Source organism: Gorilla gorilla, chromosome 15 (assembly GCF_029281585.2).
Source record: "Gorilla gorilla gorilla isolate KB3781 chromosome 15, NHGRI_mGorGor1-v2.1_pri, whole genome shotgun sequence".
NCBI classification, from domain to species: Eukaryota; Metazoa; Chordata; class Mammalia; order Primates; family Hominidae; genus Gorilla; species Gorilla gorilla.
This window is the reverse complement of record NC_073239.2, coordinates 92,991,358-93,135,536: the sequence shown is the minus strand read 5'-3', so window position 1 is coordinate 93,135,536 and position 144,179 is coordinate 92,991,358. Positions and strand designations below refer to the sequence as shown.

The 144,179-nt window shown below is 41.6% G+C and overlaps 1 protein-coding gene and 1 long non-coding RNA gene across 9 annotated transcripts; one reads left to right on the top strand and one right to left on the bottom strand.

Moving 5' to 3' along the window:
• Positions 1-44,764: 44,764 nt before the first annotated feature.
• On the bottom strand, positions 44,765-122,058 carry GPATCH2L (G-patch domain containing 2 like). 7 transcript variants are annotated; one of them, XM_055361041.2, is made up of 11 exons: positions 121,975-122,022; positions 121,197-121,430; positions 118,934-119,608; positions 107,208-107,272; positions 101,919-102,095; positions 100,313-100,392; positions 97,250-97,317; positions 95,894-95,948; positions 93,079-93,164; positions 77,953-78,047; positions 59,552-72,218 (listed from the first exon to the last, which is right to left on the bottom strand). In XM_055361041.2, the coding sequence occupies exons 2-11, from the start codon at positions 121,223-121,225 to the stop codon at positions 72,058-72,060; spliced, it is 1,491 nt and encodes a 496-aa protein (XP_055217016.1). In that variant the 5' UTR covers positions 121,226-121,430; positions 121,975-122,022; the 3' UTR covers positions 59,552-72,057. The 7 variants fall into 7 exon arrangements, 6 of the variants coding, with proteins under 6 accessions (XP_063554117.1, XP_055217016.1, XP_055217018.1 ...); XM_055361043.2 differs by having other exon boundaries at positions 121,386-121,430; positions 121,975-122,020; XM_063698047.1 differs by lacking the exons at positions 59,552-72,218; positions 121,975-122,022 and adding an exon at positions 44,765-44,917 and having other exon boundaries at positions 121,197-121,319.
• On the top strand, positions 121,335-138,133 carry LOC129526532 (uncharacterized). Of its 2 annotated transcripts, none has more exons than XR_008671207.2 (4): positions 121,335-121,444; positions 128,757-128,887; positions 131,427-131,559; positions 137,996-138,133. It is a non-coding gene; the product is annotated as an uncharacterized lncRNA (long non-coding RNA). The 2 variants fall into 2 exon arrangements; XR_010130799.1 differs by lacking the exon at positions 137,996-138,133 and adding an exon at positions 134,337-134,393.
• The last annotated feature ends 6,046 nt before the right edge of the window (positions 138,134-144,179 follow it).

Sequence of the window (144,179 nt, the reverse complement as noted above, 5' to 3'; positions counted from 1 at the left end):
ATAGTACCTACTTTACAAGGATGTATGTGGATTAAATGAGATCATGCAAGTAGGGTACTTTGTGCAGTTTCCACTACATAGGAGGGACTCAATATACATAGATGCTACAGATGAGATCAACCTAAACCCTGGGCCCCTTTAGGAGCCACAGTTTCTGTGGCTCCGGGAATCTGGGACTAGCTGAGCTGGGTTCTCTGGTTTAGCATCTCTCACAAGGCTACAGCCAATGTATGGCCCAGGTTGCAGTCATCTCAGACTTCCAAACTCACTCACATGGTTGGTGGCAGGATTCAGTTCCTCATGGGCTGCTGATGGGAGGCTGCCCTCAGTTCCTTGAGGCCTCTCCAGAGGACAACTGACATGGTAGGTCCCTTCACCAGAGCAAACAACCTAAAGGAGCTAGGGAGAGAGAGTATGAGCAAGACAAATGTCACAGGCTTTTGCCCTAATCTCAGAAGTGACATGCCGCACTTTGATCTATTCTATCCATTAGAAGCAAGTCACTAGGCACAGCCCACACACAGGGAGCGGGAACTGCATGTGGATGTGAATACCAGAGGCAAGAACCTTAAGGGCAGCTTAGAGGCTGCTGACCACACCAGTCATGTGACTTTGGCAAGTTATCTCACCTCGCAGTGCCTCAGTTTCCCTATCTGTAAAATGGGAATGTTAATAATTAATAGCAATTAGCCTCCAGGGATAGCGTGTGGGTTAAATACACAAATTCCAGTAAAGAACTTGGAAACATGCCAGGGAAGAGTGCATGTTCAATACATCTTTGCAATTACAAGTATTTACAGGAGGGGAGAAATAACAAAGGTGATTTGAGATCCTGGCATGCACCCACTAAACTAAGTCCCAGCCTAGTTTGCTACTGCAGAAAATATTCCAGTACCACAAAGAGAGAGGGGGAAGTGGGGCTGGAAGCAGGAGGAGATGCAGGCGGACAGGTCATCAGGATGTATGATGCGAAAGGTGGGGAAAGGAACCTGGCAGGCCAGGGCTGTTCCAGGAGCCCAGGTCTTTGTCTCCTAAAGAGGCCCAGGGTTTAGGTTGATCTCATCTGTAGCATCTACATATATTGAGTCCCTCCTATGTAGTGGAAACTGCACAAAGTATCCTACTTGCATGATCTCATTTAATCTACACACATCCTTGTAAAGTAGGTACTATTGCTACCCTCAATATACAGATAGTGCACACTCCAACAAGGAGGATTATAAATTATAATTTACTGACAAAAAAAATGGAAGCTCAGAGAGGTTAAGAAACTTGCCTGGGGTCACACAGCTTTGGAGTAGCAGAACAGGGAGTCAATTGAAGTCTGTCTGACTCAGGGCCCAACCTTGAATCCACCAGGCTAACAGGCAGGGACCAGGCAGAGAACAGAAAACAGAGCATGCACTCCTAGTATCTCCATTCATTCTTACTCTGACCCCCACCTTCCAGCCTCCCCAATGTGAGAAACAGGCTCTCGGGCTTCTCCAGAGCTGCACATGCTGTTTCTCAGCCTCTCCTCCCCATCCTTACAACCCAAATGTGAGCCTTGATGGGGTCCAGCCTCCAGCCTGCCTGACTCACCCTCTCCAGCTCTTTGCATCATTATGTCTGCGATAGACTGCATGTTTGTCCCCCCAGAATTCTTGTGTTGGAACCCTAAGCCCCAGAAGGATGATATTTGGAGATGGTGTCTTCATGAGGGTAGAGCCTTCCTGATGGGTTTAGTGCCCTTAGAAGAGATACAAGAGCACTCTCTCTCTCTGTGTGCATGTGTGTGGCTGTGTGTCCCTTCTCTCTCTCTTCCTCTCTGTCTCACTCCCTCTCTCTCTGTCTCCCTCTCTGTCTGTCTCTTTCTCTTACTCTCTCTGTCTCTTTCCCTCCCTTATCTCTCTCTCCCTCTCTCTCTGCCTTTCTGTTTCTCTCTCTGTCCACTCCCTCTCTCTATCTCTCTCTCCCTCTCTCTCTCTTTCTCTCTGTCTCACTCCCTCTCTCTCCCTCTCTCTTTCTCTCTGTCTCTCTCTCTTCCTCTCTCTCTGTCCCTCTCTCTCTCTCCCCTCCCCCCTCTCTCTCTGCCTCTCTCTGTGTGTCTCTCTGTGTCTCTCTGTATGTCTCTTTATATGTCTCTCTGTGTCTCTGTCTCTCTCTGTGTCTGTCTCTCTGTCTCTATTTCTGTCTGTCTGTCTCTCTCCCTCTCTCTCTCTTTCTCTCTCTCTATCTCACTCCCTCTCTCTCCCTTTCTATCTCTGTGTATGTCTCTAACTCTCTCTCTTCCTCTCTCTCTCTGTCTCTCTCTTTCTGTCCCTCTCTCTCTCTACCCCCTCTCCCTCTGCCTCTCTCTCTGTGTGTCTCTGTATGTCTCTCTGTCTCTCTCTGTGTGTCTGTCTGTCTGTCTCTCTCTCTCTCTCTCTTTCTCTCTTTCTCTCTCCCAGGTGAGGACATGAGAGAGCAGCCATGTGCAAGTCAGGAGGAGGAGGCCCTCCCCAGAACCCAACCAAGCTAGCACTCTGATCTCCGACTCCCAGCCTCCAGCACTGTAGAGAAATGTATTTAAGCCCCCTAGTCTATAGTATTTGTTATGGCAGCCTGAGCCAACTAAGACAGTCATAACAGAAATAGAGCAACCTTAACACCATCATTGGAATCCCATCCTGCTCCTTTAGATTTCTTACAGTTGTCACAGTCTGACACCAAGTGCTTTCCAAAGTCACCTTTCTTCTCCACCTTTGTATTAAACCCTTTTCTTCAGATCATATTCATCTATCTTGAGCTCAGGAGCTGGCCTCTCTGACCCCTAATTCTTATGACACCACGAAGATCCTCCTTCCCACAAACCACTACTTCTAGATCCATATCATGGACTCCCAGGCCACCCTAAAGAGATGCCCACTGTCCTGAGTGACCAGTGGCCCCCTCCAGGAGAAAAAGATTTTTCTCTGCCCATCACCAGGATGGAAGAGAAAGCCAGAGGCCCAGAGGAGAGACAAGAGAAAGATGGAGACCGAGGTGTAGACTCGAGGGGAGAGAGCGTGCTCTAGGGGGGCTATAAATTCCCTTCTAATTCCAAATAATTCCGATTACACGGATGAGTAGTTTTCAATCAGGAAGATAATCTCAGAGATAGATGGCAGGATAATTGTTCGTAGCACTGACGTAAATATTGTGTCGTTTCTATTAATCTCCGTGAATCGGCTGTCAGAGGTGTCACTCATTCATCACAACAAATTAAAAATAAAATTTTAAGAGAGAAAGTCACGCCTGGGGGTGGGGTGGGAGAGGCTGGGCTCGCTTCAGGAACTGTGAATAAGCGGGGGAGGTGTCGCCTGCAAGCTGTTGCCAGAAATAAATCTGGCTTCCCAATTTAATATATTTATTTATGAAAGCAAATGGTAACGAGGGCTGTAGATCCCTATTAACTTCCCTGTAAGAGTGTGCACACATGTGAGCATGTGCGTGCACATGCATCGATGCAGAATGCCGTACTAAGCCAAAGCATGGGCTGCCACCCTGCTAACATTGCCCTGGGGTGAAGCATCCTCAGCCCCATCTGGACCATGGAGCATGGACCTCCCAGGGGCAAGTCACCTGTATTCTGCACACTCCAGCCTTTCCCAGCCAGCGAGGGGTGATGGTGGGCAGATCTAGGCATTGAGACCCCATTCATATTAGAGATCTGAGATCATTTTAAAGATCAGAGATGGGCTCACTTCAGCAGCACATATACTAAAGATCAGAGAGAAGCAGTAACTGGACTCACACTGGTGTTTCTGAAACTGCTGGCGATTTTCTGTAATGCCGTGGCCTTGCAGGGTTACACAGGCACTGAGGAACATAAATCCAGAGTAAAGATGCTTTAGAGCGACATCTGAGTGACAAGAGTAGGAGCTCATTTCTTTGTCTCTCTCTTATTTCAATTCCTTGAGGGCTGAGGCCCCTCCATGAGAAGGCACCCTTTCCCAGGATCCTCCCCCACCCAGTCCCCCCTCCATGCCTAACCACCCATGGTGGCAGATGCAATAGACAACACTGGGGTTTTGCCACTGGTTTGGAGATCCTAGCACGCACCCATTAACCTAAGTCCCTCCTGCTTTGCTGCTGCAGAAAATATTTCAGTGCCTCTGTTCTCTGCTCTGGGTATATTAGATCAGCTCTAGTCTTCGTATATGTAGCTATTTATACCAATCGTCACCCACACATACTTCCAAAATGGATTTCTCAAAGAAATTGCAATTTCTCAAATTGCATACCATTTCTATTGCCTACAATGGCAGTGCGTTTAAGGTCCGTGAGCATTAGTCCCTGGTCCCCAACACTGAGCCTATTGTCTGGCACCACACTCAATCCACTCATGTTTGTTGAATGAGTGAGTGAGTGAGTGGGTGGGTGGATCAGTGGATGGGAATCAGGGTGAAACTAAAATGAGGTGGCTTCGGAAAGTTAGGAATACATTGAGTGCCCAGAAATACATAAGTGAATTCCCATATAACTGCTTGAGGTGGGCAGAGAATTTGGAGTTATGCTTCCCAGAAACAAAGCAAAGAAGGAAATTCCCTTCCTTACAAGATTCACAATGTTCCTAAGCGCTGCTCAGCTGTTCCACAGAAGCCCAATTAACGTCAGAAATTTCTCCCGAGGTCTCATCAAGTGGGCACCATGGATAAGGCAAGTCCCAAGGTCTTGTAGGTCTTTTCTCTTGGTTTCACCGGTTTCCTCAGGGAAGAGTCTTCATTCTCCAACTTGACTTACGTAAATCTAACTGTTGAAGCTCCAGGAGCCAAGTGGGGAAAGGAATAAAGGAACTGATTTTCAGTGTAGAAACTCACTTAATGCTCCTATTTTCAATATGGAATCCCTGCCTTCAGCCATGTCTAGAATTGAGAGTCCAGAGCCTTTCTGGCTCAATTTCTCCAGAAAATAAATCTCTTTCCTTTCTCTGTGGTAGAGGAGGGGAAATCAGTAGCCCGCATTGTGGAGAGGGAGGAAGGAGGGTATAGGGCTTCTAACAGCTACTTTTCTGAATTTAAACCTGTCCTTTTTATTTTAGTCCCATCTAGCCTGTTTCTCTTCTCTTCTCTTCGCTTCTTTTCTCTTCTTCTCTTCTCTTCTTCGAGAAAAGGTCTCGCTGGAGTGCAGTGGCGCTATCTCGGCTCACTGCAACTTACGCTTTCCAGGCACAAGTGATCCTTCTACCTCAGCTCCCTGAGCAGTTGGGACTACAGGCATGTGCCTCCACACCCAGCTAATTTTCGTATTTTTGTAGAGATGGAGTTTTGCCATGTTGCCCAGGCTGGTCTCAAACTCCTGGGCTGAAATGAGGCCCACCTCAGCCTCCCAAAGTGCTGGGATTACAGGCGTGAGCCACAGCGCCTATCCTCTCATTTTCAAGGGACCCGGTGCCTCTAATACCTCAGCCTTGCAGAACTTCCTGTAACCTGCTTTGGGGTTCCGCTCTCACTCCCTCACACCCCTACCTCCGCCCCACTCCTGACTTCAGCTTTAGCTTTCTTTGGTTAGCCAGGTCAGCAGCTCTTGTTCATTTGGTTTCCAACTTCCAATATTTAATTGCTATCATCTCCTTTTCATTTCTAATATTTAATTGCTATTGTCTTCTTCCATTTTCTTTATCCTTATGGGCCCGTGCCTTTTAAAATCCATTTATCATACTTTAGCTGGTTTGGGGAAGGAATGACAATAAATGCGTGTATTTCAATTTGCCATAGTTGATTCTGCATCTCAACAGCCTTCAGATAATAAACATGCTTGTGTATTTCCTACAACCAATGTGGCAGAGCCAGCACTGTGGGTCCGCCATCCTGTTCTCTCTTGTTAGGCACTCAGGAGAATACACTTCTCAGACTCCCTTATGGACAGGTTGGGATCATGTCGCTGAATTCCCGTGAATGGAGTGTACCAGGGAATTCTGCGCATTTGCCCTCAAATCCCTCTTATCCTCAGGAATGAAAGAAAAACATTCAGGGACAGCTGTGTGCCAGCAGGGAGCAGCCTGGATCTCTGGGTCTCTTCTGGAGGAGACCCCCCCCACCGACTCACATTGCACTGTGAGGTGAACACGAAGTCAACCTGTGTTTAACCCCTGCGTTTCACTTAAACCTCTGTGTTTAAGCCAACTGTGTTTAACCCCTGAGATTGAAGGTTTACTTGTTGTCTCATCATGGTCTGGAATATTCTAACGAATACAACTGCTTTTTATAGCGTATCTCCATAAAAGCCAAGGGCATATTCCCAGAATAGTTGTCTAGGGGAGCAAAGCCGTATAGTGAGAGTACACAGCTTTCGGTGGTTCCAGCTTGGCCTCGGGTGCACGCTGGAATATCCAGAGGAACTATCCGGGTGTAAACGCTCCATACAGTCCTCCATGTGAATTACTTTTTTAAATCAAAATTCTTATGAGTTGGCCAGTTAACTGTTTGGGGTTATATTCCTTAGCAAGCATTTGTAATACAGATATTGTGTTTTCATTAAGTGTGGAAACATGGCTTTGAAAATGAGCCAGATGAGAAACGGAATTAACATGCTCTTAGGAAAATGAAGCTGCTGGCCCGTACTCCGCATGAACAGAAGGACCGCTGTGGGACCTCTAGAAAACAGAGGTGTTCCTCCAACGACAGTTCTAGAATTCCTCTAAGACGAGTACAGGAAGGTGGAGGTTCCAAGGTGGACGGTTAGAGTGGACATCTGGGATTTATCTGCCAGACAGTTATTCTCTTTCCTCTGGTAAGAAGCTCTAATTTTCCTTGAAGATCTCCTCTTTTCTTTCTATCAATGTTGGTAGAGTGGGGCTGACCGCCCCCGGCCCCGAACCCCCGACATCCTCCCCAATCCCCCCTCCCCCGCCCGCCGGGGCACGTGACCAGGTCTGGCCAATCAGCTTGCTGCGTTCTCTGGGCCACAACGATCAGCGCAGGAGGAGCGTGAGGTCTCAGGAACTTAAAGAGAATGAACCCTGGGGATTTTGTTGAAACTATTTGTAAAGACAGCCAACTGCTACCATTTACGTTTCCCCTGGGGTTGTTAGGCTGAATGGACGCGGACCTGGGGCTGCTGAAAACCCTGTTGTCTCCAGGAGGGGAGCAGTTTCCTGGAAATGAAGCTCGTCCAGAGGAACGTAGGGCCTAGAGGTAAACGGTGCTCTTTCAGCCCCCGCTGGCTCATGGTAAATCCCAACTACATTTCAGGATTGGGGAATAAAAATGAAGAGCTGGAATAAGAAGAAAGAAAGTAGGGGCACTGGGCACCACGTGGCCCCTATGTTTTCCCTCTCCAGCATAATTCAACTCCTCTTGGCTATGAATATCTGTAGAAGCCCCACGTCTCCATTATGCCTCTGGCTGGCGGGAGGTTTTGTTTGTTTGTTTTAACCAGACTCCTTGGCATTCGGAGAGAACATTCAGGAAATGTACTGTGGAGGCAGACCATTAAAAGCATGCACCTGGGCCGGGCGTGGTGGCTCACGCCTGTAATCTCAGCACTTTGGGAGGCCAAGGCGGAAGGATGGCTTGAGCTCAGGAGTTTGAGACCAGCCTGAGCAACATAGTGAGACCCCCATCTCTATTAAAAAATACAAAAATTAGCCCGGCATGGTGATGCGTGCCTGTAGTCCCAGCTACTCGGGAGGCTGAGGCACGAGAATCACTTGAATCCAGTAGGTGGAGGTTGCAGTGAGCCAAGATTGTGCCACTGTACTCCCCCCTGCACAACAGAGCAAGACTGTCTCAAAACAACAAACAACAGAATAAAACCATGCACCTGGTACAAGGAGTGAAGTTAACATCTCAAAAACCCTCAAACCCTGTAATTTTTCTGGTAGCTAAGATGCTCGATATCTCTTGGTCTCTCTCTCTCCCTCCCTTTCCTTTCCTTCCTTCCTTCCTTCCCTCCTTCCTTCCTTCCTCCCTCCCTCCCTCCCTTCCTTCCCTTTTGAGACGGAGTCTTGCTTTGTCACCCAGGCTGGAGTGCAATGGCAAGATCTCGGCTCACTGCCACCTCAGTCTCCCAGGTTCAAGCGATTCTCCTGCCTCAGCCTCTCGAGTAACTGGGATTACAGGCACTCACCACCACACCCAGCTAATTTTTGGATTTTTAGTAGAGACGAGGTTTCCCCATGTTAGCCAGGCTGGTTTCAAACTCCTGATCTCAGGTGATCCACCCGCCTCGGCCCCCCAAAGTGCTGGGATTACGGGTGTGAGCCACCGTACCCAGCCCTCTCCTCTCTTTCTAAATCAAGACACTTCTACTACCACAAAAACAAAAACAAACAAAAAGACAGGAGTAGTAGTAATGACTGCCAACTGCTACCATTTACATTTCTTGAGTGCTCACTGTGAATCAGGCCCCTAATTCTCACAGTGAGCCTGTGAAGTAGGTATCATCCTCCCCATTTTATAGATGAAGAAACAGACTCAACAGTTAAGTAACTTCCCAAAGCCTGTCAGCTAGGAAGTGGTATAATTGAGACTTTTAAAATAGCTTTATTGAGGTATAATTTACACATCATAAAATGTAGCCATTGTAAGTGTATTCCAATGATTTTTAGTGAGTTTACAAAGCTGTGCAACCCTTGCCACCATCTAGTTCTAGAACATTCCCATCCTCTTAAAAAGATCTTTTGTCTATTTGTAGTCTCTCCTTGTCCTCCTTCTCTAGCCACAGGCAGCCACTAATCTACTTTCTGTACTGATATGGTTTGGATCTGTGTCCTGTCCAAATCTCATGTCGAATTGTAATCTCCAACATTGGAAGTGGGGTCTGGTGGGAGGTGATTGGATCATGGGGGTGAATTTCCCTTGGGTGCTGTTCTCTTGATAGTGAGTGAGTTGTCATGAGATCTGGTCATTTAAAAGTGTGTGGCACCTGCCCCTTCTCTGTCTCTTCCTCCTGCTTCCCCTTCACCTTCCACCATGACTGAAAATTTCCTGAGGCCTCCCCAGAAGTCACTACACTTTCTATACAGCCTGCAGAGCTGTGAGCCAATTAAACCTCTTTTCTTTATAAATTACACAGTCTCGGATATTTCTTTATAGCAATTTAAGAATGGACTAATATATGTATCTATAGATTTGCCTTTTTGCATATTTCATATAAATGGAAGCATACAACATGTATCTGCATGGTTTGCATCTGACTCCTTTCACTTAGTTCATAAAGTTTTGAAGTTCATCCATGCTGTAGCAGGTATCCGTACTTCATTCCTGTTTATGGGTACATAGTAGTCCATTGTATGGACATGCGACGTTGTATTTATGCATTCATTAGTTGATGGACATTTGGGTTATTTCCACTTTTTGGCTATTATGAATAATGCCGCCATGAACATTTGCATATATGTCTTTGTGTGGACAGAAGTTTTCATTTCTCTTCGGTATACACCCAGCAGTGAATTGCTGGGTCATAGTTAGAATTTCAGCCCTGGTCTGACCCCAAAGCCTCAACTCACTACCTTTTGTTCACTCCCTTCCTCATCCCTTAAGGTCAGTCTCCAGCAGCTCAAACCCTTAGCCAGGACATTCCCTTCCACTCCTCACTCTACCCCTACCTAGGAAAATACTGTCGTTTCCACCAAGTGAGACACTGAGAAGATGAATGCCAGTGATGGGTCCATGGAAGAAAACTACCCTCTTTAAAGGCACAGGCAGGAAGAAGAGGGACTGCAGCAGAGGCACCTGGGGTCCCAGCTGCTTTCAGCAGCAGCTTCAGGCTCCTAGGATGTCCTAGCACAGATGCCACTTGTCCTCTGGCCTCCACCCTGGTCAAGAAGTAGAGTGATGACAGGTTCCTCTCACCACCTAGCTTCCTCTATGCCTTCCAAATGGAAGTGACACTTTGAGGCTGGCAAAAAACGTTGGGGTGGTTGGAGGGGATAGAATGGGGGAGATGACAGACACCTGCTGTCAAGGGCTGTCACAACAGAACTGACAGTAGCCATGCCTCCTCAGGTCAGGTTCGGAGCCAACACTGCTGCTTTCCCCACGCAGCGACCAGCTCTCAATGGAGTCTTTGATGAGCAGCCCGCATTTGGCATCGTGGTGTCTGGCCTGCAGGGAGGACCCGGGGGATGTAAGCTCTGGGAGAGACCAGCATGGGTGCTGAGGCAGAGGCAGAGAGGGAGCTGCAGAAGAGAATTGTCTGTCTTTCCACCAGACTGTAAGCTTCTTGAGGGCAGGGACTGTGTCTGCCTACCATACTACAGGAGCCGCACAGCGTCTGGCACATGGCATAGCAGCTGCTTAGGAGATACTGGTGGAGCAAAAGAATGGGTGAAGAAATGAACAATTATTGGAACAGCTTCATCAGAGGCAAGTTGCAGAAGTTCAGTGGTGGAGGTGGCTATTAACCAAATAATTATGGCCATCTTCTAGATAGTTGGAGATGTTCTAGCCTCTGGGTAGGATGTTTCTTCAGGGCACATGTAAAATGAGAAGAGTGAGGTGGAAGGATCTTCTCTGCTCACAGCCCCTAAAGTGAAAATAGGAGTGCAGCCTGGGGCACCACCAAAATGCAGGCCTCTCTGCTGCTCCTGCTGCCACTGTTTGGCCTGGGTGGCTTGAGCACCTACCAGCCCTCACCTTTCCTCCATCCTCCCTCCTCTGCCTGTCCTTAGCCAGCAGCAGCCGGACCACCTGTACAGGAGCAGCCAGCATGTGGCAGAGGAGGCTTCATGCCACCTCTTGCCATCAGGGAAGACCTGCCTTGAGAAGCTGCTCACTGAGGGCCCTGGGAGATGCTAATGACCATAAAGAGTCATCCAGATGCAGAGCTGATGACAGTCTGTTGCCCTCTGTCTGCCACTGCATTTTAGAATAACCTTCCCTTCCTACGACTCCAGATCTAAAAGGTGCGGCAGTGTTTTAAGGCTTCCTTTAGAACTTCTAGCCATAAACCCCACATCTGAATCAGACCACAGTGCAATTACAGGGCCTCTCTGAACCTCAGTTTCTTCATATGTGTAATGGGAACAATAATACCTACTATACCCAGTTGTTGTGAAGGTTAAATGGGTTGACATAGGTGATGTGCCAGGCATAATGCCCAACTGTATGAACACCTGCCCTTCCATGCCATGCAAGGCTGACCTTTCTCCAGGATCTGAGACAATGATACTCACTCACTCAACACTCATACTTCCACCCCACCATAGCCTCACCCCAACATATAACCTACAACCCATTCTCCTTGGCATTTATGCCTCTCCCAAAACTCAGTCACTGTGCATCCATTGCCTGGTATTTTTGCTTTATTTCTGGAACCCCATCCCTTTCCCACATTTAGTGTCAGGTGCCAGAGCGGTTTACAACACCAATGCTTGCAACTCCTTCATGCTGATGCTGTAAATCCAAACTTCATCTCTCCCCAGGAGCATCTTCCAATCAGCCTTGGCCATCACATGGTCATTACTATTTCTGCAGTTTCTCAGGAGCATTGCATGATGCTACACTAACAGTCATTAATGAGAGGAATACGTCTTTGTGAAGTCGGCAGGCAGCTCTCCCAGAACTCAAATGGTATCCCTTCGGGTGATTCTGCATTTTTTAAAAATAACAGTGAATGGCTATTTTTCCAAATATCAAAGTGGAAGAGGCTGAGGCATTGTGCCGTGCTCTAAGAGTCTTTGTCCCTCCATCACCTTGAGAGAAGACTTGGCTTAATAGGCTCCTGCATTTTTGAGGCTAGGTTTACGAAGTGACGAGGTCTCTTGTCAATAAGTTAGACATCTTTCATTCCTCAAAACTGACCCTAAGTAGTGGGATTGTCACTTTGTTGACTCTCCAGCATATAATCCCCTTCCTGTTACCATCCCAATATGGGAAATCCCACTGATGCCTTCTTGGGGGTAGAGAGTGTCTGCCCACCATCATGGGGAATTCCCCCATGGGGTGACATCTTAGGGAAAGGGAGCACTTGGTCATCATTAAGGAAGTGAAAGAGTCCGTTTTTGACCCTTCCCGCTCATTCCAAAAGTGGGCAGGAATATGACTCCAAATCAGCCCATCAGACACCACTGGATGCCACTGAGGCTTATCATGTAAGACAGCAAAGCCACGCGCAGATGAGGCTCCATCTCTCTGCTGCTCCTCTTTCTGATACAAGCTAGAATAAAGGCACATAAAACACAACTTCTCTATGACCCAACAATTCCACTCCTAGGTATTTCCCAAGATAAATGGAAAACACATGTCTATGAAAGACTCCGATACAAATGTTCATAGCAGCCCCAAACCAGAAACTACCCAAATGTTCACCAACTAAAACTGGATAAGGAAATGGTGGTATATCCATACCATGGAATTCCATTCAACAATAAAAAGGAACAAACTACTGGACACGTGCAACAAATTGGATGACTCCCATAAACATTAGGTGAGTGATAGAAGCCAGACCCAAAACATAAGTAGTGTATGATTCCCTTTACGTAAAGTCCAAGACCAGACAAAGCTAACCTAGGATGGTAGAAGTCAGAACACGGTGAGCATTGTCTCAGTGCAGTGGGGACAGGGGAATGATTAGAAAGGGGAACCAAAAGAACTTTCTGGAGCTATGAAAATGTCCCATGTCTTTTTAGGTGGCAATTTCATAGATGTATACATTGCTACAATCCATTGTGCTGAACTTAAGATCTGTGCATTTGACTGTATATAATTATACCTGATTTTTTTTTAATATCAGTTAAAAAGAAAAACTGAATAAAGGCTGGAAACTGCTCTTCCCTGGGGTTTAGAATGCCACCCATTCATTTAGAATGCCACAGGACACCCTGTCCCTCCCCCCCCCCCCCCCCCCGCCACCAGGGTGTGGCAGCCCTACAGGTAACACCTGGCACTTCCCAGACCTGCTCTCTGCCCCCAGCAAATCCAGTTATCCTCAGCTTCCAGCTTTGTCACCCATCCCCACCTGGGGATAGAATCGATAGAGTTATCTCTGCAGGCTTCTAGCTGAGAAGAAAGAGACTAAAGAAACCACAGGAACTCCCGGGCTTTGGTTACAGTTGTTCCGTTTAAGCTGCCCATCTGTCAGGACCACACGCCACAGAGGCAGCCCCAAAGGGTGAAAAAGCTAACTCAGGTCTTCTGGTCCAGCGCATCCCTCCGGGAAAGAGAAAGACCTATTTGTTTTGGCCTAAACTGAAGAAGGCAGCTGAAATTCCAGCTGCCTACAGAGAAGCACTTGATGAAGCCCTTGGAATGTAAGTGCGGTTGCTAGGATTGAGGGGAGGAGAGCTCTTTTCTAAGAGGCCTTGTAGTGTAGGATAGGAGAAAAAAACACAAGCATTGAGGCAGAGACCTTCAGATCCCAGCTGTGCTACTTAACCAGGTGTGTGACCGGGACCAGGGGACAGCCTTTCTGTGGCTTCCTCATATACCAGTTCAGGGGGTGGGAGGGATGTTGGGGAGAGGGTATATAAAGGTAAGTGCCAAAAGTCCCTACACTCAACCCCCTAACCTGAGCAAGCCACATGGTATGATAAAGATTCTTGCAAACTGTGTGCTGTTTGCACAAAGTGATAGACATATGTAAAGTGACGTGGGGGTGCGTGTGCATTGCCTTTGTGTAAAAATGAATAGGTAAAGTCCTCACCTTTCTTTGTATCTCAGGCTCAATGTCAGTTCCTTGGAGAGGCCTCCCCAGACCCCTCACAAACCCTTAAATGTCCCCTCCCATATTCTCTCTCAAGTAGTTATCCCAAGTGATTTTTTTTTTTTGAGACAGGGTCTCACTCTGTTGCCCAGGCTGGAGTGCAGTGAGGCAATCATAGCTCACTGCAGCTTTGCCTTCCAGGGAGCAAGCGATCCTCAGCCTCACGAGTAGCTGGGCCTACAGGTGCATGCCACCAGGCCAGGCTAATTTTGGGGTTTTTTGGTAGAGACAAGGTCTCACTATGTTGCCCAGGCTGATTTTGAACTACTGGTCTCAAGTGATCCTCTTGCCTCAGCTTTCCAAAGTGCTGGGATTACAGGTGTGAGCCACCGCTCCTGGCCCAAGTGATTTTTTTTTTTGAGACAGAGTCTTGCTCTGTCACCAGGTTGGAGTGCAGTGGCGCAGTCTCGGCTCACTGCAACCTCCACCTCCCGGGTTCAAGCGATTCTGCTGCCTCAGCCTCCTGAGTAGCTGGGACTGTAGGTGTCTGCCAACATGCCCAGCTAATTTTTGTATTTTTAGTAGAGATGGGGTTTCATCATGTTGGCCAGGCTGGTCTCGATCTCCTGACCTCGTGATCCGCCTACCTCAGCCTCTCAAAGTGCTGGAATTACAGGCGTGAGCCACCGGGCCCGGCCTCAAGTGATTATTATATATCCACTTGCGGTCATTTATTTTGTGTCTCCCTCACTCACTAGGCTACTAACTCCACAAAGGCAGGGACTGTCTGCTGTCTTAACCCACTATTTTCATTAAACATGTAACACAGTGCATGGCACAGAGTGGCTGTTCAGCAATTATTTGTGAGTGAACAAATTCATATCCATAGTAAAAATGGTTTGAAGCTTATTATGTGGGGCTTCCCCACATGCCTAAATCTGGAATGTGAGAAAACCTGGTAGGTAGAACTATCTTGCTAAAGATATGAAATGTTTCTGCATAAAGACATGTGTTCATAGAGATTATCATTAAAGTGAAACCCATAGAACTTTATTCCCAGTTGGGATCCAGCAGTAAGCTAGCATCTGACAAAAGCATTATTTTTTATTCAAATAACCTGTATCTATAAGTGGCACCTGCCCATAACAGAGCCTATGCTTTTTTTTCTTTTAAAAACTCAATAAATAATTCCTGATATTTTTAATGGAGATTAAATTAAATTAATACTATCAGCTTTTTTTAATGCAGTTCACATTTTCAACATCTATTTTAAAGTAGCTTGAGGTCTGTAAAATCCAGTGCTTTGAAATGGTCTGGGGTTTCATGGTTAATTTCCATATTAATTTAAGCTATAAACATGATTAGGAAGTAAATCTACTGCCAAATAATATATATAAATGCATTCTGAAATCAAAGGTGCATTTGGGGTTATCAATGGATGTAGATTTCTATGCCAAAGAAGCCCTCAATTAATATAGGGGGATGTAAAACTACTCCATTTTTACTAGTTAAATTTTTATGGAGGTCAGCTTTGGAAGTTTCATGCCACCCTATTAATCAGCAATTTCCCTTTCTTAAAATCATCCCTATGACTCACTTCTTCTGAGAAGCCTTTTCTAAGCCCGCTTCAAGGAAAGCAAACTCAGAAGTAACCCTTGACCTGCCGGCCCCAGAAACTCGCCCTCAGAGTACCATCTCTCGGAATCGAGCATATGGAACATCCCCAAACAGAAAGCGAGCTTACCTCTGCTCACCAACATCTTTGCTGTAAGCTGGGCAGCCCTTGTCCAGCCAAGCTCTTCAGCCTTGAGTCAATAATGCCTGACATTTTTAATTTTTGAGCATATACAGTGTGTAGGGCACTGTCCTGACACCTTTTGGTAGATTATCTCAGTTCTATGAGGTCAATCTCTGTTTAGCTCCATTTTACACATAAAGAAACTGAAGACCAGAGAGGTTAAATAACTGCCCAAGGCCACACAGCAGCTAAGTGGACAGCTAGGCAGACCACCTCCAGGTTGTTCTTTTAATCACTCCACTCTACTACAATGAGCTGAGCAATCTCTGAATTTAGTGTTTTTAGTATTTGGAAGTCTGGAAAGATATCTGCAAAGAAGAGGAACAAAGAGAAGATTGGAAGGAGCCAGGTGGACCTGCCTTCACTCATACAGTGAAACTCCAGTCTTGGAAGGCAGAAATGGGAGATAGCAAGAGAGTCCCCCAGGAAAGCCACATACACCCAGGCTATGCAGTAGGAAGTCAACTGCACCTGCTACATCTACCGAACTGCTATCTCTACATCTATCTCCATTTCTTCCTCCCGTGCCCTTTGCTGTCTCCTCCCAGAATCTCTGTTGACACAGCCTCTGCCCTCAAGCCTGAGCCTTACCTGCCTCCCTAGCCTCCGCACCTGAAGCTTAACACACCCTGCAGCATGTCCAAGGCACAGCTAACTATAATCAGCCTCTAGCCCTATAATGGATGGAGGTCTTGTGATTTCCTGCAGCTGTGCCAGTTGTTGAGAATGCCAGCAGCTGAATCCCTTCATGGAAGATGCTGAGAGAGACAGTACAGTGGAGGAAAGGATGTGAGTTTTGCAGTCAGATCAGTACTTGAATCGAGATCTCAACTTATCAGCTACTTGACTTGACATGCCCTCCCTGAGACGCCATTTCTTTATTGCAAAAATGAAAATAATAAAACCTACCTCTTGGGGCTAAGTGTGGATCAGCATGATGCACTTGGAAAGTAACTGGAATAAATATTTCTTGTTTTCCTTGTCCTGCATCCTGTCCTCTTTCTACAGCAATGCCTTGGCTTTTCCGTGGGGGACCACTGCCCCCCTCTTGGTCAATGTGGTCTGATTAGGTGACTCTACTTTTCCTCTGAGGTGGGAGGATGCCTTAGCCAAATCAGGCCCAGTAGAATCTCAGTGATTGGTTCAGTGATGAACACTTGACCAAGTCTGGGCCAATGAGAATTGGCCTCAGAACTCTTCCTGGTACCATTGGGATAGAAGCCTCCTGTTCCCTGGAGCAGCCCTGTGGCTGAAATATGAGCCAAGGGCTGTGGCAGCCGTCTTGCCACAAGAATGGAAGGGGAGCTTTCTTAGAATAATTTCAACATTGAAGAAAATGGGGCTGAGGGAGGGAGAGAGCAAGGCCCTAGACAACTTGTGATACCTGGATCCAGCTGTAACAATTTGATCAACTCCCACTTTTCAGATGCCAGAGGTGATAAATTCTCTCTTTGGCTTTCTTCACTGTGAGATGGCTACTGTTATGGGCTAAAATGTGTGTCCCTCCTCCTCAACAAATTCACGTGTTAAAGCCCTAATGTCCAGTACGCAGAACGTGACTGTATTTGGAGATAGGTCCTTTAAGGAAGGGATGAGGTTGTTGACATGAGACTATTAGGGTGTGCCCTAATCCAATCTGACTGGTGTCCTTATAAGAAGAGGAAATTAGATGCTCACACAGCAGAGGGTCACAGAAATATACAATGCAAGGACACAGTGAGAAGGCAGCCGTATGCAAGCTAAGGAGGCCTCAGAAGAAACCAAACCCACCAATGCCTTGATCTTGGGCTTTTAACCTCCAGTACTGTGAGAAAATAAATTTCTGTTGCTTAAGCCACCCGGTCTGTGGTAATCTGCTATGGCAGCTAGTAACTAACACAGCTCCCAAAGGACACTTGACTAATACAGCTTTCTTTTCCTGCAATCTAAGGGAGAACCGTAAATGGCAACTTTTCAATACTGGATAGGAATACACCAAGGGTTTCAGAGATGGGAGGGAATAGGGTGCTGAAGTAGTCAGAAAGGGCTTCGTGGCAGCTGAGTGGGGGTAAAACCCAGGCTGGGCTTTAAAGAATCAGTAGAGAAGATAAAGGCATCTAAGTAGAAGGAACGACCCATGTGGGAAATAAGATAACTAAGCCAGCTGACCCAGCCGGATAGTGGCTGAAGGAGAAAAGGAAAACTGGATAAATGTTGAAGGGCCAAATTATGGAAAGTCTTCTCAAGTCCACAGCGGGGAGTTTGAAATGTACATTGTAAAGGACAAGAATTCATTGTTGGTGTTGGGGCAGGGGAGTCACAACTTGAAGGTGGTGTTTAAGGAAGCTTAACTGCCTACAGAGACGGAGAGAGCAAAATCAGGGAAGTCATCTCTGAAACATTGGATTCCTGTCAGGTTCCCATTGGGAAATGGGGAGGAGATGACCCACCAGTCTGCTTGAGACAAGGTCCTCCTTCCGAGCAAAGGAGCAGTCTCAGTGGGTGTTGGGGAGGCTGATGCGAGGCTTTGAGGTTAGATTTGGTGACAGCTTTAGTTTATTAATGTTCTCTGCCCTTCCCCCAAGGAAGACAGCTGGATGCTATCATCATTGTGAAGGGGATCCAACTAACCTACTCCACCACTGCTGTCCCACCTCTAACATCCATCTCTGTCACAGCTTCCCAGCTCCACTAACCCCCGTGGCCTTTTGCCTAATGCAGACATTCAGATCTTACTATCCCAGCAAAACACTGGTAGGTCCAAAGCATCCTCCAAGCCCAGCCTCCATCCTGGGAGAGGAATAAAGTCACCTTCTTTCTACCCTCACAGGGCCTTCCATGATGGCAAATCCACAGAAACCAGTACTAGACGCCCTTTCATCCAACAAGTATTTGCATATATTATGTGCCAAGCACTGTGATAGGCACGAAGGATACAAAGATGAAATTAAAGTAAGACTCAAGTGGAATTCCACAGCAATTAAGATAGTATGGAATTGTCACGAGGACAGGCAAATAGACCAATGGAACAAGATAGAGTCCAGAAACAGACCCACACATATATGGCCTATTGATTTACAACAAAAGTGACATTGCAGAGCAGTGGGGAAAGGATGGTCTTCTGAATAAATGATACGGGGTCAACTCAATATCAGTAAGAAAGGTAAAAAGAAAATAAGATGATTCCTACCTTATGCCATATACAAAAATCAATCCCTAGTGGACTACAGATCTATAAAGAAAAACAAAACAATAAAGCTTCCAGAAGATAGCACAAAAGCACTACCCATAAAGGAAGAGATAGATAAATTTAACTTCATTAAAATTAAGAATTTCAGTCCATCAAAAGACACTATCAAGAGAATCAAAAGCAAGCAACATAATAAGAGAAGATTGTTTGCCAAACATGTAACCAGCATAGGATTTGTATTCAGAATACATAACTCCCAAAGATTAGTTGTTTTTGTTTTTTTTTTTTAAAGGCAAACACACACATAAAAATGGGCAAGAGATTTGAACTGGCACTTCAAAAAGGAGATTCCAAAGATTCAGTAAACATATGAAACTGTTGACCTCATTACTAATTGGGGAGATGCAAATTAAGGTCAGAATGAATTACCTTAAAAACCTGTCAATCCCCAGTGTCAGTGAGCTGTGAAGCAACAGTTACTGTCATACACTTCTGGTGGGAAGGTAAATTGTAAAATATAGGAATATGCTTTGACCCAGAAAGACCACTCCTAGGTTTCTCTCCAAGAGAAAGAACTATGTGTACAGGAAGACCAAGAGACATGGACAACAATGTTGATGGTAGTACTCTTTATAATAAACAAAAGCGAGAGATTATCCAAATGTCCATCAACAATAGATTACATAAATACATTTGGTATGCTCCCACGATGGAGTGCTATACTGGATTAGGCCATTCTTGCATTACTATAAGAAAAACCTGAAACTGGGTAATTTATAAAGACAAGAGGTTTAATTGACTCATGGTTCCATAGGCTGTACAGAAAGCATGATACTGGCCATCTACTTGGCTTCTGCGGAGGCCTCAGGAACCTTATAGTCATGGCGGAAGGTGAAAGGGGAGCATGCATGTCACATGGCAAAAGCAGGAGCAAGAGAGTGAGTGGGGAGGTGCTACGAACTTTTAAATGACCAGATCTTACAAGAAGTCACTCACTATCATGAGATCAGTGCCAAAGAGATGGTGCCAAATCATTCATGAGAAACACCCTCATGATCCAACCACCTCCCACCAGGCTCCACCTCCAATATTGTGGATTACATTTCAATATGAGATTTGGGCAGGGACACACAACCAAACTATATCATATACCAAAATAAAAATACACAAATTACAGCTACATGTCACACATGGATAAATCTCACAAATCTAAGCAATAGATAGAACTCACTGTAGGGCTAGAGTTCATGCGAGCTATTCCTGGAAGGGAAGAAGAGGGCTAAGAATTGACAGGGGGTCTGGGAGGATTTTCTGGAATGCTGGCAATGTCTGGGCAATGAATACACAGGTGTTTTGTTGTATAATAACCCATTGCACTTTATACTGTATGTTTTGTGCAGTTTTATGTTCTTAAAGTGAACTAAAAATGGTCTGAGAAGGACTCCATACTTCTTTATTTCAGTCCTTGTGGATGAACTGCGACCTAACTTAATAGGGAGACAGGATTGAAAACCTAACTTAGGAGTATGCACCTGTAACAATAGCTGAGTCTTGGCCAATCCCAGCCGCCATACTTCAACCACTCATACACTGCTGAGTGTTCAAACTGTGTTCAAATAAGGCAAATGCCAACCTGTAACCAATCCAGCTGTTTCTGTACCTCACTTCTGATTTCTGTATGTCACTTCCCTTATTTTGATCTATAAATTTGTTCTGACCAGGAGGCATCCCTGGAGTCTCTCTGAATCTGCTGTGATTCTGGGGGCTACCCGAATCACAAATCATTCATTGCTCAATTAAACTCCTTTAAATTTAATCTAGCCCAGCTGAAGTTTTTCTTTTAATAATGTATATGTGCTATACTTTACAATATTTTTAAAGTCAACAAAAATTGTGATGTATGCCATCAACCAGTTAACAGCTGAATTGGGGAAAGAGAAAAGAAAACAGGCATTCATGACACAATGAAATAAATGCTATGATGAGCCTGTCCCAGCTCTGCCGCAACCTACTCATGTGGTAGCAAGTGACTTAAACTCTCTCAGCCTTCTTTTCTTCTTGTATAAAATGGGAATGATAACCATACCGGTCTCATGGGTCTGTGAGAATTAAATGAGTTAACAGAAGTAATACAGCTAGAATATACATTGTATATGGTAATCAATCAATATTTTTGTTAGCTATTACTATCATCATTATTAGTACCACCACTACTAGTACTACCAGTAAGAGAACAATCATTACTAGTATCACCTCCACTAGTACTACCACCACCAGTAGTACCACTTTCACTACAACTACCACAAAAACTCAAGGAGGAGAGAGTGGAGTTCCCTGCATCTCTTACATCTGCTCTTTACCACTCTCCAGCCAGCTGGTGTCCCTGGGAAGATGGAAGAGGAAACCATTGAGTTACTTTCCCCTCTCTTCCCCCAGGGTCTTCAAATCAGCCATAGCAATCAATTCTCAATTCTCAATCACTTCTCACATTTTGCTCAAAAGCTGGCAAAGGAAACACTAGAGCCACTACTAATGCCCAGGTTCTCTTACCATGCCAGTGCCCTGTATACAGCAGGTGCTCACTATATGCTTATTGAATACATGTAGACTAAGGGGATGAGGATAAATGAGAAAGTGGGTGAGTGAGCAGAGCCAGCTGAGTAGCACGAAGGAACCCCATGTGTTATCAACAACCATCAACAGAAACGGAGGCACCACCTGTCCTTGAGCCTTCTCTTTTTCTATCCTTGTGGCCAGATTCCTGGCCCTCCTCTGCTTCTCATCCTGCTCAAACCTACTGGCCACCCAGACTAGAGGCCACGCAGTGACCTGCTGAGCCACCTACTGCTCAGATGGCAATGTAACAGAGTCGCTATTTATCTTTGTTACTGCTGCGAGTGTCCAAGAAAAAACAGCCTCAAAGATCACGTCTGTTAGGATAACCTATTGATTTGTGTCACGTTTCTCCCAATCCCCATTTTATTGTTATTCAAGACGGGGTCAGGGTAGGTCAAAAATAACTCTTTCCAATGGAGGCAACAGACTGAGAAATTCTAACAGGAATTTAAAATTCTCTAAAAGACATGGGCCAGGGAGGCAATGGAAGAGTGAAGTGTCCCAACCCCAAAGTAGAGACTGTGGGAGGGAGGGTCCGAATGAGGTCTGCAACAGACAAGCTTAGGGAGAAAAGGAAAAATTAGGAAGATAGAATGGATTTGCATCTTAGGATCAACACCCATTGCAAGCTTTTAGAAGATGTTTAAAACTTAGTTTTTCATACTGGCCAAACCAGTTTGCTGAATATAGTCTAAGTGTTAGCCAGTGATCCTATGACCAAGGAAGAGGTAGGTACTTCATTAAAATTAAGAACTTCAGTCCATTAAAGTTTGTAGCTCTCTATGTTTAGAGCTAGGAAAGCCCACTCATTTGCAAAATACTTCATCTATAGTAGGGGTCGGCTGTATCCACCTGCAACCAAATGCAACCACTGGCTGTTTGTAAATAAAGTTTTATTGGAACTCAGTCATGCCCATTTATTTACCCATTTATCTACGGCTGTTTTGCTACAACAGTAGAGTTGAATTGTGGTGATAAGGGAAAATATGATCTGCAAAGCCTTAAATATTTACTATCTGGCAATTACAGAAAAGTTTGCTGATCCATGGTCTATAGGATCTAAGTAAATTCTCACAACCTCATTTTACATAAGGAAGGTTTAACTCATAAGGGTTAAATAAACTTGGTCAAGATCAGGTTCAAGGATGGTATTGAGATTGGAATACATGTCTGCTTGATGCAAAAATTTTACCTGAGATGTGTGCTACTTTCTATAGGAGAAGATATTATGATCACTCTTAGTAATATTACCTACAAAAGTCAAACACCTATACAAATCACATCTGTATCAGTCAAATTTGGCCCAAAGGCTGTCCAAACCCTACTGTTTTGCCAAAATGTCATTCTGTGGAGAAGTTTTTGAGGTGAAGATACCATCTTAGGTTTAGAAATAATTTGGTTCTACTGAGATTTCAGGGCAATGCCATTCATCATAAAGTTAACTTAACATCCATTTCATCTTGAGAACTCCCACTTGCTCCTTAGCTTTGACCAACAGTGACCAGTTGGATGAGAAACAAATACAAAATCTCTTATTGGAAGCTAAGATGAGGCATGAAAAAGCAATGCCAAGGCACAATCTATAGCAATTTGGGATAAAACCCAAGGATTCTATGACTTTGTCTTTCATCTTCACTCCCTTTCCTGGCAATACAGTCATTCCCTAAGACACTGGGCAAGGCTGGTACAATATTCAGGGTGAGGGAGTGGGAAGTTGTAGAAATATTCGGAATGCAATACTCTCCAAAATGTCTCCGATTCTTGTGTCACTCACGGGAAGAACTCACTGTGATCAGAACGAAAAGAGGAAATACGCTAATGCTTGATTTCGGGAGAAAATAGTCACTACATAAGACAGGGTGAAGAGACAAATACAGAGGAACTTGGAAAGGACATGACATCAGCATCTCTAGAGGGATTGTTTAAGGACAGTTAGAGGGACACTTCATAGAAATGTGATTTTCGAGCAGCTACTAGTTCCCTGGAACTCCAGTGTAAGACTTTGGTCCCAGGTGCCTTGTAGATCTGTACTTTTGGAGTGATATTGTACCACATTGTGAGCAGCCTGACAGCAGCATGGTCATGAAGCTTGAAAAGAATGATGCCTGGGAATTGCAGAAGGATCTCAAAAGGTAAAGAATAAACAACCATGAGGGCATTTCACTGGGTGATGTGGAATAAAGTCCACCAAAGCAAATGATGGTCGGCTCCCCATCACTGGCAACCCTAATTCTGAAGCGAAATAGCTTTAGGAATGTGACTCTTCCAGAGTCAACCTGGGGACACCAATAGATACCAGTCTTACCTATCTTTGAAGTAGGATGCCCCAGGTTAAACCAGCTTTTTTTCAGCTGACCCAAACTTCCTGACTCTCTTCCTACAACTCAATTCCTCCCTTGGATAATCCTGGAGCCAGGCTTCTCTTCCCACCTCCTATTGAGCTTCACTGTGTGCACACCCCATCTTCCCCATGCAGCTGCCCCAGTGCAGGATCGCTTGCTGGAGAGCAGCACTGGCTGCAGACACAAGATCAGTTCCCAGGTCCACCTCTGCCCCTGTTGCAACCCCAGAGAAAGCTTAGTTACAGCAGTGGGAAAGCCAGGAAGACCCAGGCATGGGCAAAGGCATGACACTGATTAAAAACACACAAGGAAAGACAAAGGGATGAGATAGTGAAAACATCATTGAAAATAATCTCAATTTACTTTGTTTCTTCAAACTTCCAACCTTACTACTAAAAGGAAACTAAGAGAAACAAACCAAATACACATTCAAGATGGAAAATGATATGCATCTTTCATCTCAAACCTAACCCTGTTTTTGCTCCCCCTTGAGACATCTCTTTCTAATGGAAGAAATTAAACCCCATGAGTCTTTAAATGCTGCTGGGGGTGAGCATATTCAGGTCAGAAGCAGCGCTGGTCCCAGGCAGAGGCACCTCAGGAGTTAACTAGGGGTATTTATTTACAGGTTAAAGAGGCAAGCTCCAGAGTGAACGGCTGCGTTGAGGCGATGCTGAGCGTGAGCTAACAAGACGCTCTCTCTAGTGGCATTCTGGGCGATTACTCCCGAGCACCCAGCCATACCAAAATCAATAAACAATTTCAGCGCAGCCCAGGGAACTTTGCCACACTTAATAAAAGTCTCCAGCTGCAGTTATGGCTTCATTTCACCTTAACGTCTTCTTTAACTGTCCCTTCTTTTCAAGATCAATTAGAGGTACATGCAAAGAGAATAAAGAAATACACATGCAAGTGCACACACACACACACACACATACACATACCAGAAGCAAACAAGGTCAAAACTAGCTATATGGGCCAGTGGGCTCTCCCCTCTCCACTCATAATTTCTACTTTAAGATGACCCACAGTAAGTCAGTCTGTGGGGTGCAGTTGGGTTTGCGGAGAAAGAAGGAGGGAGGTGAGGGATTAGTCCACATTGCCCAAGTACAGATGACTACTCCAATATGAAAGGCACCCTTACTAGATTTCCAAGGATCTCTTCCTCTCCGAAAAGCACCCATGATTTTTTGCTTTTGGCTATTTCCTTACCCCCTGGAATATCCACTTAACAATGAACCAAAATAGGGAGAGAAAACGAGGCCAAAATATGTTAATGTTATTGTTAATGCCTTCAGTTAAAGGGTTGAGAGGCGTTGCTTGGGGTAAGCAGGCTGGAGGGAAAAGAAGAGACACAATTTAACCTGTTAGCTAAAGTGACGTGTAGTGCTGGGTTGTCTGTGTGTTTCATTGTCTCAGATCCCTTAGAAGCCCATCAGAACACTGGGTGTGGAACTGGGACTAGCGCTTGCCTAACTGACCAGTCTCATCAGCCATTTTCCAGCCCTGACTGAATATGTGACAAATACAAATGAAAATCTGTTTGATTTTGTAATAAATGGTCCCGGTGTGTGTTACAGCCGCTACATCTGAAAGTTCATTCTATATGCACATCTCTACATGCACAAACTCTGCCCTCTCACTTTAGAAAATTACCGGACTCTGGAAGATGAACTGCTCACCCTTTTAGGAAGTCAATAACACTAATTAATTCATCATCTTTCTTGGATTCTTTGCCAGTAAATAGTGTGGTCAGAAACAAGTAGAAAGCTCCGTCTGCAGGAAGCACAAAGGTGGCCGGGCACGGTGGCTCACGCCTGTAATCCCAGCACTTTGGGAGGCCGAGGGGGCAGATTACCTGAGATCAGGAGTTTGAGACCAGTCTGGTCAACGTGGTGAAACCCCGTCTCTACTAAAAATACAAAAATTAGCCACGTGTGGTGGTGGGCGCCTGTAGTCCCAACTACTCGGGAGGCTGAGGGAGGAGAATCGCTTGAACCCAGGAGACGGAGGTTGCAGTGAGCCGAGATCGTGCCATTGCATTCCAGTCTGGGCAACAGAGCAAGACTCCATCTCAAAAAAAATTTTTTTTTAAAGCACAAAAGTAAAGACCTTCTGTGAACAAACACACTTTAGCAAAACAGGAGTCACTCAGATAACAGGAAGAGATATGATATTAGGACATTTGAGTGAAAATGGAAATGGTGATGTCCCCTCCCCTTCCTTCCCCCTTTTCCAACTGTCACCAGCTCTAAAAGAGTAAGCTCCAAGAGCAACTCTTGCGAGCCGCCTTCCTTCCGGTGGAAAAGACCTTCAGGAAGAGACACTGGCTCTGATTGTATAATTGTGGCTCCCCCCTTTCCCTGTATTCCAAAGGCACCCTTACCATTGGACAGGCGAAATGAGCACGCGGAGAGTAAGGGGAAGCCTTTTACCAGGGGCCTTAGTCCTAGAGTCCTCTCTGCTTCCAGGCGCGTCAGTTCCTTCGCCCTGACTCTCTGAGCTACAGTAGTTCTCCAGTTTTCCGAGGACTTGCCTCCAGTCACCGTGGCCGCTGCATCCTCTACTCAATTCTCCACCTTCTTTCTCCAACTCTAAACATTCTCATTCTCACCTGCCTTTCCCAGTAGACTCTTCAGTCTTACCAAGTATATCTTCCATCAAGCTTTGGAACACCCCAGGGCATTTGGGAGGAGAGAAGGCCTTAGAGAAGTAATTGTAGCAAAGTTCCCAAGTCCTCCTGCCAGCCTAGAAAGTGGCTCTGTTTAAAAGATCCATTTATATGGGGTAGAAAGAATAATTGTGAGGCATTTGGCAACTTTGAATGCCATTATAAGAGGTTGGAATGCTAAAAATCAGAGTTTGGTAGAACACCACAGAAATAAAGCCGATGTTCTAAATTTGTTTATTTTTATTTCAAAACCAAACTAGACATGTCAACAAGTGAATCATAGAGTTGCCCATGCACTAGGCATCTCCTCAGGTTCCGGTGCCTTTTATTGCTCACTCGGCATGACAGGTCCACGACCAAGTTAACACATTAGGCAGGAAATCCTAAAGCTACTGGTAGCTAACACAGAACAAGCCACAGGTACACCTACCTTTCTAAAACTCAGTCAATAAACACATTTGTAAAAATATTCCACAAAATGAAGACTGATCTGAAGCTTCCAGCAGAAAAACACAACTACAAAGGTGTGTGTTCTTATGCCTTCCTCATGCCTCTATCCTATTTAATATTTTCATGGTGAGCATTCTGTCCTTTGATATCCTACAGGAGCTCAGGATGTGCAAGTATCTTTATACGCAACCTTCACAAGCAGAGAAACACTCGTTTAAAAAATAATCAACTGGGAATCTGGTTAGAGTAAGGCTTAGCTATTGAGGACTAAGAAAGGCAAAGTGGAGATTAGTACAAAATACATTAGCTGGCTGGAAATGGAAGGTAATTGGACACCTGGGTGTCTGAAGACCTCCTTTATTTTGAGAAATACGTAAGACTTGCAGGACAGCACACCTTCAAGTGGTGATTCAACTGGTCTAATTCACCAAATTCACAAATGACAAGATCTATTCTTTGTATGTTTTCTGATCTCTCTATGGTTCTGTATATCACACAGAGCTTTGAAATATATATTTGGAACCACACAACATACATAGAAACTGACTTCAGCTATAAATCAATTCGTGGCTTACTGATTACTTTTTAAAGGAAATTATCTGAAAATTAAGTGAAAATCAGTCACAAGAGATGACTGAAAATCTTTTTGTGATAAAAGAAAAGACTAGAAATCATCAGACAATGGGCTGACCTGGACTTACCCAACCCAGGCTACCTCCAACACCCACCATCATCCCGCACCATAACATATGTCATATACCACATATCAGTTGATCACTGCACACCCTCCTCTCAACTAAACCCACTCAGCGGCTAATACTTTGGGCTCTGTATTGCCAAGACTAGTACTTCACTCTGTGGTTACTCCTTCAGGGCATGCCCTATTAACTCATCCCATCCATCCCAAGACCTGCAGGAAGATTGAAACATCTGCACTAAAGGCATTAGGGGCTTGACTCTTACAACATTCTATTAGTGAGGGACTCTGATTCTCAGTGTCCTACTGTTAAGCTGTGCTGACTCCCTGTTGGGCCAAGAAGTAGCATGAGTCCTTCCTTGGTTCTTCAGGGCAAATGATGAACAACTACAAGGACTTTTTTTTTTCCACATGACAAAGAGGTTCATGCTAGTAACCTCCTGAGAAGGTTAAGGATTACTGAAATCCATATTCATAAGCTTGCATTAGCACATTCCCAGAGTTCACTAGGAACTTCTACTCTAGGGTCTCCAAAGCCATCTGGCATCTGTGCAGTCCTTGGCCAAACGGCACAGCCACTCCTGAAAATGCTTGCTCAGAGGCAGGATTCCCCCAGCTTTCCAAAAGGACAGTCCTACCAAGTGCATCTTCAGTCACCAGTGTTCTCTTAGAGTCAGTCAGGTTTTCAAGCGTTGTCATTTTTCCCTTTGAATTGTGAATTACTGTTGGCTTGGCTTCAAAAATATCAGCTTAGTTTGTTATGAATCCTGTAATGTCTTCTGATGCCTATTTGCAGATCTACTTGGTAGGGTTTCCAAGCATTTCTCCAATTACTTGACTTAAAGACCTGTATTTTTGCTATTCAAATGGTAATCATTCATACCCCTCATGGTAAAAGATATATTCATGACCCCGCTCACCACCATCACCTTTAACACACACACACACACACACACACACACACACACACACACACACACATAATTTCCTTATACAGAGACCCGGGGCTGCAATCACTGAGCTCTTTTTTTCCATTAGAAACTGCAAACAGGTAGGTGATTAGCCAAAGTCATGGATTCTAGACCCTTCCACGAGCACACGGGGTTCTGGGACATCAACATTTAATAGCAGAGATATAACATCTGTGGGAAATTATATATTTCTTAGTGGCATCAAATTTTCCCATGAAGTCAATCAAGATTAAAGAAAATGGCGGTACACATTTTAGAGTCCTCCTGTGATTAAAAAAAATTCCCCAATACTGTAATGTTTTCTTTTATAGAAATTCTGAAAGTTGTTCCAGTCTTGTGAGACAGTTCACAGAAGAGCTGTGCCCGTATCATGTGCAGCCCAAGTCCTTTCTAAAGGTTGAATGAGGAAAAAGTGTGCAGGAAAAGGGAGTTTGTTGAAAACTAAATGATCTAAGAAAATCGATATTGCATCTAAGACCCTTAGCCTGGCAGTTGTACTGGACGATCCTCTCTCCAAAAGTCTTGTTCTCTGCACCAAGCACTCTAACAGGCTCATCTCTCCCCCATTCTCCATGAAGAAGGATGACCTCTTCCTTCAGTAACACCCTTTCCTTACAAAGGCCTGCTTCTATTTTGTCAACTACCACAAGAAAGACGTAAGTTGGAGCAACTTCCAGAATTCAGACCAAAGGCAACTCAAATTCACCTGCAGATGAGCCAAATCTCAGATGGGAATGGAGGTCCCCAGCCATTCCCCCACCAACCTCACACCTTTCAACCCCAGCATAGCCTGTTTGATTGTTGACTTGCTAGGGTTGTTGTTATATTTGAGCTATTATACACAACACGGGGATTTATTTATATATGTGTATACATACACGCATGCATTTACAAACATGTATATGTGTGTATATATGTACACTCTTTGTTACATCCTTTGTCAAGTACTCACTATGTGCAAAGTATTTTCTTAGGGTAAAAAGAGACAAGAGGGTAAGAAATGTGAGTATGTGTGTAGAAATCCAAAGATGAATAAAAAGGCAACACCTGAAAAACCATTTGGCAATATGCATACCAAAACTGAACAAATGCCTAGCCTATGACCCATCAATCCAGCCCCTTGCTCTGTGTACATAAACTCACCAAAAGAATGCATAGGAGCATTCCTAGCAACACTATTTGTAATAGCCCCAAACTGGAAACAAACAGTTCATTAATGGTAGACAGAACATCTAATTGTGGTATATTTATACAATGGAATAATGTATCTCAATGAGAATGAGCAAATTACTGACACATACAACAGATTGGGTGAATCTCACAGACATGATAATGAGCAAAAGAAGCCAGACCAAAAGAGTACATGCCGTGTGCTTCCATTAGCGTGAAGTTTAAAAACAGGCAAACCTGATCTATGTCTTTACAAGTACAGAAAGTGGTTATCTTTGGAAGGGGATAGTGTCTAAAAGCGGGGCAGGTAGAAGAATGGCTTTTGTGTGCTGGTAATGTTCTATTTCTTGATCTGGGTGCTATTTATATATTTGTGCTGCTTTGTGAACATTCACCAAACCAAACTCTAAGGTTACATATTTTTCAGTATGTGCAACTTACTTCAATCAAAATACAATCACTACCCTTCAGATTATAACTGGATACAAAGAAAAATGAGCACAAGGATAACTTTAATAAATCTAAAAACTATCACCAGGGTTTTTAGCTAATTAGAACACTTTTCAGCTTCAAGTAACAGCAAAATCAACTTAACTGGCTTAATCTAGAACAGCTAAGAAAGGGCTTCACATACTATGAAGTCCAGGGCAATAACAGGATTGACTAACTCATGGTCCAACAAAATCACAAAGAACTCTGATTCTTTCTTCTTCTTCTTTTTTTTTTTTTTTTGTTTTTGAGATAGAGTCTCGCTCTGTAGCCCAGGCTGGAGTACAGTGGCACAATCTCAGCTCACTGCAACCTCCTCCTCCCAGGTTCAAGTGATTCTCCTGCCTCAGCCTCCTGAGTATCTGGGATTACAGGCATGCACCACTATGCCCAGCTGATTTTTGTATTTTTTAGTAGAGACGGTGTTTCACCATGTTGGCCAGGCTGGTCTCAAACTCCTGACCTCATGATCTGCCCACCTCGGTCTCCCAAAGTGCTGAGATTACAGGTGTGAGCCACAGCACCTGGCCAAGAACTCTGGTTCTTTCTATCTTCTGCTCATCCATCCACCCATCCTTGGGCTACCTCCCTTTGATTTATAAGGTGGCTGCCATGATTCTAAAAATCATATCTATGCAGATAATATTCAGCAGTACTCTTTCTTCCATAATATCTTTCTAAAAGCCTTTCCCAGGATGCTATGCTCTTGTCTAGCAGACATCTCCTCATAATTCATTGGCCAGAAATATATCACATGACCACTCCTGCACCAGTCATTGCCAAGGGAATTGGGGCCACTATGAATGACTTTAACTAAACAGGATTTGACCTGACTCAAAATAGGGATGACCACCCAAACTAAACCAGGGATCTGCCATCAAGAAGCAAAGGGGGAAAGGCTACTGGGTGAGCAATAAGCAGGCACACAAAGTATAATGTGGGTTTAGATGAAGAGGGGAGCATCTGGCTGAGAGACTCAAAAATGATGTCACGGGGAAGGTGGCTTTTGGGATAGGACCTGGAGGATGCAAGGATTTTATAAGGTGGAGACGGGACCTGGGGTATAATTTCAGGCTGGCTGGCCAAGGTGTGAAAGTCTGACAGGTGTTCAGGGCACAGCAAATATTAGTCCAGTTGGGTCTGTTTAGGGCTATATGTAGGAGCATCTTGGGCACTTAACTGTGGAGTGAGCACTTAATTTGAGTACTAAAATCACTGAAAGTTTCTTAGAAGGAATGTCACCTGTACAGAGACTTAGCAGTGGTGGTATAAAGGTTTGTTTTATTGTAATGTATTAGTTATCAATTACCGTGTAACAAATTATCCCACCTTAGTGGCTTAAATTAACAAATTTTAATTATCTCAAAATTTCTGTGGGTCAAGAATTTGGGAGTCACTTACCTGGGCCGTTCTGTCTCATGATCTTTCATGAGGTTGTAATGAAGGTGTTTTCCAGGTTTGCAGATGTGACTGGGACTGAGGGATCCAATTCCGAGGTGGCTCACTCCAGGGCTGCTGAAAGGAGGCTTTAGATCTTTGCCACATGGGTCTCACCATAAAGCTGCTTGATCTTTTTTTTTTTTTTCTTTTTTGAGATGGAGTTTCACTCTTGTTGTCCAGGCTGGAGTGCAGTGGCACAGTCTCAGCTCACTGCAACCTCCGTCTCCTGGGTTCAAGCAATTCTCCTGCCTCAGCCTCCCAAGCAGCTGGGATTACAGACACCTGCCACCACACCCAGCTAGTTTTTGTATTTTTAGTAGAGATGGGGTTTCACCATGTTGGGCAGGCTGGTCTTGAACTCCTGACCTCAGGTGATCTACCTGCCTTGGCCTCCCAAAGTGCTGGGATTACAGGCATGAGCCACTGCACTTGGCCTTGGGTGCTTGATCTTCCTCACAACATGGCAGATGTTTCCTCCAGAGTGAGTGATACCAGGAAGTGAAAAAAGAGGAAACTGCAATGCCTTCTATGACTTCCCTTCAGAAGTTATCAAGTTTTGGGTAAAATATGACTTCTGCCATATTCTATTCATTATAAGAGAGACTCAGTAGAACCTACACACAAGGGATAGGAAATTAAGTACCACCTTTCAAAAGGAGGAATATCAAAGAATTTGTGAACATATTTTTTTTCTTCCCCAACTCACACCAGCCCACAACAACCCCAGCCCCTGGTAACCACCATTCTACTCTGTATTTTCATGAAAGCAATCCCCCTAGATTCTACAGATGAATAAGTTTGTGTAGTATTTGTCTTTCTGTGCCTGGCTTATTTCACTTAATATAATATCCTCCAAGTTCATCCATGTTGTTGCAAGTGACAAGATTTCTTTCTTTTGTATGGCTGAATGGTATTTCATTGTGTATATAAGCCACATTTTCTTTATCCATTAATCCTTTGATAGACACTTAGGTTAAGTCCATATCTTGGCTATTATGAATAGTGCTGCAGTAAACATGAGAGTGCAGATATCTCTTCAACATACTGACTGCATTTCCTGTGAATATATTCCCAGTAGTGAGACTGCTGGATCATATGGTAATTTTATTTTTAATTGTTTGAGAAACCTTCATACTGTTTTCCATAATGGCTGTACTAATTTACATTCCCACCAGCAGTGTGCATGGGTTCATATTGATAATTATCATTTTGATAATAGCCATCCTAACAGGTGTGAGGTGATATCTCATGGTTTTCATTTATACAGACTTTGGTTACATGGTCTAGATGATCACGGTTAGTGGTTAGTGGTGATTTCTGATATTTTAGTGCACCTGTCACCAAAGCAGTGTACACTATACCCAATATGTAGTCTTTTATCCCTCACCCTGTTCCAACCTTCCCCCTCAAGTCCCCAAAGTCCATTATATCATTCTTATACCTTTGCATTCTCATAGTTTAGCTCCTGCTTATAAGTGAGAACATACAATATTTGGTTTTCCATTCCTGAGTTAATTCACTTAGAATAATGGCCTCCCGTTCCATCCAAGTTGCAGCAAAAGACATTATTTCATTCCTTTTTATGTCTAAGTAGTATTCCATGGTGTATATATACCGCATTTTCTTTATCCACTCCTTGGCTGGTGGGCACTTAGGCTAGTTCCTTACCTTTGCAATTGCAAATTTTGCTGCTATAAACATGCGTGTGCATGTGTCTTTTTCATATAATGACTTCTTTTCCTTTGGGTATATACTCAGTAGTGGCATTGCTGAATTGAATGCTAGATCTACTTTTAGTTCTTTAAGGAAGCTCCACACTGTTTTCTGAAGTGGTTGTACCAATTTACATTCCCACCAGCAGTGTAAAAGTATTCCCTTTTCGCCACATCCATGCCAACATGTACTGTTTTTTGACTTTTTAATTATGGCCATTCTTGTAGGAGTAAGGTGGTATCTCATTGTGGTTTTAATTCGCATCTGCCTAATGAAGAGTGATGTTGAGCATTTTTTCATACAGTTGTTGGCTGTTTATATATCTTCTTTTGAGAAATGTATTCATGTCCTTTGCCCACTTTTTGATGGGATGATTTGGGGGGGTTTTTGGTGATTTGTTTGAGTTCCTTGTAGATTCCAGATACTAGTCCTTTGTTGGATCCATAGTTTGTGAATATTTTCTCCCACTCTGTGGGTTGTTCATTCACACTGCTAATTATTTCTTTTGCTGTGCATAAGCTTTTTAGTTTAGTTAGGTCCATTTATTTATTTTTATTTTTGTTGCACTTGCTTTTGGGGGGTTAGCCATGAATTTTTTGCCTAAACCAATGTCCAAAAGAGTTTTTCTGATGTTATTATCTAGAATTTTTATGGTCTCAGATCTTAGATTTAAGTCTTTGATCCATGCTGAGTTGATTTTTCTATAAGGTGAGAGATGGGGATCCAGTTTCATTCTTCTACATGTGGCTTGCCAGTTTTCCCAGCACCATTTATTGAATAGGGTGTCCCTTCCCCAATTTATGTTTTTGTATGCTTTGTCAAAGATCCGTTGGATATAAGTATTTGGCTTTATTTCTCAGCTCTCTATTCTGTTCCATTGGTCTATATGCCTATTTTTATACCAGTATCATGCTGTTTTGGTAACTATAGCCTTGTAGTATAATTTGAGATCGGGTAGTATGTTGCCTCCAGATTTGTTCTTTTTGCTTAGTATTACTTTGGCTATGCAGGCTCATTTTTGTTCCATATGAATTTTAGAATTGTTTTATCTAGTTCTGTGAAGAATGATATTATTTTGATGAGAACTGTATCGAATCCATAGATTGCTTTGGGCAGTGTAGTCATTTTCACAATATTGATTCTTCTCATCCATGAGCATGGGATGTGTTTCCATTTGTTTATATCATCTATGATTTCAGTGTGTCATAGTTTTCCTTGTAGAGATCTTTCACCTCCTTGGTTAAGTATATTCCTAAGTCAGGGGCTGGGCACGGTGGCTCACGCCTATAATCCCAACACTTTGGGAGGCTGAGGCAGGCAGATCACTTGAGGTCAGGAGTTTGAGACCAGCCTGGGCAACATGGTGAAACCTGGTCTCTACTAAAAATACAAAAATTAGCCAGGTGTGGTGGCGCATGCCTGTAGTTCAGCTACTCGGGAGGCTGAGGCATGAAAATCACTTGAATCCAGGAAGTGGAGGTTGCAGTGAGCCGAGATTGTGCCACTGCACTCCAGCAGTGTCTCAACAGAGTCTCGTTCTCTCACTCAGGCTGGAGTGCAGTGGCACAATATATATTAAAAATTAAAAATATATATACATTCCTAAGTATTTTAATTTTTTGCAGCTGTCATAAAAGATATTGAGTTCTTAATTTGATTCTCAGCTTGGTCATTGTTGGTGTATAGCAGTGCTACTGATTTGTGTACATTGATTTTGTATCCTGAGACTTCACTGAATTCATTTATCAGATCTAAGAGCTTTTTGGATGAGTCTTTAGGGTTTTCTAGGTATATGATCACATCATTGGCCGACAGCAACAGTTTGACTTCCTGTTTTCCAATTTGGATGCCCTTTATTTCTTTCTCTTGTCTGATTGCTCTGGCTAGGACTTCCAGCACTATGTTGAATAGAAGTGGTGAAAGCGGGCATCCTCGTCTTGTTCCAGTTCTCAGAGGGAATGCTTTCAACTGTATATGTGAACATATTTTAAAACCACAACAGGTGGATACTGATTTTCTGCTGTCAGCTTACCTGGCACATATAAAGCCACAGAAGACATACCAGCAAAGATGGCAAAGCACTTCTGGGAATGCCTGGTATTATGCTGCTATGAAATCTTGTTCCCTGTCCTCCCTAAACCCTTTTGGGTTGGTGATGTAGCCACGCTCTGGCCAAAATGGATGCTCACTAGCAAGAACTTTCAGTTTCAGGTGAAAGAGTTAGGAAAGGGGCTTTCACCCAGCAAATCAGATCTTCAGCCAGCCTGTACTGACATACCTGTATTTGTCACACAGGATAATGTTTATCTCTCTAATTTTCAGAACATTATCAGGCATCTGAGAAGTACCACCTGGTTGATTGTAACACACAGTACTTTGCCCAAATGAAAATCATGGAAAAATTCAACACTGGTCAGTATAGAATGCGCATGCTCGTAAAGTCTAAATATTTGCTTCCTCGTGACTCCCACGTGAGTTGCTTAGGTAGATTTCTGGCTTGGGTTCACCATGAAACTAAAAGTACAAAGAGCATCTTTGTCTGGCTCTGGATGTTCTCATTTTTTAATGAGATGGGACCTCCCAAATGGACCACAACTGGTTGTCCAACCTAGGATGGTTTAAGGGAAAGGAAAGGAAGTTTCTTTAGAACAGTGGTCCTCCATGATACCGAGACTGACAGCAACAGCGATACCGAGACCAACAGCAGCACACCACCTAGAACCCTGTTAGAAAAGCAAATTCTCAGTCCCACCCGGACCTATGAAATCAGCAGCTCTAGGGTGAGGCCCAGCAATCTGTGTTTTAACAAACTTTTAAGGAGATTCTAAAACATGCTTGAGTTTGAGAAACACTGCTTTAAAAAAAAGTCCTACCCGCAGCTTATTGCATGTAACTTAATAATTACTCAGTAAAGTAGCTCGGCTGGATACTTTCACTTATTCTTGTTCATGCATAAACACACCAGCACAGAAATCGCACAGACAGATCCGGACACAGGACACACATAGCACAATGAATGGCATAGACAACTGTTCATAGAGTAAGCACCAGAGCCCAAACTCCCTGACCCCTGAAAGTGGAAAATGTGTAGTGTCCTTTCAAGAAGGGTAAGGGCTGGGCACAGTGGCTCATGCCTGTAATCCCAGCCCTTTGGGAGGCCAACGCAGGCAGATCCGTTGAGCCCATGAGTTCAAGACCAGCCTGGGCAACATGGTGAAACCCCGACTTTACAAAAAATACAAAAATTAGCCAGGCATGCACCTACAGTCCCAGCTACCTGGGAGGCTGAGATGGGAGGATCACTTGAACCTGGGAGGTAGAGGTTGCAGTGAGCACCACTGCATTCCAGCCTGGGTGACACAGCGAGTCCCTGTCTCAAACAAAAGAAAGAAGGGTGAGGAAGAGAATGGGAAAGGGGAGAGACAGAGCAGAGAAATAGGAGAGGGAGGAGGAAGAAAAAGGACAAAATACAGCGTGTTTTCAAACATGATTTCATAAGACACAAAGTCTTTCTAAAGACAATCAGAATTCAAATGCCAGTGATCTTCACAGGAATCTTAATAAGAAAGTTAAAAATTTTTAATAATTGTATGGCTCATAAAACTCATCATGATTGAGGGTGTTGCTCACATCCTTAAAAGAATAAACATCCCACCAGAGATGCATCTGGCACTTCAGAACTTTCTCCCAAACAACTCGTTTGCTTTTATCTCGTGGACACTGTGAAGGGAATTGTTGATTATGTTTCCTTCTTTCAAGAAAACGCAGAATCAAATTAGCAAGTGAATATCAATCAGCCTTTTGTATGAGAGCCTCACGTGGCTTTGCCTCACATTTCCTGCCTTTATTTCCCCTGCCTGGGTGTCCTCCTTTGCTGCACATTTGTGTTTTTGTCAGACATTTCAAATCCTTTTAGGAATGAGGCTGGCAATAAGGAAATACGGAGAAAGGCTCTTTCCCCAAGCAAACTGGAAACCTGGGAGGAAGGGCAGTCAAGGCATGACAGCCATGGGTCCAGTCGGGTGGAGAAGCCCAAGGGGGCTCACTGATGCTGTAGGCAGTGCCTGCGGGGCAGCTTCTTTGCCTCTGGTGGAGGGTGAGTGAACAACCCTGAAGGCAGGAGCAGAAAGGGGAAGGACAGCTATTAGTGACTGAAAAGCTCTTTGCTCAAGTTGTTTCCTGGGGTTAGGAAAAGGGAGTAGGGAGAAGGAATCTGTGTTTTCTTGTTTTTTTTTGTTGTTGCTGTTTTTGTTTTTGTTTTTTTGTTTGTTTTTTCCGAGACGGAGTTTCGATCTGTTGCCCAGGCTGGAGTGCAGCGGTGCAATCTCAGCTCACTGCAATCTCCGCCTCTCGGGTTCAAGAGATTCCCCTGCTTCAGCCTCCTGAGTAACTGGGATTACGGGTGCCCACTACCACACCCGGCTAATTTTTGTATTTTTAGTAAAGACAGGATTTCACCACGTTGGCCAGGCTGTCCTCAAACTCCTGACCTCAGGTGATCCACCCACCTTGGCCTCCCAAAGTGCTAGGATTACAGACGTGAGCCACAGCGCCCAGTAGAATCTGTGTCTTATAAGATGGGCTGATCTCTGTCTTCCTTAGCATTCTCCCTTTGAGACTAATCAGTATCCACACAGGATTGGCCAGCCTGATGCAGGCACCACGGATCCAAGCATTCCTCCCTGTTGGTGTAATGCACCAGGCACAGATCCAGACCACCCTGGTTCCACTCTGCTCAGAGTTCCCAGGGAGATGGGCCAGTGGCATCAGCACAGATGATTAGAGCACCTGTTCAGGTCTGGTGCAAAACCTGAGAAAATACTTGTTTTGATATCCTATCTGGTTTGGAATGGGTAGAAGGGTATTTTCCTTGGATAGCTATGTTGGAGGGACTTATTCCAGCTCTAAGGTGGTCTGATAGGACGGAACCTGGGAATCGACCACAAGCAGGGGTGTTTGGAGCTGCCCTTTCCACCAGCCAGCAGTGCCTCCCAGAAAAACTTCCATAAGCCGCTCCATCAGGACTGCAGTGCCAACCTTGACCAGTCACTTCTGAGTCCAGTTACATCCATAATGACATTTCTCCACTGCCCCCTTCACCCCCAGAGCATGACAGATGAGGGGCTTCACGGAACGAGTCCCGCAGCTGTGATGGGAATCTGTCTCGCTCCACTGCAGAAAAAAATATATATCCCTGAACAGCTGTGAGGAATTCTTTCATTAGTCATCTGCATCTTACCGCTAGTCTTCGCTTCCTCTTTTTACAATAAAAACTGAAAACAGATTAAATGTCATATTCTGACAATGATTGTTTTCAAACACCCAGGCTAGGAAAAGGGAGGTGACAGAGAGAACACTAGAGAGAGAACAGAGGGTTTGTGAAGCCATGGGCCATGGAGACAAAAAGGGAGAACTGTCCCTGCATGGTGGGAGGGCACCAGGGAGTGTCCCAGGGTGGACGGATCTGCACAGTGACCATATAGGCTCAGCTCAAGACTGAATGCTTATGTTCTAAAGCTTTTTGTTGGGAGCAATTTACAACCATTGAGAAATCAGACTGGAGAAGCTATGTGGAGAGGAGAAAGTAAATTACACCATAAACAGAAATACTCACAGGTCAAAGAAAGTGCAGATAGACACCGAAAGATCATATGCTCAGCGTTGTCCACATTGGAGAAGAAACTGCAGGGTCTGTTGAGAAGGTATACACCCTTTGGCAGGTCTCACATGAAGATGCTTGCCTCTCCAGAAAGTCACCCTAAGGCCAGTGTGGGCAGGCTGCAAGGAGATCATGGGGGAAGGTGAGAGGGGGTAAAGCAACTGTCAGAGAATGCCACAATCAGCCTGGCTGGAGGAAGGGCCTGACCAACTCAATTAGTGCTGATGTGGGTCACAAAACCACCTCAGAAACAATGGATAGTGAAGTTCAACCATCTGGTCAATGGCTGGAGGACTCATTCAGCTAAAAGCACAGTGTCTGATCAGGTCTTAACTAGCCTTCATATTTAGTCATTGTATTAGTCCATTTTTACACTGCTAATAAAAACATACCCAAGACTGGGTAATGTATAAAGAAAAAGAGTTTTAATGGATTCATAGTTCCACATGGCTGGGGAAGCCTCACAATCATGGCAGAAGGCAAAGGAGAAGCAAAGGCGTGTCTTGCATGGCAGCAGGCAAGAGAGCTTGTCCAGGTGAACTCCCATTTATAAAACCATAAGATCTCATGAGACTTATTCGAGTTAAGTTTACCACAAGAACAGTATGGGGAAAACTGTCCCATGATTCAATTATCTCCACCTTGCCCCACCCTTAACATGTGGAAAGTATTACAATTCAAGGTGAGATTTGTGTGGGGACACAGCCAAACCATATCAGTCATTCAATTCAATATAGTTTGGTGAATGTCTACTGTATTCATTTTCCTTTTTCCTTTTATTCTTTTTTTTTTTTTTTTTTTTTGAGACAGAGTTTCGCTCTTGTTGCCCAGTCTGGAGTGCAATGGTGTGATCTCAGCTCACCGCAACCTCCGCCTTCTGGGTTCAAGCAATTCTCCTGCCTCAGCCTCCCAAGTAGCTGGGATTACAGGCATGCACCACCACACCCTGCTAATTTTGTATTTTTAGTAGAGACAGGGTTTCTCCATGTTGGCCAGGCTGGTCTCAAACTCCTGACCTCAGGTGATCTGCTGGCCTTGGCCTCCCAAAGTGCTGGGATTACAGGCGTGAGCCACCACTCCTGACCTACTGTATTCATTTTCTATGCTGCTTAACTACCACAAACTTAGCAGTTCTAAATAACACACACTCATTATCTATAGTTTCTGCAGGTCAGAAGTTTACACACAGGTTGGCTGGTTTCTCTGCTGAAGGGTTTCACCAGCTGCTCTCCAGGTGACAGCTCAGGCTGCAGTCTCATCAGAGGCTCAACTGAGGAAAGATCTGCTCCAAGCTTCTTCAGGTTGTTGGCAGAATTTATTTCCTTGTGGCTGTCAGACTGAGGGTTTCAGTTTCTTGCTGGAGTCTACCCTCAGCTCTTAGAGACTGCTGACAGTTCCTTGCCACTTGGGCTTCTCCAATATGGCCATTTATTTCATGGAAGCTTGTTCCTTCAAAGCCAGTAACAGGGAGAGGGACAGAGAAAGAGTGATAACAAGACAGACTCTTCTATAACATAACCATGGGCGTAACATCTCATCACCTTTGCCACATCCTATTGGCTAGAAGCAAGCCACAGCCAAGGGGACGGGATTACACAAAGCTGTAGACCCCAAGAGGTAGGAATCATGGGACACCTTAAAGTCTGTCTGCCACACCTGCTGTTTTAGGCACCAGAGATACAACAGTGAACAATAAGCCATGTCTTAGAGGAAAGCAGCTGCAGAGAAAGAGACAGAGAGAGAGAGAATCCATAGATTAAAGAATTAAAGGACATATATTACATTAAAAGACATATCTATGAATCTCCATGAATCTCAATATCTGGTCCTCATTTGGATCCTAATTTATTTTTTATTTTTTAGAGACAGGTTCTTGCTCTGTTGCCCAGGTTGGAGTGCAGTGGCACAATCAGAGCTCATTGCAGGCTCAAACTCCTGGGCTTAAGTGATCCCCCCGCCTCAGCCTCCTAGGTATCTAGGACTGCAGGTGTGTCCACTGCACCTGGCTAATTTTTCCTTTTTCTTATTTTTGTAGAGAGAGGGTCTTGCTATGTTGCCTAGACTAGTCTCAAACTCCTGTCCTCAAGTGATCCTCCTGCCTTGGGCTCCCAAAGTGGTGGGATTACAGGGATGAGCCACAACACCTGTCCTGGACCCTAATTGTTTTTAATGTAAAAAAACCCTATTATTTATGAAACAATTGGAAATTTCAATACTAACTGGGTGTATGATGACATTAAGGACTTATCGGTAATTTTTAAAGTATGATCATTGTGTTCGTGAATTTTTAAGGAAGAGTCCTTATCTTTTAGAAATTCATACTGAAATATTAAAGATAAAATTATGTGTCCAGGAGATTTTCTTCAAAAACACTATGACAGTGGGAGAAGAAGGTGGCGCTACGGATGAGGTAGAATTCCCAGGAGTTGATTGATGGTTGTGGGGCTGGGATGATGGGCGTGTGGGAATTCATCAAACCATTCTATCAACTTTTATGGGTGTTCAAGATTCTCCACAAGAAAAACCTTTAAAGATGGGCAAGTATTTTCCCTCATTTGTAATCAGAAAGGCAAATGACAATCATTTGAAACCACCACTTTGTATCTATCAAATTGCCAGAATTTTTTAAAAATGACAATGCCCATTGCACGTGAGTCTGTGATAAAACAGATGCTCTGATACCTGCTGTGTGGGGGTGGAGAGGAATGGAAAACAAATTGGTCTAGTCTTGGGAAGCATTTTGGCAATATGTATCAACAACCTTTAAAATATTTATATCCTTCGCTCCAATAATTCCACTCCACCCTAAGAATTGACCCTCAAAACGGAAAATGCTTCTACACAAAGATATTTGTCATAGGGTGTGTAGTAAAGAATCCGCCTTACCCAAAAAGCAGTCTGGCCTTTGTTCTCTGCTGCAGGAAGGTGAGCTTTTGGACCTTGGGATGTCCTGCCTGGTAAGAGTGCCTTTGTTTGCCTGGGGCCTTGGCCACTGGACAGTTTAACAGTGATTTATGATGGGGACATTGGGCCATGCAGTATCCATTTTACCTCTGGAGGGGCTGGAGACTAAAGATCAGCTGCATGGGCAGTCAACTATGGAGCCCCAACAAAAACTCAGGACGCCAAGGCTCGAGTGAGCTTCCCTGGTTGCCAGTATTCCATGTGCATTGTTACATATCAGTGCTGGGAAAAGGACACTTCCCAGGACTCCATGGGTAAAGGACAACTGGAAACTCCATGCCTGCAACCTTCCTGGACTCTGCCAATTGCATCTCTTTCCTTGGCTGGTTTTAATTTGTGCCCTTTAGCTGTAATAACCCATAACCGTGAGTCTAACAGCTATCAGTGAGTTCTGCGAGTCTTTCTAGTGAATTATCAAACCCCAGAATGGTTTTTGGAACGCCCCCGGACTTGCAATTGGTGTCACAAGTGAGGATGGTCTTGTGCATTGTGCTCCCGCTAACCTCGAACAGAGTTACTTATAAAAGAAAAAAGGGCCGGGGGCAGTGGCGGGCAACTGTAATCCAAACTACTCAGGAGGCTGAGGCAGGAGAATCGCTTGAACCCAGGAGGCAGAGGTTGCAGTGAGCCGAGATGGCGCCATTGCGCTCCAGCCTGGAAGACAGAGCGAGACTCTGTCTCAAGAAAAAAAAGCCTGGGAACAACTGTAATGTTCAATAAGAGGAACACTGTGTGTTTGATACAGCCATTAAAAATAGCACTTATAAAAATATATATTAACATGAAAGCCTGGTGCAGTGTCTCACGCCTGTAATCTCAGCATTTTGGGAGGCCGAGGAAGGAGAATCGCTTGAGCCCAAGAGTTCAAGACCAGCCTAGGCAACATGGTGAGACCCTGTTGCTACAAAAAGTACAAAAATTAGCTGGGCGTGGTGGCGCACACCTATAGTCCCAGCTACTTGGGGGGGCTGAAGCAGGAAGATTGCTTGAGCCTGGGAGGTTGAGGCTGCAGTGAGATGTGTTTGCCCCACTGCACTCTATCCTGGGTGACAAAGTGAGACCCTGTTATATATATATATTTATATGGGAGGATGGCTATGTAACACATCAAACACAAAATGTTGGAGGCATAGTATAATTACTATATACATGTAGAATTCAAAATACATGTAGAATAACATCCACAGAAATTATTTAAAAAATGACAATGAGTAGCTGTTTGGGAGTGGTAATATTATATGATTTTATTTTTGCATTTTCTACTTCCGTATATTTTTCAAATGGTCTACAATACGCTAATATGTGTAGCTTAGTTTGATAACCAGAAGAGTGTGTGTGTGTGTGTGTGTGTGTGTGTGTGTGTGTGTGTGTGTTTTAGTTTCTAATTTCAGCCATACTACAGGTGATTCCATAGCATAAAGGAAGATGGTTCATGACTAGAAACTCCTCAAAACCTCAAATCTGGCTCTGTCACTAAAAATGTCACCAAAAGGAAAGAAAGAGAGATGGAATGTAAGGAAATCTAGGCAGCTGCAGAAGGAACTCTGATGGGCACCACTAAAAAGGGGGAAGGACAAATATAAAGGATGGGAAGAAGAAACAAAGTGAGGACCTACAGAGAAGGTCACATGAAGCCCTGAACAGGGCGACAGGCAGCACTAGGAAAGAGAGGGTCGTGATGACGGATGATGTGAGTCTATAACGGGCTTCAGCCTGGCAAACCCTTTGAATCACTCCCCGGTCAGTACCAACAGTGAGGGCTTCGTTCCTTGAGGGAGGCAAGGGGGTCTTGAGTTGATACTATGCACAAAACACTTTCCTAAATATTGCCTCTATTCTCATGGGCTTCTGTTATTGGCAGAATGGAATGTGAATGAATAAATAAGCTGACTTTTGGTTAAAGAGTGTCAGAAGGCTGAAGCCAGCAATGAGTTGAGACTTGCAAAAAGAGCCCAGGGCATCACAAATGGCGCCTGCTTTTTAAAGTTAAGTTTAGGGCAAGTATAAAAAAACATGGCACAGGCCACTATTTAGGATCAGTAATGATTATCAGAAAGAAGGCAGAAGCCCTCCACCCCTAATTTACTTGTCACTTCTGTCAAATAAAGTCTTTTACCATGAAATGGGTAATACAAATGTTGGTAAGAGGGAATTAAAGCTCCAAGTGGAGAGATGATAAAAAGTGCACCTGTTCTCTCGCCACGCTAATGAATTAAAGTTGATTACCTCGAAGAATTGCTTTCCAGATGTTGATAACCCTTGCAAATGGGACTGGTAAACTGTCAATGATCTTGGAGGCAACCAAGAGAACAGAAGATTTTAGAAGATGAGGATTGGTGCTCTTATAACAAACTACATCCTAGACATAATGCATTGCATTTTATTAAGTATTTTTACACAAATTCTTGTTTGTTCTTCCCAACAAACAAGTACGGTTGGGCCAAATGAGAGGATCAATGTGACCACAAGTAAGGCCCCACCCAGAGGCTCGCAGGTATGATCAGTGGGATGGATAAAATTATTCCATCTATTCTACAGTTGAGGAAGCTGAGGCCCAAGTTAGACTCACCAAAGGTCCCACCGAGAATTCATTCTGCAAATACAGGAGCTATTTATCACCCCCAAGCAAGAGTCTCAGATCCTAAATAACCTCTGAGCACCTAGAAAACAAAATGGTGATCACGGTGATGCTGCATGGGTTCATTTACAACACACACATGCTACATCCAATTGACATCACTTCTGTCTTTGCCATATTAGACTCTTGGATGTGGTCCATCTGTGTTTCAGCAAAGGGCTTCTTACTTCCCTTCTGTGTCAGGCCCAAGGCTAGGCTGTCCCTTAATGGATGGTGGAAGAATGAGGTGCCCACCAGGAAACCCAGAGAGCTGTGTCAGTGAGGCTAACATGAGTCAAGGCAGGCCAGCCTCAGAGCCTGGTTACTATTGAAACCTGCACTTTGTTTTATATTGAGAATGATATTGCTATAGGCAATAGACTGTAACTCTCATACATTGAAGGGAAACTGGACTTACCTGGGAAAAGGCTGGAGAACTCACGAAACTGACGGAAAGGTGGAGGAGCCAGGCAAGGGTGGCCAGAGCTGTCTTGTCAGGGCACTCTCGCTGGAATACAGGCCTCCGAGTGTTGTCTCAGGGCAGGGGGGCTGTCCTTCTACCACCTAATCAAGATTGAAAGTTCAGGACAGTGAGTCCCACTGCATACCTTTAGAAATTATGCCTACCCATCGAGCTTGGAGAAAGGAGGGAGAGAGATGTCATTAAACCTCATGACATGAGAGTGGAGGAGGGCAGATTCTCCAAAGAAAATCAGGGTTATTGCTGGAAATAAGGCAAGTGAGCCACCTTATTGACACTTACGCAGGGCCCATAGCGTAGAGGGCAGCTTCTCGGGAGAACGAGCCTCTGCTTCCAGGGCCCATATTAACATGTGGAGGGACTAATGTGAGAAAAACACCAGAAAATAGATTTTGGTAAAGTACAAGAAAACACTTTCTAAGAGTTGAGCTTTCTGACAAACATGAGCAATTATAGGAGCCAGCAGTGATGTTCAGACAATCATTGCTGGGTTTACCAGCAAAGTTATAGTGAACTCACACATCAGATGAGGAATGGGACTGGGCCACAGAGTTTAGTCCCTGTCAATTCTGAATTTCTTATTCTATCATGAAACAGTGAATGCATGGCCTGGTTTGACAGCAAGAGCAGCATGTAGCATATGAGGGAATATCAATCCTTTACAAAACTCAGAAATTAAAGTTCACTCACGCCACTCCTAAGCTGCTATATTTCATAGTCAGCCTAGCTCCTGACACAGGGGTTCAAAGAAATTGAAGTCTTGTTTTTCTTCATGCCCATGGAGAGCTTGCAGTCACCTGGCTGTGGGCTGCAGCCCTGTGGATGGAAAGCATGCCTGAGTCAGTGCCTCTGTCAGGAGACAGATGGAAGCGGCCACATGACCCCTGGTCCCACATCCATTCCACCAAATGGAGAGACATGACAAGCCTCTTATTTTCAGGACACAGCATCATTGATTATTCCCTGTTAATGCTTCCCTGTCGATGGCGGTTAGGGACTAGAGGGAAATGGAAGGATGTGATATCCAGGCCCCCCAAAGGGAAAATCAATGTGATATGGTTTGATATTTCATCCTAGGATAACCTCTTTCTCTGAGCTCCAACCCACAGGCCACTGTTTCTCTCTCCACCAACTCCACCAGACACTGTCACATCCTTTCACAGTCACCAAAGGACACGGAGGGAGGAGACAGATGAGGAGTGGGCACCAAAAATGATGAAACTCTGCTTTTGTTTTCTTTTAGGAATTTATAGCAACGAAACAGTCTACGGGCTGTGCTGAGACTTCCTAAGCAGTTTCAGATCAGAGGGGAAGAGCCTACTAAGTCAGCTGAAGAAACCCTTGTCTGACTTATTACAGATGCAACCCACAGAACGCTAATCTCAAAGGATGACCTTGGAAAACCGACAACCTAGAAACTGCCTGCCCCCTGGCACAATGCGGAAAGTTACAAGTTCAGAGCAAGAGGTAAAGACTTGTAATGCAGGGAGGTGAGAGGGAGAAAGCAACCTCTTTGTGTACACACACACACGCGTGCACGTGCACACACACACGCGCACACACGCACACACACACACACACACATCAAACACCAAGTATTTATGTTCCCCCTTCCCCCAAAGGAATCCAACATTCAAAACAAAACTCTTATGAATCTTGTATGTAACAGAAAGGGGAATTTTTGTTCCTTCTGGGGTTTCAGGGTAAAGAGGAAACAATACCACTTTATTATCTTTTAAATGGCGATGCGAAACAATAATATCCAGATACCTAAAGCTATGCTCACCCTTTGGTTCCAGACAAGGCGTCTTGTTAGCATTTAACCTCATCAGTGCTGTAGCCACACAGATCCAGAAACTGTGTTAGTTTATTTCGCAGTGTTGCTTCTGGAAAGCTCCAGGTTGTCCACTGCTATTTCCCTTTCACATAGGAGTTGCGCTGGGAGAAGTGAGTAGATGGTTTTCCCTGCTTTCCTTGCTCCCTGAGGACAGGAATCAGGGACTGAGCCCTCTGCCTGGGAGAGGCTGGACCAGGTGACCTGCAACGGGCTTTTCCAACTCTGATTCTACGTAGGGTTCCTGTGGTGCGACTCACGGGGCTGAGCCAAGGAGTCTGTTTTCTGCCTGTTGGGGGAATTGGGCAACTCATGTTTTACATACCTATGCAGTGTGGATATCAATCCTACTGGAGTTCTTGTAAGTAGTAGTTTATCCAATGCATTCATATATGTATAGGATTATATCTGTGTTACTCACAGGAGCTACTGTTTAATATCTTAAACGAAAAGCATACGTCTTCACAGGAGCATGATTCATTTCGTGTTACGCAATTCACAAATGACCTGCAAGGATGCTGCCACTGAAGCTGTGGGTTGCAAACATCCTACACAGTGCTTCTGCACACCCCTGGATTCGTCTCTCCACAAGGAATCAACTTCATACTTTGGGTTCTACCCCATTGGCTGGTCACAATCATTCCTGCCTGAGTCCCTCCCCCCTGGACTCTGGTACTCCACTGATCTCATTTCCCTGCAGCCTGGGGTCTTTCCTCCACTCCACACTGGCCAGTCAGGGGCTCAGGCCTTTTGAGGTTAGGAGAAGAGGGAGAAACACCACACCAGTGATATCGTGTAGGAGGGTGAGTATCCTAATCAGAACAGATGCCGGCCAGAAGACTCAGGGTCAGAATCCCAGTGTATCTGATGCTGTGGAAGTTTCTTTTCAAACAACGTGGTGAATATACATGGCCTGACAGCCTATTCGAAAAGAAAATGCCATGGGCCCTCAAGGATCCCCAAATTGCAGGAGGGCTGGAGCTCTCAGACAGTCCAGGAGGGAGGCACCCTGTGCAATACTTCCTGCTGAGGCCCTGGGCTTAAAGCGGAGCTGGAACTGCACATGCCCTCCGCTCAGCTCTCAGACATCCCCTTACACTCAGAAACACCTCTCCATGCTCACACACTTTTTTGGGCTTTCATTTACCTTGTTTTATTAAATACAATACACTTCCAGAAAAATGCGCAATCATAAGTGTACAGCTCCGTGTACACTCTCTTTTACAAACAGAACTCTCTTAGTTTATTTTGTGCTGCTATAACAGAACACCTGAGACTGGGTCGTTTACAAAGAAGAGAGATTTACTTTTCACAGTTCTGGAGGCTGGGAAGTCCAAGGTCAAGGCATCAGAATCTGATGAGAACCTTCTTGCTGCATCCTCACACAGCGGATGGTGGAAGGGGGTGAACCCACGCCCACGAGCCCTTTTTATAGCGTCATTAATTCATTCACAAGCCTTCATGACCTAAACACCTCCAATTAGGTCCCACCTCCCAACACTGTGGCATTGGGGATGAAGTTTCCAACACATACATTTTGGAGGGACACATTCAGGATATAGCAAGAACACATCCTCTAAACAAAGACATAGAACAGGACCACAGTTTTCACAGGCCCTTTTTCTCCCTCCAGTTACTACTCACATCTACAGCAAGCACAATCCTGATTTGTAAAAGCAAAGTTCAGTTTTGCTTCTTCTCAACCCTATATAAATGGAATCATACAATGCATTCTCATCTTTGACTTCTTTTGCTCAACGCTGTAATTCTGAGATTCATACGTGTTGCTGCATAGTTTGTTAATCCTCATTTCTGTACAGTGTTCTATTCTATGAATATAACACAACTTATGAATTCATTACCCTGTTGATGGGTGTTGGTATCATTTCCAGTTTTCACTGTTATATGTAGTACTGTTATGTACATATGTTTTGATGCATATATGTATGTGTATGTATGTTTCTATGGGGTTTGTACTTTAGAGTGGAATTTCTGGTAGACTGGGTTTGTGTATGTTCAGCTTTAATAAACATTGTCAAATAACTTTCTAAAGTGGTTGTACGAATTTACTCCCTGACAGTAGTTTATGAGAGTGTTCGTTGCTCCGTATCCTTACTTAGTAGTTGGTGTTATCTTTCTAATTTTAGACCTTCTGTTGAGTATGTAGTAATATCGCACTGGGTTTTAATTTGCATTTCATGGATGACTAATGATGTTTAAGCACTTTTTGATGTATCTATTGGCCATTCAGATATTCTCTTTTGTGATGTTTTCTTCAAGTCATTTGCCCATAATTTCATTGGATCATCTGTTTGTTTTCATTGATTTGTAATACTTTTTAAAATAGATTCTGAATGCAAGTCCTTTGTCAAATATTTGTGTTGCAGGTATAATCTCCTATTTTGTGGCTTGCTTTTTTACTAATGGGGTCTTTTGATAAATAGAACATTTCAACTTTAATATAATCCAATAATTATAGTAATCATTTTCTTTCTCTTTCTAGGTTGTGCTTTTGATATTTTATTTTTTAAATCTTTACCTACTTCAAGTAAATGAAGACACTTTCCTTTTTTTAACCATAATATTTACTTTTTTACACTTTCATCTTTATTATGCTATCTATATGGACTTGGTTTTTTTCAAGTTGTGGAAATAGGGATCAAGATGTATATTACCTGTGAATATCCAACTGAGTCAGCACCATATATTGAACGGGTCATCCATTCCTTGCTGCACTACATCATTACCTTTGTCCTTAGTTAAGTGACTATGTGTGTGGATCAGCTTCTAGACTCTGTTCTGTTTCACTGTTTTATTTGTTTATTCTTGCACCAATACCACATGGTATTAATTACTGTAACTTTATAAGAAGTCTTGATAGCTAGCAGTGTGTCTTCCAGCTGTGTTCTTTAAACACTCTCTTCTCTATTCTTGGTCTCTAATGTTTCCATGTTTCAGAATCAGCTTAATTTCCCCCAAGAAATCTGCTGTGATTTTGACTGGAATTGCATTAACTCTGTAGACCAGTTGGAAAATAACTGACATCTTTACAATATTGAGGCTTTCAATTCATGAACACAGCAGATCTCTCCATTTATTTAGACCTTCTTTATTTTTCCTCTGTAATGCTTTCCATGTAAAGATTTTTTCTCATCTTTCATTAGATTTATTCTCAGTTTATGTCTTCGATGCTATTGTAAATATTTTTAAATTTCATTTTTGAACCGAATATTGCAGATATATAAAAAATCATTGATTTTTGTAGAGTAAATGTGAATCCAGTAGCCTTGCTAAATTTACTTATTTCTAATAAATTTAATTGACCATAGATTCTTTTGGATGTTCTACATAAACAATCATATGCTTTGCAGTCTGTAACTTCTTTTCCTTGCCTTATTGCAATGGTTAAGATCTCTAGTACAATGTTTAATAGAAATAGTATTAGGAAATATTCCTAATCTCAAGGTGAAAGCTTTTAATATTTCACTATTAACTATGATATTTCCTGTAAGATTTTTACTGATCTTTACCAATTTAAAGATGTTTCCTTCTATTCCTAGTATGTTAAGTGTTTACTATGAATAAGCATTTGATTTTATCAAATGCTTTTTCTGCATCATTCTATTGAGATATTTTTTCTGCCTTACGATGCTAATGTAGTGAAATACACTAATATTTAAATGGAAACATAATTCATATATCTTGAAAGTCATCATTTTAAACAGTACAATTCAGTGGTTTTTAGTATATTCACAAAGTTGTGCAACGATTACCATATAACTCTGGAACATTTTCATCACTCCAGAAAGAAACCTCATACCTACTAGCAGTCCTTCCCCATTCCCCTTTTCCCATTGGCAGCTACTAATCTACTGCCTGTCTGCAATATCTGTCTCTATAGATTTGCCTATTCTGAACATTTCATGTAAGTGGAATATGGCCTTTTCTGTCTGGTGTTTTTCAATTAGCATAATATTCTCAAAGTTAATCCATGTTGCCACATGAATCAGTACTTCAGTCTTTTCATGGCAGAATGATGTTTTATTGCACAGATATACCACATTTTGTTTACCATTCATCAGTTGATAGGTACTTGGGTGGTTTTCACTTTTAGTTTATTGTAAATAAGGCTATAATGAACATTTGTGTACAAGCTTTTGGGGGTACATAAGTTTTTAACTGTCTAGGAATGGGTGTAAAGTGGCATCTTGTAGTTTCAGTATTTCTTCAGTGACTAATGATGTTGAGCATCTTTTCATGAGCTTGTTGGCCATGCCTACATCTTCTCTGGAGAAATGCTTACTCCAGTCTTTTTGCCCATTTTTAAATTGGATGGTTTGCCTTTTGGCTGTTGAGTCATAAGAGTTCTTTATATATTCTGGATATCAGACCCTTATCCAATATATGATTTGCAAATATTTTCTCCCATTCTGTGGTCATCGTTTCATCTTCTTGACAGTGTCTTTTTGAAGCAAAAAATTTAAAATTTTGATAAAGTCTTATTTATCTATTTTTTCTTCAGTTGCTTGCACATGTGGTGTCATATCTAATAAACCATTACCTCATCCAAGGTCATGAAGATTTATGCATTTGTTTTCTTCTAAATGTTTTCTAGTTTTAGCCCTTACGCTAGGTCTTTGATATGTTTTGAGTTAATTTTGCATATTGTATAAAGAGGGATCCAACTTCATTATTTCGCATGTGGATATCCAGTTGTCCCAGATAGTTTGTTGAAAATAAATCCAGTTGAATGGGTTGAAAACGCTGATTTTGTGATGTTAAGCCAAAATCTTGCATTCCTAAAATAAATAATTCACTGAACTTTACTTTCTAATATTTTAAGATATTTATAAGTATGTTCATTAGATATAGTGGCCTATAATTTTCCTTTCTTGTAATGAACCTGCCACCCTTTGGTATTAAAATTATGGTAGCCTCAAAGTGAATTGGGAATTATTTTTCTTTTTGTATTATTTCAAACAGTTTGTATAAGACTAGTGTCAATTCTTTAAATGTTTAAAAGAATTTGCTGGTGAAGAAAAAAATCTGGACTGGGGATTTGTGGGAAAGTTATACAGATTCAACTTTTTTTTCTTTTTTTTTTTTTTTTTTTGGAACACAGTCTCACTCTGTTGCCCAGGCTGGAGTGCAGTGGTGCGATCTCGGCTCACTGCAATCTTCACCTCCTAGGTTCAAGCGATTCTCATGCCTCAGCCTCCTGAGTAGCTAGGATTACAGGAGCATGCCACCACGACCAGCTAATTTTTGTATTTTAGTAGAGATGGGGTCTCACCATGTTGGCCAGGCTGGTCTTGAGCTCCTGACCTTAAGTGATCCACCTGCCTCAGTCTCCCAAAGTGCTGGGATTACAGGCGTGGGCCACTGTGCCCAGCCCAGATTCAACTTCTTAAACAGATATAAACAATTCAAATTTTCTATTTATTCTTTTGGGTTTGTTGTTGTTACAGGGTCTCACTCCGGTTGTCCAGGCTGGAGTGCAGTGGCAGCATCTCAGCTCATTGCAGCCTCGACCTCCCTGGCTCAGGTGATTCTCCCACCTCAGCCTCCTGAGTAGCTGGGATTACAGGTGCACACCACCACGCTCAGCTAATTATTTGTATTTTTAGTAGAGATGGGGTTTTACATGTTGGCCAGGCTGGTCTTGAACTCCTGGACTTAAATGATCCATCCACCCTGGCCTCCCAAAGAACTAGGATTACAGGCACGAGCCACCATGCCCAGCCTTCTATTTACTCTTGAGCTGGTAAATTGTATTTTCCTAGAAATTCCATTTCATGTGGATTTTCTGATTTGCTGACAGAAAGTTCTTCATATTACATTCTTAGAATACGAAGGTTTGGGGTTTTAAAAAATCCCAGGCTTTTTCTGGGGTTTTATATTGGTAATCTGTGCCTTTTTTTCTATTTTTAAAATAGAATTTAGAGTAGTTTTGGATTCACAGCTAAATTGAGCAGAAGTACAGAGAATTCCCATATACCTTCTTCCCCCACACATGCACAGCCTTCCTCACCAGAGCGATATATTTGTTACAATCAACACATTATCATAACACAGTTACACATCTTTATCATCCAAAGTCCATAGTTGATATACTAATGTTCACTATTAGTGTTATACATTCTATGGGTTTTGATAAATGTATAATGGCATTTATCCATTATTGTAGTATCATACAGAGTATTTTCACTGCCCTAAAAATCTTCTGTGCTCTGCCTATTCATCTCTCCTTCCTGCCTAACCCTTGGCAACAATTCATCTTTTTACTGTCCCCATAATTTTGCCTGTTCATATAGATGAAATCATACTGTAGGTAGCCTTTTCAGATTGGCTTCTTTCACTTAGCAATATGCATTTAAATTTCCTCTATGTCTTTTCATGGCTGGATAGATCATTTCTTTTTAGAGTTAAATAATATTCCATTGTCTGCGTGTACCAGATTGTTTATCCATTTACCTGCTGAAAGACATCTTGGGCAATTACAAATAAATCTGCTATAAACATCTGTGTGCAGTCTTTCTGTGGACATAGTTTTCAGCTCATTTGGATAAACACCAGGAAGCATCATTGCTAGATTGTATGGTAAGAGCATGCTTAGTTTTGCAAGAAACTGCCAAACTGTCTTTCATCATAGCTGTGCCATTTTTCATGCCCATTAGCTAATTCCCATTAGCGTTCCTGTTGCTCCACATGCTCATCAGCATTTGGTGTTGTCAGTGTTTTGGAAAATCACCATTGTAATAGGTATGTCATGGCATCCTATTATTATTTTATTCTGATGAGCATCTTTTCATATCCTTATTTTCCATCTGTATATCTTCTTTGGTGAGGTGTCTGTTCAGATCTTTTGTCCACTTTTTAATTTAGGGCTTTTTTTTTTTTTCTTATTGCTGAGTTTTAAAAGTTCTTTTTACAGTTTGGATAACAGTCCTTTATCAGATGTGTCTTTTGCAAACATTTTATCCCAGCCTGGGGCTTATGTTGTCATTTTTTTGACTTTTTTTTTTTTTAAACCAGTCTTGCTAGAGGTTTATCAATATTATTAGTCTTTTCAGAGAACCAATCTCTGGGTTTGTTGCTATCCTTTTTCTACTTTTTGAGATGCGTACTTAGACCGACTTTTAGCCTTTTTTATGCAAGTTTTGATGTCATTTAAAAATTGCCATATAGTTCAAAATATTGTCTAACATCTACTGTAATTTATTTTTGAACTATCAATAATTTAGAATTGTAATGTTTAATTTCTAAATATTTCAGGCTCTGATGGGGTTTTTAAAAAATTGATTTTTAGAGTAATTTCACTTTGGTCAGAGAACATATTTTAGGTGATTTACCCTTTGGAATTTGTTGGGACTTACTTTAAAGACCAGCATATGATAAATTCTGGTAAAAATTCAATGGGTGCTTGGAAAGAATACCTCTTCTGACACTGCTGGTTATAGTATTCTATGGACATCAATTAGGTTAAATTTATTATTCATTTTATTGTAATCATCCATATTATTAATGACTACTTGTACTATCAGGTACTTCTAGGTCTGTAATTTTGTTTTCTATATTTTGAAGCTATATTATTAGTTGCATTAAAATACAAACTATATCTTTCTGGTAGATTTATCTTTTTATCTCTATGAAATGTTCCTCTGTGTCCTTAGTAATGCTTCTTGACTTACATTTATCTCAACTGATATTTGTATAGCTATATCAGCCTTTTTTTGGTTGGTGTGTTTTTTACCATCCTTTTACTTTCAATCTTTCTCTTAACACTCAAAGTATGCCTCTTGAAAGCCAGATATAGTTAGATTTTTAAAATATTTACCCATGTGTTAGGCAGCCTCTTTAAGATGACCTCAAATGACCAACCTCCTGGTATTAAAGCCTTGTGTAATTGCCTTCCTTGTGTGAGGACTGAAGCTGACTAACCTCTGGTGAATTCTAATGGTTAGTCTTGCTCATGCAAAAGTTGTCAGATTCAAAATGAAGTCACTTGTGTCAAACCCTGACAACATGGAGCCAGGGAAGGCTATGAAAGGAGGATTTCATGCACGATTTGCCTGATAACAGAAACGAATCAAAGCTTACCAACTTAAGTCACACAAGGACAGCAGGGCAGCTAATCACTTTTCTAAGAACACTTGCCTGACACATTGACTCATATGCAAGGCCAATCGAACAAAACACAATTTTAAGATCACAAATTTCACCCAATAACTGCCACCACTCACAAATCAGCACTTGCCAGCTCCCAAAAGACACTAACCCCACCAATGACTTTCTTTCAGAACGACTTGTATAACCTCCTCTTTCCCCAGTAAAACCCTAACCTTTTCCTTTTCTCTGGACATACTGGAGGACACCTGGGTCTGTCTGTATGTATGACCTGGATTGCAATCCCACATCTTGTGTATTATTCCCCAATAAAACCTTTTTACTTAGAGATTCATCTTTCTATACACTTTTATGTTGACATACGTTATTTCACATGTATAGATACAATTGTATCTGTAGGACAAATTCCTAGGATTGCTGGGTTTAAAAATGTGATGAACCTTTGTAATTTTAATAAGATACCGCCAACTCTTTATACTTTGCATTAGTTTATACAATGTATGAGAGCATCTATTTAACTACACACTTGCCATTATAGTGTGTTAACAAACTTTATTATTTTTGGTAGGTGAAAAACTTCTATTATTAAGCATTTTCATGCACTTCAAAGTCATTTGTATTTTCTCTTCTATTAAATGTCTCTGTTACTCTCCTTTGCCCATTTTTATACTGGATTGCTAATGTGTTTTCCTTTTTATTGATAGGGACTCTTTCTATTTTAGATAACTTAGGCCCTCATCTTGGCAGAGTTACACATTTCTTGCCCAAGTTCTCATTTGCATTTGCTTATGGTGCTACTGCCATGATGAAATGTTTTCTCTCTGTGAAGTCTAATCCAGCAATCTTTTCTTTTATGGTTTCTGGGTTTTGTGTCATATTTAGAAAGGCCTCCCCCAGTCTTAGGTTATAAAATAACTTTCCTTTTTTTTTTTTGTACTTTTAGAAAAAGTATTTTTTTTAATGTTTAAATCTTTAGACTGTCTGTAATTTGTCCTGGTATAAGAGGTGAAGCATAGATCCAACTTAATTTTTTTCACCAGAGCCCTACCTAGTAGTTCCCACCCCATTTGCTGACTAATCTTTTTTCCACTGATTGAAAAGCCATCTTTATCATATTCTCAATTCTCGTATTTAGATCTATTTTTGAACTGTTCTGTTCCACTCATCTGTATGACTACTCACAAATTATTACTACTGTTTTAATTGCTGTAGATGTATAAATTTTAATATCTAGTAGTCTCCCTCTATCGCTATTTTTTTAATATGAACTTTAGAATTAATTTATATAATTTTTTTCAATTCTATTGGTATTTGTATTGAAGATCACATTAGATTTGTAAATTGAGAGAAGTGATATCTTTATGATGCTGCGTATTTCTATGAGAGAACATGGTGTATCTTCCTGTTTGTTTGGGTCTTGTTTCATCTCTCATTATCATTTTAACATTTTCTACAAATAATATTTCTTGTGTTTATTCCTATGTTATCATTTATGTTTTGTGCTATTACAACATGGGTCTTTTCTTCCCTTAGAGCTTGAAATTAGGCATTGTATCTATAAAAGCTATTGATTTCTGAAAATTAATTTATTAAATTCTTATTTTGTAAGGTCTGGTTAGTCTTCTTTAGTTTCTAAGTAAAAAACTCAGTATCATCTGAAAATTATAATTTTCTCTTCTCTTCTAATTTCTGTATCTTTTTCTTTCACTTAATTGTTTCGCCTAAGTCTTACAGAACATTTTTAAATAATAGTGATAATTAGTGGACATCTTTTTCTTGTTCCTGACTTCAATGAAATAGCTTCTGGTATTCTCAATTAAGCATGACGCAGGCTTTGGGTTGAGATAAATATATTTTATCACATTAAGGAAACACCCAGCTATTCCTAATATTAAATGATCCTTGCATTCCTGAAATAGCCTCATTTAGCCATGGTAAATTAGTCTTTCATCTAGAGCCAGTCTGACTGGGTTCAAATCCTGGCATCATTACTTCTTAGCTTTTTGTGTTCAAGCATAATACTTCACATCTTTATGACTCAGTTTCTTTGTCTCTTAAATGGGGATGATAAGAGTATCTACTCATTAGGTTGCTGTGAAAATCAGTCGACTATATGGAAAGTTGAGCATCTTTTCACGTTTGAGAGACATTTGCATTTTTTCTGTCAACTGTCTGCTCATATCTCTTCTACAGTGGTCTACAGGAAATTCTCTATTTTTATGTTATTTATAAATTAGGAGTATTAGCCTTTAATCTGTGATGTAAGTTGCAACCATGTTTCTGGGTTATCACTTGTATTTTAGTTTGCTTACTGTGTATACGCATGCAAGGTTTTTTTTTCAACAGTCAAATATATCTCTTATTGCATCTAAATTTTTAGTAGTATTTAGTGTGGAAGAGTACATTATTGGTCCCAAAACTTTCCGTTCTCTATATCCCCATCCTTTGCCATGTGGATTTACATTCCCTTCTACCAAAGGAGTGGGGTATATTTTTGTACTGGTCCAAGGAGATGAGGGACACTTAGAGCAGAGGTGCCCCAGCTGAGTTCAGTGGCATTATTATGCAATAGCTAACCCAGGTTACAAAGCATGGGTCCACAGTCTTTTTTAAATAAAAGTTTGGATAGCAAATATTTTAGAGTTTGCGACCACATAAAGTCTCTGTTCCATGGTCTCCTCTTTTGTTATTGAACACTTTAAAGGTGGAAGAAAAAACAAAACAAAACACCATTCTTAGCTTGCAGCAGTCCAAAACTAGGCCTTGGGTCAGTCAGATTTGGCCTACAGGCTATGTGGCTTGCTGACCCCTGTCACAGAGGAATTCATCTTTTTTTTTTCCAGTAGTTGTATAGTTTAAATTGTACAATTAAATCTCTCATCAGTTTGAAAATTATCCTGGCATAGTGTGAGAAACAGATCCACTTTTTCCTGTATAGCTATATATTTATATGTAGCTATATAACTATATCCAGTTATCTCAACACCATTCATTTTTATAATCCATCTTTTCCCCCACTGACTTAGGGCACCACCTTTATTGTATCCTGAACTTTCATATGCAATTGGGCCTGTTTCAGAATTTTCTATATCATTCCATTAATCTATGCATGCACCTATACCACACTTTCAGAGTTGTGTTTTATGTTTTAATATGTAGTGGGACTAGCCCTCCTCCTACCAAGTGCTCTCTTAAAAGGTTTTCCTTGGGCTGCTCTTGTTCATTTGTTCTTCCAAATGAACTTTACAATCAATGTGTCAAGCTCCAGAAAAAAAACTGATGGCATTTTGGGGGTCCCATAAAATCTTTCTGCAGAGTACACAGGCCCAGATTTTAAACTACTTACTAAATTTGTTTAATGTTACAAAACTAATCAAGCTTTCTATTTCCCCTGAATGAGTTTTGAGAAATTATTTTCCCTAGGAATTTTGTCTAAGCTTTCAAATATATTGGCTTAAGTTGTTCATATTCATAACTTTATCTATGAGAGTTATCTGATACCTGGATTGAAGCTTCATTCCTCCAGAGAGAATTTGTGGTTGCTTCTAGTAGTTATCTGGGGTTACAACTGGCTTGGGTCTACTGTAAATTAAATTTCCTCATGCAGTATTTTGCAACATACAAGTAGTATAAATTTGAGCCCCAACTCTCTATGTAAGGGACAACTTGTTAAACATTTTTAGGTTGGTGAGACAGGAACAGCTTTTCCTCCACCCAGGGCCAAGGTCAAGAAAGGCAATTTTCCTTGCTGTTATTTCTGCTTGGTGGCTTATTTCGTGTTTACCTTTACACAGTAAGGGTAGCACTTGGAGGATCCCCACTTTGTGGGAGATCTCAGATTAAACTTCCTGCCTTGAGCAGGCCCTGCTTTACCTCCTGCATCCATCTCAGTCAGCACAACAGAGGCTCAGGGTAATCAGGGCTTACCCTGATCTTCAAGGTAAAAGATGGCTTTTGTCTTACTTGCTTTCCCAGGTTTAAGCTTTCATGTCATTTTTTACTTCTACAGATTTTTTTCATTTCTTATCATTATTCTGGGTGTTCAGAAATAATTTTTGGGTTTTTTGTTTGTTTTTCTAGAGGAGCAATGATAAAACTAACTTCAAAAGTAAAAGAATTCTGTAAGGATGCTCAGTACCTGGGTAACAGGTCATTCATACCCCAAACCCCAGCATCACGCAGTACACCCAGGTAACAAACCTGCACATGCACCCCTCAAATCTAAAATAAAAGTTGAAAAAGAAAAAGAAAAAAAACCTTTCCCATTCATTTCATGGTTTTAGGGCTTAGATTATACTAAGTTAAGAAGATAAAACTGACTGACCTTTGGCTGCAAAACAAAAAGAGTTTGTTACTGACTGCTATGGTATAAATGTTTGTGTCCCCTGAAAACAGGTGGAAATCCTAACCCCCAAAGTGTTGGCATTGAAGACAGGGACTTTGGGAGGTCATTAGATTAGGAGGGTGGAGCCCTAGTGATTGGGATTTATGCCCTTATAAAAGAGACCCCAGAGAGCTAACTAGTTCCCTTCACCATGTGAGGACACAATTAGAAGGTGCCATCTATGAACCTGAAGGCAAGCTCTCACCAGACATTGAATCAGCCAGCACCTTGATCTTGGACTTCCCAGACTGTGAAACCATAAGAAATAAATTTGTTGTTTATTTTTTTAAAAAAATTAGGTAAGGTAGCAAGATATATTAGCATACAAAATCAGTAGCTTTTATATAGAGAGCAATAACCAATTAGAAGACATAATGGCAGAGGAAATCTCATTTACTAGCAAATAAATTAAATACTTAGGGATAAGCTTAGCAAGAAATGCACAAAACCTACACAAGGATAATTTTAAAACACTGCTGAAAAGGCACAAAATAGACTTGAATAAATGGAAATACATCTCCTGTTCTTGGATAGGATGACACCACATTTTAAAGATGTTAGTTCTCTCTAAATCAGTTAATATCATATAATATCAATAAAATACCAATGTACCTTAAAAAATGAATTTAGACAAGTTGATACTAAAGTTAATATGGAAAAACAAACATGTATGAATAGCCAGAAGCACAACAAACAGGAAAAATTATAAGGGGGACTAGCCTTGCCAGTTGTTAAAACACACTATAAAGTCTCTATAATTAAAACAGTGTGGTACCATGCACAAGTAGACCAGTGGAACAGAAAACCCAGAAAGACCCAAGTACATATGGATCCTGGATTGAATACCGAACCAGAAAGACAACATTACTGGGAAAACAGCTATAATTCAAATAAAGTATGTAGTTAATAGGATTGTGCCAATGTTAATTTCCTAGTTTCAATAATTGTACCACTGGTATGTAAGTTAACATTAGGAGAAGCTGAGAGAAGGGCACACAGGAAATCTATTTTTGCAGATTTTCTGTTAAGTCTAAAATTATTTTTTTTAAAAAAGGTTTTGGATCAAGAGCCCCTGAGAATGTGAAGAGGGGGCTCTGTGTCAGGCTAACATGGAACACCAGAGGGAATAAATCGCCACTGCTCACATTCCCTGAGCTGGCCTCACTTTATCTCCGGCTGGTGAGCTTTTGCTTGGATTCTATAAAATACATGTCTTTACAATAAATTCCACTTCATGCTTTAAAATGTAAAATAAAAAATTGGTGTTACAAAAAGTTTTTGTTAATTCTCCAAATGCATTTCTTTGTTTTCATTGGGTCTTTAAAAGTATTTAGTCTGTCATGCTAATTGAAATACTTACTTCATTTCTTCTATGACAATTGTTATATTAGATTTCTTTTGATGTCATTTTTTGGCAAATTATACCTTCCTGGAAAATTATCCATTTAATCCAAGTTTTTAAATTGTTTGCATACACTTGAGCAAAGTATATTTTATGGCTCTTACTTATTCAATACCTGGTAATTCTTATTTTGTGTTTGTCTTCTCTTGTAATGTTAGCTAAAATGTTACATATTTTACTACATATTTTAAAAATTAGCTTTGTTTCCTCATTTTTCTAATTAACTTTTCTTGATTCTTTTAGCCTGCCTTTAAAAGATTCCTTTTCCTAATATTTTGAGTTATATGACATTTATCTTATTTTTTAATACATAAATTTTAGGGCAATGAATTTTCCTCTGAGCACTGTTTTATTTGTATCTCAGAGGAACAAGTTTATATTTTAGATATGAAATGCTTTTTTAATACTTTGCATTTCCTAATCAACCCAAGAATAGTTGAAGAGCTTAAAAACATTTTGGATTGCAGATGAGCAGTGTTTTCTGGCTTTAATTTATTGCATTTTTTTTCTGACCACTTATCCTCAAATTCTAAGTTTACTGCATTTTTATCAGCAAATGCCATCTGTTGTTCCTTTTTTCTGTTCTGAAACTTATGTTTTCTGTATGCTCTAATACACAGTCAAATGGGGAAATGTTTCACGGATACTTTGAAGTGTAGTTACCACTTTTAGGGTAAAGTCTAATATGCATCAACTAGATCTTCTGTATCTTATTTAAATCATCCCATGTCCTAGTTTTTTATCCACTTGATCTGTCATGAATTGACAGAATTGAATTAAAATATCCAACTAACATTGCATTTCTGTTTCTTCCTGTGTCTCCTATGGTTTCCAATACATAAACGGTTTTCCATTATTTGGTACACAGATATCTAGAAACATTATTATCTCGTGAGTCACACCCTTTAGCATTATGTCATGGGTTTTTTTTTTTTTTTTTTTTCCGGTTCCTTTTCCCTAAGTTCAACCTTGCCTGATATGCAGACTACAACTCATTTTCTTGTTTGTGTTTGCTTGGTTTACTTTCGCTCAACCTTTCTGAATCTTATAACATGAAATTAGTGTTTGCTGACATTTTTGTCTTTTATCTACAGATAAGTTTACGTTTATTAATATGACAGGTACATTTGTTCCTATTCTATGGTTTTAGACATCTTTCATTTTTGTGATTTGTTTGGTTGTGCATACATGTTTTTTCTCATAATTAGCAGTCTGAATTTTTCTTCTAGTGATAATCTCTTTAATCATATTTTCATATGATCCCCATAATCCTCTATTTCACTAGTCAATATACCTTAATTCTCTACTACGAGCAATGAAAAATTAATAATTTACCTGTCCTCCCTATACTATTTTAATAATGGAACATAAGTCACTTTCTTATTTCTATGTACAAAAGCTAGACTGCATCGCCTAATTTAAAATGCTGGTCAGTCAGAAGCTGTTCAGGAAAAATGTTGGCCCAAAACTCATAATTATTTCACTTTTATGCAGTTTCAAAAGATTTAGCTAACTTTATTTATAGCACGGTATTAATGAGACCAAAATCATGGGATCAGAACTTAGTGTGAGCCAGCAGACTGGTTTTATCCCATGGGCACTTCCTGTAGGCTTAAAATATCAATGATTGCTAAGGCATTCAGTCCAAAAGGTGTAAATAGATCAACACAAAATTTATTGTCACTACTGAGAAACAAAGCCCAAAAAACTTAACTGGTAGTTGAACAACTTTGTCACTGAAGAACAGTACAAGGAACTAAGACCATCACATTGCACATTAAACTCTACTAAGTCGGTGGTTCAAGGGGAATAACCTCAGACTGGTATCATGCTAGAACATGTAATGGAATCAGTCAGCCATGATTCCAAATAAACCATTACTTCCAATTCAGTTTAACCTAGTTTTAACATGTCAGTAGCTCCTACCAATAAGTGGGTCTAGCTATATTTCCTACGGAAGGTGATCAAGGCAATGCAAATCTGTTCACATCTCAGTTCCAGCTTTGTATGCACAATGGGCCAGTTGCAGTAGGGTTTCCATGAATGCACCCTGAGCTTAGCAGAGGAATACGGCAATAGTTCTCCAACTCAACAAGTAAGCCAGTATACACAGGACCCTTCACTTCCTGGCTCTTGCCTTCCTCTCTTTGTTCCTCTGTAAGCTTTACATGTGGGCCATACTAAAACACTTGCAGTGCTCTGAATAAACCATGCTTTTACCCTTGGAGGGCTTCATCCACTCTTCTTAACTCCTGCTTATCCTTCAGGATTTCTTTCAGTGTTTTTTTTTACTTCTTCCACTGCCCAGTTTGAGTTAAAGTGCCCTCCTCCTTGCTGCCAAAATACCCTGTCATTCTTATTTCATTCTACATTGTAATACTTTTTTTTCTGGTCTCTTCCGCAGAAGACCATGAACATCATGAGAGCAGGAATGCCTTTCTTCTCTGTATACCCAGCTCCTAGCAGAGTGCTCAGCATAAGATGTGTTCTATACACATCTAATGAATGAAGGGGCATTTCTAAAAGCCAAGACTGTTAGGGCAGCTTTTGCTAACAGTCAAAAGAAATGTTTACCAAGGTGTTGAAAACAGTCTATCACTAACATTAACATCTCAGAACACATATCCTCCTCGCTTAGGAATCAGTTGTGCCTTGGTACAGAAAGGATAATACCTTCTTATTGCCACAGGTTTACAAGATCTGCAGAATTTCATTGACTTTTCTCTTGCTCTGGTCACTCTCAAGAACAAAACTAGGTTGTTATAAGAGGATGTCACAGAAACCGGCTATCTCCTTTCAATGATGTATGCACAGAGAAGGGATGAGCCCATTCACAGTTGCCTGGTAGAGAAACAGCCCACCAGGACAAACAAGTCAATAAAGAGGTCTCACCAGACACTGGCCCATGGCCCAGTGGCCCACAGCTTATGCACACGTACATGCCCTCCAACAGTTCAGTTTGTAAAAAGAGGCAGCAGAGGTATTGGTTGGGAACAGACACTCTTTAACATCAAACAGACTTGAATCTGAATCTTGACTGACACTTAATAGATATGTGACTCGAGCAAGTTTGTCTGTAACTGTATTTCATTGTTTTAAAATGGAGATAAAAGTACCTACCTTTAGAGTTGTTGAATAAGTGAGATGTTGCTTCCAAATGGCAGACCACCAAATACATATTTGCCATTATTATTATTAGGTACTCTGGACAGGGGCCTAATAGTTTCAAGGATAGTATATCTAAGGGGCCCAGGAGTGTCCTGCCTTAGGGCAGTTACCCTCTTCCCTAAGAGGTCCCTGAGGAGGACTTCGTTTCATCAGTGTTCAGTAAATGTTTGTTCAATCAGTGACTGGGGCAATGGTTCTGGTGGACCTTTGTTATTCTTATTGGCTGTCCAGCATCTGAAGTACCTTCCCATGTGTGAGGAAGCTCAACTTTCCAGATAACCTCATTCTGACTTCCTAGCCAGGACACAGGCATATGACTACTAATCAGATCCACCTACCCCATATTTTGAATCAGAAACTAGTGATTCAAAGACATCAGGAACACACAGGGTCACATCTGATGAAAGTGGAACCCCAAGTTTCACTGTATTCATAGGGCTAGTGCTGATGCCCCAATAAAAAGTTCTTTGATAAAAATCAACATGAAGTTCAAGGCCAAAAAGGCTTGAGGAAGCCAAATTAAAAAATTAACCAGCAGCAGAAAGCCACAGATTAAAGACAGCATTAGGTGGAGGAGCCCCTTTTGGGCACAGGCCCCCTTACCAGTCCAAGACCCTGAAGAGGAGAAAGCAGAAGAGGGAACACAGTCCAGGCCATCTTTTCATAAATAGCAACTCATAAGTAAACAGGAGTGACCCATCTTAGAATCTCATTAATCTAATTAGCAATTCCTCCTACCTCACTGGGCTTGGAGGAGGAACAAGGGAGGTGAGAGAAGGACCAGAGACCTTTAATATGCTTTCCTAGAAGCCTGCAGTAATAAATGTGAATGCTTCACTCTAATCTGTGCTTTTAAGTTGGTGCATTTAGGTGGTATGGCAAAGGAACTCACTGGCATACAGGTGTTCACTGAAATAACGGAGGTGGCGGCAGAGACCGGCATCCAGTCTGTGCTAGACTGACCTACCTAACAACTCCAAAGAAACTGAGAAAGAGCAAAGAAGTGGCAGAAAAATCAGGAAAGTAGGGTCAGGAAAGGGAGCATTCCAAAGAAGGAAGTGGTTATATAGCATCAGTGTCATAAAAATCAACCTATGGGCTAAATTTTAACAGTAGAAGTCACTGGTGGGTGAATCCAGCAAGAACAGTTTTAATGGTAGCAAGGGTAGCCGCCAGGTTTTAGAGTGGTGGTTCTCAGCCTCAGCTACATTTCTTTTTAAAGACTGAAACCCATCCCCACCTCCCCATGCTGATTTAACTGGTCTGTGGTCCAGTCCAGGAATTAGGACTTTTTAAAGCTTCCCAGGTGACCCTAACATGCAGCCAGGGTTAAAAACCACTGCCTCAGTGGACTGCAGAATGGACAGAGTGCAGATAAGGGCAGTATACCTTAGTGGTACTCAGGCTTTCAAAGGGTTGAGGAAAGGTCTTTTGTTTGAAGGAAGGAGTACCTGAACATGTTTAAATGCAAAGCTGTATGTGCCAGGAGTGTGAGGCTGTAGCTAGATCAAGTCATTTATCAAGGGAGAGGTCCTAGGGCACAGGAAAAGGGGTTCGTCTTGGGCAGGACAGGCACTGGCAAGAAGGTAAGGAAGGGTGTGTGTGTGGGTGTCTAAGTGGGAAGTTCTGCCTGAGGCTGTTATGTGGTGGGGGAGGGCTGAGATTAACTGCTAAGATTGAGAGAAGGTGGGGGTAAAAGGGTTTAGAATGGCCAGTTTGCAATAAGCTGCTGACAACAGGAGGGAGTTTGACATCAATACTGAGAGCAATTCAAATCGTTACCATGACTTTGGGGTGGCATCAGTTTGTATGGTCATGAGATTTTTTTTCATGGCCGCTTGAGGAAGCAAGGTGTAGGACCTATACAAAATGAAATGCGTTGATTTTGAGTCAAAGTCACGAAGGCCATCTTTAAGTTCTCTGATATTTTCTTTCCCCTTTCAATTAAAAATATTTGAATGAGGGGTCAGCAAGGGTCAGAACTTTTAGAGAAAGAAAACATTAACTTATATAATTTATATCTTAAAGCCTTCTAACTTTTTAGTCTCACACCTTGATAATATCTAGTAACACTAACATTTTTGGCCAGAGGTAGTTTTAACTGGTCTTCAAGATGGAAAAGAAGTGTGGTGTTTTAAAAGACTGCAAAAATTGAAATGAGAGCTTAACAGCCTACAGACATGAGCATCTGAGGAAATGAGAACTCCTAGTATACCTTTGCAAACACAATGAACTCTTTAGCTATGCATATTCCCTGAAAAGACAGAACTTGGATTTCTGGGCTCTGGCAACCAGTTAGGACCCAGCCCAATTAATAAAGGTAAAATATGAAGAAAAAATGGCCATGGTTTCTTTTCAAAGCCTTAAGATTAGAGTACCATATTCTGAAATGCTGAATCCACGAGTCAGACAATAACAACAACCAAAAAGCATGACATCGCTATTGGTCTCCAACCCCTGCAAAATTGCCAGCTGAAATCTAAAAAAAGAAAACACGGTGTGATTAAGTTGGATCACAGAAAATTGATTTTTACATGCTCTGAAGTACTGAGATTCAGTCCTAGCAAGAGATTGCCAATAACTCAACAGGTATTTATTACACATCTATGTACCCAAGGTGGTTTTTTCTTCCAATTTTTTTTTCATTTTTATGAGCCGTACTTTAAATGATTCGTCATTATCATGCTGGAAAATACATGATACTTTCCCTTGAAACTAAGATCTAATGAACAAATATGGTAAACTCATACCTTACACAAATCATATTTTTACTGCCAATTGTGAAAAATGACTATCATTCGTAGACTAACAATTCATTGTTCTATTTTTATCAATTTTTATTTTATTATCTATTTTTTGATACAGGGTCTCGCTCTGTCACCCAGGCTGGAGTGCAGTGGCCAGATCATGGCTCACTGCACCCTCAACCTCCTGGGCATGAGTGATCCTCCTGCCTCTGCCTCCCAAGTAGCTGGGACCACAGGCATACACCACCACAGCCAACTAATTTTTAAAATTTTTTGTAGAGACAAGGTCTCACTATGTTGCATAGGCTGGTCTTCAACTCCTGCAATAAAGCAATCCTCCTGCCCTGGCCTCCCAAAGTGTTGGGATTATGGGCGTGAGTCACCACACCCAGGCTTTATCCATTTTCAAAAGGTTATTTCCATCCACCTAAACATAGCCCTTGATAGCATCCTTTGTCAATTTTTCAAAAAGATCTTTCAGGAGCTTGTAGGGGAAAAAAAAATATGAGAAATAAAGACATTAACAGTTTCTGCAAAGAATTATACAAAAAAAATCTCTTTACTTATGGAGGGAATATGAGAGCTCCTCAGAGCTTAGGAGGAGACCAGTCCATTAAAACATCTTTTTAACCGTGGCAAAGCCTATGGTTCTCAAACTTGAGCACGCACCAAAGCCCCCTGGAGGGCTTGTTGAAGACTGCTGGGCCTTGCGCTGGGAGTTTCGGATTCAGTAGGTCTGGTGAGGGCAAGATGTGCTGATGCTGTTGGCCTAGGGACCACACATTGAGAATTCCTGCTCTGGGCATCTCCCTTTCTCTCCCCGTTGCTTCCCGCTTCTCCACCTTGCCAAGATTGCTTCTTTGCTGAATGTCTTCAGGACATGCCCCATTCTTCAACACTGTACTTTAAAATTTTTTTATTCCCTAAATCTGGCAATTTTACCAAGCATTTATGATGTCTACTCGCAGTGACAGAAAAATTTCTTCTTTTGGCCATAGTTTGTTTTGCCGGACTTGTTAAAAACCCTGTAGTCCATACTCTTCAACAATACTTCTCATCTTCCTTCTTTTTGATGTTGCTGTTTCCGGGCATTTGATGTTCATCTTTTGGAGACGTTAACACAGGAGAAAGCATCTCTCTGCCACTTGCATTTAGTTCTGAGTGATGGAACTCACCATTTTCCTCACCCTTTCCTTCTGTACCAGTTTTCTTCTAAGGGGCAAAATTGTTGCCAGTGACAGTAACTCTGTGACCTTTCACAACAGGAGTGGGAGATCAGGAAATACCGACAAATAAAATTGGCAGCTCAAGCACTAGCAGAGGGAAGCAGCTGACAAGAGCTAACTGCTTTTACCATCCCTCCAACCATCGCATGAACCATGACATCCTCCAAGCCATGCCTCCAACTAGACTGCATCCACAGCTGCTACAGTAAGCCACTCTGCTCTCAGCCCAGCTCAGATAGGTTCACAAGACATACAGGGCACTGAACACAGCTTCTAACGCTGAGATTTTTACATAGTCTTCTCCCCAGGGGGAAAAACCTGTGTGGCTCAGAACCACAGTAATGAAGCCAAAATAAAACAAAGACCCGAAATCAATCATGCATCACCACCAGGAGCCTTCGCCTGGAGCCAAAGTGGAGAACCCATCGCATCAGCAATGACCGTGCCAGCCTAGTTCCTTTGTCTCAACACTCTGTATCTTTTTCAATTCCAAGTGACTTTAACTCCGCAGCAACAGAACTTCCCAGGCTATATTACAGGTATACAGATACAGCTACAGTGTCTCTAACTCCAAAATGCAAGGCTATTATCAATCTATTTGGAAGTCATAACTAGCCGCTTGTCCAGGGTGTTGTGCTTTACTTAACAAAGGATGCTACAAGCATCACAGACTAAGAAGATTTATTTCAGCTTTTGGCCATTTTGCTACAAAAATAGCCTTGTTAGTAGCCTATTTCATAGCCCAGCAATGTCCTCTTCAATTCTGAATCGCATTTGATTTCTAAACAATTCAAGGCTAAATGTGGCCTACTTTCCAACCACACACCACTCAGTAAAAATTATACTCAGCCCCCTCCAAATCTGGTACCAGGTAAACAAGCTACTAATTTCTTTTTATTATTTCGTACCAAGAGGCAACACAAGGCTGGGCATGGTGGCTCGCACCTATTATTACAACACCTGGGGAGGCTGAGGCAGGAAGATTGCTTGAGGTTAGGAGTTCAAGACCAGCATAGGCAACAGAGCAAGACCCCATCTCTCCAAAAACTTAAAAAATTAGCCAGGCGTAGTGGCACACTTCCATAGTCCTCACAACTCAGGAGGCTGAGGCAGGAGGATGGCTTGAGCTTATGAGTTCAAGGTTACAGTGAGCTATGAACACATCACTGCACTCTAGCCTGAGTGACAGATCAAGAACCTGTCTCCAGGAAACAACAACAACAACAACAACAACAAAAGGCAACACAAGAGTTTTGTTCCTTTAAAATACTGCATCTGAAAAATAATCTAAAATTCCCTTAAACTCATAATTAAAACTAACTCTTTATTAATGATCCTCACAGAAGCAGATAATGTTCTGACTTCTGCCCATCGTGGAAAACACACAAAACTAGGATTCAGACAGGCCATTTGTGTAGCCAGCTGGGAAAAATCAGAACCCTGAAATAAATAAAAACTGTTTAACGCAGCTTTAGTTATTACTTTTGAGCAGATCAAATACATGAGCTCAAGGATCATCCTCAAAGTAAGTCATAGTTCAGAGTTTTTTCAACACTGATTACAAAACCTGATTTTTGTAACTACGTAACTTCTTTGAAAGATAATAGATTTTTCTTAACTTACGACATTATACACTGTGCTGCATATAAAGAAACTTTAAGATTCAAAATACACTCATTTCTAAGGCTATCCTCTGGAACTGGTTAATACAGAAAGCAAGCAGAATACACTGATTAATAATTCCTTAAACATGCATGTACAGCACCTTAAAATGAGGAGCACAATTTACAACCCTGTGTTGGAAAGTATTTGTGTGCTTAATATTCTATTCTCTCAGGCAACTAATTTTCTCCCCATTTATTACAGGTAGATGTTGCATTCTTGGGTAATCCCTGTTGAAAGTATTCAAAATGTGTAGAAAAGCATGCCCAAGAAAGATAATAAATATTCATGGTATACTGTTTCATAAATAAGCATCTCAGACTGACTCAGGTCTATCACTGAAAAACAAGAGATTATAACCCAGGGCAGAGAAAATCTGAAAGTCTGGGATTCTAGTCCTGGCTTAGTTATGTGATTTGGAGCAAGTCACTCAACTCTGTGGCTGTTTTCATCTCCTTAAAATGGCATGACTTCGTAGAGATGTTTGAAATGTAAATAATGTTGTATGTAAAAATTATTTTTAATCATAGGTAGAAAGGCGGACTATTAGGAAACAAGTTATATAGAAAAAATGTGGGAACACCTTGGCCACCTGACCTTTGGAGGTTTTCACTAATAGGCCATGATCATGGGACCAATCACTGCATGAGTCATAGAGCTTGACACAAACAAAAAATTATGTCCACAGATTTCTTTCTCTCAAACCCAACCAAGTATGTTAAAAATATATGCCATGGGTCACTATGGTGACAATGCACACGACAACAAAATCTAACCTCATCACTAAAACAATTCAGTGGTACGATTTTATATTCAACAGACATCACATTTTCTATACTTCTATGGGTGCAGCCCACAGGGAAGGGAAGTGCAGCCTGGGAAGTCCCTATAAGCACACGCACTGCTGCATGAGAGCCAGGGGTGACTCAGAGGCATGCTGGGCCAGCTTCAGCACTCTCCCGTCCCATCATCTCCACCCCTGTAAGCACACACACTGCTGCATGAGAACCAGAGGCAACTAAGAGGCATGCTGGGCCGGCTTCAGCACTCTCCCACACTACTGCAGGAGAACCAGGGGTGGAACATCCCTGTGAGCACACACACACTGCTGCATGAGAACCAGAGGCGACTCACAGGCCTGCTGGGCTGGTTTCAGCACTTTCCCGTCCCATCATCTACACCTGCTCTCCCTCTACCATATTCCTGATTATGAACAATTGACATGTTCTCAGTCTTAAAGTGCCATGTAAACTTAGCTTCAAGTCCCCTTTTCCAACTAGATTCATGCCCACCCACCTCCCTTTGATAAAGAAATCTGGAGTTTCCATTGATAAGGACTATAATTTTAAAAGCAACCCATCATTACACTTCGTATGGGAAACAGGGGCAATCGCACTTTGGGGGAAGGAGGTGCTGCCCCATTCAGCACCTATTTAAGACAGAAAATAAGCAGATGCATGAGTGGGAGTCCCTCTACAATGTGACCAGAGCAGGGAGCACTTCACCAAGAGCTTCTATGTATTTCAGAGTAAACGCACTCATTGGTATAAAAAAAAGAGCCCTTCTGTCAGCCAGGCCCCTGAATGAATGACAGACACTCCTGACAATATTTTCTAGAAAGCGTGGCTTCTCTCCAGCAGCTCCAGGCCATCACTTATTTCTCATTTTGACAAAGTAGCATCCAACTTCAGGCACGACTGTATATATAACTCCACATGCAGCTGAGCCATCATAAACACGCCAAGTATAAAGGCATGTCAAAAAGACATTTTACTTCCCCAAAGCATGGCCCCAAGAAGCCATTATTATAATAGAGTATGAATTTCTGCTGCAGGTTATTAACCTATAATACTAACAATAAAGTCCTGCTTAGGACATAAAGGCTTACACTGGGACATGAAGTAGTAAGACACAATCCACTGACTATTTTAAATTTGCTGTACACCTAAACCATCTTCTCCATTATACCAATCTGTGTGTGTGTGTATACACACACGTCCTCTTTCAGTAGAACATAAACTCTGAAGATGAGGTAAAATACAATACAGCTGCTGCTGCTGATGAGCTGTCTGAGTTTCTGCAGACAATCTGCAAAAAAATGGAAGTTCTCAAGGCCCAGTTGCTGGTGTCTCTTTTGAGGCCCCAAAACTTGGTTGATTTATCTTATTGGCACTCTGCATGAATCAAGAGTAGGCTCAAAGGCAAGCCTTATCTCCTGCGAACACAATTCCATACAGGCCTCAACTCAATATTTAAATTTGTTTGGAACTGGCTACAAATTTGGAACTTCCTCAAATGATATTAAAAGCTCTACACAAAAGGTATGCAGAAACAGTTACTGGTTTTTCAAGAACAAAGACAACTGCAAAAAAGCAACAGCTCTGTCAATGGAGCTGTAGTAAATGTTGAGACAGCAATAACAAGGTAACAAATAGAGCAGAGGATGACCTTTTTGTAAAAAATTGCTGCCTCAATATTTCACTATTAAAAAAAAAGATTCCCACAACATGATCTTCTGAGAGGAAGAATCCACTGCTGTGTTTGAAAGAGGAGTTGGTTCTGGTGGTGAAAGGACTGGGAATGTCGATTAAGATATGCAAGACTATCTAACACAAAGTCCAACATTTGCTTCAGCAACACCCAGTCAGCTCCTGGAGGGTGAAGTCTTGCTCTCTAGCTGTATCCAGGGCTCTTTTCTTGTGGCATTTTAAAAAATGTAGCAGTAGTTGCATCTGTGGCTTTCTCTGCTGCAGAGGTCCTCACCAACCACTCAGAGCTGGGTGATTTGGGGGCTTGTGATGCTGGTGTGGTTGGCTCCACTGCATCCATGTGAACTAGTAAGGTTACAACAGAGAGGAGCAAAACATCAAGGGGAGATAAATTAGAATAAGACAAATTAGAATGAGAGATACTTAGAAAAAAAATTTTCTTAATCCTTATACTTCATGTCCTAGTAACCCAAGTGGCCACGTAAGGTACCTCTTTCTTCTCTACAAAAAAGTAAAGACAAGATTTAAATAAGATAGTATTTCCTAATCTGAGAAAATGGGTTCAATTGAACAAATAAATTCAGTAGCACGCATTCATAATGTAGTAAAAATCACTTATTACGTACTTATGTGTGTATTGCTTAAACAATGAATACTCATGATCTTGTTAATGCAAACCCTTACTCATAGATACTCATAGAGATGACTCATAGTGATCTCCACTTTCTAGATCAGGGAGCTAAGGTATACAGAGATCAGATAAATTGTTCAGGGATAAAACAGAGCTGGTTAAATATCAAGATTCAAGCACACATACTGGACTCTAAACCCCACGCTCTTCCTGCCACAACCCATGCCTCCGATAGGGCAGTGTTACCAATAAATATATACCATACAACAAGGAAAATGGTAGAAAAAGAGCACAATCAGGCCCAATATTTTTCAATAAGATCACTAAAGACATTCTGGACAGGAGACATGGCTTGTGCAGGGCTGTCTTGTATACTTCAGAACACTTACCGATCTGGATCCTATCTGCTGAATGCCAGGAACACTCCCCAGTCATTGTGACAAACAAACATTTACTTCACATTTCCAAATGCCCCTGAGTGGAGTGGCACAAACCACCATCATCTCTACCCACTCTGCTGAGAACAAATATATACTAAAATATGGCAAAATCTAGGGTAGTTTGGATTTTACCATCACCCAATAATTCCAGTCCCAGAAACGTAACCTAAAACAGTAATTTTCAAATTGTGGATCACAAAATCAATTTAGTGGGTCATGGCCATTACTTTTTTTTCTCAATGAAAAAAATAGAAAGTATCGGCGTGCACCCAGGATTTATTTCAGATTTACAAGTACAACCAACGCACATATTCAAACATGAATTTCTTATTGTGGGCTAATGTAAAAATATCTTGAAAGCTGTTACTCTATATACAAGAGTTTCTTGAGGGCAACAGCTTTCAAACATTTTGGAACGTCACCACAGCAGCAGGAAATACATTTGACAACTCAAATCTCTCTCTTTTTCTCTCTCATACACACACACTCACAACAAACTCAGGCACATATACTCACTCATATTTAACTGGTAATAAATTTCAAAAAACTATACCTGCACGGTCACCAAACTGCAGTGAAAAAAGCACTACCCTAGAAAAACTTTTTTGCTATTTTTTATTATAGTAAAATATACATAAAATTTGCTATCTTATCCATTTTTAACTGTACAGTTCAGTCGCATTAAGTACATTCACACTGTTGTATAACTGTCACCACTATTTATCACCAGGACTTTTTCATCATCTCAAATGGAAACTCTGTACCCATTAAACAATAACTCCCCCCATTTCCCTCTTCCCCTAGCCCCTGGCAACCACTATTTTCCTTTCTGTTTGTATGAAGTTGACTATTCTAGTAGCTTATAAAAGTGGAATCACACAATATTTCTCCTTTTGTGTCTAACTTATTTGACTTAGCAAATGTCTTCATCCAATTTGTAGCACGTGGCAGAGTTTCATTCTGAATAAGAAAGGCTTTCAAGCTACATAATATTCCATTGTATATATACGGCAAATTGTGTTCATCCATTCATCCAGCAATGGACATGTGAGTTGTTTCCACCTTGACAACTGCGAATAATGCTGCTGTAAACAAAGGTGTGCAAAAATCTATTTTGAGTCTCTGCTTTTCATTCTTTTGGGTATATGCACAGAAACAGAACTGCTGGATCATATGGTAGTTTTGTGTTTAATTTTTTGAGGAACTGTTTTTTAACATGCTGTTTTCCACAGCAATGCACAATTTTGCCTTCCCACAAGCACTACACAAGGGTTCCAATTTCTCCACATCCGCACCAACACCTGATGTTCTCTGTTTTTTGATATAGCCATCCTAATGAGCAGGAAGTGGCCTTAAAGAATGTTTGCACTTGTTCTCTCAGAGAACAGTGCAGTATTTTCCATAATAGCATAAAACAGGAATACAATCCAAATGTTCATCAAGAACATTTAATTATAGCATATTAATCATATTCATACAATAGAATACCACATACATGGCAGTTGAAACATAGATTTTGGCAGGACAAAGCATAATTGAATCTCAAAAACAGAACCCGGTGAAAGCTGCAACATAAAATATGACATACTTTGATTTCATATATACAAGGTTCAAAAACACAAAACTAGACAATGTACTGCTTGAAGATACATATGTCTGCTAAAACTACTTGAAAAAAACAAAAGAATGACAAACGATAAAAAACAATCAGAATAACTTTTACCTCAGGAGAGCAGGGAGAAGATTTTTAAAGATTTTAACTTTTTAAAACTTTTAAACTTTTTAAAAAAGAAAATTTTAACTTTTTCTTAAAGTGAATGGTAGGTACATGGATATTTGCTGTATTTTATTTACTCCTTACATATCTGCTATAAATGTTCTTTTATACCCCTTCAATATTTACTAAGAAACATGTTTAATTTTAAAAAACATTTAAACTTTAAAAAGACACAGTGGGCAATAAGAATTTGCCCTATGACTCCTGAGAAAAGGGACATCCTAAAATGGAACTACTGAATCCAACCATGTGGTTACAATATATTAGGAATCACTCTGTTTCAACTTTAAGATTCTATTAATTTATTCTTACAACAAATAACCAGTGGGTTTATTCTATGGGCTAGGTATTCATTTAGATGCTAGGGGTACAGTAGTGAGCAAAACAGATAAGCAGTCCTGCTCTTGTGAATGCATCTGACAATACATTTGACAATTCAAATCTCTCTCTCTCTCTCTCTCTCTCTCTCTCTCCCTCTCTCTCATATCACTGACCTAGTATTTGAAACCTGATGTAACTAATTAACAGATTAACTATTAGGTACCCTTCTGAATGATACTCTAAGCACACATATCCTATCCCAGAAAGAGAAAGGTCAGAAAAAGTTTTTGGGATAGCTAAAATATACTCACACAAATAGCTGGGTTCTCAACAGAATTTCTGATCACCTCAATTCCGCTTTATCAAAAGGCATGTGTTTACTTTTTAAAGGATTGGAATCTGCACGCCAATGGCTCTGATCTACCATTCTGATGAAGAAAATCATTTCAAGAAAACGAAGCCTGGTTTTCATCTGGGTTTATTATGTTTTTTACAGCTACTTAGTCTCAAATTTTGGAGAAGATAATCATTTTTTTTCTTTTCTGACTACTTTCTTTAAGAGCATATTCAGCTAGTTCACTTCAGCATGAGGGAGACACTTGCAGGGAAATCCCTATTCTGGTGTATCAAGTCTGAGAAGCAGGTTAGCATGCTTGCTCACTAAGATCCAGGGTGTGGTTCTGTGCACTAGACACCTGCATGCTAGAAAGCCGTAAAGGAGGGAGAATGAAGATACAAAGAAAATAAAGGTGCTACACTTTCAAGATGGGTCTATTTAACAACCCTATGGTCATTTACAGTCTTTTTCCTTGGCCTTTTGTTACTATTAGTACAAAAAGGCAAGGAAGACATGCTGTTTCTTCCTGCTCTTCACCTCTCTAGCCTTATTAATATCTTTAAATTCAGTCAATTTCAACTCAAAACTTTCTACCACTGGGGGAGGGGAAAAAGGGAAAAGATTTGTGGCTGCATGTTTAAGAAAGAAGCTGAATTCATCACAGTGATAGGGGAGAGTGTTGGCAGAGATCTGAGCTATTTATTCTTTTAGGAAAATCCTATAAAGAATGACACAAGGAAGCCTCTATCTGCAGTCTTGTTCATCACACTGGTGAAAAGTCCGATAACAGATGTATGCAGTAGCGTGATTTAGTGCTAGGAGCTGGCCCCTGATGTGTATTAATACAGCGGCAAAGCGGAACCCACCTCTCTTCATCACTCATTCCTATAAAAGAGGTGGAATCCGAGATGGCCCGATGTTAGGCAGAGCAAGCCCATTTGTTCTACTGACTGATGGCACAGACTCAGGCTATGTCCTTCACCTCCATGGGGCACTCAGGTTGTGGGCAGAAAAAAAGAAAATGCTCAGTGAAGCAGGGCTTAGTCAACAAGTGAGGAGAGGAGCTGGGCTCAGGAGGGGAAATGCTTAATGCTCAAGTCTTGTTTAATACCCACCCCCACACACGTACACTTCCCAACCTGAATATGGAACAAGGATTTTAAACTCTTCCCAGTGGTTCCTCTCTTATAAACAATTAAAAGCTAAAAATAGAAGCTAGATATTAAGGAGAAAAAAAGAACAAAAAGATGAAAGAGGCGTGGTTTTCTTTTAATGCTTCCAATACCATAGACTGAATGGGGATCTGAGTTTTGATGCACAGTCATAGTCTGGACTTGATCTTGTTATATATAAAAAGAAGAACATCTGCAGGACAGCTCTAGAGTCACAAGGAAACCGGTCTCATCTTGGCTCTGCAATTTATCAACCATGTGGCCTCAGGGAAGTGATTTAAGCCTTGGTTTTCTCATGTGTAAATTGGGAATAAAAACAGCATCTACCTTATAAGGCTGTTGCAAAGATTAGGTGAAATAATGTTTACAAAGTGTTCACCTCAGGGCCTGGCCATGTGGAAAGCACTGAAAAAAAAGTACTATAATCATCAGACCTGTAATGAAGATTGTCCAGTATGAACCACCATCAAGCAGACTTCCAAAACAGAAGCACAAAGAGGACAATTTCACAGTTCACCAAAACTTACTAAGTTAAGGTAGAGGACAGGGCTCCCTCCCCATCTGTGTGAGGTTTACTCTCTATTCAGCTATCAACTGTTCTGATTTATATAATAGGTAGTATTTTCTAAAGAAAATAAAATATTCAATGGTATATTCAATATCCAGTTTTCTCACTGAAATATTCATAAATACAAAACTCTCCCCTTTTTTTCATACACACAGTGAAGGACATCAATCCTAAGTGCACAGCTCCAGATTCTACCTACGTAAGCAGCCACACACCCCCACCAAGTTCATCATATGGAGCACTGCCAACAGCCCAGAGGGTTTCTTTGTGCCCTCTCTTGGTCACTGCCCCCCACCAAAGAGAAGCACTATTTTGGCTTCTACCAATTAGTGTTAGTTTTGTTAAAAAAAAAAAAAAAAAAAAAAACTGAAAAGTTTTAGCCTAAAAAATTGTTTTTAATTAGGAATGTCATGACCAGTAAAATATTAGCATTCTACTTATAAAAGCAGTAAGAATGTACTGTACTGTATGCAAAATAAGAAAGTAAATAACCCTGTGTGACTGCCTGACTGAACTGCCACTTCACCTGGACTTTCATTAACATGGACCTAATTTCCTGTCTGTGCTAAAACAAAAGCTCAGATGACTGGAGATTGCTGATAGTGGAATATAGGGTTTCAAACTCTAGTTAGCCATGTAACAGTGAAAAAGCACAGACTTCAGAGTCAGCGAGAACTAGGCTAATTATTTCTTGTAGTCTCAGTTTTCCCATGTAAAATGAGAATAAAATGACCTACACTATCACAAACATTACATGAAAAGGTATACAAAACACATAATTTAGTGCCTGACACACGGTACATGCTCAAAAAATGATAACTGCATGTAATCACCTGCACTGGGGCTAGACAAAGATGCTGTGGCCACTGGTTTCCGCTTCCTCTTGATGTCACGTGAACATGGTGGTCCCCAGTGTACATTTGCCTGTCTGCAGATGTAAGAAGAAAAATGGTTTGAACTTTTTAATTCTTATTGTAAGACATTACATGTAGCCCAGATTAAATCCTTAACGTATTACAGACATAAACAAAATGGGTACCATCTTTTGCCATTAAGCATTGGTACAACATTATTCAGAATTAATAATAACTCACTCTTTATCCACAATACACACCCATTCTAAACTTTTTACCTGATTTCAGTGTAGCAGACATTCAAGATTAATTTCAATAAATATGTGTTGCATTACATGCTTATTTTTATACAATTATTTTTCATAAAAACTATAACCACAATTGCTCTAAACTCACTAATGAAATACTTACTCCCAAGAGGTAATACGTTGAAAAGTTTAATGCTGCATGAACACTGATATTTGCATAGAATTTTAATAGGAAGTTCAACCTCCTGTCATGTAAATCTGAATTTTTAATACTGTCTACATCACAAGTTAAGTAAGTTTAGTTTCTGTGACTTTTAAAAATATTAATTATGCTTTTTATTTTACAGGCAAAAAAATAAAAATATTAATTATGTGACAATATGTTCCTTCATCTGAATATTCAGCTTATTTTAAAAGCAAACAATTCTGTGAAAGACAATGGGATTAACACTGAACTACCTGGTATGCTATTTTAGTTCACCACTGTTCCCCAAGAATGTATTGTACTGTGTGCAAATTAAGAAGTAAAATAAAAATCTTTACGTATGTGAAGATTTTGTCCCTCTCAAACTAGACAGATCCTGCCTCTGATTAAAGACCAAAATGAGTCTCACCTTTACACAAAGTGTTCCTTGAACATTTGGGGCCTCATCTACCATGAAGCAATGTTTAACTGGTGTACATATATCTTGCTTCTCTAATGAAACAAGAAGGCTTAATCTCTTTGAGATTAAGAACAGGGATCTTGAGAACAGAAACTTTATTTACACTTCTTTGATAATTTTCCAATGATCTACCAACCTTGGCTCAGGGCACACAGGCCATCCTCATTAGCTGTTGATTAAAACTGCTATGAATGAATAAAAGTTCTAAAAATCAAATGGCCACTTGAACACTTAAAAGTGATTAAAATAGTAAATTTTATATTATGTACATTTTACCACAATTTTAAAAAACTAGCCAAAGTAAATAACATATAAAATTATACCAGATAAACTCCTAATCAGTAGTCCCAGCTGAGGATCAAGACCCTCAGTAGTCTTAAAACTGGAACCTCAGACAAACCTAAGAAAACCTGGTTAGCAAGGCAACAAGGCAGCTGTTGAATGGACAAATTTTTTGACTCAGAAAGCCCCCAAAATAACTTGCACAGTTGAAAAGGGTGCATGCATGCGTGCACGCAAGCACAAACGCACACACACACACACTTTCATGTCTCTAAATAGCAAAAGCTTAAGAGTCAATTCAATTTATAAATAGGAAAATATAAGAATTTGACTAAAATCCTAAGAAATTCTTTAGGAATGCAAAGAATGTTACAGGCTGAGATTTATAATACAAGCAAGTGGTTTGGAAAATTCCATCCAAAGCACCTTTTATTGATCACTCTGTCCTGTACAGAAAGTTAAGTCAAATACCTCATGAATAATTAATTCTGAAAGCCCAAATAGTTAATTCTAAATAGCTAATTATCAATGTGTAAAGTAGGGAAAACGCTTCCTTTTTCATACCTTGCATAAATCCTGGGAACAAGTCTAAGCAGCATGCTGATTTAATAATAAATTAACACAGATGACAACATCAAAGGTAGACAGGACTTCAGTCTGAACAGAGTGGTGGTCATTCCCTTTGAAGTCCAGACACAAGCAGAAAATAAAGTGACACTACAAAATGTGTTTCTCCTCACAACAGAGAAATGTAGAACACATAGAGCATCCATCTTTTCCACAAACATGGGACTTGAGTACATACCCAAACTGAGACTATCCAAGCACTCTGATCTTATTCAATCATCCTTATCCTCAGGCATGATTCAGAAGGAGAAACAAAGTCAAACAAAGGCTAACAGTGTATAGTCATGCTTCTTTCCTCTTTATCTGAAGCTCATTAAAGGAACCTCCAAAGCTTTTCAGAAAAAATGTTAACACCACTGATTCAAGCTAAACCATGTTACTGTTAGACATCAGGATGGTGGCGCTCTACAGCAGTGGTGAGGGGGAAGACAGGCAGAGAAAGAGGCACAGGGAGCTTCTGGGGTTCTTTCTGATAACGCTCTTTTTCTTCATCTGGATGCTTGTTACTTGACTGTAACTTTGTGACTGTTTATCAAGTGTATATTTCTTTGTACTCTTCCCTGTATGTTTATCCTTCAATAAAAAGTTAATTTAAAACATTGCTTCTTCAAGATCACAGTTTACAATATGCTGAGTTTCATGAGACAGATGCAAAATGAGAAGCATAAGTACTCAAGAAGTATATTAAGATACTAATTCTTGGAGTATCAACTTGAGCTGAACTACACAAATACTGCCTTTTATTTGCCCCCATCCATCATTTTCACCATTTTGCGTGTTTGATATATGTCAGTAACATGGGAAAAGGCCCATATTATCAACTTTTTTATGGATCTAGTCAGTACTACTTATCTCACACTTTCAAGGAATGACAGTGTCATTTTGGAATTTAAAAAAAAAAAGCATTTATACACTAAAATGTTAAAGTTTTTAACAACTTTTAATGGAAATGCTTATTTACTTTAGCAAACTGAGAATAAGTATTACTTACCTATTATTATGCACACAGGTTATTATACCACAACATCTTAGGGTGCTATTGTGGGTTCAATGGCTCAGGTGGTCCTTCCACCACCCTGCTCCTCTAGGCGATATTGTTAAGCCTTCAGGTCAATTGTCTCTACATTCAGTGACCCTTGACTGCTATGCCTCCAGCATATTACTTCTCTCTGTGGTAAATGGTCTACTTCTACCACCCCATTCCTATCTCTAACTGTTGCCTTGAATATCCTAAATCCTTCAGATTTTGTAAATTCCTCTGGTTATAACAGGAAAGAACTGAAGACTTTCTAAGGAAATCAAGTAATGAAACTTGTTAAGTGAATTATTTTATTGTAAAAGTATGTACTTTTGTGGACTATTTCCTTTCTACTAAGCAGTTTTGTTGCTTCTTTCATTGTTCACTAAATTTTTACTGAGCATCTACTCTTGCCAAGCACTGTACTAAACACTAGGGATATAGTGATAAACAAGAGACAACCCCTGCCTTGATGGATCTTATAGCCAAGTCCTATCTGCAGCTGCACAGCTTTTCAGGTTACAGAATATGAATAACAAAGAAACTAGGGTATCAATGAAGAGAAGGTATGTTCGTTTTTAAAACTCAGTTTAAATGATCCTTCCCTCTTAAAACATTTCTCTTAAGACCCGTTTCAAGGTTGGAGAGCTATTTCATAGGAGGTAGAATAACATCGTATCTTCGCTGTCAGTATATGAGGACATTTTTCTCTATGTCCCTTCCTAGACAAGATTTGGGGAGGGAAGAAGAGAAATGATCAAACTGTTATAACAGGACAGTAAGACATTTTGCTTCTTCCTTGGTTTTAAGTGAACATTAGTACTTCTAGAGTTTACAGCTTGGGAAAATCTGTTTTTCTATGTGAAGTCCCCATCTGCTTGGAAAGAATCTTAGAGGACAAAGAAGGAAGAGGACCCAGAACAAGCCTGCTACACAATGGAATACTATTCAGGCATTTAAAAAAAAAAAAAAAAAGAGTAAGTCCTGTCATTCACGGCAACATGGATGGAACTAGAGGATATTAGGTTAAGTGAAAACAAGCCAGGAACAGAAAGTTAAACACATTGAGTTCTCACTCATAAGTGGAAGCTTAAAAAAGTTGATCTCATAGAAGTAAAAAGTAGAACAGAGGATACTTCAGGCTGGGGTAGGGGAAGGAAGGGATAGAGAAGGATTTGTTAAAAGATATAAACTTATAGCTAGATAGGAGGAATAAATTCTAGCATTCTATAGTACTGTAAGGTGACTATAGTTAACAATTGTATATTACACAGTTTCAAATAGCTAGAAGGAAGATATTGAATGCTTCTAACAAAAAGAAATGATAAATGTTTGAGCAGACGGATATGCTAATGACCCTGATTTGATCACTATTGTATGTATTGAAATGCCACTGTGTACCCCATAAATATGTATAGTCATTATGTGTCAGTTTTTTAAAATAAAATAAAATTTTAAAAAGATGAGGAAGAAAAAGAGAACAAGCCTGGGGAAAAGAAGAAGGAAGTTGGGTGCTTAGAGCAAGAGGATTTAGAGGCAGGAAATGGAAGCTGTCACGTGGCACGGCACATTCAAAATATTAGCACAGCCCTGCTCAGAAGTAAAGAATATTACGTGTGGGGTTGGCAGGGCTGCCTGTATTATTTTGGGGAACCTTACCACGTGGATAAGGCAACTGCTACAGCTTCGGCTTCCTATTGACAAGACAGTTCCAGCTTTTTGTTCATCCCCAAATTCCAGATCATCAATTATAGACATAAAAAATTAAAGAAGGGAAGGAAAAATAAGGAGGTTGACCACTTCCCCAACCCCATTTTCATTTAGGGGTACTTAACAACCACTTGACTCCTTTTCTTTTTAATGTGTTATTTATTTAATGTGTGTTATTTTACTTTGAAAGCATCACTGTTTACTCTCAAAATGGAAACTAAAAGAGGGACAAAAGCACAAATGCAGTAACAACAAGGATAAAGAGTCTGAACTTCCCTTTCTCACCAACACAGAGACCCTCCCTACAAGTAGAAAGGGTGAAAGAGTAACAAGATATTTCAGAACTCTTTTTCAAGAGTAGTATATGGTTGTTCTTGGGTTGCAAACCATGTAATACGTTAAGGGAAGTGATCTTTCAATTAGGCACATTGTATAAAAGGCTAAGTATAAGTTAAAGTCTCCACCAAGTTAAAACTTCATTCTCAACTGGAGTGGCAAATGGTTTTCCGAATTATATAAGGAGCTTTTACTAAATACACATGTCCCTATCAAGATCCTAATTTAGTAGGCTGGGCAGGAGTGGGAGCAGAATCAGTAACATATTTATTTTGAAATTTTTCCCTGGGTAATTCTGATAAGCACCTACCTACTACGAAAATTACTGAGTTGAAAAATCTACCAAATTCCCAGAGCCAACCTAGTCAATAATAGAGATCTAAGTATTCAACCTAAAGAATAATAGAATGATTAAATGAATATAAATTTAGATAAAAATACTGTTCCCCAGTATATATGCAATTAGAGAAAAGACAGGCTATGCCTGTTCTGTTTCATCTGATCAGGGCCTCAGGGACAATCTTCACTCAGGCCAGCGAAACCTGGGGTATACGCTTCTTCCATAGTGTAAGTGTGGGATCAGTACTTCCCCTAAGAGTGTCATAGTTTCCCCCACTGTGGTGGTATTTGCCAGGGCAGAGTTGGAAGAATGAGCAATAAAAGCAAAAAATTTTTATTTTTAAATAAGAATTTAAAAAAAATTCTTATCTCAGAAAAAGTCACTAAATTCTTATTACAAGTGTGAAGGTGAATGCTGAAATTAACAATTAATGGAAAGAGGATTCTTTCTATCCAAGCATAAACACAACATTTCTATTTTCTTTTTTACTGCAGGTAACTGAAAGATCAGGTGAGTTGTTAAAACTGCAGTGTTACTTAGGAAACTGGGCAGATCACTATGTCCTTGGGGCAGGAATGTACTTTTAGGGGAAAAAAAAAAAAATACTTTGAGAAATACATGCATGTTTAATAGAACCAATGTTGGCAAAAAATAACTGAAGTGACTGCGTTAGATTTGGAACAAAGATCTTTAGAGTCACTCCCAAGGAGAGAAAACAGTCTGTCTGCGAATGGCAAGCTAGTTTAAGGAATAGTTCACCTTCAAAAATCACTCATTTTTAAAGTTAATGAAAAGTTCATCTTTTTATATAGAATAAAAATCCTCAAAAAACTGGGTATAGAAGGAACATACCTCAACACAATAAAAGCCATATATGACAGGCCCACAGCTAGTATCATACTGAATGGGGAAAAACTGAAAGGCCTCTCTTCTAAGATATGGAACATGATAAGGATGCCCACCTTCACCACTGTTACTCAATTTAGGACTGGAAGTCCTAGCTAGAGTAATCAGACGAGAAAGAAATAAAGGGCATCCAAACCGAAAAGGAAGACGTCAAAGTATCCTTGTTTGTAGATGATATGAACTTATATTTGGAAAAACCTAAAGACTCTACCACAAAACTGTCAGTAGTGATAAACAAGTTCAGCAAAGTTGCAAGATAAAAAATCAACACAAAAAAATCAGTAGCATTTCTATATGCCAAGAGTGAACAATCTGAAAAACAAATTTAAAAATTAACCCCATTTATAGTGGCCACAAATAAAGTTAAATACCTAGGAATTAACTTACAGAAATAAAAGATCTCTATAATGAAAAATATAAAACATGGATGAAAGAAATTGAAGAAGACACCAAAAAATTGAGAGATATTCCATGTTCATGGATTGAAAGAATCAATATTGTTAAAATGTCCATACTAGCCAAACCAATCTACAGATTCAATGCAATCCCTATCAAAATACCAATGACATTCTTCACAGAAATAGGAAAAAGAATCCAAAAATTTATATGCAGCCACAAGAGACCCAGAACAGCCAAAGCTATCCTAAACAAAAAGAACAAAACTGAAGGAACCACATTACCTGGCTTCAAATTATACTACAGAGCTATAGTAACTGAAATAGCATTGTACTGGCATAAAAACAGACACATAGACCAATGGAACAGAATAGAGAACCCAGAAACAAATCCACACATGCAGAGTGAACTCATTTTCAGCAAAGGTGCCAAGAACATATACTGGGGAAAAGACAGTCTCTACAATAAATGGTGCAAGGAAAACTGGATATCCATATGCAGAAGAATGAAACTAGACCCCTATCTCTCACCATATACAAAAGTCAAATCAAGTAGATTAAAGACTTAAATCTGAAATCTCAAACTATGAAACTACTATAAGAAAACATTGGGAAAAATCTCCAGGACATTTGTCTCGGCAAAAATTTTTTGAGTAATACCCCACAATCACAGCAACCAAGGCAAAAATGGACAAATGGGATCACATTGAGTTAAAAACCTTCTGCACAGCAAAGGAAACAATCAACAAAGTGAATAAACAACCCGCAGAATGGGAGAAAATATCTGCAAACTACCCATTTGACAAAGGGTTAATAATTAGAATATATAAGGAGCTCAAACAACCCTGTAGAAAAAAAATCTAATAATCCAATCAAAAAATGGGCAAAAGATTTGAACAGATATTTCTCAAAAGACATGCAAGTGGCAAACAGGCATATGAAAAGGTGCTCAATATCACTGATCATCAGAAAACTGCAAATCAAAACTACAATGAGACATCATCTGACCCCAGTTAAAATGGCTTACATCCAAAATACAACTAATAATGCTGGTGAGGATGTGGTGAAAAGGTAATCTTCATACACTGTTGGTGGGAATGTAAATTAGTACAACCACTATGCAGAATAGTTTGGAGGTTCCTCAAAAAAACTAAAAATAGAGCTACCATATGATCCAGCAATCTCACTATTGGGTAAATACCCAAAAGAAAGGAAATCAGTATATCAAAGAGATATCTGCACCCCCAGGTTTGCTGCAGCCCTGTTCACAATAGCCAAAATTCGGAAGCAACCTAAGTGTTCGTCAACTGATGATGGATAAAGAAAATGTGGTGCATATACACAATGCAGTACTATTCCGCCACAAAAAAGAATGAGATCCTGTTATTTGCAACAACATGGATGGAAATGGAGATAATTATATTAAGTAAGATAGACCAGGCACAGAAAGACAAAAATCACATGTTCTCACTTATTTGTGGGATCTAAAAATCAAAACAATTGAACTAATGGAGATAAAGAGTAGAAGGAGGGTTACCAGAGGCTGGGAAGGGTAATGAGGGTGGTGGGGAATGTGGATGGTTAATATGTATAAAAAAATTGAAAGAATGAATAAGATCTACTATTTGATAGCACAACAGGGTGGCTACAGTCAATAATAATCTAACTGTACATTTTAAAATAAAAGAGTAAAATTGGTTTGTTTGTAACACAAAGGATAAATGCTTGAGGGGATGGATACCCCATTCTCCATGATGTGATTATTACGCATTACATGCCTATATCAAACCATCTCATGTACCCCATAAGTATATACACCTACTACAAACCCACAAAAATTAAAAATTAGAAAGTTAATAAAATTCAATGTAAAAATGGTATTTGTTTTCTATACTTTTTCTTTAACACAAACAAGTAACACCAGGAAAAAATTTGATATTTCTAGGGACCAAAGGTCATATATATATTCCAATTATTCTGCTTAATTACTAATCTATTCACCTCAATTATTTTTAACAAAAATGTATGGAGGCCTACCCAATGTAACATACTATGCTGGATGTGCAGAGGGAGATAAAAGATGACTGAGCTGAGGTCCTGTCCCCAGGAGCTCACGACACAGTAGGAAGGCCAATTCCTAAAGAAAGAATTAATACTCCGAGACACTGAGTTGTAATCAGAGAACCAGTAAGTGCTAGGGTAAAAGGAGAAAAAGGAGGATTAAATCTAGAGATTTAATCCCTAGATTAAATGTGAGACTCCTTTCTCACATGTGATTTTACCTTTAGGGTTTACTGGCATTTATTAAGCAGTCAGGAGGGGAAATATTTTCATAGACTTGCACCTGGGAAAAGATCTAGGCCTATGGCACTAGGAGCAGACAGGAAGAAAAGAAAAAAAAAACACTTCACAATTATCATAGGAAACACAGGAGGCTTATCTAACAGGAAGCGATCCTAGCAACTCCACTAATCATTTTCACTTAAATCTAACCCTCAGTAGTCTGTGACAAACTGCTCACTGGCACCTGAAAACTCTCCCTAATCTAATTCCCTTAGCTGGGCTAAAGCAGGCATATCTATGAAGCTGTTTCATGCCACCCATAAGAGCCAAATCATTTCACATCAGTTGGAAAGATGGGTATGTTACAATGGAAAAACAGAGAGAGAGAAAATGCTTTCATCATTCCACTTAGGCAGTAAGATGCCAGCCAGCTGAGAGCCACTGTCAACGAGACCCTCCAATAGAGGACAAAAGATTCAAGAACTGTGTACTATACAATGGGCAATTCCAATAGGCTTGGGCAGCCTTATAGACAATACTACAGCAGAAACATTGCTTCACACACGTGGCTGAAACTGAGGCACTTAAAGAGGTGAGAAAGCAACACTGTACTTCACAGCATCAACAGATACAGGACTAATAAAAGGTTCCTTCCCCCAAGCCCTGAGGTAAAACCTCAGGCTGTTTATTATGGCTCCAAAGGTCAAAATTAATAGCATGAAGTGAGTCTTCTTCTTACTCTTTGAAACTCCTTGTCAAGTGGCACAGCCAGCTGGGCACACAACTCTGATATGCAGATCATAACGTTTGTGAACAGATAAAATGAATTACAAATGAGCTCAGCCTATCCTATTTCAACTCTCTAATGGGCAGGAAGGTCTCTCTCTTTTTTTTTTTTAACCCCAACTCTGTCCAAATGCCTCCTCTTATAGACCATTTGAGGTCATTTAAGCACCTCAAGAATCTGTATTACATCTAATTAGCAAATGACTCTGGAAGCCAACTCAAAGTTTTTAAAATTGCAATTATCCTAAGGATGGGGTAGGGCAGTAACTACATAACAAAAATAATATTGGTTACCAGGATGCTCAATATTTACATATATTATTTCATTTTGGTCCCCATTCAACCAATTTAAAAAGTATTGATATTTCCATTTTAAAGATGTAGAAACTGAGGTATGGGAAGATTAAGTCATTTGCCTGGGTAAAGCCCAGATTCTCGCCCAGGTCTGCCTGACACTAATATCTACACTCTTAATCTCCTACCACCTATGCCAATGGACTATGAAGAAAGTAGAAGCTATGAAACTTTTCATCCATTCATTAAGAAACACGTATAACATTTGCATACCAGGCTGATATCTGCCATCCTTACCACAACTAAAAATAAGATTTCTCAAAGAAAAAATAGTTTATTTACAAAGGAAGCTGACCTATATGAAAAGAAGATATCAGTGCTTTGCTATTTCAGAGCTTAAAGAAAGAATAAATTAAAATGGTAATGCTTGACCAAATTATCTTCCAAAATAAAGGAAAGGTCACTAAAAGTTGACCTTTCCTTTGAGTTGGAGAAAACTAAAACACTGCCATGAAAAGTTTTTGCACTCAAAAACTGCAACTGGTGATTGATGAATCACATAGATGCAACTGACCTGTATGTAGCAATTGATAAATCCTAGCTATCATTTTCTTTGGTAATAATAGTAAGAAAAACTATCCTTCACAATCAACAAATCTCTCATTTTGGGAAAAACTGCTTGCAGCACTAGTCTCCTTATTACAAGTTTGTGACTGTGCCCTTAACAATACCACTGCCTCTACCAGAACGCCAATCACACCATCTGCTGTTTGAGCAGCAGCAATTCTTAACACCAATACCAGGTATCACACCTTTAACAGCAAATCCCAATACTAGCAACCAAAACAACCAAACCAAAACACTTGGTTTATGGATTTCATCTACACACCCAGCCAACAATCCAACTATCCATATATCCACCTGACAAAACTCCGCCCCTGATCCATTTATTAAGAACTATGTGCTGGGCACCGTGCAGATACTAACACTCTTCTCTACCTGCAGTAGGTTCTCCAAAGCTAAGAGAAGTCCAGAGGTCTACCTCCCGTAAGGAATGGTGCATACCATACCAAAGTACAGAGTTCGCACCAATTATGAAAGGGGAGACCCTATTAAGCAAATTACAAAGCACCAGTCACAAAACCATATGCATTTAGGACAACAGTTCTTAACCCTGGCTGGCATATTAATCACCTATGGAGCTTTAAAATAATGCCAATGTCTAGGCCTTATCCCAGACCAATTAAATCAGAATCTCTGGAAGTGGGGCCCAGCACGGATATATTTTCTTAAAGCTTCTTAGGTGATTCCAACTTGCAGCCAGGGTTGAAAACCACCAAGTTAACTATTTCCAGAGTGCTATTTCTGAAATCCACAAATCTATTAGATGGTACAAAGACCACAAAACTCTTCCTCCCATCCACTGCACCTGTCATCTGGGCTGTATTATAACGATACATCAATAAAATGTTATTTTAATATTATGGTCCAATTATTTATTTGTTTATAGCAATGAAATATTAAACAAGAGAGTATTTTAGGTCATGCACCATCCTCCCAATGCCCCCCGCCCCCACCTATTCTGAGAACCAGAAGGGCATATGGTTCTAGCAGGGAGGAAACTGTTGAAAAGCCCTTGCTCTTGCTTGGGAGAATGGAATTGGCAGTGTCCAGGCAAGAAGCAGCCTCAGCTCAGTAATCTGACAGGAGGGAACCTTCATAGTTCAGGCATGATTATCAAACTCTTTGTGCTCTTAAAGGAGAGTAATTATAGGCATGTGAAAAAAGGGAAGCACTCCCTGAGGAACTCTTCCTCACATGCTTCCCAAGAGGCAGTAGGGCCATTAAAAATTCCATGATGAAGAGGAAAAACAGCCTGGGAACAGCCAGGAGGCAATACAGCAAATTAATACACCAGCCCTCCTCGGGGAAAGCTGTGATAAAACAGGAAACACTTCTCTCTTTGCAAAATAAAATTATACCACTAATGATAACATAGTCGCCACACACACACACACACACACACACACACACACACACACAAACCATGCTAATGATGCATGTGAAATTTCCAATGCTGCCCAGGTGCTTTGAAAGAAATGTTTCCCTACTACAAATAAAATGGGACAAGAAAAAGACACAATTTCCACTGCAAACAGTTTTTAGTATAGTCATTCACCTGCCTCTTCCCTGCCACTACTCCTTCACACTCCTCCTTGGTGCCAGGCTTTTGCTAAATGATCCACTCTTTGCAAAGCCTACTGCCCAGTTCCGAATCCAATCTCTTCAGTCTGCCACACTGGAGCTAAACGGTTCCATCTTCACTAACCCCTTGCTGGGGAGGAACGATGACAAAGGAGTGACCAGTTGCCCTGAGAGCTCAGTATGTCATCATTCACATTTTCTAAAAATTGCATAGAAGTCACTTGCGCTGATCATTTCCCATGGAGCAGTGGTTGCCAAGCTTTATTGACGTGCACCCTCATGAGTAAAAAATCTGAAAAAAAATTATGTATGTAGTACATATACATAAAATATAAATACGTGCTACTAGACACATATGTATAATTTAAAACAAAAAAAATTTTGCAGCATCAGCTATAAATAAATGTAAGTTTAAAAATTTTCTTCCCCTTTCCCAAAGAACCTTCATGTATGCAACCCACTTGGTATCTACTGCCCTGGGTATGACGTCTAGAAGTAAGGACAAAGACGATGCATGATTGTCCACATTCTCTTTCCTTTGCTTTCAGCAATGGTCTAAAACAATAAGCAATATTACCCTAGAGCTGAGCACACCAGAAGCATAGTAGAGACTTCCTCAGGTTTCCAAGTTCAGCCACAAACACTGCCAGGCAAAAGAGTGAAGACAGTGGTATGGATAATGAGATACACAAAGAAACAAGAAGCTGATGCCTAGTTCAGCCACAGGATAAGGCTTTTAAAGGAAACAGGAAACCTGACAAAAGTACGAATACTGATCTCAGCACAGCACAGCTCTAGGTAGCAGAGGTAAAGAGAGGAGGGAAAGCAATCCACTTTCAGCATTCTGACATGATATCATGCTACTCAAATCATTTTCCCAAACAGTATACACAGACATTATTTTATTTGGTATTAAGACAAAAAGCTAAAGGACTATTTTCCTATGGATTAAAATCCTGTTGTCTTCTATGACAGCTTGAGCACAACCACCTCTAAAAAGATCTCCCTGAGCCTTGACATTAGAGGCCCCTCCTCTGTGCTTTTTCAAACCTTTATTGTAGTTGTCAACTTCCATACCTGACTTTCCCATGAGAATGTAAGCTCCTTGAGGGCAGTATCTAAACAAACAGCTGGCTCATAGTAGGGTTCCAGCAAACGCTGAATGAATTAATGATGAATAAACATCATGCTACTGAACGAAAGGCCTTACTACTAATAGTTTATATCATTCCACAATTTTCCACATTCTTTTCTTTTTTTTTTTTTTTTTTGAGACAAGGTCTCACTCTGTCATCCAGGCTAGAGTGCAGTTGCATCATCACAGCTCACTACAACCTTGACCTCCTGAGCTCAAGCGATCCTCCCACCTCAGCCTCCCAAGTAGCTGAGACTACAGGTGTACATCACCAGACACAAATGATTTTTAAAAAAAAATTTTGTAGAAACAAGGTCTCACTCTGGTTCAACATTCTTTTTTTTTTTTCTTTTTTTTTTGTCTTTTCTGAGACGGCGTCTCGCTCTGTCCCCCAGGCTGGAGTGCAGTGGCGCGATCTCAGCTCACTGCAAGCTCCGCCTCCCGGGTTCACGCCATTCTCCTGCCTCAGGCCTCTGAGCAGCTGGGACTACAGGCGCCCGCCAGCACACCTGGCTAATTTTTTGTATTTTTAGTAGAGACGGGTTTTCACCATGTTAGCCAGGATGGTCTCGATCTCCTGACCTCATGATCCGCCCACCTCGGCCTCCCAAAGTGCTGGGATTACAGGCTTGAGCCACCGCGCCCGGCAGTTCAACATTCTTAATAACACCATTTGTGATGGTCTCTCTTTTCAAAAGACATTCCATACAGAAATACCACTTCTTCAGTAGAAAGACCTGGCAGTAGGTTATGGTGCAAAATTTATTATTATAGCCCATAGTAGAAGTTCTAACTGTATCCATGAAAGTAACTTCTTTGTGCAGCCTGAACCTCAAAAGCTATGAACATAACCATTTAAGAACTTATTACGAATAAAAAAGAGTCATCAGAACCTTGGAAAGAAATTCTTTGTGCCACCAGAAACAGTACAACTTCTAGGGTCCAGCCTATTAGCTAGTCTTTTCTGCATAACAGCCCTGTAGGGGGTGCTACAATTAAAACCATATTTACTTCCCATGTCACCTAAAAGAATTTATATTTGTAAGGAGTCATTCGTTTGACTAATATATATTAATGCCTAACAAGTCCCAGAAACTGTGTTAGGTGTTATGAAGTTATCAGGGAACAAGACAACATCCCAGTACTTTGAAGCTTGTATTCTAGTGGGAGAGACTGAGGGATAAAGTGAAAAAGAAAAAAATTAAAAAAGAAAAACCAAACCAACTAAAATAAACTAATAAGCAAATCCAATTCAGACTGTGATAGAGCCATAAAGGAAACAAACAGATAATGAGCAGGAAGTGCTGGAGGTGGCCCCTTAGACGGGATGGTCTGAGTGGTCCTCCTTGACGAGGTGGCACCTGAGCTGAGACAAGCAGCAACTCAAAGACAGTTTTCCAGTCAAAGGGAAGAAGTGCAAAGGTTCAGCGGCAGGAAAGGACTGCTGCAATTTTTGAAGAACAAAACAGAGCTCCCTAGTACTGCTGGACCTCTCCCCCACAGGGGGAGAAAATTATACGAAAGGAGGCTGTACATGTAGGGAGAAGTCAGATTATGCAGGGTATTGCAGGCTCATGGCAAGGAACATTAATAATGTTGTTTGAAGATGGGGCTTTTAGCAGCAGAAATAAAATGAAATATGAGCCAGAAGACTTAGGTCAAAGTTGAGACTTAATCACATACTAGCCTTGGACCACAGGAAAGATACTTCACTGCTCTGCCTCAGTTTCTACATCTGTAAAACATCTATTCACCACAAAAGATTGTCAGGATCAAATTGGATACTGTACACAAGCATACTCTATAATTTGAGGGGTAATAGAAAGGAATATAGTATTGTCCAGAAGCAAATAACCGCTACTAAAAGACAATTACCTGGCAGAGCAGTGTGCTGGTGAACACCTTCGGTGAGAAGCATCGGCAAGAACATCCAGGGAGTAAAGGGGAGACAGGGGATTGAACTGCAGGAATGAATAAGACTATTTTAGTAAGGCTTACATGAAACGGACCTGATCCTAAAGGGTAACCTACATTTGATTACTTTTCCCCTTTGACTATCCAACTCTTTTGTTATACCAAACACAGGCACTGTTCAGTAAAGTCACACATATTTAATAGTGTGCCTATGAATGTACCAAACCTGATCTAGCACACCTCGAAAAAAAAAAAAGCTATTCCTTATTAAACAACAATTTTTCAAAAACTTCTGACATACAATAGTCACTTAAATGGCAGAAGACAGTTTTTTCCACATGATATAACAGGAACTTGTGCCTGCTGATTATCAACTATGTATCAGCCCTTGTTCCCAAGAAGATTAGCATGAAATTACCTTTTCATTTCCTTATCCTGGCAAATGTTTCCAAGAATAACCGGTTGACACATAACCGCAGCATAGTATTGTGGAAAGAGAACTAGACTAAGAATCAGAACACCTTTTAGTTGCAATCTACCACTGAGATACTCGGTGTTAAAAATCACATAACCTCTGAGCTTTACTATCCTTATCTGTTAAATGAATATATCACTATCTGTCTTACCTATTCACTCCATCACCTAGGCTGGAGTGCAGTGGCGTGATCTCAGCTCACTGCAACCTCCACCTCCCGAGTTCAAAAAATTCTCCTGCCTCAGCCTCCCAAGTAGCTGGGATTACAGGCGCCTACCACCACACCCAGCTAATTTTTTTTTTTTTTTTGTATTTTTAGTACAGACAGGGTTTCGCCATGTTGGCCAGGCTAGTCTCGAACCCCTGACCTCAGGTGATCCACCTGCCTCAGCCTCCCAAAGTGCTGGGATTACAAGCATGAGCCACTGTGCCAGGCCTGCCCTACCTATTTTACAGGGTTATTATCAGGGCTAAATGAAATATTGCTTTCAGAGTATAATTTCAGTTTCTCATCTGCAAAACATCTATTTGACTTCAAAAGGTGGCTGTGAGGATCAAATGAGATCCCTCACTTTATGTTTGCTAGCTTTCTTTGGACTTTTCCCACAACATAACAGTCCTCTCCAAAAAGTTTAGAACTTAATACCCTCTGACATACAAAGACTGGAAGAACCCGGAATGATAACTTCAAACATGTTTTATGAGAATACAAACTAAGCAACTGTTCTATCTGCCACAGAGGTTCCAATCTTGGTTCTATTAGCTGTATCACTTTGGGCAAATAGTTTGAATCTTATAGATCTCCAGTTCATCATTTGCAAATAACGGATCTGGACCAGGTGACTGCCATAGGTCCCCTTCTGCCTTTAGATCCTCTGATGCAAACATGATGAGTGCTCTAGCTTAGTGTTCCGCAAACTGCAGTCTCTCACATACCACCTTCATGACTTTCCTCATCTGCCTAAAACCTGTATTACTGTTTACTTATTATTTTTCCTCATATCAATTATTTTTGCTCAGCTTTGTCCTTACTATATTTCCGTGAAATAACAGGCTTGATACCATAATTACATCTTTTCCAATGTACACTATAATACATAACTTAAAAATTGGGCATCTATATGCCATCTAAAATCATCTCATACATATATACCAGTTATGTCTTCTACCACTCTAGTTCATTTTGAAACAGCGAATTCATAATGAAGATTCCAAGTCTAAAATGTGGATCATGTGTATCAACTCAATAAGCTACTAAGTTGTTAAAAAAAAACAAAAACAAAAAAAAAACACAACAAACAGGAAGCCTACAACTTTTCACCTGTCATTGTTCATCTATTTTACAACTAATCACCAAGATAATGCAATCCTCCAAAAAAATCACAAAGCTTCACACATAAAGAAACATATCGATAACCACTGTGAGTTAATTTTTAAATTGTGAGCCCTCCACATGGGCCTAAATATGCCAAGGGTCCCCTCAGGGGGTAGCCAGGGAAAAGACTAAGAAGGAGAGGCTCTAAGGCAGGGGTCCCCAACCCCGGGGCTGCACAGCAGGAGGTGAGCTGTCAGCAAGCAGCTGCTCCCCATCGTAGGCATTACCGCCTGAGCTCTACCTCCTGTCAGATCAACAGCCACATTAGATTCTTATAGGAGTGCAAACCCTACTGTGAACCGAGCATGAGAGGGACCTAGGTTGTGCACACCTTATGAAAGCCTAATGCCTGATGATCTGTCATTGTTTCCCATCACCCCCAGATGAGACTGTCTAGTTGCAGGAGCACAAGCTACATTATGACCAGTTGTATAATTATTTCATTATATATTACAACGTAATAATAACAGAAATAAAGTACACAATAAATGTAATGCATTTGAATCATCCCAAAACCACCCCCCTCACCACGCCCCCAACCCGGGTCCATGGAAAAACTGTCTTCTACAAAAATGGTTCCTGGTGACATAAGGTTGGGGACCACTGCTCTAAGGCTTTGACCCCACTTCACCCAAAGCAGCTCTACCTTCTGCTTCATACGTTTAGGCTTCAACATAGTACTTCTCAACGCAGGATTCTGATGTTGAACTAAACCATATGCAAATCAGATTCATTCCGCTTTCTTACTGCAAAGTTCAAAACTAAAATAAAAACAGGATTCCTATGAAATATATGCTACAAGAAACTAATGATCACAGTTGAACCTACAAAGAGGAATTAGCTGCAGTTTTTACCAGTAAGTATTGGATACTCTTAGAAAACGGTTCTCGAAGAAAATCAAAATAACAAGAAAGAGGAAACCTTACCTCATGTGCACAAGCAGAAATGTGAGGAAAATCAGAAGCCAACGCTTTATTCTTTCTAAAGAAAAGGAAACCAAATGATAAAATAAAGATGACAAAGAAAAATGATCTTACCTGATTTCGTTCTCTTTTCCCAGCTGATGGTAACCAGAAACTAAAGAGAGGGAGAGAATAACAGGAAAGAAAACAATAAAAGAAGTGATAGGAAAATTACAGAAGGGAGAAGAAGATAAGATGTTGGAATAATGAAGTAAAGACAAAGAAGGGAATAGAGAAAAGATGTAATCAGAGGAGGAGAAAGAGATTAAATGTATGTGAATGTTTTGCAAAAAAAAAAAAAAAAAAAAAACCCTCTTCAAAGGAAAAAGGCTTGTAATGGAATGTAAAAGACTGAACAACAGAAATAAACCCAAGATTACACTGTGACACCAATACTCTCTCAGCTGTGCAGTGACAAGAGTCTCAACTCATGAAGGGCATAAACCACACCCACATCTTTATTTTCTATGTTAAAATTAGCCTGAGTTGGATGTGTATAGGATCATAACTGGGTACTGACCATGATGCATACAAGATATATGAAAGAACCAACCATTTTAGGGGACAAGGCTGTCACAAGAATTGGCAGAATTATTTTCCTGTAGCTACATACAGGCTTCCTACAGCACTCACCACAGTAATTAGAACAAAAAGATATTTCACAGGTTGGGTGCAGTGGCTCACACCTGTAATCCCAACACTTTAGGAGGCCAAGGTGTGCAAATCGCTTGAGCCCAGGAGTTCAAGACCAGCCTGAACAACATGGCTAAACTCTGTCTCTACAAAAAATACAAAAATTAGACAGGCGCAGCAGCGTGCACCTGTAGTCCCAACTACTCAAGAGGCCAAAGTGGGAGGATTGCTTGAGCCTAGGAGGCAGAGGTTGCAGTGAGCCATGACTCTGCCACTGCACTCCAGCCTGGGCATCAGAGCCAGACCCTGTCTCAAAAAAACAGATATTTCCCTATGAAAAGGTCTAAAAATGGGAAGAGAATATAGGAGGATAGAGGCAATCATCCATTTTGGAAAAAAAAAAAATTTAGAGACAGAAAAATTAGTTTAAAATAAACATCTTTACTGGAGGCTACTACTGCAGCATCTGTAGGTATAAAAAAACAATACAGTGAAACTAGTCTAGAAAGGAAAAGAAAATCACTGCCACAGGTTTAGGATGTTGCCATATTTAACTGTTACAAAGTACAAATCTTTAAGATCTCTTTGAACTCTGAAGCCTGATTTCTAAGTTGCTCCATAAAACTCCCCTCTGCCTCCTCCTCCAAGGAGCAGACTAGCACAGCCAGTAAATACATAAGCACTTACTCTTTCTGCCGAGGGTCACTAATGATATGGCTTATCCTGTCAGTCCCCAAAGTGTTTATGCTGGTCTCCTAAAAAGAAAAGGCAGACAAGAGTATCATCCAACCACAGAAACAAACATATAAAGTACAATATCAATCTTTCCCATAACTGTGCCAGCTAAGGCAACCTCAAAAGGCACAGGTTAAAAGTCAATCTTAAAATAAAACAGCAACTATACTTCTTTTTATTGGAATCCATCTTAAAAGTATTACATGTTACCCTACATTTATTATTCTCTAGTGATCCAAAAGTCTTTATAAACACATCATAGACACTGTTCACCATATATGGTATTTTAATAAGTACTATACCTCCTGTAACTACTGAAGTATATAGGAGTAAAAATCCTTTTTTAGAAAATTCAACAGTAGCCAATTTTTAACAGGCCAACACACCAAGCTTCCTAGAGAGCTACGTGATTTGATTATAGTCCCAACAGCCTTCATCCTGGGACACTACCAAATCCTCACTGGTAAAACGTAAATATCTGCTGACTAAATATAAATACATCAAAAGAATTTTGTGACTTGCAAAAATTGTTACTCTGTACTTTGTCCCTCAAACATCATCTCATGAAATAAAAATAGAAATTTGTATAAAATTGATTCCTAAATTCAGGGTTCTCAAGATTATAGTGTAAAAGCTTACCCATAACACCACAAAGAGTTCAGAAACGAACCATTTCCAAAAAATTGGAAAACGGCAATTCACTCTTCATTTAACTTGAGTACATTCACAATGCTTACCTACCATGGCACCTGGGAAAGCATACCAACACACATCTGAGTAACTGTTGTGTTGAGAGAACACAAGTCACGGGCGTGAATGCCAAGAACATCAAGGCTGTTCTTCAAACACATTTGTGTCTGTATTCATCTATGTGTGTGGACCATGCTAAACATCAGGCTACACATTTCAGCAGAACTGGCTGTAGAAAAATTACTCTGAGGTCAGAGTCCGGGCGGTAGTGGAGTTAAATGAGAAGTTTTCATATACTATATTCTTCATGTTCTGCATTTCTTATAGCTATGCCTCCTGGTCACAGACAGACATGGTAGGGGGGCCAAGGGAAAAGATGGGTGAAAAATGAGTTATTTGTTACAGCAGAAAAATTATTAACTTAAAGTGCCGTAATGTTTAAATTTACAGTTTATTACTGTGTAAATTACAAGCAGTACTTTGTGTAATTAGCAGCTCGCTGGCAGGGAGCTGTGAATGAAACTCATTATTTATGATTACAATTTAGAAAAGCAGAAGAGAGATGAGGGAGGGGGAAGAAGGGGGCAGAGCGGTGACCTCTTCTAGAAATGATAAATATCCCTTTAAGGTGATGAAGATGAATTAAACAACTAAATATTATCCTATTCATTTGAAATCATTAAAGGCACATCCAATAGGCCCTCATTCCCTTCCAGGCAAGCTAAAGGGAAACCTTCAAGATAAAGTGACTTGTTTCCATGAAGTGGATGGCTCTTATTTTATAAGAGCTGAAAGAAAGTAACACAGGTGGCAGGGGGAACATTATCTGTCAAGCCTAAACAATAAAAGTAAAACCTCTCCTTCTTCCACCCCATGTACTGCTATTCTGCTAGCTATCCCTGTTAACAATAAGCTCCCGAAACAGCAAAAGCAGCGTTTTGTCTGTAAAATGAGTAATTTGAAAGGTATCAGTTTTCCAATAATCAAATGTCTTCTAATTCAAGATTTGAACTTGAGGCCGGGCACGGTGGCTCATGCCTGTAATCCCAGAACTTTGGGAGGCCGAGGCGGGTGGATCACCTGAGGTCAGGGGTTTGAGACCAGCCTAGCCAACATGGTAAAACCCCATCTGTACTAAAAATACAAAAAAATTAGCCAGGCATGGTGGGGCGCCTGTAATCCCAGCTACTTGGGAGGCTGAGGCAGGAGAATTGCTTGAACCTGGAAGGCAGGAAGTTACAGTGAGCCGAGATCGCACCATTGCATTCCAGCCTAGGTCACAGAGCGAGATTCCATCTCAAAAAAAAAAAAGATTTGAACTTGAATTTAAAGATAAAAAGAAATAAGAATCTTGGGCTCGTCTGGAAATAAACAGCCTCATTTCTTTTGCATGCTTAAAACTTCAGAAAACTGTTCCCTGGTCAGACTATAAAACAGTATCTCCTTAAGGGAAGCCAGACTGTGGCACATATTGTGCCACCTAGCAGGCATTCTAAATGCTTACCAAGTGAACAAACAAATTAATGCTCTCAATGCCTCTCCCTTCCTTATTCTTTGCCCACCACCATCTTCTCTGACTGAGGATGAGCCCTGTCTTAATTTATTCCTCAATCTCAAAGTAGAGTAAAAAATAAAATTCAATAAAAATGTAAAAAGATAAAAGTAGACCTGGGTTCAAATCTCTATTCCACCATTCCTATCTGGGTAACATCAGACATTCCTTAACTTCTTCGAACCTAAGTTTTCCTCATCTGCTGAAGGTGCTTGCCCTTGTAGGTTGCTGGAAGGATTAAATGAGCTGAGTCCCTAGTACCATCCCTGGCAAAGGCAGAACGGAATAAACAGCAGATAGTTCTCCCTCATGGCCAAGGAGGGGCTCTTGAAACTCAGTAACAGTTTTTTTTTTTTTTTAATGAATTCTAGGATGAAAGACCAAAATTAGGAAAGAACAAAGATGCATTCATGAATTCAAGAGGAGTCATAAAGAAGCCAAGAGTATTTTAACTTACACAATAATAACATAACATTAATCAAAAGTTACAGAAGACACAGCTCAGGCTTGTAGGTTTACAGGCAATAGACACTGTAATGACAGTGTTTTTTTTTTTTTTTTGTCAGTACTTCTATATGAATTACGTTTCATCTTTTATTTGTATATCCATTCACATTCTACATAATGTTCACTCTTGTAAACTCCCAACACATTCCAATTGGCTCCATTAACTTCAGGGAGTTCTGTAGCACCTCTGATTGTTAACAGGATACACAACTCCCATAGGGAATATTATCTCCCCACTGAGCCAAGCTAACTGTGAGAGGTATCACCTTCCCAACCAGCCTTCTTCGCCCCTTTCTGAGGCATCGAGCTGCAGCTCCAGGTAGACGATTCAAGCGAGTATGGTACCCTAAAAAAAGAAGGAAGGCCTCAGATACCGAATGCAGAAAATCCATATGCAATCCTATGTTTCTAGTACACTGAAGGCTTTACCCCCAGGATCTTAATAGATTGACCTTTAAACTAGCATCACAGAGCTATTTGCCAAAGATTTATTATTCCCAGGTCTTTGTCACTAGCAGTATGATCACAGGCATGCCATTTACCTTTGACCTAGGCATCCTCCATCTATAAAAGAGGGATAATCACTCAGTCCTACCTTAGTGGGCTGTTTTGAAGACCCAATGAAATAGCAAGCAGAAGGGACTTTATAAACTGAAAACACCACACAAACATAAGGTACTATTAATAATTTTTAATTTAAAATTAAATGTTAGTTTGTACGTCAAAAACATTCTAATTCATGACATAATGGGGAAAATAGCACGTGTCGGATAACCCAATTTTTCTCACTGCCGCATGTGTTCTACACAAGGAAAGAACAACTGGAGGAAACCACACCAAAATGTTATTAATGAGATTGTCTCTGGATATGAGATTATAGGCCATTTTAAGTTTCTTCTCACTATTCTTGCTTATTTGTATATATTTTAAGTGGTCCATTAGAAACTTTTAGAAATGTTCATCAAAATGTTCAATAAAGCAATGTGTGCCTCAGCCAGTCTTTACCAAGCACCAACTGCTGGTTCGCCATGACAAAAATTCACCATGACAAACAAAAATTCACCATGACAAAATCCTACATAATACAAGTTTACATCTCGTAGTGTGATTCTGATCACCCACAGATGTTCAACAAACTCTTGGCAACTGATTAACTGGTTGATTATGGGTTACTGGGAACCCTAGAATCATAAATTTATAGTGCTAAAAGAAATGGTTTTGTCCAATGTCACATATCGTAAGTGATGACCCTGTCATCCCAGGAAAATGAAGTGACTATCACAGAGCTTGGTAGACAGTATCAGAGTATTAGCACCACATTTCCATCTCTCTGTCCTAGGTTCTTTCCACCCACTTTGCTACATCATAACTGAAGAAAAAGCAAAGGGAAAAGGAAACATATTTGTGTTAAAGTCCCAATAGGGTCATTAAAATAAAACTACTTAAATTATTTTAAAAGCATCCGTTTTAAAAACACCATTATATGTGAATACTCTTACTGAAAATAAGAATATGTATGTGAATGTTCTTATTGAAATCTGTTCTCTTCCAAAATCCGATACTCAATAACCTCTCAGTTTCACATCAGGATAAGCAGCTGTCACTAAATCTGACACAAACAGCAATGGCAAGCTGAAGGAATCTCCTGCTAATATATATGTTCCAGGAGTTTCCATGGATTAGTTTAGGAAGGAATGGAGAGAACCTTAAGCTTTGAGACTTACTTTGACTCCTCTAGAAAATCCTTGAGCTAGCTCCAAAATTCAGATAGTTAATGTGTGATTGAAGGTATGAGTATGCTTGCTAGGGGGTGATTGCTCTGCCCAAGGAGAACCATAAAAGCATTAAGTTCTTGGTCTCCTCAGAACTCACCTCTTTGAGCTGGCCGAGAAGGTAAAAGGAATGTGGAATCTGAAAATTTATCCAATCCAGAATCCATTCTTTCTACTTCAGAACAATGATCAGGAGCCCACTTGGGCAGAAGATTAGGGACAGTGAATCCTGGGACACATTCTCCTTCATAGAACCAATCACTCTGTTCATCATCACCTAAAGTAAAGAGATCATATCATAAGCTAGAATTTTAAATAAGGTCTGAGAAAAACAAATGGGAGGGATGATTTCTTAGTGCCATAGTTTTGATCATCTTTTTTTTTTTCCTTTTTGAGACAGAGTCTTGCTCTGTCACCCAGGCTGGAATGCAGTGGCATAATCACATGTTCAGGCAATCCTCCCATCTCAGCCTCCCAAGTGGCTGGAACCACAGGCTCATGCCACTATGCCTGGCTATTTTTTAATTTTTTGGGGGATGGATTCTTGTTCTGTTGCCTAGGCTGGAGTGCAGTGGCGTGATCTTAGCTCACTGTAACCTCCGCCTCCCCTCCTGGGTTCAAGCAATTCTCTCTGACTCAGCCTCCTGAGTAGCTGGCATTACAAGCGCCCGCCACCATGCCTGGCTAATTTTTGTATTTTTTTAGTAGAGATGGGGTTTTGCCATGTTGGCCACGCTGGTCTTGGACTCCTGACCTCAACTGATCCACCTGCCTCGGCCTCCCAAAGTGCTGGGATTACAGGCGTGAGCCACCACGCCCAGCATTTTTTTTTTTTTTTTAATTCTCTGTAGAAACTGGGTCTCCTTATGTTGCCCAGGCTGCTCTTGAACTCCTGGGCTCAAGCAATCCCCCCACCTCAGCCTCTCAAAGTGCTGGAATTACAGGCTGATTACACTTTTAAATAAATCAAGGCATTGTTCTGGTCCTTCTTGATTCATATTATAATGAAAACTGGAACACCAACCTGGTTTCACATAAATGTCATACTGTGTTAGACTGGACCGCTTTAATAGCTAAAAATAAATAAATAAAGCTACCACTCACTAAACCCTTACAACCTACCAGGATCCATGCTAAAAATCTGTAAATATGTCATCTCTTCCAAGCCCTACACTAACTCCAACTTACAAACAAGGCAACTAAAGCCTAGAGAAGTCAAGGTCAATTTAGTAAACAACGAAGCCAGGATCTGAACCCAAAGCCTGACTAACTCAAAAGCCTGAGATCTTTGTTACAAAAACAAACTGCCTCCCCTATACCATTCTCAGTGGTATAAACTTGGAGGTTCAAAACCCATAAATGTTTCTCAATTCAAAGCTAGCTATACCTGAGGGATTTCTTGCTATATTTGCCTTTATCATAAAAGGTGAATAAAGAATATATGTCCATACTTCATTTATCGTTGGTATCTCATTAATGGGACAGAAATCATCTTGACACTAGCAATCCAAGCTACTGCGGAAAAAAAAAATAACCATAGCAACAAATAACATAATTCCCTAAGGCTTTTCAATAAGTTATACCATTTTCCCAAGGCCATTTGTTAATTAACAGCAAAGTCACAACCAGATCCATACATCCAGACTGTTGATAGTACAAACTTCTTTCTACTGGCTATAGTGATAGTATCTCAGTTTCCACTAGAGTTTATTCCTGCCAACAAAGAATAGATAATTGTATGTCTGCCACCACATACCCCTTGCAAAATAGCAAAATTGAAGGAAATTATTACAAGAATATCTAAAGAGTTCATAATGTAGTCAGTCTCTAATGTACACTGGATTCCAGAGAAGTTGCTCAGAAATGTCAATCCCATGAAGTATGAGATTCATGGGTCATTAACACGCAGGATAATAACTCTTAAATCACTGTGGAGATCTCCAAAATGGGCAATGAAAACTGCATTCTGGTGAAAAGCAGGAGATATTACAACTAAGAAAGTTACTCAAAGTGTTCCCTTATAAAAACACACCACAAACAGCTGTCTCTCTTACAGTAGTTCTCAACTTTGAGCATGCATCAGAAGCAGCAGGAGGGCTTGTTAAAACATGGACCGCTGAGCCCTTACTCCAGAGTTTCTGATTCTAGTCTGGGCAAGACCAAAAATGTGTATTTCTAACAAGTTCCCTCATGATGCCAAGCTGGCCTGGGGACCACGTTTTGAGAACCGCTACTCTAAAAGCATCTCACGAAACCAGATACATAGATTAACTGAATACAGGCATTAGTGTATAATAACTAGTTTCTCTGTACTTCAATATATTAATTCTTTTCTTACTCATAAGCATTCCTTAGGCCATTTATTGAAATAGTATATTTAATTAGGCCATGTTTTCTGACGACAAATGGCAAACTATAATGGAATTTTTTTGGTTCTCAAGCAGTCATTCAAGATTTTTAATAATACAAAAAGGGACTCCCTGAACTAGAAGGAACGTTGTGAGACCACATAGACCAGCAGTCTTCAATCAGGGCTCACTAAGATGCCTGATAGAGGAGCTCCTTAAAAGAGCGCTGCCAGGGAATAAGCAAGAAGCTAGGTGGATCGGGCTCCTGACCTCTGGCTCCTCTAGAATTTTGCTTTAAACCAAATAGGCTTAGTTGTTTTACAATCTGAGAATCTATGTTCGATTTTGTTTGGGGGAAAAAAAGGAGAGTTTTCCCCTTAATTGGATTATCAATAATTATTTATTAAACATTTACTATATGCCAGGAACATGCTAGGTACTGTGGTTGCACATAATAAGTCCTGCCTTGAAAAGCCTCAAGGGAAAAGACTCGTACCTACAAACAATAACATAATCTAGTGAGTAGTAAAAGAAACAGTAAGTATAATACGAGGAGCCACAGAGAACAAAGGAGAAAGGGCTATTGGCCAGAACCCCCTCAGCAAACACATGGCACATTTAAATGGGGTCATTGCAGAGATGTAATGAAGTGACTATCACAAAGGTGGAGACAGTACTAACAAGGAACCCCACAAGGGGACAGTGAAGCACATCCGGTGGAGCCAGCACAGCAGGAGGCCCTTACCATTCCTAGACTTGGAGTGGCAAGGGAAAGAATGGTTATCAGAACCCAAAGAACTGTGGTTATAAAAGAAGGCTGCCAAACAAGAGTGGTGGCCCTCAGCAGAGGAACACAACCACTGCCAACCAGCAATCCAACAGAAAAGGTGTCAGGGAAAGCAATAATCTAATGTGGTAGACTGCATTAGCATTTCCAAGTACTCTCTATAGTAGAATCATCCATCCATGACATTTGCTCTTTGCCATTGGATTCCACAGTACCTTCCCTTTTAGGAAGAGCACACTTACTCATCCTACTGACTCTGGGCTTGGTCATATGACTTGCTTTACATAGTAGAAAATTAACAGATATGATTCAAGCAAAGGCTTTAAATATGTACTTGTGGTCTAGCCTGGTCACCTGGCATTTACATCCTCTGCCATAGGAAGTCCATGCCGCCTATCATCATTGCTCCTCCACCCTAGGTCCCAAAATACAATACACTGAGTAGATGTAAACCTAACTTGAAGCCTGTAGACCAGTGGAGCCCAGGCAAGATCAGCGGAACCACAGACAACTCACAGCCCCATAGCAAGAAATGAGTATGGTAAACTGTGAGAAGCCACTAAAATTTGGGGGCTGTTAAGCAGCATTACCACAATAAATACTTGACTAATACATCCAATATCACTCACCTCCCTCCCTTTGGTCTTCTGTTGATGCCTCCTATAGGCCAACCCCAACAAGAAATTGAAACCAAGAAGACCCACTGATATAGTTCATAAATATGCCCTTGCAGGGGCAAGAGGAAAACCATGTCTTGGTAGATGACCAGTCATTCAAGGAAGATGAGGATGAGATTTCAGGCAGAAAGACCAGCATAAACAAAGGCAGAGAAGCAAGAAATCCCATAGCTTTACGTTGAGAACGCTAAGCATCAATGTCACCAGAATGTGTGAAGCTGAAGCAGAGAAAGAGAGGAAAGCTAGGTCTACAGAACATTCTATAATCTCTCGTGATAAACTAAGGAATCCTTATCAGTGAAAAGGCTTTCCAAAGGCCCGAAAATCTAATCTGCTGTAACAGGTCCACACTTTCTTCCATCTCTATAATTATGCATCATAACCTTTAAGAGGTGCATTTTGATATTCTTAGCACTGCAGAAAAGCAAAGAAAAAGAGCAAATATTGGTAACTCTGAATAGTATATATAACTCATTCATGGAAACTCATCAGACTTTCCTGGTATAATAAAATCAAAACTCTATAGTTAGAGCCTACCTGTACACACACACACATAATCTCTAATGACACCTAATTCCCTCAGAATCTAAAAGATAGAAATGTACTCACAACAACCTCCATTACAGTAGGAAGCTCAACAACTCCAGGAGGATAAACTGCCTCTATGCCTACAACTTTGAGGCATGAACAAGATGCTGTCCCCACGGTCCTTCTCCAAAAATCAGGACTTGGATGCTAAGTCTCACAGCCCCAGTATCTCTTCAGTTACTGGGGAGCCTACTTGGATCAACCTAGACATGTAGCCACTACGTCTGTCCTTTAATTGCTTAACCCGTGGAGAAAAATTATTGGACTTCGGAGCGAGAAGAGACTTTAGAAATCCCTAAATCCCTTATTTAGATTAAGAAAACCACAGTCCAAAAAGGCTACATAAAATTTTTATTGGCATGTGGCCCCACACAAGTCTAGAGGACAAACATTTTCTAAAATACCCTTATATATAGGCAAAGTTTTAAATTAGTGTTTAGGTAGTAAAAATAAAGAACTGGTAATTAACTATACCAGCCTTATTCACAGGACTCTATACTCCAGGAGTTTTACTTTGAGGAAGATGATGTTTTATATAATATATTCACCTAGTACACTATAATCATTTATAAATAAGGCTACAAAAGTGACAAGATTTTCTCTATATGAAAATAATGTCTTAACACCTAAAAAAAGACAGTAACACATGAACCTATTTCTTTATTCTAATAAAAAGAAACTTCCCAATGTCCCAGGCTCGATACTCTGACCACCTAGACCAATGATTCCCAAGTCTGATCTACTGGCATAAGAATCACTTCAGGTGCTTGTGAAAAATGCAGATTCCAGGGGCCAACTCTAGACCTATTTGATTTCTAGGAGCTCAGGACTGTGCAGTTTTAACAGTTCCCTAAGTGACTCTCATATGCCTTAAAGTTTGAGAATCACTGCCATAGACAGTCACCATATTCTCCATGAGTCACTCCTATGATTATTCAAATATTTCCATAAACAAGGAACCAAGGTCCCAAAGCTGGGATCAACATTACCTTGTCGCCCTTCATCATTGGTAAAGAGCCCAGTGTCACTGCTGCTACACACACTGCTGGTTTCACTGTAAAAAGAGTAAAACACAAGAGAACTCATCAGCTCCAGTCAAAAACAAAGCACTGTACACTTATTTTGGTTTTCAAGCTTCCCTAATTTCACTCCAACCTGTTAGTCAATCAGATATGTAAATTTCATCAGGAAGCTACATAGTTTTATTTTCCTCCCCAAACAAAAGAAATATAAGAGGAGAATTCTAAAATTTTCACTTATATTTTAAAGTACTAAAAAAATCTAAAGTCACTTTGTTAGTTTAGGACTAGAAAGCTATTAAAGCTCAAAGACGTAATCTCAACCTAGTTTGGTATACTCAACAACACAAATTTACAAACTTACCAAACAATTTTATTCTCAAATATTGCCAACTATCAGTTTCAAATGAAGCTATGTAATTTTAAGACATCTAGCATCTTTCAAGTTTTCCCCCATTTACAAAGAAGTAAACAAAAATCCATGAACAAGAAAAAAATATGACAAAACTTATGTTTTCTGAATTTACTGTCCTCCTTCATATCGAGCAGATACACAAAACTCATTCTGAAAAAAGGAACTAAAGTTAAAAACAAAAATATAAAAACAAACTTAATTTGAACTCATTGAAATATAACTTTTGTCCCACGAAATTCTGCCCTGTTTCATTTTCTGAGCTATTGCTCACAGTTGATTTTGTTTCTTCTGATGGTGTGCTTCTAAATTTTATTTATCTGGTTCAAGAAAAACTTCTCAATCCTCTACAGTATTAGCTATTTCTTTGATTGGGATTATTTCCTTCCAAGAGAGTCAAAATTTTTTTTTTCACCTACTCTAGAAGATGCAAGAAACCAAAGCAAGGAAGAAGCATTTTCACCATGCTGTAGAAAACAAAGGCTTGGCAAAATCCCAATCTATATTCCTGGATCAAAAATCTGAAAATATTTTGTATTTTGCAACATTTCCAAATGTCCTTCCAACACTAAATCTTAAAAATGCCAATTAAATTAAGGAGCAATGCTTTCCTCACTCAAGCTTGTCTCTGAATACCAGATGCAAAAGATCTGTCACAGAAATAGTCAACAAACAAATCCTATTTCTTTTTTTTTTTAAGTTCTGGGATACATGCACAGAATGTGCAGGTTTGTTACATAGGTATACATGTGCCATAATGGAACAAACCCTATTTCTTCTTTTTTTTTTTTTTTTTGAGATGGAGTTTCGCTCATTGCCCAGGCTGGAGGGCCGTGGTGTGATCTCGGCTCACTATAACCTCCACCACCCAGGTTCAAGCAATTCTCCTACCTCAGCCCCCCGAGTAGCTGGGATTACAGGCGCACACCACCACACCCAGCTAATTTTTGTATTTTTAGTAGAAACGGGGTTTCACCATGTTGGTCAGGCTGGTCTCGAACTCCTGACCTCATGATCCGCCCACCATGGCCTCCCAAAGTGCTGAGATTACAGGCATGAGCCACCGCACCCAGCCCAAACCCTATTTCTTTATAGATTCTTTCATTTTATTCTCTTGTGTGCTTAGTATAAGTTGGGCCTCTAGCTGTATTACCTAATTATTATAACATTGCTAGAAAAGCAACTGAAACACATCCAACTGAAACAACAGAGTTAGTGTAAAGAAAGCCATCTTAACCTGCAGCTCCAAAGGCTTTTGCTCCCAACATTTTACTAGGAAATTCTTCATCACTTAGATTCTGCAAGTAACATTTTGCTTTCCTTGTTTTTTCACATCTCTCTATCTAACCTTCCCACCAGAGCCTCTTTGAAAGCAGAGGCACCCTAGGTAAGCCAGATGATTGGACATGGCATCTACTTTCTGACAAGTATATTATCATAGGAATCAAGCCGAATAAAACACTATGGAACCCTCTTGTCCACTGTTAGCTAAACACTGTAAACTTGGTACTGACTTGAAAATGCTTTCATCTCAACTGCTTTTCTTTCCAAGTTCTGAAGACGAACTGTTTGCCTTTCAAGGTACAATTAAAGGGTATGGTTTTCAAACTAGCAAAAATTCTCAGTTTTAAAACTATAGATCAATAGTTTTTTATTCTATATTCTTTTTTTTATATTTGTATATTCTATCTATAGATCAGTGTTTTGGTTGTATTATGTTCTGTAATTTGAAACTCATACTTACTGGTAAAAGCAGAGTCAATAAAGTAAAGACCCAATCTCAGTACCAGAAACATCAAGAACTACGGTTCTCAGCTAGAGACAATTTGCGGCCCCCGTCCCAATTTGGCAATATCCAAAAACATTTTTGATACTCGTGATTTGAAGCAGAGAAGGAGGAGTTGGTGAACTACTGATATTTAGTGAGTGGAGACCTGGGATGCTGCTCAACATCCTTCAATGCACAGCACAGGCCCACAACAGAGAATTATCTGGCCCAAAATGCCAGTAGTGCCTAAATTGAGAACCCTGATCTACGGTGATGAACAAAGCAGAGGGCTGGGAGAGGTAGGGTGTCCCGTTTAGGGAAACTACTTGAGAAGAGAGGAGCCTGTGCACGTTAGCTGGATGCAGCAGTCAACATCCCATAGAAGCAACAATACCACTTCCTTGCCAGGGCTGGGCCAGGGCCTCAAATGATCTGAAGCCTCCAGATCCAGAAACAATCAGAAGGCAGCCGGACCTTCAGACAAACTGCTAGAACTGAAACTACTCAAGAGTCGTACAGTTCACCCTTCCTTGCCTAACTGGGGCAGAAAGAAGATCCAGTAACCATGGAAGAGAATGATCTGGCCAGGGAAAAAAAAATATCTTGCTCATCTCAATGTCCCCAGTGCCTAACATAGCACCTGGCACATATCAGACATTCAGTGAATGTTACGTAAATAGAATGAACTTGTTCTAGACACCTCTGTTGCCTGCCCTTATACGGCCTTGTGGCATGTCACTTCAACTGTTTAGTTCTATTTCCCTACATGTAAAATGTGGATGGATTATTGAGGATGTGACAGTATGAGGCATGTGACCCTGCTTTGTGAACTCTAAAGCAATACACAAATGCAAACGATGAAAGATTAGAAAGCTACTTCTAGGGTACCAAGTCTGTGTCTAAATATTATTTTAGAGGTTAATAGTACTAATTTCCTCACTGACAACCTTCTCATTAGAACAGCACTCTAAATTTTATAAGATGCAAACCTATTTTCATTTTAAATGGAAAAACAAAATGTGGCCTATGAAATCTATTATTTTTCCTGTACTGGGATTCATCCAAAAGAGAGGAGGCACTACTCTCAGCCAAGATCTACAAGTGCCTCAGGAAGGGGTTTGGTACTTGAACTGAGTTTATTCAGAAAATTATTAATACAGAAGGCTATTATTAATGATACCAAAAATATCATTCACTGAGTTCTACTGCAGGCCAGGTAATATACTAAGCACTTTATATTAATTATTATGCCGCTTCTACCCCCAAACTCCACAAGGTGAATACATCAACCTCATGTTACAAATGGAAAGGGGCTTAGAGAAAGTATGCAAGTTACCCAAGATCGCACAGCAAGTGAGCATCAGAGCCAGGTTAGTGTATGCCTAAAGCCCATGCGTTCACTGAAGGGCCACTACAACACAGATGGTGCAGATACTCATCTCACTTACTAAAGTCAATCCTATGTTTCTCTATTCAGAAGATACCTTTGAATTTCAGGACTGTTCATTCTCCTGAAGATGCAAACAGATTAACTGAGCTAGGGAAGAAGTGTTCCTTTGCTTTTAGCTACTTAAAACTTTCAGGCACAGCTGAAACTGTAGCTATGCCTTGACTACTATCCCTTATCAGCAAATAATATATCATATATGCTGAACCCTAAGAAAACTAATTATAAACTCACTTTGGAAAGAAGCTCTCCTCCTTAATGCTGTATCTTGAATTTAAGTAACACTCATTTTCAGCATACTGACATAAAATACACCAAAATATACTCTCAGGGACCCATACCTCACTTGCCCTTATGGTTCCTGAATGCTCTTCCTTTGAAATCGAAGTAAAAACATCCTCTTAATGAGTTCAGGGGAAATATCAGTCTGAGAATACTAATTCCTGACTTTAGCATCATACAAGGCTAGGAAAAGAAAGTTTCAGAAGGCCAGTAGTCATCTGTGGTAATTAACCAGACTCCCAAGATGACTCCCAATTACCCAGCCTCCTATTAATGCACACCCCGGTGTAGTACTTCTCACACTGCACCAGGATGGTCTGTATAACTGATCGCACACGGCAGAAGCAATAGGTTGCCACTTCTGCAATTAGGTTATACAAGACTGTGGCTTTCATCTTGGGCCCTCTTTCTGACTCTCCCCACCCCTCTCAGATCACTTACTCAACGGAAAGCCAACTACCATGTCCTACGGATGCGGATGGGCATGCGGAGAGGCCCATGTGAAAAGGGACTGAGACTCTAAGTCCAATAGCTTTATGAGGAAATGAGCTCTGCCAACAGCCATGTGAGTGAGCTTGGAAGCAAATCCTTCAGCCCTAGTCGAGCCTTGAGAGAACTGAGGTCCCTGCCAACAGTTAGACTATAACCTCGTGAGAAGACTCTGAACCAGAACCATCCAGCTAAGTCACTCTCAGATTCCAAGCGATAAAGTATTCATTGTTTAGAGCTCATAAGTTTTTTCTTGTTTATTTTTTTTGAGACGGAGTCTCGCTCTGTCGCCCAGGCTGGAGTGCAGTGACGCAATCTCGGCTCACTGCAACCTCTGCCTCCCAGGTTCAGGCAATTCTCCTGTCTCAGCCTCCCAAGTAGCAAGGATTACAGGCCTGTGCTACCACGCCTGGCTAATTTTCATATTTTTTAGTAGAAACAAGGTTTCACCATATTGGTCAGGCTGGTCTCAAACTCCTGATCTTAGGTGATCCACCCGCCTAGGCCTCCCAAAGTGTTAGGATTACAGGCGTGAGCCACCGCACCCGGCCTAGAGCTAGTAAGTTTTAGGGCAATTTTTTCTGCAGCAACAGATAATACAGAATCTTTATAAACTCTTTGTTGAAATTAATTCCCTTCTTCCTAAACAGTAGCTTCTAGTTTCAACAAAATAAACCCCTCTGAATTCCCAAAATTGCCAGGGGGAGCAGGGGGTGGAAAAAAGCACGGTACATCCTCTGATCTGAGAGCTTGCTAATTCTTTCATACTCCTAACCACAGAAGACTGTAAAGTGAGAACTGAAAGAGTAACTTATACCTGTTCCAATTATAATAAGGAGGTACAGAATTAGTTTATCACCTACAATCAAAAGTTGGTATTAATAAATTACCATCTGGGTTTGTTTCTCCCCATTTAAGAGCTTATTAACCAAGTAGCTTAATAATAGGTGTTTTTTGCATCTAATTAATAGATATCTTAAAATAAAGTTTATGGCTTACATCGTTATTCTAAAAAACTTTTCTTAGTAAATAATAATGCACTTAACAAAAATAAAAGTTGTTTCAGAATTTAGAAAAACATGGAAAAAAGTCACTCTTAGATCTACTGCCCAAAGGTATTTTTGTTCTATCGTTTTCCAGTTTTTTTCCAGGGTAGAGGTGGCACACTGGTAACCCTTTGTAATCAGACTTCTGAATCTAGTAGTAAACAAGACTGAGGGAGAGGTTATTCAGAGAAATATCTCACATCAGTTCCGAAATTATTCCTATAAGTAATGAGAATATATAATAAAAGAATTTCTTTTTCAGTTTCATTCAGACAGTGCCATGAAAGGCAGCAACCTCCCCAGGTTGACAGGTTCGATACTGTGACTAGTACCATCAGGTATACTTTGCAGAGACAGAATTTTCCTCAGGACTCTGCTATTGAGCTGGGGGCTGTGCCTCAGAGAACTCCACCCATCCTTTCAAGACTTCCCTTTTCTTAGAGCTAACAGTGATTCATCTTCAGGTAGATGGAACGTCTTCTCACAGTAAATTTTTAAAGAGCATGGATTCTGGGGCCTGCATATCTAAGAATGTCTGAGCCACCGCACCCAGTCTTCAACCCCTTTTAAGATTTTTCTTTCCTTAGTCCTGAGCATATGTGAAAAAAAGAAAAACTAAAATAAAATATTTTTTTAAAATCTCCGTCTCAGTAGAAGTCTCTTCTCATTAATTTTCACTTTTAATCTTAAGACTTAATTTTTCAACTCAAGAACACTTTTTTCTCTTCAGTTGTATCTTCTTCTCCAGCACTTTGGTTTCTTCCCTGGGAATATTTACATACTCACAGACTTGGTCTCTTTGCTTAGAGCTACTAAGTTTTAGGGCGATTTTTTTCTGTAGCAATAGAGAATACAGATGGCCTATTGCCAAGATTTCCTCAAACTACAAGGCTGATAGAACCGCACTTGACAATGAAATGGAGGCCCACGTTAGAAGTGCTGAGCCTGCCCTGAAGGTAGATAGCAAGCCCCTGCATCCTTTCTCTACAGTCACCTTGCAGTTCAGAAATGCAAGGCCAGTTTCAGTCAGAAAATCAGGCAGCTACAGGTTGAGGCAGGGTGTGGTTCTACCCTTCTCTTCCCATTGAGTATCATTCAGTTTCTTTTTTTTTTTTTTTTTTTTTCTGAGACAGAGTCTCGCTCTGTCGCCCAGGCTCGAGTGCACTCAAGTGCAGTGGTGTGATCTCGGCTCACTGCAAGCTCCGCCTCCCGGGTTCACACCATTCTCCTGCCTCAGCCTCCTGAGTAGCTGGGACTACAGGCGTCCACCACCACGCCAAGGCTAATTTTTTTGTATTTTTAGTAGAGTCGGGGTTTCACCATGTTAGCCAGGATGGTCTCGATCTCCTAATCTTGTGATCCACCTGCCTCGGCCTCCCAAAGTGCTGGGATTACAGGCGTGAGCCACCACGCCTGGCCTGAGTATCTTTCAGTTTCTATTTGGTGGCTCTAACTCCCAGAATACACTTGGATAGGGAAGCTTAGTGTTTTCTGTGTGTATTTGTGTTTGAGGGTAGGAAGCAGTTATAGGGTATTGAGTCCTAGAAAGTATAGTCTTCAAGAACAAAGATTCCAGTTGACATGGGCAGAGAAGTGCATTCTGGAGACAGTACATTCTGGAGACTGCAGTGTTTTCTACACCTTCATTTACGGCACACTCCTGGAATGGGGTCAGAATCAAGCAGTGAGGGTTAGATGATCCTATCTCAGTCCAGCATAGCTGTATGAGATAAAAGCCTCTCAGTAGCACTGGGAGCACTGGGCTAGGGGCTCTGCATATTCTCTTGGCCAGCTCTAGATCTGAGAATGGCAGTTACCTATGTCCACGGGAGTAGAGAAGGGGACCAAGGGTAATCTATGCACCCTTGCTGGCAAATACCAAGAGGCTTTTGAACAAATTCTGCAAAATAAGAGAAAAGGGAATATCATTCTAAAAGTTGAGAGAAAGAATGAATCTTTGAAGATGACTGCCAGTGGGAACCACAAGAATTCAAGTGGGCAGTTGAGGCTACTTACCAGTTAAGACATTACAATGGTGGGAAGTAGACTGTGACTGAAAAGAATCACAGCATCTCAGTGTTACAAGGGATCTCAGAAGCCTTCCGTTCAACCTTCTCAACTCCACAGCAACTAAGTAAGCAGTCATCAAGCCCACGTTTGAATCCCCCCAACTGATCTAGAAGTTATTACACATTACATGGTGAAACAATTCACTTCATTTTTACAGAGTCCTAATTTTTAGAATCTTATTTTTTATCCGCAGCAACATTTAACACTCTGTACTTTCTATCCCTGAGTTCTGTCCTGTGGAGCCACACAGAACAATCCCAATATTTCTTTTAAGAGGTAGACTCTTTTAAGAGATGGATGTTTCTTTCAAGAGATAGACCTTCAAGTACAATAGTACCATATCGACCTCCCAAGCTGTGTGTTTCAGTTGTCCCTAAGGATACTAGCAGAACTGTGAATATACCCACATAAGCACACTATGCTAGCTATTCGAGAATCTCACGTGCAATACTACCAACTGCAACAATGGTAAACATATTCTTGGTCAGCATCCCTACTTACAGAATAGAAAACAGAACACCCCCACCTACCATACATATTCTTTTACACAGCTCCAGGAACCCCTGATTAATGACCTCCACTTGCAAAGGAGGCTACTTACCTTAACCATGAAATAATGAATGCTATTGATCCAACAAGCTACTGCTATAGAGTGTTATTGATCACCCAATCTTTGGTTAAAATGGTCCTCATTTAGCAATTTCATTGTCACAAACACCTGGAGCAAAGCACACTCATAATTAAAGAGTCTGGGGGAGTTAAAGTGAGAGGTGATGGACAGAGATCTCAGCTTTCTCCCACTTATTCTTGCTTCTGAGCTATTGTTTGTGTCAGAAGGGATATTGATTTTCTATAAAAATAAGAAAACAAGAGGTACCAAAGGGCCGCAGAAGGTCAGCCTGGGCTGGAGAAGGAGGGGGTAGGTTTAGCACTCTATCTCTGTCACTTGCCTTCCAAGAGAGGAGAATATTTTCTTTCCTGTGAGATCAGCCTCTAATACATCACCTTAGGAAGGCTCCTGAATGTGACTTCTGGCCATCACCCAACCAACTCACTTATGAAAAAAAAAAGAAGCTAAACTATATTCAAGGGGAACAAACAAATGATGTGTTAGTAAAGAATAGAGCAAAATTAGGCTACAGTCACCTAATAGCTAATAGCTATTAATAGCTGCTATACAGACAATTTAAATAAAGATCAGTAGAAAATAATTTTACAGTAGTTGTTCTGCTTTAGAATACTCACAAACACACATACACAGAAAAATATTAAAATAATAGTTTGATCTCTATGCAAGCAGAAAAAAACTACTATACTGTAACCATTTTTAGTTCCTCAAAACTTGTGAGGGATTGGCTGGTGTAATATTAAAGGAAGACGAGAAACAGAAAAGCAAACAAATATTGATGAGGTCTATACTCCATGTTTAGGTCGCAAAGAGTGAGTTTAAGGAAATTAGAAATAAGCTGATTGAGACACACATTTTCAAATCTAAAACACCTAATACATGCTTTAAAAAAAAAAAAAAACTCTACCATTGACTAGGCTAAGCTAAGCTTAACAATCAACTTCATCTTAATAATCTTACAATGTGGATCATTACTCTGACAACCCTCAATACCACTGCTAAAAAGTAAAATTCTACATTTTGATCCGTATGTGAATAAACAGTGGCACATCCAAGTAGATTTATGAAAGGGTAACCAAGAAGATTCTTGAAAGTATTTCTTTTAAAAATGCAGGGAAAAAATAAAGTAGAAAATTATTGACAGAATCAACTCATCAAGACAGTATAATATCCAAATCATATACTATTATCTCCTTACACTCTTATAATGCCAGTCCTTTTTAAAGGTGTGCCTAACAATTAAGGGAGATTTTAGTTCCACTCTCCTCTTGAAGAGAGGCTGAACACAACATGCAGTCAAAGAGTAAGAATCACCCCCTTTCCCCACAGAATGGATTCAGGGGGAAAAAATACAAAGCACTTCTGTTTGTAACTACAAATGAATCGAGACAAGTCAAGGGGAATTTAGAACTCCTAAATAACTAGAAGATTTTAAAGAACTTTCCTCAATGCCGTGTGTGCCACCACTCCACCCATTATTCCTTCACAGCTACAAGCCCTTTAGCATCTACATATTGAAAGAACTCTGAAGTGAGGGGCCAGGATAATAGCCCAAATGGGTGAATGAGTTCTCCTCAATTTGAAAAGAGTTAAGAATTTCATAAGAATTCCCATCCACTTAAGTTATCCAGACTCTCAGATAACGAGAATTTACATTATTACATCCTGACTAGAATGTGCAATAGATGTGTCTGGAGTAAGAAGGAACAGAAAAGAGTGAAGCATCTCATGCTAGAAAACAGGCTCTGCATCTGGAGCCATACTTGGGCTGTTAGAGCGGACAGAGTTAACAGTCGCTCTCTCACATACAATTATGTCGTAGTTTAACAAGAAATTAAGGAGAAGAAACATACACAAAGCTACTATCCCAAAAGGCTACTTTTAAAATCACCATTCTCAATACTAAGAAGACTTCTATTTGGTATATATGCTCAATATTAAAACAAACTTGAATGTCTCAATAGAGGGTTTCAATAGTGTGAAAGGCTACAAGTTGACTAAGCATTTCGTGTTTGATTAAAAATAGTCTGATGAGGGAAAAATACCTTTATAATCCAAACATATACATATAAATTCTGCAAATAGACCTTAGAAGGAATGAGGCATTAGAGGAAAATTAGGAAAGTCAAATTATGAGCCTATCTCAATATAGTCTCCAGACTGGCAAATATAAAGTTAATAAGAAAAAGTTTAAAAGCTGGATTAAAAACCACTCAAGAAAGGTACAGGCATACAGACCTAAACAGTTTTTCCTGTTACTGACACAGCCTCACCTCAGTGTTCCTAAGATTAATGTCTTTGTTTTTAAGCTAAACTTCAGAAAGGTCATATGTTCTACAGTTGGGAAAGTTAAATTGAGACAGAACAACTCAAAGGGCAGCACAACATGGTGGTTAAGAATGAGCTTTGGAATCAGGCTTGATTCCCAGTTTTGGCACTGGGTGACCTTAGGCAAATTATCTAAGCTCTTATAACCTCAACTTCCCTTCTGTAAATACAAATAGTGGTATCCACCATATAGTGGAATTGTGAACATTAAATAAGAGTATATGCTAAGTCCATAGTACAGTGCCTGGCCCATAGTTAAGTGCTTAATAAATGCCAACTAATATTAACAATAATAGAATACACTGGCTCTCAACTGGGAGTACTCAATCCACCTAGGGATCACCCCTGGAGGCTTTTGGGTTGATACAATGAAAAGGGGGTGTGAACAATGCAGAGATGCTAAATATTCTGCAATGCACCATAAAGAATTGTTCCATCCAAAACACCAATGGCATCCTCACTATTAAGAAAAAGATAATCACAGATTAATATTAATAACATTAAAGTATCAAGCTGGGGGGTATCAATGTTCCTAGGACTATCTGAGATGTAAAAAATAAAAAGTCACCAAAACTACACTTACATTTTTAAACATGTACCCATTAGAGACAAATTTTTCTGGCTTGATCACATCTGATGTAAGACTAATGGGACTCGGTACTGCTATTTTCAAAGCCCACCATGTGTTCAGACAATTTGAATGTCAGCCATAAAAAAAAAAATTCAATATAGTCAAACCACAAGTAGCAGAAAACAGAATTATAGCCAAAAAGCATCTAAAGCCATGATTCTTAATGAGGACAGGCAACTTAACGGAACATTTATAAACTCCGTATACCTGGCGCTAGCATTTTCTCTCTCACACACACACACCAGCCTCTGCTGAGACCTGAGTTCTAAACAACAATATTTATGTACAAACTATATGGCATAATAAGCAGCAAATTGTTTTTTAAAATAAAATTATTAGTTTTGCATTTGAGGTACGGATTTTAAACAGTTTTTAGAAACAACTGTGTTTCTATTATATATAGCCTTCCTGACAGAGGGGAATAGACTCATGAATGGTACCTTAAAAAGCTAAACTACTGATTGATTCAAGGAAGGCTTCAAAGTCAATACTAGAGTGGCTGGTTTGAAAGAAGGTAGAACCCACTAAGACCATGGATGTGCACTTTGGGAAAAATTAACCAGGAAAATCTTTGACTTAGTAAGGGAGATCTCACCATTCTGACATGTTCTCATCAGAGCCCTGTTTTTGTTCATCTGTTTCACACTCCATCCTTTCTTTCCTTCCTGTTTTGCTTAGGAAAGTCCTATTTTCTGCTGATTCACACAATCCGTGGCCTGATGAGGTCCAGGGAGTATTCTCCTTCCAGCGGGACAGACGCTGCTTCTTAGCAGACTTGAACCTGCAGCCTCTCTCATAGCTCCAATCTGACACCTTCAGCTTCTGCTGAAGGCTAGCAGCCACCTCTGATGTCACTCGCTTCACCTTCCGCCTGCGCCTGAGTGGTCGACAAGGTGCATTTTCAGTAAAGGAGTCAGATTCATGCCAAGAATGTTGCTTACTCTTGACAATGGCATTGAGAGCTGGGTGTCGTTTGGCTACTACCATTGTGTCATCAGAGTCACTAAAATTGGTCACTGGAGCCACTTCTCGACAGTCCTTAGTGGCCTCATCCAGACTTGACTCAGAGGCCTCGCTGTAGCAGCAGGTATGCTCTGCCAGGTGAGTGAAGTCAGAACGACGCTTCCGACCTCGGCGTTTCCGAAGCTGCCGCCTCTGCTGTCGGGGGCTCAGCGCCATCTCCTCCCACAGTTCACCAAGCTTATTCTGCTCAGATGTCTGCTCCAAGGCTGAGGCTAAGTCGTGTACCAGCTCATCCATGAGGCCACATCTGCCAAAAGGAAGTTTAGGGAAAAAAGAAAGAAAGAAAAGAAAAAGAAAAAGAAAGCCTGAAAAAGGATCTGTTGTTTTGGAATAATTTGATGAAACAGATCATGGTAGTCCACAGTTCTGCCTGTCTAAACAAAATAAGTCACCTTTCATCTGGCTACACTTAGATTCTGTTCCTACCACTTCCTTAAGCCACTAAAAATAGATGTTTTGTCCCTTGTTAAATGCCTGAAGTCAACATATTCTTAAGCACAAAAACCTACTAACCAGAAGACAACTGGGACAGGACCCAAAACAAATTCGGGGGACTAGATCCTTCTCTCTTTTCCCCAATTAAACTTGTCATTGAATTACCTAATGATGAGATCCAGAAAGATTAGAGACTGTCTCACTAGACAGGAGTAGAAAAACATACAACTTCAAAATCACACTAGAGTTGTGGAAACACAGAGTAGCACATGGTCTCATCGAGGTATTGAGAATGAATGAAAAACTGTTCTTTGGCCTGGGTCACTGCTGACAATGACCATGGCAGAAAGAAACAGAAAGACAACTTAGTGACACCATTTAAGGAAGAATGCAGTTTTCATGATCCAAGAAATTGTAGTGACCCAGGTTTGAAGTCAGAATGGAGAAGAGACTAAGTTTGCACCCATTCTGGTACCAATTACCACCTGGAAGCTACCAGGTATAGAACCTTATACAGTATGTCATATATTTTTGAATAATTAACAATTTTTAAGCCCCTCTCCTACCCTCCAGAAAATAAATGTTGGTCCTAGTTATGTGCTTCAGTGCCACACAATCACAGAAAACTAGGATACAATAGCAGCTGAAATGACAGGGATAGGGTGAAGTTTCTAAGATTTCTGGCCAAACTGCTTTCCAAAATTTCTTATTTTTCTGTTCATCCTCAAACCAAACATCACACTTCAGGGGTCACTTCAGAGGCAAACATTTCAAGAAATGACAGTAGTAGGAGCAATCTTCAAAATTCCCCCTTAAGGGGAAATATTTAATTTGTACAGCATCTAATTAAATACATATTAAATTTTTAGCACTTTTCTCTTGCCTCTATGCCCAAAGTATTTCAAGATCAGCTTAAAATTCTAAGTGGTGCCACTCTCTGACCATATTCCCATTCATTCAGTTTTCACTTTGCAAAGGGCTTTCTAAAACCTATTTTCATGCTGTGCCTATGCCAATGAACTTAAAGACAGGAAAACAGTCCTCTGGCTTATCTGCCACACATGTAGGAGCAATAGTGACACCTACTTCCAAAACTACCATACAAACGAAGCTTCTCAAAGTGTCCAAAAGCACATACATTTAAACAAGACCAAGTTCTTTTAAGCATTAAGAAGTGGTTTATCAACACCTGTGAAAAGAAGGGGAAAAAATGGAAAAAAAAAAGAAAAAGTGGATTAAAATGTCATGATTGAGGTTTGGGAGACAACTGTCCCTAAGACCAAAATAAAGAAACAAGTGGGAATAGCATGTCAAAATCTACTTCCCTAATAAAGAATTACTGCTTTAAAAACTCAGGCAACAAAAATACAAAAAACAAAAACAAAAGAACAAATAAAAACCTCAGGCAGAACAGCACAAACTTGAACATGGAACGAAGTCATCAAACAACTTGCAGTCGAATGCCTGTGCAGAATCCTTTCCTGCCTCAAAGCCTGTAATTCGAACAGTAGTGACAAAAGAATCCTAGAACTCCCCATCTCCAGTCGCGGATGCACACTCTCGAGAGGACCCGGCGTCCAGGCACGCACCCGGGCAGAGATGAGGCTGAGTCACGCACAGGAAGGAACGGGTAGCTGGTGGACAGCAAGTAAGAAGAGAGGCAAGAGCAGGGTGGAAGTGAGGGGCGGAGTAGGAGGTGGGAGAGGCAGGAGGCAACTGTTCATTTGGGCTCACGAGGGGCGGGGATCGGCTCTTCTAGGGCAGAAACTGCCAAAATGCAAGTCGTGGCGACTGAGCTCCCTCCGGGATCGGGGGTTGCAACATGGCCACATATATGACAAAAACTGTGTTTCGAAGGACTCTCCACCACGCCCCGGCCCGTCCCTGAGGGCTGGGGCAACCATGGCTCGGGACACCAAGCCCTCAGGCTGCAGCCCGCCCCAGAGAGGCAGAAAGAAGAAAGGGGAAGAGGGGGCTGTGGCCCCGGAGACGGCCCGACCCACATCCCCAGGGATGGGGACAAGGGCCCTGAAAAGCAAGGCCCCACCACCCTCACCCTCCGGCCGTCTGCCGCAGCCCCAAGACGCCCTTAGCCGCTCAGCCGCGGCTTGGCGCTCCGATCCCCTCTGGTACTAGCCCCCAGGACCCCAACACTCTCAACCCACTCCTCCCCCTCACCAGCTGCCGCAGCCACCTCCAAAGGCCGCCGCTTTTTTGGCCGACTCTCACCGCCGGGGCTTCCCTCTCTGACCTCATTTCCGGTCTGGGCCGGAGGGGTGGGGCGGTGGCGAGTGGGAGGGGCTGGCTGCACGATTGGGCCCCTGACCCAGTGCTTCCGCCCGTGGCCACACCCACTTCCGCCCCGCGGTGGGCGGAGCCACAGGAAGCCAGGGGATGGGGCAGGGGACAAGGAGGGGTGTTGAATAGGGTCTGGCCGGGAAAGGGCGTCTCAGGGGTTGAGGTGCCCCACGTGGGGAAAGACCCCTGCATGCTGGCCTCATCTTCCTTAGGGGCTTCCAGAAATTGGGCGCTAGGCAGGGATGTCAGCTTATCCCTTGCTTTCTGACCTTTTTAATGGGTCTGTGAAGTTGAGGGGAAATGGATCTTAATGACGTCTACCCTGTGAGCTGATACAACCTTTGGAAGAGGTTGTTTTGCACTGAGTTACTCAGAACATTTCAAATTGCCTTGAGCAATAAAACAAGTGATATTGGATTATTACTCAAAGTACAAAAGAAATATTCATGAGCCCATACCGATATAAGTGATTGAATAAATTAACGAATGAGGAAGAAGAGACAAATCCCCCACAGAAGAATCTCAAATAACTTATGTAGACAGCCATCCTGCAGCATAACTTCTGCCTCCTTAAATGTGGGCTGTGCATAGTGACTTCCTTCCCAAAAGTACAACATCTGTAAAGGGGAAAATGAGTGATTTTACAGTGGAGAAACCTGGCAAACAGTAATTCAGCCAGGTGATCAAGACTATGTGCTAAACCATGTTGATAGTATGTGGAATGATATATGATGAGAATGGCACTTTATGGTACTTTCCTTCCAAATCTCATAACCCAGTCTAATTATAAGAAAAAAAAATCAGACAAACCCGAATTGAGGGACATTCTGCAGAGTGCATGACCAGTATTCTTCAAAATTGTTAAGATCAGCAAAGGCAAGGGAAGTCTAAGAAACTCAGAGCCAGGAGGAGCCTAAGGAGGCATGACAATGTAATATGGTGTCCTGGGTGTGACGCTGCAATTGAACAAAGAACATTAGGTAAAAACTAACGAAATCTGGATAAAGTATCAACTTTAGTTAATCATAATGTATCGGGCCGGGCGAGGTGGCTCACGCCTGTAATCCCAGCACTTTGGGAGGCCAAGGCAGGCGGATCACCTGAGCTCAGGGGATTGAGACCATCCTGGCTAACAGGGTGAAAACCTGTCTCTGCTAAAAATACAAAAATTACATGGGCATGGTGGCACGTGCCTGTAATCCCAGCTACTCGGGAGGCTGAGGCAGGAGAATCACTTGCACCTGGGAGGCGGAGGTTGCAGTGAGCCAAGATCGCACCATTGCACTCCAGCCTGGTCCACAAGAGCGAAACTCCATCTCAAAATAATAATAATAATAATAACGTCTCAATATTGGTTGCAATTGTGAGATGTGTTATACTTCTGTAAGAGTGAATAGCCCGGTGCGGTGGCTCACACCTGTAATTCCAGCACTTTGGGAGGTTGAGGTGGGCGGATCACCTGAGGTCAGGATTTCAAGATCAGCCTGGCCAACATGGTGAAACCCCGTCTCTACTAAAAATACAAAAAATTAGCCAGGTGTGGTGGCACATGCCTGTAGTCCCAGTCCCTACTCAGGAGGCTAAGGCAAGAGCATCGCCTGAGCCCAGGAGGCGGAGGTTGCAGTGAGCAGAGATCGAGCCACTGCACTCCAGCCTGGGCGACAGAGTGAGACTCGGCCATCACAAAAAAAAAAAAAAAAGTGAATAATAGGAGAAAGTGTGGATTATAAAGAAACTGTAACAATCTTCATAATTTTTCTCTAAACCCAAAATTATCCTAAAATAAAAAAGTTTATTTAAAAATATGCACATACCTTGGACCCTGAAATTTTGCCCCAAAGAATTGTATTCTAAGGAAAAAATTGGAAATGCGCAAAAATGTTAAATATAGGTAAATCATCTCTGCAGCATTTCTGAGGGAGAGATGAGGAAATTAGAAAAAGCCAGAAGTTCTACAACAGGGGTTAGTTAACTAAATTATGGTACATCTATGGGTGGAATATCTTGCAACTTTTAAAAATTGATGTTGCAAAAGAATATTTAATGACATGAAAAGCCATCAACTTATGATTGTGTACATTTCTGCATGACTGTTATACTTCAATAAAAAGATTACTCTAAAAATGTAGAGTATGATTCCCATACAAAGGAAATTAAATCTGTACTCGCAAAGGAATATGACCAGAAGAATCCACCATACAATATCCGAAATGGTTTCATTATCAATGATTATATCTTCTATCTATTGTTTTTGTGGATTTTTCAGAATGTTCTATAGGTGAAAAAAAGTCAGGGTAGGAGACAAAGATAGCTGAGGTTTTGAGCTAGGGCGACTAAGACAATGGTCAGTGCCATCTGCACAGCTAGAGAAGTCAAGAAGATAAATGGGTTTCGTGGAAAGATGATTAATTGCATTTTGGACATGCTGAATCTGTGACTCCCACAGGACAGAAATACGGAAATGTTCAACAGGTGTCCACAGCCTTAGGCCTCTTTTCTGCATAAGTGAAAATTCTCTCCCACAAATCACATCTGTTCCCACGGTGTTGGTTGCCTGCATCAGCACTGAAAGCTCCCAAATTTCTTGAAATCCAACTTATATTTTCATTTTTCTACTAGATAGCTCCACTTGTTCACCTCACCAGCATTTCCAATTTAAAATGTCAAAAATAGGCCAGGCGTAGTGGCTCACGCCTGTAATCCCAGCACTTTGGGAGGCTGAGGCGGGTGGATCACTTCAGGTCAGGAGTTTGAGACTAGCCTGGCCAACATGGTGAAACCCCGTCCCTACTAAAAATACAAAAAATTAGGCAAGTGTGGTGGTGGGTGCCTGTAATTCTAGCTACTGGAAAGGCTGAGGCAAGAGGATCACTTCAGTCCAGGAGGCAGAGGTTGTAGTGAGCTGAGAGCACACTGCTGCACTCCAGCCTGGTGACAGGAGTGAAACCGTGTCTCAAAAATAAATAAGTAAATATAATAAAATGTCAAAAATAAAGCTTAGTTTCTTCCACAGTTTCTTTCTTCCTTCCTTCCTTTCTTCCCTCTCTCCTTTCCTTTTTTTTTCCCAGACAGGGTCTCTGTGAAATGAAAGACAGTGAGACCATGTCTCAAAAAAAAAAAAAAAAAAAATTGGAAATGGGCTCAAGAATGTTAGATACAGGTTAAATTCTTCTCTGCAGCATTTCTGAGGGAGGATTGAGGAAAGTAGAAAAAGTCAGAAATTCTACAACAGGGATTAGTTAAGTAAATAGTGGTACACCTACGGACAGAACACTGCAGTGGCATGATCATTACCTCACTGCAGCCTTGACCTCCTGTGCTCAAGTAATATTCCCTCCTCAGCACCCTAAGTAGCTGGGACTACAGGCACATGCTGCCATGCCCAGCTAATTTTTAAATTTTTAGTAGAGAGATAGGGTCTCCACTATGTTGCCCAGGCTGGTCTCAAACTCCTACCATCAAGTGATCCTCCTGCCCAAGCCTCCTAGAGTGCTGGGATTACAGGTGTGAGCCACCTTGTCCAGCCTCTTCCATAGTTTCTATCAAACCTGCCCCTTCTCCACTGTTCACTCTTTGGGAAATATCGCCACCGTCATGCAGTTACCCAGGTGAGAAGCTTCAAACCCATTTTTAGTTCTTGTTTCTTTCTTTTACCCCTTTATCTAGTAAAGTGCTAAGCCTCATAGATTCCACTCCTGCAGTAGTCTTGCATTTGTCCTCCCTCATTGGTTTTTGCTCTGCCATTGGCCTCATCTGGGCAGGTAACCACTCTCTGGGTGACGCAGCAGCTGCCTTACTGGTCTTCCCACTTGCAGTCTCTCCCCCCAAAATGCCATCCTCTACACAGGCACCAGAGTGAGTTTCCTAAAACACAATTTTAGTGGTGTCATTTCATCCATCTTCCACTACCTCCTGCATCATGCTTGAGCACACCATATCACTTGCTAGTTCTAGAACACCCTTGGGATCTGGGGTGATTTAAGGCTCAATTCCAATGTCACCTCAAGAAAGACACTTACCCTTGCTTGCCCACTCCTTTGGCTCTCATTCTCAGCACTTGCCGGTAGCTTTATGACCACACTCTCTTCATTCAACCTGAACTAGAGCCAATTATGTGCAAGTTTGCCTCCCCAACTAAGTCACTCATTCAACAAATATTTACTAAGCATCTACAATATGCCTGGCCCTGTGCTTATATGTATATAACTGTGTGAACCAAACCAAAGCCTACTGCATTGCCCTGAAGACCCTGTCCTATTCATTGTATTCTCATCAGTGCCTAGCACAGTGCCTTACACATGGTAGGTGCTCCATAGTATTGTTGATTAAAAATTAAATGAATACTTGTTTACTAAATGCTGGGTCAGGGACGTTAGAAGTACTTGTCTCAGTCCCATGAGAAAATTGTAATGAAACTTCCGCCTTCATGGGATGGTGGAAGCCATGGGCAGAATCACATAATGAAAGAGGGTGGTGAGAGAAGTGGCCTGTTGTGGAAGAAGAGGACAGCTCCAAAAAGACTGAGAGCATCTGAAGAGAACCTGTGTCAAACAGCCAGAGGAGAGAGAGTTTTAAGAAAATGAAGAAGAAAAGGAAGTTTGAAGATGAGCAGTTTTGAGGAAATGCCACCACACTTGGCAACTGAGGAGGTCACTGATGGTAATAAAGTCTGAGCAGGCTGCAAGCAGGCAGCAGTGGAAGAGGGGGAAGGAGGTGAAGGGTGAAGCCCTAACTGCCTGACTGTCCAGAACTAGAAGCTTCACTTCTTTGAGCCTTTGCTTCCCTATCTGCAATATGGAGACAGTATTTGTACATACCTATCTCTTGGATGGAGATGAAATGAAATAATGAATGTAAAGCATTTAGTATACATCCCAACACAAATTAACTGCTCCAAAAGTATTAGTAGTTACTGAAAAGAGGGGAGTAGTCAACAGAAGTTTTCCTTTTTTGACCATCAAACGTAGTCGAATGAGGAAATTCCCAGCTGAAAAAGAATCTGCACATGGGAGGAAATAATAGGCTTCTCTCACCTCTTTCCTCCCCACAAAAATGTATATATATTTTTTGAGATAGGGTCTCACTCTGTCACCCAGGCTGGAGTGCAGTGGCACGATCATGGCTCACTGCAGCCTCGACTTCCCTTGGGCTGAGGTCATCCTCCCACCACAGCCTCCTGAGTAGCTGGGACTACAGGTACGCACCACCATGCCTGGCTAATTTTTGTACTTTTTGTTTGTTTACTTGTTTGGTGTTTGTTTTTTTTTGTTTTGAGACAGTCTCATTCTGTCGCCCAGGCTGGAGTGCAGTGGTGTGATCTCAGCTCACTGCAACCTCCACCTCCTGGGTTAAAGCGATTCTTGTGCCTCAGCCTCCCTGGTAGCTGGGATTACAGGCGCACACCACCACGCCCAGCTAATTTTTGTATTTTTCAGTAGAGACAGGGTTTTGCATGTTGGTCAGGCTGGTCTAGAACTCCTGACCTCAAGTGATCTGCCTATCTTGGCCTCCCACAGTGGTGGGATTACAGGCGTGAGCCACCGCACTTGGCTGTTTTTGTACTTTTTGTAGAGACAGGGTTTCACCATGTTGCCCAGGCTGATCTCAAACTCCTGGGCTTAAGAGATTTGCTCACCTCGGCTCCCAAAGTGCTAGGATTACAGGCATGAGCCACTGTGCCCAGCCAAATATATTTTTTAAACAAATAATTAATAATAAATAAAAAATCTTCCACTGCTGATTTATTACATTCCCTGCACTTAAAATAAACCTAAAGTCCTCACTATGGCCTGCACAGTCAGGTATGATGTGGGCCCTGCCTGCCTCTGGTCTTGACTGTCTTCCCTGTGCCCACAGTACCAACCTACCATGCTCTTTTTCCACCTTCCCCAGGGCCTTGACATGCTGTCCTGCACTTGAGAGCATCATTGAGGCCTTGGCTAAAATATCACCTCCACAGAGAGGACTTTTCTAATATGATCTAAAGTACTTTCTATCTCATCGTCCATTTTGTGCAGCTATAACAAAATACCATAGACTAGGTGATTTATAAAGAGCAAAAATTTGTTTTCTCATAGCTTCTGGAGTCTGGGAAATCCAAGATCAAGGTGCTGGCAGGTTTGGTGGTCTGATGAGGTTCACTCTTTGCTTCAAAGATGGTGCCCCGTTTCTGCATCCTTTGGAAGGGAGGAATGCTGTGTCCTCACATGATGAAAGGCAGAAGGGCAAGTGAGCCAACACTCTGTAAAACCTCTTTTATATGAGCCTTAATTCCATTCATGAGGGGAGAAGCCCACATGACCTAATCACCTCTTAAATACTCCACTTCTTAATAAAATCACATTGGCCATTAAGTTCTAACACCTGAATTTTGGAAAAGATACATTTAAACCACAGCACCTGGTATATTTCCCTTATGGCACTTATTATAGTCCAACTTTATCCTATTTCTTTGGTACGTATTTGTTTGTACTCTGTTGCCTCCCACCAGGATGTAAGTTTCATAAGAATAAGGACGGTATCTATCCTTTCACCTTTGTATCCCCCTGGAACCTACAACAGTGCCTGTCACATAGTAGGTGCTCAATAAACATTTGATGAATGAATGGATTCCTCATCCTCTCTCCATAATTTATTTCCATTTTCCCCTTTTCCTGGCTCAGATCTTCTCTGAACAGATCCAAGACATCCGGAAATCTTTCCAGAAAGTTTTTTCAGCAGCCACTGGAGAGATGTTACTAACAGAAACAGTGTCCACCAAGGAGGACAGGAAGTGTTAGCATATACTTGGAAAGTGAGTGACACCTGGCAACTTGTCCGCCTCCCCTACCCCTGGTACTCCTGGTGCCTTCTCCTTGGGATTATAGGAACCTTCCCTGGGGGCAGGAATGCAGGAGTGGGGAGATGCTGAGCACTCCTTGGCAGCAGTGATAACAGAAACACATCTCCTGTAAAGCACATCAAGAGGGGGACAGTGAGGGGTTGTGCTGGGACCCAGGGCAGCAGCCAAGGAGCAGGTGGCAGTAGACAGAGGTTCGCCAACTCCTCCCTTGCCACGCCTCCCATGCTCTCTCACTTACCCTCCTCAACTCTGTTGAATTTAGGGATTTTGTTGAAGTAGCATTTACTAAAAGCTTACTGTAGTCCAAGAATCATGCTGAAGACTAGATTCAGTATTTCATTTAATCCTCTCAATAACCATTTTGATATTCATGGCTATAGCACCTATAATAAAGGACAGATTAACAAAAGCAAAGCATACGAATTTATTTAAGATAAGTTTTACCTGACACAAGAGCATTCAGAAATGAAGACATTAAAAAACAGGGAAACTGTATTTTTATGGACAGTCATTCAGATGTATGATTGCAGAAAAAAGGACATGATCTAATGGTAATAAACTCGGAGAAACTTAGCAAAGCCCATTTATTCAGATTCTTTTTGGTGTCTTTGCATCTTTGAGGATAGGGACATTCTTTTTCTCCAGGTATAGGGAGGATGCCTCTGGAATGAGGGTCCTATGACCTATTTTCAGGGAAGGTCAACTTGGTTTTTTGGCCCATTACAGGGGAAAGGAAGTGAGAGAAATTCTTTTTAGTTTCTATGGGCTGTTTCTGCTATTTCTTCTATGGCAAAAGTGCTATATTTAGGAGTAGTGTGTCCTGAACCTCACCAATTTTCATATGTTTTACTTTTACATATGGCAGAAATCCTGCAATACATTTATATTTCTTTTCTTAAACAGTCAATTATTACCGAAAGAGATTTTTTTTAAAGAAAAGATATTTTACAGTTTCATAAATACCACTTTTGGTGCTTTTCATTCCTTTGTGTATCTCCTGATCTCTATTTGGTATGATTTTCTTTCTGTCTGAAACTTTTTTTAACATTTCATGTAGTTCTTGTACATTTGTGATAATTCTGTCAGCTTTGGTTTCTTGTAAAGTCTTTATAATTGTCTTCATTTTTGAAAAACGTCTTTGCTGGGTATAGAATTCTATGTTGACAATGTTTTTCTTTCAGGACAGTCATATGCTACATGATGACGTTTTGGTCAATGATGGACTGCATATAAAACGGTGGTTTCATAAGAATATAATACTGCATTTTTATTGTATTTTTTCTATATTTGGACATGGTTAGATACACATATACCATTTTGTTACAACTGTCTACAGCATTCAGTACAGTAACATGTTATACAGGTTTCAGCCTAGGAGCACAGGCTATCCGTCAATGTGTTGCAGGCTATACCACCTAGGCTTGTATTACTACGTTCTATAATGTTTGTACAACAAAATCACCGAACGACGCATTTCTCAGAATCTATCCCTATTGTTAAGTAACATGTGACTGCACTTTAAAGATGTTGCTCTGCTGTCTTCTGGCTCACATTATTACAAAGATTAAGTCTGTTTTTCTTCTTATCTTTGTTCCTCTATACATAATGTCTTTGTACTCTTGCTGCTGTTAAAATTTCCTCTTTGGCCAGACACGGTGGCTCATGCCTGTAATCCCAACACTTTGGGAGGCCGAGGTGGGTGGATCACCTGAGGTCAAGAGTTCGAGACCAGCCTGGCCAACATGGTGAAATCCCATCTCTATTAAAAAATATGAAAATTAGCTGGGCGTGGTGGCACGTGCCTGTAATCCCAACTAATTGGGAGGCAGAGACAGCAGAATTGCTTGAACCCAGGAGGTGGAGGTTGCAATGAGCCGAGATTGCACCACCGCACTCTGGCCTGGGTGACAGAGCAAGACTCCATCTCAAAAGAAAAAAAAAAAGATTTCCTCTTTATCACTAGCTTCAAGCAATTTGTTTATAATGTGTGTTGGTGTCATTTTCATAATGTTTCATAATGTTTCTTGTCCTTGGAATCACTGAGCTTTTTAATCTGTGGGTTTATAGTTTTCATGCTTTTTGCTATTATTTCTTAAAATATTTTTCTTCTCCCACTTTTTGTCTATGGGCATACCTCATTTTATTGTGTTTCGCTGTTTGTTTGTTTTTTTTTTTTACAAATTAAAGGTTTGTGGCAACCCTGTAAACCCCATATTGAGCAAGTCTATCAGCACTGTTTTTCCAACAGCGTGTACTCACTTTATGTCTCTGTGTCACATTTTGGTCATTCTCACAATATTGCAAATGTTTCATTATTATTATATCTGTTGTGGTGATCTTTGATCAGTGGTCTTTGGTATAACTATTATAACTGTTTTGAGACACCATGAGTTGTGACCACGTAAGATGGCAAACTTAATCAATAAATGTTGTTTCTGTTCTGACTGCTCCACTGACTGGCCATTCCCCTGTCTCTCTCCCTCTTCTCAAGCTTCCTGATATGTTGCCCAGGCTGGACTCAAATTCCTGGGCTCAAGTGATCCTCCTGTCTTAGCCTCCTGAGTAGCTGGGACTTTAGGCATGCCCCACCACACCCAGCAGCAATAAAATATTTTATAATTAAGGTATGTACATTGCATTTTTAAATATAATGCTATTGCAAACTTAATAAACTACACTATAGTGTAAACAAAAGTTTTTTAGCCAACGTGTCCAGCCAACAAAACTTTTATATGCACAGCCAGGCGCAGTGGCTCACGCCTTTAATCCCAGCACTTTGGGAGGCTGAGGTGAGCAGATTGGGCTCAGGAGTTCAAGACCGGCCAGCACAACATGGTGAAACCCTGCCGCTACAAAACAGAAATATTAGCCAGGCATGGTGATACACGCCTGTGGCCTTAGCTACTCAGGAGGCTGAAGTGGGAGAATCTCTTGAGCCCAGGAGGCTGAGGCTGAGCTGTGACCATGCCACTGCACTCCAGTCTCAGAGACAGAGTGAGACCCTGTCTTAAAAAAACAAATAAAACAAAACAAAAACAAGCAAACAAACAAACATTTATATGCACTGAGAGATCAAAAAAATTATGTGACTCTACTGAAATACTAGTTTCATTGCAGTGGTCTGGAACTGAAACCACAATATCTCCAATGTATGGCTATGCTTCTGGAACTCCAATTACACATATATTAGGTCGCTTTAAGTTGTTCATCTGCCCTTCCTTCCTTCTTTCCTTCCTTCCTTATTGTTTTTCTTTTTTGTTTTTTAGGGATTTTTTTTCTCTGAGTGTTTCATTTTAGATAGTTTATACTGCTGTATCTTCAAAGTCATCAGCCTTTTCTTCCACAGTGTATAACCTGTTATTTATCACATCCAATACATTTTTCCATGTCAGACATTGTAGTCATATAGAAGTTAGATTTGGAGTTTTTTTATTTTTGTTTTTTTGAGACAGAGTTTCACTCTTGTTGCCCAGGCTGGAGTGCAATGGCATGATCTCGGCTTACCACAGCCTCCACCTCCCCGGTTCAAGTGATTCTCCTGCCTTAGCCTCCTGAATAGCTGGGATTACAGGCATGTGCCACCAAGCCCAGCTAATTTTGTGTTTTTAGTAGAGACAGGGTTTCTCCATGTTGGTCAGGCTGATCTTGAACTCCTGACCTCAGGTGATCCACCCACCTCTGCCTCCCAAAGTGCTGGGATTACAGGCATGAGCCACCGCACCCAGATTTTGGAGCTTTTTTATATCTTCCCTGTCTCTCCTTAGTATGCTCATGGATTTTTCTACCTTATTAAACATATAAAATATAGTTATAATTGTTATAACTTAATTTTCTACAAGTCAATCATCTACTGATCCTACTAGTAGACTACTAATCTTGACTACTAGTTCTGTCATCTGTGTGATTTCTGGGTCTGTTTTATTGATTGATTTATCTGTATAAGTGTATTTTCCTGCTTCTCTGTGTCTCATAATTTTTATTGTTTTCCAGATATTATTAATTTTACCTTGTAGGATTCTGGAAATTTTTGTATTCCTTTAATTGTTTAGGTGCGAGGGTAAACACAGTCCCTGTTATTCTATTAATGCCTAAAGTGAAAGTCTTAGGTCTTGTAGTACACTGAGAGTCTTTTACTGGCTGGAACAACTGGGGATAAGGATTGGGAAATTGCTCCAATTCAGCAAGTTCTGGGCCTTTTATATTCCCTCTAAATTATGTTAATAAACTGGTCATTTTCTTCTTCAGCTCATCTTTCTCCTAGTACCTTATCAAATTCAGTTAGTAAGAGCCGTTTCATCCTTTCAGCCTTCTACCTGGAAATCTCATTGCTCAAATTCACAAGTTCATTAAGTACTTCTATCTTCCGAATTACCACAGACAACAGTTTGACCTACTATTTTGTTAGACATAATATGGGTTACCTTCTTTTCTAGCCTACTATAGTAATTTCCCTTCCTTCTTTCCTTCCTTCCTTTCTTTTTCTTTTTTCTTTCTGAGACAGGGTCTCACTCTATGAGTGGCATGATCACAGTTCACTGCAGCCTTGACCTCCTGGACTCAAGAGATCCTCCCACCTCAGCCTCCTGAGTAGAGTAGCTAGGACTACAGGTGTATACCACTGTGCCTGGCTAATTTTTTATTTATTGTGGAGGCGGGGTCTCGCTATGTTGTCCAGGCTGGTCTCAAACTCTTGGGCTCAAGGAATCCCCCCACCTCGGCCTCTCAAAGTGTTGGGATTACTGTGCCTAGCCAGTTTCTTTATCATCTTTTCTAGCCTCTACTTGCTTTCTAATCCCAAAGCTAGTACTATATGTGTTAGAGTTGGTTTTGGTTTTGGTTTGGTTTATAGCAATACCTGATTTCTAGGCATCAATTTAATGCTGCATAACAAGTCACCCTAAAATTTAGTTGCTTGAAACAGCACTCACTTATGACTTCTCGTAAGTTCATATGCTGGCTGGGAAGTTCTCCTCATCTGGCCTAGGCTTGGCTGATCTTAGCTGGGCTTGCTCCTGCATCTGCAGTCAGCTGGGGACTGGATGTTCTAGGATGTCCTGGCCTGGGACAACTTAACTGTCTTCCTCATGTCTCCCACATGCCTGAGATAGATGGCATAGTCATGTTCTCATGACCAGAGGCCAGTCCTAGTATATTCTCATAACCGTTGTAGGATTCTAAGAGAGGAGGCAGAAACACACAGCACTTCTAGTCTCTGCTTGACTCAACCTTGTAACTGACATTGGCCAAAGCAAGTCAAGCGGCCAAGCCCAGAGTCAGTATGGAAATGCAGTAGCAAGAGGCGTAGATACACAGAGGCATGAAAAATCAGGGACGTTCACACAGTGTCTACTCCACCTGTGAAGTGGGTATTAGAATTAATATCATCATCCCCATTTTACAGATGGGAAACTGAGGCACCGCGAAGTTAAATGTCTTGCCCAAGATCTTAGCAAGGGGGTAGCTTTGAACCCAGGTGATGTGGCTCTGGAGTCCCTATGCTTTCAAGCACAGCGCTCTACTTCCCTCTGGGGACAGGCCCAGCAGGGCATTCCAGGAGCCTCCAACCCATCTGGAAAATGGGTCATGCAGCCTCCTCTTGGAACCCTCCAAGAAGGGCAAGCTCACCACCTGCCTGCCTCAGCCATTGCCCTCGGAGACAAAAGCCAAAGATCGGCAAGGTCTGGCTGCGAGCGGTCACCGGAGGAGGCCCCTGCCAGTCCCTGCCTCCCAGCCTTAAGTTCCTGTGGCCGCAAAGTGAAGCCTTTCAGGGGTTAAAGGCAAGGAAGAGAGAAACAAAAGAAGGAATAAAGTCAAGAAATGTGCCATGAAGCTTCTTGCCGCGCAAAGCAGAGAAAGTCATTTCCAACTTCTTTCATCTCGTAGATGAAGCCACTAAATAAAGGGGCAAAGCGGCGAACACAAGGGCTTTTAATCTGTCTCATCTCCTTCATAATAACTGCAAATTTTCCCTGGGCCCCTGGGAGTGAGCCTCTTCCCTGCGCTCGGCCTTATCTCCCCCTCCACATTTCGCCGGCGCCGCGCCGCCCCCCGCGCGCGCTGCCCGGGCAGTCCCGGCGAGGCCTGGGGGAGCCTGCGCTCCCCGCCGCATTGTTCGGGCCGGCCCGGGGCGCGGAGGAGGGATGAAGGCCAGTCAAAGGGAAGCGGGCGCGCCGCGGCTTCATTAACGTCGGCCTTTCAGCGGCGCGCATATCAGAGCCAGGCCTTTTCACAGGCGCTAATTAGCAATTTGGAGCCTTCCCCCCTCTGGAGATGCGCCTTCAATCTAACAAGTGGGAACGGCGCTGCGCTCCCTTTTTTCTTGCGCTTAATATTTATTGTTTTCCATTTTCTCCCTCGCCCTCGCTTCCCCCTCCCACCCCGCCGCATTGTCCAGCTGACCGCCACCAGATAAGGCCTTGGGGAGGGGGCGGGGGAGGGCGCATCATTAATCACTCTTTTAATTCTTGGCTAATGATAACTTTCTCGCACGGAGAGAAGTTAATCTTTCCTGGATGTGGAGAGGAAGGGAGAGTTGGGACCGAGCGCGGGTTGGTGAACACAGAAGGATGGCGATGATGGAAGGGGCCAGTCTAATTCTTCCTCCCCCCACCCCATTCCCCAACTTTCCCCCCCGACCTGTTGGCATTACAACTAGATACGCTTGTTCTTCTTGCCCCTCTATCCAGCAGCAACCTTTCCCCCAAATCTGACGTATTCATCAAAGCTCAGCTCAGATACCCCCTCCTCCGTGAAGCCAACCCTGATTGTCCGGGCTGAATCTCTCTAAAATCCTATAGCGCTCTTCACACACTGTGATTTTGGCGAATTCTGCCCATGCTATGGTGGCTTATAAGTCAAGTGTAGAGACTACCAAATCTTTAAAACGTCTGTATCCTCCCTAGGACCCGTGTACAGTAAATGTTTGTGGAATCAATGGATCAACACATTTCTGACTACCACAACAGTACAGGCTTTTTAAAAAAAGGAAAAAGTAAAAATGGCTCACCCCTGTAATCCCAGCACTTTGGGAGGCCGAGGCAGGTGGATCACGAGATCAGGAGTTCAAGACCAGCCTGGCCAAGGTGGTGAAACCCCCTTTCTACTAAAACTACAAAAAAAATTAACCAGGCGCGGTGGCAGGCACCTGTAATCCCAGCTACTCCGGAGACTGAGGCAGCAGAATCGTTCGAACCAGGAGGCAGAGGTTGCAGTGAGCCGAGATCGCACCACTGCACTCCAGCCTAGGTGACAGATTGAGACTCCATCTCAAAAAATATATATATATATATTGCCAGACGTTTAAATAGCATTTGCCCTTGCTGCATGGCACATACTGTTCTAAGCACTTACTAATATTCACTCACTGAATCCTCATAACAACCCTGCTCGGTAGATGTGGCTCCTGTTTTACAGATGAGGAAACCAAGACACAGAGAGGGTTAGTAACTTGCCTATGATCACAGAGCTGTGGAGCAGCAGAGCTGGATTCAAACTCAGGCTTTTGGGCTTTAGAGTCTGTGTTCTTAAGCCCATTGTGCTGGGACACGATCTTGGCTTCCACACGGGACTCTGCTTCTCTACCTGGGTGATGGAGTGGGCTGGGAGGGAGGCCCATGCCAGGAGTGCAGGCTGGTGCAGAAGGGTTGGTAAAGATGGCAGATAAGCCAGGCCCTCACCTGAAAAGCCCACACAACAGTCAGACCTGACACCTGGTGTTTGGCACTTGGCCACAAAGAGAGCCCTATCAATAGTGGCCCAGACTGGGCCCAGACCACGGCCAAGACCCCCTGCATAACCTGATCTCCCTTCTCACCACAGGCCCATGCCACTCATTTTGAGGCAACAGGATCAAAATTCCCAACAAACTCTGGGTTCTGTATGCAGAAGTGAGTTGAGTGGAGTGCCCTGGAGAGGGAGGGAGGGCAGGAGAGCCCCCGAAAATCCCCTCCGAATTATAAACATATCCTCTTTAAGTACATTTCTAAGGATAACATTTGTATTACTCTGTCCTGTGCCTGCAGATAGAGCCTGCTTATCTCCTGCATCTCGCTCCTTTCTCTCCACTCTGCTGGGAGCCGTCCCTATCTGAAGCCACGCTGGCAATCCGCTTCCCTGCAATTGTTTCGATCGAGGGGAAAAATTAATTTCTGCCTATCGTTAATTGAGAGAATTGTGTGGAGGGTGAGGGAAGGGGAGGGGGAAGGAGAGGAAGGAAGGAGGCGGAGGGGAGCAATCGTGTTATTAACCGTGTCCCTTTCATAAGCAAATATTCTGATTGCCATCAGTGAGATGAGAGGCTTATTAATGCAGGAAGCAGAGAGGTGATTAGAGAACTTTCAAGAGCTATTGAGCTAAGCGGGAGGGAGGGTTGCAGGGATCTGGAGGCTGTGGGAATTTGGGAAGGACTGGGTTGGGGGAAAAGCCACTGGCCTTGTAGATGGGCTTTCCTGCCCCTTCTCAGCCCCTCTCCCCAGGACTCACTTTCAAACAGTCCCCAACACTCACAGCTAGAGTTGGGAAGAATGCAAAAAAGTGAGTGAAAACTTCGCAAAAGTCACTTCTCCAGGTCAAATTTTCTAGCCCCCAAATATGTTTGTCTAAGAGACTGCATGTGTGGTTTTTAAAAGTAATCAATGTTATTTATTTATTTATTAGAAATGGGATCTCGCTGTATTGCCCAGATTGGACTCAAACCCCTCCTGGGCTCAAGTCATCCTCCTGCCTCAGCCTCCTGAGGACCTGGAACTACATGTGTGGGCCACCATCTCTCGCTCGATGTGTTTGTTTTAATTATGGGATTGTACTCCCTGATTTACCAGTCCCCACCAGTTCCTGTTTACTGCCCCCATCCTGCCTCACTTGTTTATGTCCCTGCCTGGTCTGTGACATCCTTTGTGTGTGCAGCTCAGTCAGGCTGGGGCTGCAGAGCTCAGAACTGCTGGAGGCAGTTGGGGATTGAGAGGGAGGAGACGGTGAGAGGCGATGGGCACGTGGGATGGTGCCAAGGGTGGATGTTGTTGGTACCCACCTCACATTCTCCCCACCCACTTCTGATTTCAGCCATAGCTATGCTGGTCAGTGCCATGGGAACGTGTTCCAACCCAATTCGCCTCCAACGGGACCTCATATTTCTCTCAAGCTTTCTGCCCCAGGAACTTCTCCAAGGAGAAGGTGCTCAGCCCTCCAACACACCCCCCTCCACACACACACACCAAGCATGGTGCAGAAGTCTGGGTGAGTTTATGCCCCCTGAGCCAATCGGGGACAGACGTCTGTGAATAAATACCCTGGAAGAATAACTCTGGGGGCCATTCTGTGTCCAGCTCAGACGGCCTGGTGGAGTCGAGCCCCACTGCCTGCAGCAGCTCTCTTGGGAGCACACTCTTTCACTGGCATCTGTATTGGCCTCACTTTCCCCACCCTCACTCCTGCTACCTGTTGCCACCTCTCAAACTATCTGTACCCAAGTCTGCTCAGTTCTGCTTCCAGGGGAACACAAACTGAGACACTAGCCATACGTGTCCCTAGTACAAAGGGCAGGAGATGGTCACAAGGGAGACTGGCAAGCACTACATTAGAGAATGGCTATGGATGGTTCTGGGCGGCAGCAGGTGCTAGAGACAAAGGCATATGCTGGGGCAGAAGAGCCAAGATCAGGAGCCAAGGAGAGTAGGGAAGCCACAGGTTGAGCTCAGGTGCTGAGACAAAACCACATATGAGCCAGAGATGACAACTCCTAGAAACTGATGCTCTGTTGGGGAAAGCTGCATAGGTGGCCCTGTGGTGGCACAGCCACAGCAGCATGGCCAGCTTCCTGGGCTGTGGCCAGACACTGCATCTGGGCTCAGGGTGCTCCAGACACTAAATGGCCATCTCTAGGTGCTTCCAAATCTTCCTGACCTCTCCCAGCTGTGGACCTGAGAAATTCTGCAAGACAAACAGAAACCATGCCCAGTTCTTCTTCACACCCAGCTCTTCTAGCTCCCAGAATACTTCCCAATGTCAGTTTTCAAAGTAAGGTGCTCCCAGCTGGAGGCACAAAAGAGACAGAAGCAGAGAAATATGAGGGAGAGAGAGCTCGTGCAGGACTCAAGGGAAGGGTGCTGTGGTTATCCTGTCCCCCAAACCTCGTACCCAAAGGACAACTGGATTCTCCTCCAAGAACCAAATGTTCCCTCCCAATATATCCAGACTCCAAAAATAGGAGAGCAACCAGCAGAGACACCAAGACCAAAAGGAGGCCTGGGAAAAATTAGGAAAGAAGAAAAGAAAGAAAGAAAAGGAAAAAAGGGAGAGAAAAGAGCGGGAGAGGCACTTGGAGATTTTCAGAACAATCTCCATTCTTTACGGTGCTTTCTGTTTAAAAAAAATGAAAAAGGAATGATGGAGAAGGGGAGAGAGTCGGACAAGTTTAATGATGTGTGTTCAAAGCTCAGATTGGAAAAATGACAGAGAAAAGCAGCCTGTTTCGGCACTAATAAATTGTTCTCTGCCGTAAGAGGCGCCTGTCGCGGCATTAATACAGGCCCCTAACACACGGGTCAGGGTTAAGTAATTCTCTCCGGCAACTTAAGCGAATAATGAAGCTGGCAGCGGCCGGTGGTGCAGTGGGAGAGATGGTCTATGCCGCCGGCACTTTGTCTTCATTTATTATGCCAGCGGCGGCATGGACGGGAAGCCTCCGCTGAGGAGATATCGCTTCATTTCGGCAAGGTAATGAAAGCCGGGTTGGGGGGAGGATAAACCAATTTGCCGGCTGACACTGGGAGAAGTGATTTGCGGACTTAAGAAGGGGAGAGGAGGGCCCATGCACAAGGAGGCACAAGGCTAAGCCATGGTGGGCCAAGGCCCTTCCACAGGCAGAGGCCAGGCAGGGGCACCCCAGTGGGGCGAGTGGAACAAAGCTAAGGGAAGAAGGGGGTAAAGTGGAAGACCCAGGTGAGTGGAAAAATGAACGGAGAACAGAGCAAAGGAAAGAAAGGTCACAGATATATGGTATCTGGGGGTAACGGATGGCTGAGGCTGGGAAAAGGGGCATTGTGGGAAAGAAAAGAAACTGAGGCAAAAGCTGAGAGTACAAGAAAAGGCCAAGGCTAGTGGGGCAGAGAAAGTTGGATGGGGATTGCAGGGAGAAAGTAAGTATAGGTTGGCTGATAACAAGGTTGAAATATTTGGAGGTAAACTGTTTTTGAATGGGGAGTCTGAAGTTTGCTGAGAACATTCCAGTGGTCATACAGTTTGGCGATTATGTCCTTTATGAACAGCTCTGGCCAGTTGGCCATCAGAACCACCTCTGTTCTGGAGAACAGAAGCTGTTCTCCAGTGATGTCCTCAGGTGGCAACTTAAATTTGGGGGCAGATGGTCTGAGCTTGTGTTACTGTGGGAGTAGGAGGTGCAGTCTCTTCCTTCTGATCAGAATCGCTCACGGAAGGAGGTCCCCCAGTTATACCTTAGAAGTGGAAGGAAACCCTCTCCTGGGTCATGTGTCCAGGTGAGTCTCCCCTGCAGTTGAGTACCTCCCTCCAGCAGTCTGGCCTAATTAGTTGTCATTCTTTGTCCCAAGTCTAATTTCTTGTCCTGAGCAACAAGAAGTAAGAGCAGGGCTGGTGGCTCCTGCCAGTCCTCTCATAATGTTGGTAACCATGTCTTGTGTGCAATTCAAGGTCACATCTGAACCAGGCACCACACCCATAGAGGCAGACATAACCCCAGTGAAGTGGGTTGGGTTACGTAACTGCCCTGTTACTTTCTCCAGCACTGGCACCTTTCTTTCTTCCCTTCAGCACCAAGACTTTTGGACAGCTCCACCGAGAGAGCCAGCAAATTAAACAGGATTTCTACCCTTATTATCACGTTTTCAAGTTCCCTAAGACCCATTTCCTACCCCTTCCTCCTAAGATTAAGATGAGCAGATCCTCAGCACTCAATAAATGGAGAAGAATCTCAATCTCCTCTTCCCCACCTTCTCCTTGCCACTGTACTTCTCTCCTTCTTAGTATACACCCACCCCTGCACACGTTTGTAAGCATATGCACACGCACGTGTGTGCATGCACACTCTCTCTCTCATTCCCAAGTAATGCTGCCACTTTTCTCCCCTGATGTGGGTTAAGGATTTCCAATAAGAACCAAGTATTTGAAGCTTAACACTGAAGTCTCCAGAGGAGCCAGGCCAATTTCACACTAATCTAACCCATGAAGGGAGAGAGCAACGGAAGCAAAAATTACATCAAAGAGAAGTTAATGCCGAGAAGCAGGCGACATAAAAAGGAGCTACTTTCAGTTTCAAAGGACTACACCAATCTGGATTAAGAGATCAGCCTACCGAATGCCTGTATCACCATTGCTGTGTCCGGGCACCAGGCAGAATGAAGTCATGTCCTCAGGGGCCACTCTGAATGGGGTCAGAGGAGAAAAATGAGGTTTCCACCCTGACTCCACATTCATTGACATAGTACATGCTCTGGGCTGGGGGCTTTTGGGAAAATAAGTTAAAGAAATATAGGAGAAAAGACTAGAAGAAAGCACATCAAAATGCTAGTTTTGTATTTAGGGGATTTCCCCCCTTTCTATTGCTCCATATTTTCTGGAATGAAGTTTTCTTACTTTCATGGTGACAAAAATAAAATAGATGTTCAAACAGCAATGGGACCTCAATGTGCTTTCCTCCATCTGGAATTTATATCTCTAGGCATTTTCCTTGGCACAACACTTAGCACAGTTATGTTTATAGGTGAAAAAGCACTTTATAAATGACTGTGCAGAGGATTATGATGGTGTGGTCAGTGATGGAAAGTGATGGGGGAGCTGCAGTTTCATTCAGTAATTCTAAGACAGTGGCAGATGGCAACCTGAGAAGTTCTAAATGCTTTAATTCTCCCCCTTTTCAGGATGTGGAGGCTCAGTGCTGCTAAACCCCCAGCACTCTGCTACAGCCAAACTGAATGCCATTTGTTGAATGAGCAAAGAAATGAACGAAAGAAAAAGCAACGATCTTTTCCATTTCATCTGACCACCGATAGTATTGCTCCAAAGTAGTTTGACTCCATCTTTCCTTTTGCACAAGGCCCCACTGCTCCCTCCCAAACAGATGACCTGGAGACCAGGAAAGAATTCTTGTCAAGCTCCCAGACAAAGGTTGCTCAAACAGCCAATAGCCCTTGCCCCGAGAGACCACCAGTCTGTCTCCATGTGCTGACTGCTGGGCTTCTTCCAAATCCTTGAGCCTGAAGTCCACTGACCTGGGGGAATGACCCACAGGACAGAGAGAAGTGGAGGGACATCAAGAGTGATGGGCCCAGCCTGTGGTGCCTCTGGGGAGGAGCTGCTTGTCATCCCATTTTAAGTGGAGCTGGAGGGAGACCGGCCTCCTGCCCACCCCTCCTCTTGCCCACCCGAGGCGGCAGCCTGACAAGTGTAAATCCCAGAATGAATGGAGGCACCCGGCCCGTGGAGCCGGTGTCTCCGCGGGCATCTCCGCGCTGATTGACTTGTCGCCTCTGCGAGGCTGACTCTATCAGCTCCTCGGCTCCTCCAATTCCAGGTGTGATTTAGTTTGGAGATGAGAGGTGACAGTTAACATTGGTACTCGTCACTGTAGATCAGACGCAGTCACGCTGTCTTACCCCTCCCCAGCCCGCCCCCTCCCTCCTCTGAGGCGCCAGGGTCAGCGCTCCCTCCCAGCCCACCGACGGGCAAGCGAGGCTCCCTTCCACGGTCTGCATTCCCCAGGGCTTCCTCAATGCCAACACCTTCCTCCGGCCTGACCGTCACTGTTTCCCAAAAGCCCAGGCATCCTTGGCTTCCCTGGAATCCCCGGATGGTTTTTCTTTCTCTGTCTTCTCTCTCCTGGTTAGCCTAGCCTCTGAGCAACCTCAGTCTCCGCTGGCTCCCTGCACAGGATCCCCTGCAGGGGCCACAGGGATGTTCACTGGGCTAGTGCCTTCCTCCCATCATGGCTGATTGGGAGGACCTCAACGTGTCCTCACCAAATGCAGAGTTTGGAAGAGATGTGAGTGGATGAGAGCCAGGGTGAGCTGGATCCAGCACTGCTCTGTACATTGTAGAATAAACTTGTGCAACCACCACTCAGATCAAGATATAGAGCAGTTCCAACACCCCAGAAGTGTCCAGTGTCCAAGGGAGGCTTTTGAGGGTCAAAATCTTGTCAGAGGAAGACCTGGGTGAGATACAAGCAAAACTTCTCAGGCCATGAAGGACCCAGGAGGTGGGTGGGAAAGGGGGAGAGTTCCCTGGATAAAGAGCTACTCTTTTCTAGGCTTCTGGAAAGTGAACTGTTGAGTGAGAGGAGGGATTTTAGCTGTGGCACTGTCAGAGGATTCTCTAGAGATGCTTCAGGGGTCACTGATGAGGGTCTCCAGGCGGTGGAGTGGGCAGCCTCAGTGGTTCCACCTATGTCTGTGTCATTCACTGGGCTTCTCTGCAGGATTTCATTTGAAAGAAAAGTTCTGTGGTGGAAATACTCTCTGCTCTCCTTGTTGTGCCACATGGCCTCTGTTGCACTAACATATATAGATTCTATGACCACTGTCTCTCCCTGCAGACCCTTCTTCACTCCTTCCCACTTTCACTGAGCCTCACACTGTGCTGGGAATAAAGCTCTCAGCTTCTCAACAGAGCACATTCTCTACTGCCAGCCCACACACACTCCAATTCTGACTCCAGGGTTATCTGCCTTGGAGCTGCTGAGAGGAACCCAGATTCCTGCGTTTGGGTTCCCTATCTCCTTGAGAAACTGCTGGAGGGAGGGGCTGCTGGAGTTTTCCTGGGCACAGGTAGAAAAACAGAGAAGGGAGGGAACCTTGGTTAGGTTCATTCTCTTTGTTACAGTTTGAATGTGTCTCCTCCAAAATTCAGGTGTTGCCAATGTGACAGCAGTAACTAGTGGGGCCTTTAAGGAGTGATTAGGGCAGGAGGGCTCCTGCCTTGTCAATGGGATTAGCCGCCTTTATAAAGAGGCTTGGTGAAGGGAGTTGGTTTCTCTCTTGCCCCACCCACCCGCCTTCTACCTTGTGAGGGCACAGCATGAAGGCCCTCACCAGACAGATGCTGATGCCTTGATCTGGGCCTTATCCTCCGGCACTGTGAGAAATAAATGTCTGGTGTTTAAGGCACCCAGGCCATGGCATTTTGTTATGGCAGCCCAAATGGGCTAAGACATCAGGCTTGTCTAATTTTGAGGTCTACACTATAGAAAACCACATTCCCCGATTGATTTTTTCCC

Coding starts and splice junctions, on each gene's coding strand:
- GPATCH2L (XM_055361041.2), bottom strand. CDS start 121,225: ATGTTCAAGTTTGTGCTGTTCTGCCTGAG. Junction 102,096..107,207: donor CAATGATGAAGGGCGACAAG/GTAATGTTGATC, acceptor TCTTTACTTTAG/GTGATGATGAACAGAGTGAT. Junction 100,393..101,918: donor TTCTCGGCCAGCTCAAAGAG/GTGAGTTCTGAG, acceptor TTCTTTTTTTAG/GGTACCATACTCGCTTGAAT.